Source organism: Rhopalosiphum maidis, chromosome 4, assembly GCF_003676215.2.
Source record: "Rhopalosiphum maidis isolate BTI-1 chromosome 4, ASM367621v3, whole genome shotgun sequence".
In the NCBI taxonomy this organism is placed as follows: Eukaryota; Metazoa; Arthropoda; class Insecta; order Hemiptera; family Aphididae; genus Rhopalosiphum; species Rhopalosiphum maidis.
Window position 1 is genome coordinate 49,748,034 of NC_040880.1, and position 144,179 is coordinate 49,892,212.

General features: G+C 30.3%; 1 protein-coding gene across 2 annotated transcripts; it reads right to left on the minus strand.

Moving 5' to 3' along the window:
- Positions 1-14,080: 14,080 nt before the first annotated feature.
- Positions 14,081-105,472, minus strand: LOC113555980 (zinc finger protein 235-like). Of its 2 annotated transcripts, none has more exons than XM_026960643.1 (8): positions 105,260-105,472; positions 73,203-73,344; positions 72,791-72,946; positions 64,295-64,606; positions 63,018-63,187; positions 49,221-49,386; positions 20,530-20,613; positions 14,081-15,665 (listed from the first exon to the last, which is right to left on the minus strand). In XM_026960643.1, the coding sequence occupies exons 1-8, from the start codon at positions 105,470-105,472 to the stop codon at positions 15,427-15,429; spliced, it is 1,482 nt and encodes a 493-aa protein (XP_026816444.1). In that variant the 3' UTR covers positions 14,081-15,426. The 2 variants fall into 2 exon arrangements, with proteins under 2 accessions (XP_026816444.1, XP_026816445.1); XM_026960644.1 differs by having other exon boundaries at positions 15,526-15,665; positions 49,217-49,386.
- Positions 105,473-144,179: the final 38,707 nt, after the last annotated feature.

A 144,179-nucleotide genomic window follows, 5' to 3' on the forward strand; every position in this document is an offset into this window, starting at 1 on the left:
CGATTCGGTAACTAGTGAGGGCATACTAATATATTATGTATATTTCTAGACGGGTTTGCGTGCAGATTACCTATAGACTGTAACCAATAACATTTTTAGGTGCCGATATCAGTGATATCGGTAGTACTCATATATTATTGTTAAGTATGCTATAGTTTAACGTTATAAAAATACATGTAGTTAAATATCGAAAAACACACTGGTCGCAATAGTTAAAGTAAAACAGGTACCTAATAAAATGCACTTTAAAACTTGGTAGAATTTTGCTTTTCAATTCGGTTTAAAAAAAATAATGGTAACAACAAATTGAGCAAAAAAACCTCTCGAATCGTTAGTTGTAAGATCTTCTAAGATGAGTACTGAAACTAAAACTTCTGTTTAGTATATCTTAAAGTTCATCGCTTGAAAGAATTTAAAGAAAAACATTAAATTATACCTAATTAATATATTTATAATATTATTGATATTTCTACAGAATTTTAATATTACCTTAAATAATTATTATAGATCATTAAATTAAGAATCTTAAGTGAACTTTTTAATTATTTTCTATATAGAATGCTTTTGACAAAGTAATAACATGGATGATGCTGTATATATATATATATATATATATATATATACTATGAGTATATTTACCATACTTATAAAAATTGAACACATCATCATCATCACGCGAGTTAATGATATTACAAAAATTATTTAGTTGGTTATTGGCTACTATATTTAAATAACTGAAAACTGTATAAACTATATATTCAGACTATCTTGTGAAAAAATTATATAGTTGGATATTTTTTTAAAATAATTATTAATATTATGATTATTGTATGAAATACGAATATCGATCAAAATGATAGATAATCAGTTAATAAAATATAATATTGTAATGTATAGACCGACGTGATTCATAAATGCTAAATTAAAATGACATATGTATAACATAAGTATAATATGAGAGAGTATTTTTAATGTTTTGTCTAATTCCTATAGTTTTTGTGCGACCATTCAATGGGTGCCACGTCTTTCCGTATTACTTTCATCACACTTTATTGTAACAGTTAATAACGTAATAGGTTTCTTGTTGTTATTGTTTAATGGGACTCTGGACAGTTAAACTAAAAAAAAAATTTAACATAAATGCTATCTAACTAAACGAATTTTTTTTTTTAATTTGGTCACGAGTGCCGGAAATTACCTATTATTGTAGTAGTTGTTACATTAAGTACTTTGAACTGATTTGAATAATATTGAAAGGCACGTATTATCATCTATTCGAAGACACATAATAATGTAAAATATTGTAAAATTATCATGATGCACACTGTATAATATTATATTTTAATACATATTATACACGTAGGTATATAGTATGCAGCGTATACGCCCGATGGACATAACAATATTATAATATGCATATTGTAATAAAGTTTTTACAAGTTGTACACGAAACATACAGTAAACCAGTTTTAACACGACGTTGCCGTACATAATATTGTATATATTACTATAGTTTAATAATATGGGTATAATATAATTATATTCGTTTCGTAGACCTTCGCGAGTAACTACTGCCTATAATCTATATAATAGAGAATCGCGGAAAAAAACACGTGCCTAATATTCTGCAGATGCAATACATGCATTATAATATAAAAATACCAGCCGTGTGGTACAATTATACTTTGATTTACAGAAAAACGTTAAAAAAACTTCATGGGGAAAACACATACCTAATAATTTACAGTTGAATTTACTTAAGCCACGCACGTACGTTTTATGCACCTACATAATATATACCATACATAATATACAATATTGTAATAATATACAGAATGATTCTTTTAACCAGGAGCACATTTCAATTTGATTTGTTGAGTTTGGGCGATGCCTTTTGATGCAATCCTGATATTTTATATTGCATTCATTTTTTCAGTTTTATTATTATACGTTTCTTGATGAAACCGGAAACCGTTATTATCAAGCTTTGAAGAAAACTTTAATTTTTTAATACTTCTGAAGTGAATTTTTTTAATGAAAATATCAACCAGCTATAGTAAATATTGGATACTAAACGAATAATTTATTTTATTAATAAAAGTTTAAAGTTTAGATGAACTGAAGTGTAGAAAAAGAATATTCCGTAAAATATGTGGTGTTGACAGTAAAGTGACACAGCCAGAACTTTATTCGTGGGTGGGCTACATTTTTTAATGTAATAGTGACCCGTAGTATAAAAAAAAAAACTAGATAGGCAACAGAAAAAACTTGGTGGGTATAGCCCACACAGTCCACCCTCTAATTGTGTCTTTGCAATGTACTACCCCGAACATTATATCTACAAAATTCTTATTAATAATAATGTAAAACAAATATGGTTCAAATTACTTGCTTCGATATTTGTCGTTTCGTCATCGGCCAACATAAGATATATAAGAAAATAACAGAAATATAAAATATAAGAATTACAAGAACTTAATAGAAAATTTCAAAATTAAATAATATATATTTTAAAGTAATCATCCTGTATACTAGAATTATTTTAATATTTATACAGGTAACTATAATGTATTACTTCGGCTTACATATATTACGTATATGTTGAAATTTCATGAGTAAAAACACATTGTGTGGTAAAATAAATATAAATAAAATTATTTTTGTTGTTGATATGATTATCAACGCTGTTAACGGAATCTAAAATAAGTTAAACAATTTAAGTGATTTTATAAAAAGGATTTGATAATAAAATTATTATAATATTACATGTAAATATTTTAAATAATACTTACCGTTATATCATGATAAATCTAAGAACTGTTATAGTTCAAAATACTAGTGGTAGTATAGAAGGTACGTAAGTAAAAATTATTCATCGAGATTGAGAATATTCTATACATTTCAATGTGTTTGTTTTGGAGCAATTTTTATTAAAAATTTTTGCATAATTTGTCTATATTGTCCCTTAAAAATCATTATTGTTCTATACTAATCCCAGAATTTTAATAACATAACACATTCTAATATTTAAATCCATTAAATAATTTAACACATCACTAAACAAGTTTTTTGACATTATAGGACATGAATATTACTATACGTGTACAAAAACATATTTTACGTATACAATATCATCTTAAAAAATATTTATTTTATTAAAAAGTAAATACTTTTTGACGGAATATATATTTATACGCTTACTATTAATTAAATCATAATTATAGTAGTTGTACTATAATATGAAATATTATAATATTAAATAAGGTATTTTCCTAATGTCAAGATAAACAGAATTTTAATTTAAATTTTGAACGAGACAACATATTAAGTATACAGAATTCATCTGATGGGACTTTTTTATACTAGGATAAAAAAATATAGGTGAGATATTTAAATATCTAATATGCCTGTTATTCGTAATTATGCAATATTCAATACTCACTTATTGTTACATATTAATATTATTATGTGGTTTTTCGAGTGATATTCGTAAGAATAAATTAATTTTACTGGTAAGTAGTATACGTTATTAATAATTTTGACATGATTTATAATTTATTGTGTCTACTGATGCAGCCAAACGTGATTGTGTGGAACTCGGTATCGTCACAGGTAGTTTGGCATAAGGGGCAAAACATTGTCTTATTATATAAGATTTTAGTACAAACAGAACAGACGAACAATCAATTGAATGATTTAAACCATTATAATGTATGAACTATTATGATTTATGACTATTGAAATTATTATCCTTGGAATGATCAATAAAAAACTTATCATGTCGTATAAACCTACTCTAAAATATTAAAAATATTGTGATTGGCTATTAAAAGTTCACTATGTTGATTTAGATTAGTCTATTATTTTAAAGTATAGCAATAATTATTATCATATCAAATAATAAAACTATACATTTTTATTTTTATTATGATTTATTAAATATCAATATTTGTACTTAAGTCTAAAAGCCTAAACGTATAAAATATTGATAACACTTTTATCTAAATAAAACTAAATATAATAATTGTAATATTAAGAGTGATACCGGATCATCATTGTTTTTTCATTCTGACCCATCTGTGTGATGATAGAAAATTTGCGTCTAACTGATCCAATTTGATTCAATTATCTGTAATTAGTTTTAATAATTAATATTAAAATAAAAATATTTTAAAGACTATTCCGTGTAAATAAAATGCTAATAAAAACATTTTGTGAAAATTGCATTAATCTACAGTTATTTGTTTTTTAATAACAATAAAAAATGAAAATTGGTTTTGCGTAAAAAGTCTTGTTTCTTTTTCCAGATTATTTTGGAAAGTAATGACAATTTTTAATTTCAACCTATCAAAATAATTAAATAGATTCAATTTCATAAAAAAAATTTTAGTTCAAAATTAAAGCATTTCTTGTACTATAAGACATGTATATAAAAACAAACAAATAAAAAAACCAGCATTGTAATACATTTATTACACATTCATTGCTCTAAAATCTAAATCGAAAATATCCAATAAAGTGAATATAATTCAGTACAACCGAGGGCATTGGTAAAGCGTGTGATCTATTGGGACCACCGTGATCTATTATTAATAGGTAACATATAATATGCCTTTTGAAATCATACTCCAGTCTAAATGATATTGGCTATAATCATTTAACTGTCAATCATTCTGAAAATTTCGTGAATCCCGTAAATGGGGATAACACGCAAACAATAGAATGTTTATAGTTAATATTAAAATTTAAAATATTAAGAAAAATGCATAGGACTAATAAAATTCTATTATCACGCTATTTAATTGAATGTTGGTACTGCTTAGCGTTCAATAAAGAATCGGAATAATTTATTTATACTTTTTTTAGAAGATATAAAAAAGTTTATGTTTCATAAAATGTAATATTGTAACAATTATCACATTTTGAACATAATTTATATACTTTGACTAATATTAATTGTTTTGTAGATACAAAAAACTTTAATGTATTAAATATAGTTATTTTTTAATTGAATTACATTATTATTACATAATATTACATATTTATTTATAATTTGTATTTAACTAGTTATCTACTGTTTTCTTGGTAGATCACACACTAAACCTCTAAATGCCCGATAGATCACACGCTTTACCAATGCCTAACCGAGTATAGATTAATATTATAATGCTATGTAGGTTTAAAGTTAAAAATATTATGAAACCTAATAACAGAATCTTATTGATATTTTAATTTAAAAGTTAGTTATCATTTAGTAAAATATTACAACTTTAAAATGCTCTTGTTTTACTTTAAGATTAAAATATCAATAAATAAAGCATTGGTACAAAAATGCATAGATAACATTCTTTTCTTAGGTTTGATAACATAGGTAAATTCAATAAAATGTTAAAGCTAGTTAGTAATAACATAAAATTATATTATCTAAATATTCATCAATAATCATCAGTCACTATAGATAATTATAGTATCTATTACAATTAGTAATAAATCTATTCGCCGTTACCCCCAATAATTTGGTCTGGTCATCTGAGTTCGACGCAACTGATTCTTTATTAATTAACACAATTATTACTATGTATTTGTGTCATAATTGAATCAGTTACACCAAAAATATATTATAAATTTGTTTGATTTGTTACAAAAATTAAGTGAAAAAAGGTACATGAAAAATCAACCGTAATTATTTCGCTAACCGTATTTTATATCATAATTAATAATTTATCGGTTATACCTACTTATTGTATAGTGTTCCGATTTTTATTTTCAACATCTATAAACCATTAAATAATATATATATAATATATATAGGACCCCAAGTATTACAATATTTATCACGTACCACAGTTTAGACAGGCGTGTACCGTTGTTTTAACAATGTAGATTTCATCACGTCGAATTGACAACTTCAGTTGTGTGCTGACAATGCTGACATTACAACATTAGGTGTAAATGATACAATAATATTATCACAATGAAGGTATGTGGTCGTATTTTGAATTTAGACTCGTAGGTAGGTATATAATATAGTATACCTGTGAATTTAGTATAACTAAGGACTGAATATTATAAACATTGGTATAATTAGGAAAAATGGTATATTCAGATAACACGGAAGTTTAGTTTTAAACCCCAAAATAAAAATAAAAAGTCATGCCTATATAACAAACATATGGAAAATGAGACGATTTAATAGGTACTTAAATTTTCTTTTTACACGATTTATTAACGTATCCGTAATATTAACGAGCAATATTTCCATCGGGCCGTATATTTAAAAAACGTTTACTATTGCTTTTTTAACGCAAAATCTGAATAATCATTTATACTTAACCAATAAAACCACTCGTATACGTAAAACCGGGATTTCATTTATCACTTTTATTACTATAATTTGTTGTGTTAAAATTAAAAAAAAAACATTCCAATAAAAAATCAACGAGACACACATTAAACAAACAAGTTTGAAAATTAAATGAATTACTAACAACGGTATAAATATCCATTATATTATTCAATTTTCGGTCAAAGATTTCAAAAGAAGATTTCCCATATATATACGTATTATATAGGTATGTATATATGCTTTTTAAATGTGTTTACGACTCTGCGTTCGATTTATAATCCTTAATGGTGCGCTACTTTATGAATATTATATTATTATATCGTTTGTATTTTACACATTCGCCGATAGGTTTTTAAACGTTTTATTTGTCCTAAACTGTATGTTCGTTTAAATTCCTACCGTTTAAGACATAATACAATATACATTTAAATTTTTTTATAAGAAAATTCTTTTAAAGCTAAAACTAATTTTATATGAAAGTCTTATTGTTTATTTTTTTTTCATATAATAATTTGAAGTAATTTTAAAATATATTTTTAAAAAAATTTTATTTTTACTATTTTTTTATCATAATATTATTATTTTTTACTTTTTTTTTAATGATTGCATAATTTTTTATAGTTTTCTTAATTAATCAGTGCGTTAGTATTAATTAGTATTTAAAATATGAACAAGCTAAGTGGAATGGTTTAGGAGTCAGGAGTTAGAGGTAATAATCTGCAAAATATTGGTCTACTATACTCAGTCCATCTAAACTCATAACTATAATTATTAACTGCTAAAAAATGAACATAAAGAAAAAATTTCGGATTGTTATGACTTTGAATCGTGTGAAAAAAAATTTTAAATTACGTTAATATGTTTTAAGAAAATGAGTGTTTACTTTTAAAAATTATCACCTTGTGTATATATGTACACTATATATGTAAAGGATAATTTCCATGTGGGACGCTCGCTGTCTATATTTCGAGCAGAATAGTGGCGATAAAAACTTGCCTGTTACCCCACCGGTAAAATAATAATAATATGACGTATAGTGAATCAATCACCTCATAAATAGTAACATTTTATAATATCATATTATAAGATACGAGTATATCAGCATGACACAATAGTAAGTATTAATATATATAGGCGACACTTGTTATTTCAGAATATTTATTGCGTACAAAAAGTTTTATTTCAAAACAATTTTTTTCAGCATACGTTATCTGTAGGTATATCAAGAATTCGAAAATGTACATTATTTTCAAGTGAAATATATTGCCAAATATTATTAATTAAGTCAAATATGTTAAGCTGAGATTAAAGAATCGATTTGATTTTTTCCGATTCATTTATTACAGTGTTATAGTTTACAGTATTTGAAAAGCGTTACAAAATACAAAAATAAAATTTCATATTACAACGATTAAATTTATTTTTATTCGGTAAAGTAATATGTCTATATAGGTCTTAAATAGGTCATATTATGTACATATAATTTATTATTATATATAATTTGACTTGACATGATATTGAGAGCGATTTATTTTATTTTCGATGGATATCATAAAAATATTTTAAGAACCAATACATTACATTTTTTCTTACTTAAATGAGTAAAAAATTATTAAAAAAACCAAAAGTGTATTCTTTTTTTTTCATTGGTCATTTCCCAGATGATGCATGGAGTGACAGTACGGGGTGTATAAATACGGTGACACACCCTAAATTTAATGTTTATAGCCGGAGACGTATTAGTATTTATCTACCGTACAACAGTAAATAATTATTATTTATAATCACGATGTTTGGCGAGACTTTATGGTACCCGTTAGGTATTATATAGGTAATGGTTCCGATAATGCCGCAATGCATAAGCCATAAGTTATATGCCTACTATATAATATAATGTATAGTAAATCATAATATAGCTCTGTAAAATATAATAATGTATAACACCAATTCGATGTCATCGACCGATTAAAAAAATATATATATTTTAAATTAGGGCCATTTAAAAGTTCATAAACCGGTTCGACGAGAATCGGTAAGCTTAAAAAAACAATATATATTATATTATATTATGTAAAATATCTTATATACTTTTATAAACTGCATTTAATAAAAATTAATGGGCTTCACTCGGATATATGTGTGGTGTATAGCATCTATTAAAATTGGAATTACAAGAATTCTACACGTTTTATTTTGTATTGAGCTCACTGCAATTAATACCGATATCTATAACGTAAACTAATTAGTAATATTGTTGTTAATTATTGATTCGAATATATTTTTCATCAACTAAACTTTTCATTTAACAAACAGCGTACTCGTTTGTAATGATATTTTATGATAGTGATGGAAAAAACAAAATAATAATCTGCAGATCTCACCAAAAACGAGTTGTTGATACTCGTTGATAACAGGGCCGTAACATTTTGAGCTCTCTATAAAAGTTTGTAGAAAATAACCTGTTTTTAGTGACAATGATAAATTATTATAAATTTTTTATTTTTTTAAATAAGAACTTTTATATTATGCAATTTAAAAAATTTAATTTGATTGTAATTATTGTTAATTTCGAGATGATGAGTAAATCATAGACCTATTAACTAGTAATAAATCTACGGAGTAAATAATATATATTAAAGGGGTGGTTATCCTATCATAATATTTGATTAGTTTATAACTTGGTTAATATCGAGAAACAATAAATGAAAAACAATATTGAGAATAATAATAATTGTACCAGTGTTTTTAAAGATGCTTTTTTAAACGTTTTGATTTAAAAAAAAGTTATTAAAAAACACTGAATTATTTTATACTATGATAAATTTAAGTTATAATAAAAGCTGTTTTAGTGGTACTTTTCATACTAGGTTAGGTACTTAGAACCATTAATCATGTGAAAATAGATAAGCAACTCTTTTTATTAAGATTTGCAATCGGACTACAGACCTACACTATGCTGGGAAAAATATCTTTGATTAATCGATCATCAAAATATATAATTATTATATTTAAAATATAAAATTGATGAATTTCAATAAATATTCATTGAAAAATCTTATTTAACTCATCATAAATACTATAAAAGAAATATAATTTAAATCATTATACATAATTAATTATTTAATATATATATATTATTATTAATTATATATATATATTATATTGGCTAGTATTTTATAAGTATTAACAAATTTAATAATTTGATAAATATACTTAAGTCATAATTTTTAATAAAATGGCAAAACATTGCAAATTATTATTGTTATTTGACTACAAGTATATAAATTATATAATTTATTATCAACCTTAAATATTTTATAAATATACTTCATATATAAATAAAAAGTAAACAAATTAGATTTTTGATCTTTAAATTGTACTCATAAATTCCAAATACCTGTTAAAAATTCATAATCCCTCCTCTCGACCAAAAATGAATCCTTCCAAACCTAACTAATAGTTTTATTGTTCGTTAACATATTATATTGAATGTACCTACTCGCATATTTTGTCACATTATGGAACATTGCATTTGGTCTTGTAAAATATCATCTTAACTGCATTTTTGGATGAAAAAGGGTTCGATTTAATTCAGCATAATAATATTGTCGGATAAATTATATATTCTGTGCACGAGATTAAAGTAGGATAAACGTCAATCGTAATAATGCAAAATCGCAAACACCATCGTCATTCCATTACCATTAAAATAGTTATTATAATCGCAGCGATTAATAATTGATCGCATTAATTATTATTATAACAGTAGGTACAGCATTCCGAACACCGCTGTACCAGACTACCGTGTAGTCTGATTGCTTTTATAAAATTATAAAATCAAACCATTCAAACCGTCTCACAAAATATAATATCCCGTACAATGTTACAACAATCGTATGAAATATGACGTGTTGCAATTCGCACATAAAGTATATGATATGATAATACTCGTACTTTATTAAATAGTATAAAATGAGCATTGAGTTAATAAATCGTGAAAAAAAAATGCTATTCATCCCATCCAAACTACTGCGCCTTATCGTTATTCTTATGTTCTCTTTTATTCAAATATTATATTGTGCTCCACGCAGCTAAAATATTGTTACGATCGGATTTGCGGATAATTAAGGCGTTATAGATCGCGTTTTATTTTATTATAATATATAATATTATTTATCAGCGTTCACCGTTACATCGTTTCTCGATGAAATATGATTCGCTGTCGGCGTCCGGACCGGTACCTCAACATGCCGCTCCTCTAATACATACATTATGTACATAATATACATAGAATGTTATATTTAGCTAGGTAACAATATAAAATATATGGCCGGTGTAATAAAAAATTAAAATATTTCAATTTAAACTCATGCCAAATCATTATCCATCTATAAAACCTATTGAATTCGAGATGACTTACCATAGCTGTAGCCTATAATCAATAGATATAGTAATAATAATATAAATACGTTTATATATGCTGAAAAACTGGTATACGTGGCATATACCGAATGAAATTCATATTATTATAAAAATAGATTACAACAAAATAATATTAGATAGCGTCAAAATGTGTTCTGAAAATTTTAGTTAACACCACCAATGATGTATAACTTAGTATCTATAATTCTTTAAGAATAACCAACAAAACTATTTTACAAATTATTTCACTAACTAAGAAATATTTATACATTTTATGTCAAATATAATAGTGTTTAAATACGAATACGAATCATTTAGAGCGTTATAATTCTTCACTTATGTCTATGGTCCACAGTATTATGAAAATAGAGTTGCTTAACCAAATTTTAAAAATTAATATAGTAAATTTTACATACAATATGTAAAAAATAAACTATGTTTAAGTTGTAAAACACATTATGAAATATCAAATGTTACGTTCAACAATAATATAACAAAGCCTTTAAAAGGCATAATTTTAATTTAAACAAAATAAAAATAATAATATAAGACTTACTAGTTAGCAAGTACACGTTATAACTATTGAAATTAAATATCTATTATTATTGTTATGCCTAATATGTTATAAACAAACGTATTACATTTATACTTAAGGACGTTGAATGTCTAAGATCGAGGTCAACAGAAGTTGCTGTTGTGATAACAGTCTATCATTATTAAATAAATAAGACTAATTATCTTGCAAATATATAAGATTATTGAGTATATTGATTTAATAACCAGTCACGTTTTTCACTTATTAATATTGTTTATTAACACTTTTTTAATTTAAAGAAAAAACTATTGAATTTTAGTATCTATAATTTTTTCGGGGTGAGGGAAAAAGTCTGATTCCAGATACAACGGGTTATTATATGGTATTCGGGCACTACTGCATGTTTAGGAAGTATTAGATACGTATAGTACCTACCTATTATTTATGTTATTAAATGTAATGTATTTAAAAATAGTCAATCCAAACTGAAACAGGTCATATAAATATTATCCATTGAAATGAAATGTGTTATTTGGACAAATTTTCATTTTATGGTATGATAAATTCAATAATATACACGCTAATCATTATAGATTTCACAATAGTATTTTGCAAACCTATAAAGTATTAATATGAATCACTAACTGTTCAATAATTGTGTTTGGGTAGTTTCGTTTTTAATATTTATTGGAAATATAATTCATAATATAACTCTCGTTAACGATATTTTGTGTTCAGCTATGTAATATTGTGATTATTTATGATAAAATGATTATACCTATAAGTAGTGAAGATGATTTTTTGAAATCGTATGTCAGAAAAATATTATATTAGTTGGGATAAAAGTCACAGATGGGATACGGAGTCGATCACGTCAAGACACGATATGTCCGTGAATTTGGTATTAAAAAGTCAACAGTTTACTTTAGAAACCTTTTACAATTGTATTGAATTATTGTTGGTTCTATTATAGTTCTTAACATTCTATTATTAATATTCAAAATTGAAGTTTTATAAGAATCACATTTGAAATTCTACAACAGTGTGATATTAAAAATATATTAATAAAAATTTTATTTTTAAATATATATAAAAATAATCCTATTCTTACTAAAAACGAAATACATTAAGGGATAAAATTCTAAAATAAATAAAATTATACTTACCACAATTAGTGTGCTCTTAAACATTGATATAAATTAGCTTTATTTTAGTAGCTTACTATCGTTTTTATTATGCATATAATACCATATTAAACTGTATATTATCGTCGTAATGTCATTTGTCGGACGATCATATGCACAGGTGCGTGCTTTTCTAATGTTTGCAGTTATCTTTCTCTCTCTTTATCAATACAGACACTAAAGGTTTCCCGACGAAAGGTCAACAGAAAACTAAGATCATGGAATAACCTGTAAATTTGTAGTAAAGTGTATTTTTTTAATCTATAGCAAAACGTAGATTTCTTATTAGAAAGGTTTGAATCATATAATAATTAATTCAATTTTGATACTTTGATTTTGTAGTTTGTATTGTTTTTTTTTACTAATTATTTTATTGAATTTTTTGATTTATTATTACGTTTTAAACTGAAATTTTGGCCATTATTTTTGATGTTGTAATGCATTCAACTCACATTCTTTGTATAATCATAATAATCACTCGTGTTCGCTTAAAATCATTTATTCAGGCCGATGTAGCGCTATGTAGCATTTCATGTACAGAGAATTCGAACTCGGGATATAGTGAAAATTATATTAATGTTTAATTATTTTTATTTTATTTTTTAAAGTTAGAATCGTACAATTGCATCTTGTGCTCCTCTGATCGGAATCCTTATTTTAAAATGGGTGTTTCTCTTCTCGGTGTCGTTCGTTTCAAAATATAATATTGAAATAATATGATAAATTGAATAATTAGTTAGTTTTAAAATTATTTATTTTGTAGTAAAAATGGTATAATATAGCAGAAGATGTGTACTGGAATTCAAAATTTAGAAATAAACCGTGAGAATAAAAGTTACATTTTTTCTCGATTAAAACCCCCAAAACACGTGTAGAAGAAAAACGTTGTTTGTGTCATCTCAAGAGGAAATTCATGTAAAATGTAATATATATGTGTTATGTTATTAATACTACTAATAGATAATAATAAGCTCTCAATAATATTATTAAAAAACTCCTTCATGTATGTCGACGTTATTGACGCGCACGCGTGCTATTCGACGACGCGTAAAAAATATAATTCGGCGACAGATCGGATTCGAATTTCGAAACCGATACGGCAACCAAACACAAAAAACTGGTAATATTATTCATTATACGTTATAATATAATACATATTATATTATAACGTGACGAGTATATTCATTGGTGTATATATATGTACTTACTGTCATATAGTCTGGTCTGTTGTGCATCTACTGGATGACTATAATATGTTGTATATTATATATATTTTTGATGATTTTGTGTACGGATCGTCGCTTGCATCTTGGGGTTTGAATACGAAAAAGAAATATTGAAATATGACCTTTGCTGTATACGAGTATATTTTAGTATACTTCATTCAGTATAATATCGGTTTGCTTGCGGAATTCTAGCAACGACTTGATTTCATGTATTAATTTATGTATATATATATACATATTATACCAAATACATGTATGTAGGTACGTTTTCTGTTATTTCATTGACGACTGAAAACATAAAAATACAGGACGTTCTTGGTGCAAGTGGATAATAGGTAAGTATTTAACGACTAAAAATCACGCAATGTTAAAAAATAAAAAATGTATATAATATATTATATTATAAATGTATTGTAAGACGTACATTTAGTAAGTATATAGATTTTACACGTGAATAATAAATATTATTTTCAATTTTTTTTTCATTAAAACACAGGTTCTTCATATGAGTAATACTAAAAACTTAACTCAAAAGTATATATATATATATTATTAATATAATATATAATATGATATGTACAACAAATAAAATATACACTGTATATAAATATAGTGAATAATAATCATAAAAAAAATTATAAATGATGATAATAATAAAGTGACTAGAATTAAAAATACTACAATATACATAATAATATCATATTTAATATTATGCACACGAGTGCGACTCCGCAGTAATACGTATGTTTAGAACGTATTCGCTGTGACACTTATAAAAATAATATACATTAATCGTTTAATATTATAACATTGTAATTGTAGATCGATCACGGTCAAAAGATCACCACACCTGTATTAGAGTGGCAGAGTATTGTACACCGTGGTTGTGATAAAAAAATAAATAAAATAAAACGAAGATATATTACGTCAATTCCTTAAATTATACAAACCGTTAATGAGATAATAATTATAATAATAATATAATGATGATAAGTAATAATAGTAAATAGTAATAATCTTATTTCTTAATTTAATAATACAAAACGCTCGCTCTTTTAGCTCGGCGTGTTATTTATAATTATATAATATATATATATATATATATTATACACAGAACACATACAAAAATATGCGATAGTTGCAGATAGCAGATTAATTAACGATGAGTAAACGATACGAAAAATAAAAATACGCGCCGACACATTAATTACATTTGTTTTACGACATTGTTACTCTGAAAACTCGTAAAATTTGTTTCGTTCTTTTAATAATAATAATAATAATAATAATAATATTATGTTCAACCTGGTCGTAAAATCACGAAAATCGATAAAAGCCTAAGTGCTCTGTTGCGTATTATATGTTTTGTTTGTTTCCCCGTCGTCGAGCGTACGCATAATTTATGACGATATTATTGATATTATTTTATCCATAGAATAGATAATAATATGATATTATCGTTGTCGTCGTTGATGCCGCTTTCGTCGTCGACAAGGTGTGTTACATGTGGAAATAAGTATACGACGGCAAATGCGATGCGATGCACACGAATTGTATTTTCGTGTATAGTTTTTCGTTTTTCGATATAGTATCGGTATTTTTTTAATTTTAATTAATAATATATTAACGTGTTTTAAGGGTGTGCGTGCGACATCCGTGAAGACGGTAGTCGGAGACGCCCTGCCACCTACGTCACAGCACCACCGCAGCCGTTCATATGCAGCCTCTACCGTTACAATCGTCTGCGGATCCCATCGACGAACAGTCTTCAGAATCGTCCCCGTAAGACCGCTCCTCGTCCGGCGGCGAACTCCCCGCAGTGGCCAATGCGGCGTCGGTCGGGGAGTGATGCGATGACGGAGCGCACTCTGGACACGCGCCGCCACGACCCTTGTCCGTTTCCGGTGCCATGTACACCTTACCGCATTTGTTACACTCCTCTTGGGTTTCACCTGCGGAAAACGAACAAATTAAAAATATATTAATATACGGTTCGACTACATGTGAGATCTCGTTGGGATAACGTCATTATTATATATTATGCTGTCGTTATTAACAGTTGCTGTGGTGTGAGCGTATTATATATTATCTTTATAAGCATAATGGTTTATAATAAGGACTTTGGGTTAGACGGGACTGAAATACTTAAAAAAACCTCGTAACGCGTGTGTATATTATTATAATATCACAAAATAGGTACATATAATAAAACTTTTAACATTTCTATATTCATAATATTAAAAGAATCGCCGTGAATTACGATTCTCAAAATACGTAGTATTTATAACTGGGGTATACACTGTATACATAATGTAATTTGTCAAATTGATGCTATAGGTGACACTGGTTTTTAATTTATTTAAATCATATAGTATTTGATCATTTTCACGTATTATTATAATAATATTCTAATTTTTTTCCTCAAAATAGAGTACCACTAGTTTTTTACGTACTAGTTGAGAACCTCTGATATACATATTAGAGTATACATATTTATATACAAAATATAGACTTCTTTTAAACACATTATTTACTACGTAACCGTGGATGCAGGCCACATCAAGAATTTATGAAGTTTTCAGAGTTTTTATGTACAAATGTACAATTTACAGTAAATACGCAATGCATAAATTTAACTAAAAAAATTTAAGTTGAAATTAAAATTAAAATTAATTTAGTTCACCATAAGACATCATTTACAAATACAATTAATTTTTGGCCCACGACTTACGATCCGTCATTTGGTCACCCCTGCACTATAAATTGTTGTTATACGGTATAATATGTTGTATGATGATAATTGTTTAATATAAGGAAATTGCAAAATTTCGTCAATTTCGAAGTGAAAAAAATCTCCAAAACAATAAGTATCGATTTTAATTTTCAGTTTTCTTAAAAAAGCATACATGGAATTTCGAGCTCCGATCACATTAATGTGGTATGATTCAATAATCAAGGTTATTCAATCTGAAAATATTTGTATCGCGGCAATCATGGTATATATCGTTTATATAATGTATATAAATGCAATATTTTCTGATCAATTTTACTTAGTCGATTTGTGTAAAGATCAGGGATTTTTGGAAAACATTTTTAGATATTGTATACTACAGTCCCACCAGACGACAGAGTCTAATGGATATATATGTAATATATATAAATACATATATATATATATTATATAGGGCCTTTGTTGTGATCCTCGGCTATTATATAAAATAAATATATCATTATATGTATAGTGTATTATATATATTATATTATTATAAGGGTTTAAGTGTTTTTTATAGGTCGCCAATTATCCGTCGCCGTTCGTTCGCTTATATACCTAAAGGGGGTAATTCGGTGGGCGTAAGTGCGTGTATAATAGGACGACCAAATGTACGCCGATGTCTATTAATTTAGGTAGTATTATTACTATTATTAGTAATAAAATACAGGCGCCACAGATAAATGCGACGACAATTTTCGCGGCGAGCACATGAGACCGGTTCATGGAAAAGGTAATACCTTAAATACGGATTTCGCCAATAACGGTGTATAAAAAAGGCTCGAACCACCCTGTTTGCGGGCAGTAACGTGCGTGGTACATATCGTTTCGGCGGTGTATTACGACAGGTCTTAGACTTAGCCGCACGTAAATGCGCGTAACGTGTGTTTACGTGAGGGCAAACGACGCCCACACGCTGTATATAATATAAAAATAATAATAATAACATATCGTTTGCGTGAAAGTGTGTATATGAATGGCGGCAGCGTGACGGTGGGAAAAAATGAAAAAAAATTCGTTTCAAGAAAAATATTAAACGACATAATGGATTTGAGTTTCATGATAGTGACGCAGACAGTGCAGGTGGCTGTCAAAAAAGAAAAAGAAATCCTAAAAATATCAAAAAACGTATATCAACAAAAACTAATAACTAACAATATCGATTATGACGCACATTTCCTTTTAGTAGGTTGGATTAAATATAATATATTATATACGAATTTCCTGTCTAGCCTTTTTGTAATAACATTTTTTTCTCAATTTTTTTATCTATTTATAGTTCAAAAAACAAAGTCATGCGTTTATGCCTGCGTATAAATTTTACATATTCTCATTCCAAACCATCCAATTTTTCAATTATTGATCTAATCAAAGAAATAACAATTCAGCAATAACGAAAATCGCACATATTGCCTAATGGCTAATACGCCTAATACAAATAATAACAATTTAAGATTTAAATCACGAATTTGTGGAAATCGGATGATAACTGTAATCACCTGTACATTAGAATACTGATGTATAATATTATATGACTGAAATTACAATTCACGGATTAAAAGTAAACTATAGATATCCGTTATAATATTGATAGATATAATATACATTTTAAATAAATCGTTTGATGTATCGGTGGTGTTTGATGACACGCACTACATAATAATAATTTCCTTACTATGGCTTTTAATACTGGATACATAATGCGTATAGAAAATTGTATGCATTTGGTCCGATAATCTACATAAATCATAATAAATTGATATGCTGTGCATATATATGTAAACGACCCGGATCTGTGTATGTATTTCCCGTCCGTCGTCATTCCGTCGGCTTTAATATTCCGTTTTAATAAATATATTTGCGTGCACTCGCCACTAGGATTTCTCGCCACATTCGATACGTGGATCGTTTCCCGCACCCGCCTGTTATAGTTGTGCGGGTATAATGATAATACTATCATCGTCGTCATCATACATCCTACTGCCTGCGCCCGTCTCTTCCGCTTTATCCACGCTGATCGCGATCGTTCGTCGATCGAAAATCAAAAAGCAATCTTCGGTCGAGGCCAAAACTCGATCTCCCCGGTATATTATACAGGTATATGATAATAATTATATAGTCTGCAGTCAATAAAAGTAGCTATATACAGACACGAGGAAAAAAATTATAAAACTATTACACATAAGTTTTTGAACTTTCCTAACGTGCTTGTTTATTACACTCGGCAACATCGTCGTTTCTATATAACATACACTATTATAGTTCCTATACTAACTGAAAGGATAAGCGTGTATATTACGTGCGACGTATATAATTATTATAGGCAGGTTGAATTGGCGTAAAAACTGCACGCGGGACGATAATACCGGGCTTGTGCTGCGTGAAAACGATAAAATATAATAACTTATAATACACATGGCGATTTTTTTTATATTTAAAGTGATAAGTCTCCTATTTTTTCAATGAGAAATAATAAAAACATGTGAAATATATACCATATATGATCACGCGGATTCCTCGAGATTATTATATAGTAACCGCTGCAGCTACATCATCGTATTCACAGGTGGCGAGTGTTGTGAATTAGTCTCAATTTCTGATGGTGAAGAGCAATATTTTAATTTCTAACCCACCAATAGTCCAACTTCCTTTGTAAATTACCACTTAACACGTTCACGGCCAATTAAAAAACAATTTATTTTACTCTATCAAATTTTCTTTTTATAAAATAAATAAATAAATATTGAAATATTTTAATAGTAAAAACTTTATTTATAACATTAAAAAATAAAAATAAAAATATTTTTGTTTTGAACTGATTTGACTACTGCGTCCTATTTCAAAACATATAACATTAAACTTATCAATTACTCGATTGATATTAATGTTATAACTTTTCTCAAGTTGTAAAGTAGATATTAGTTAGATAGTATTCTAAGATACAGAAAACGATCGTTTACCACTGGCTGTGTTCGTTGGTATGGTTAAGAATATTTTTAATGACTATTATTAATGGAAAACCTTTTTAAATATAATTTTGTCTTAAATTTTCTATGTTTGCTTTTAATTGCGAAATACTGAAGTTTTGCTATATTTTTGATTAAAAATTTTATTAAAAATTCACAACTCTATCTTCAAGTCAAGTGTGTCACCCAAAAATTGTTTACCTATAGTTGTACCTAATTAGTATAAAAAAGTTACTTGTACGAAAATTACAATTGTATACATTATATACTTGTCATAATTGTTTAATAAACAAATATAGAACTTTTGAAAATAGAAATTATACATATACCTATTTATGATTTTTTGGTGGTATAAACGCTACATTTGCATCATCCAATTTACGCCAGATACGAAAAAATAAAATAAATTATAATAACACATCGCACGACTATTCATTACATTATTGTGAGGCGACGTTATAACAATAATTATAATATAATAATACTGTAACTATATAATAGCTAAGATTCAGGATTCGGTTATAGGGCTATATTTCTATACTCAACTCTGTTGTATAGCTGATAGTTATAATATAATATAGGTACCACGTATTTATATTTCACGCGTGAGGTTATTGGGTTGCGGAAATTACATGTTATCCCGCGCGCGGCACAAGACGGCGTCGATCCCTATTTCTATATTATTATATTATATTATATATATATATTGTTACCTACTCTAATGAATCGGTTGGTAATTTTGGCTGGAGAGATGGGTATATACGTAGGTATATATGGGCAATTAGATTATGAGTACAGCATGGTAGATATGTGTATACTGTATATACAACGATTGTGTCGAGCACACAGTGAATAAAGTAGGTAATAAACAGAAAAATAAAGGGAGCTAGGACAATCCCCTATACGATGGATTACGGACCCCGTCGAAACTCGAATTGCTACCATTCCATTTACAACTCCAATCGGGCCCAATGTTATACCAAATTCAAAGATTACATAGGTAACAAATCGCGAACGCCTAGTCAGACGTAACTTAAAATCGATGATGTGGTCATTATTACAGATAATATATGTACTCACTCTCGTGGGTCTTCATGTGTGCTCTCAGGTTGCAGGCGAGAGCAAATTTCTTTTGGCATAGTTCGCACGCGTGCGGTTTGTCCCCTAAAACAAACAAAAATACAACTGTTATTATATCTATTATTTTTGATAAAATATTATATATTATTTACGTGTTTGAATTTGTCTAAAGTAGATAACTATCTACTTTACGAACAACCTATAAAGACTGTATTTATCATCATGTCAATAAAAATAATTGATAATACTACGTGATGAGTATTTTATATAAATTAGAGCTAGGTGAAACTTTAATCCAGATTAAAATATATTATAATATTATACTGTCGTCAAATCGTCTTATTCCGATCGGAATAATCACGATTCTATGCCGAGAGAAAACCTATAGTGGTGGACCATAGTCCATAATAATAATGGAATATGCACATGAAATAGGCTTCTCTATCTCTCTCTCTCTCTATGTATATATATATATATTTAAACGAATGTAAAATGTTTAAACGAATGTATTTTGGATAAAATCGATTTTTTTTTTATTTTACCTAATTTATTGCCATTGATTACTGTATTTGTATACTTGTGGCGTGTAAACTTAAAAACTACTCCATCGATTTTAACAAGAATCTCAGACATTTTTCCTAGAGATAGTTAATGTATAGCTTTAAGCTGTGTAAAATTAATTTATACAGCTAACCGATGACGAGTTACCCATATCTCCTAAACTATAAAGTATACATTAAGACTAGAGTCTACTGAGTCTAGGATACATATAGATATAACACCATATTTTATATTTATTAACTTTTTCTCAGACGAATTCTACTACTAGTGTATATATATGTGTCTATAATACAATATTTTGTCGATGGATGTTGCGCCACTAGTTTACTTGTATATTAAGTACAGAAAGATAGTGCGTGTATAAGAAAGAAAAAAATCTGTTTAACAGTTTGTAATCATGCTTCACTACGTGATCAACTCAGTGAAAGAGTATATTAAAATAATAAATAATAATAACAATTAATAATATTATTATTATTTGCGATCGGGTCGATTCGCTCGCTGCTACCACCACCGTTGTCTTGGTCGTTTCAAGAGGATTTTAATTAGACATCGCATTGTTCAATTCAAACGTCACGTTGCCGGTTGCCGTATAATAAGGCGAAGAAATTTCCACGCCCCGCCCCCAGCGGTATATCGTCGTCGTTTTGAATGGCACTAGTCGCAGTCTCCACCGCCGTCACTACGAAGTACCAACTACCAATATACATAGTACAATATATATGCATGTATACATATTGTCAGTGTATTTACGCATAGATATTGGGTAGACACAAACGCCATCATAATATCTTATACGCAAGACCGTCAAGCTGGTTGTTTCCTTTTTGCACACGTTAATTTTGATTTTTCAATAAATGTCCGTCTTCAACAAGTATTTACAATGTAGAATATCAACACAGACGATTACAGTAAACTTCCGAATAACATTGCAACTAGTAAATAAATATATGTATGTAATGATAATAACGATCATCATCCGTTTTTGCGGTCGGTCACACATTGTCCTTTTATCAATATTATAGAATATAATATTATATAGTATATACTATATCATAATACAAAATATGATACTTGCAGTGATATATTTATGAGCGGTGGGGCCGGTGGGGGTGATATGAAGGTTTACCTTCGTGCGAAATTTATTTAAAACAAAATTAAATTATTAATAAAGACATCGTTCGATCTATGACTCTATGTGAACATGCAAATAATCAGTCTTAAACTCATAACATATATGTGAGTGGAATCTGAGAGGTGTATAATTAATAATAATAATATATAATAATACGTATGTATGCCTAAGCATTCGATATATTCGTTTTGTCTTCGTATATATTCGTCCTCATTATATATTCGTATACATACATATCATATTATAGGCGTTATTCAGCACGTCAACGTTATAAGACTTATAATCGCATTACTATCATCTGGCTGTAGCAAACGATAGTGTTTTTCTTCACTTTGATTTTTCACCTTTACTAACGTTGTATGCTTTATTATAATTATTTATGTTCACCCGTCAACCTACCGCCACGCACATCATCATCGCTATCGTATACCTATCGTAACCTACGTGACCAGTATATATTTCTCGAATGTTCATCGCGGACGTGGAAACAGTTGGAGTGTTAGTATCAGGTTTTTTTTTTAATATCAATATTATTTCCACACGCGCAATACTATTTCAATAATAATAATATTATAAATATTATAATAATATATGCGTGTAATAAATGTACGCTGCTGTTGTGTACCAGCCGATAGTAATAATAACGATAATAATATAACGTTTCATTACGTGTACACGGCTACTATATTATATAGATACACGCTAAAAAAAGAAGATAGACTATATTATATTATTATAATAAATATTATGCATAGGTATGTGTGTGTGTGTGTGTAATAGCTAGTGCCTAAACGTATATAAAAAAATATATAAGGAATATAAACAAGAACAGGTCGGTTCACTCGGACCGGAGCGTATACGTATAGCTAAATTACGACGGTAATTATTATTTCGAGGGGAGAACGGGTTTGACCACCCTCCCCTCCACAACCCCTCCATCACATCCATGTGTCCGATGACTTTGTCCAGCCCCTCATATGCCGCGGACGCCTTCGAATCACACGCGTGCATAATTTGTAACAGCGGTAGCTGCAGCAGTCAACCCGCTACTATATCTACTGCAGATATCGAACAAGGTACCACGGTAGCCGCGCGTGGGACGTCTTCCGTTCAGGGATGTGTGTGTGTGTGTGTGTGTGTGTGATAAAGCGCCGCTGCGTAAACAGAACGATAAATCCAAACAAAGAGCGTTTCTCTGTGTTAAAGGTTTTTTTAAGCTTGAAATATTATTATGTAATCCTTTATATGTATATATATATTATATATAAAAGAATAGGCCTTTTTTATGTTCTCATTTTATGTTGACGCTATTTAAATTTTTTCCAATTTTTTTTCACAGAGTTGTTCCAAATACCTTACTGAGTGTCACACGTCACCCGATTTTCAAAATTTTGATTTTAAAGGGTTGAAATCGGTAAAAATAAATGTTTACGTGTAATTTGTATATCTATATTCATATAATAATAACAATAGCAGTCTGAAAATACGGAAAATACGGGAAATACGATGCGGTCCGAGGGTTTCCAGCTACCTGCAGCCTGAACTTTTTTTTATGTGTGTATTTTATCGGCGTGTAGATACTAGATATAAATTATTTTGAGGCGTAAAACACTGACTATATAGCTCAATAAATTGAGTTATTAAAAAATAATAATACTATACTATACACCACAAAATAAAGCTCTGAATGTGGTATACCAAGAGGTTTGACTTAAGCCATATTAGAATTGAGCAACTACGTATAGAATCATTAGTAAATATTTATAAATAAAGTTAAATTATACAAATTATAATTATAATTATAGAATCATTTTTTAATAACAATATGTGTATAGAATCATTAGAACCATTTGTAAATATTATTATTATTATTTCTGTTTTATTTATAATTAAGCTACTACTACTATTTAGCACTTAATAGAATTAATTAATTAATTGTTTTTCTTCTTTAAAACACAACATGTGTTGATTTAAGAATTTCATTTAGAGAAAGCAAAAACTACACACGAGCGAAGTCGGGTAATTCAGCTATAGTATTAAAATAAAGTTGGTGTAGTCGACGGGTGTAATCCCGAAGATGGACATTGGTTTCGATTGATAATGTCAATTTACGCAAAGATATCGAATCAGTTTCAATCAAGTTAAGCTCCTAAAAGTCGTACTTACTGTGCAGACACACTCACCACACTAAGTTAATATAATATAATTGCAAATTTAAATTCTGTTTGGCCGCCCCAAAGATGTCAGTACACATTTAATTAGAACCTATATAATTTATTAATAATAACGGAATAGGGTGGAAAAAACAAATAACGAGGTCAATATACTGGTAATTTCTATTAATTAAACAATAATAATAAATCAACGGACGCTAGATTCTTGTCGGGGCACGTGCGAGTAGCAGGTGTCATGAAAAGTGAGGAGACATCTGCTGTAATAGCAGTCACCCTAGAAATAAATGCATCTTTTTGGAAGCATTCGCCAAAGTGTCATATTGTGTATTATCAGTTGCAGTTGCATTTTATTGTACGTAAATATTTAATTTTAAAATATGTGATAATAGGGAAGCAAATGAAATTTTGAAACCGACTACTCCGAGAGACAATAAATGTTTTCAAAAATGTTTATACAAATAGGAGACGAACTCATGAAGTGCATAGGTTATAGGATATTGTAAGTAGAATTTAAACTTCCTCAAACGACGATGGAAACATTCCATCGGGTGGCAGCATTGACGGTGCAGGATGAACGATATTTAAATATATAATAATTACCCGGCGACGAGAACGGGTCGTGTGTCACGCGTAAATCAGCCCCGGCCAATAACAATCTACCGACTAGCGTGTACGACTGCGACGTTAAAATACACACGTACCTATATATACCTCTCTCATCGCTAGTTCTCTCTCTTTCTCTATGTGTATAATATATTATATGGGACGCAGGGCAGATGTAAGCGGCAGATAAGTGAACGGTGCACGACCGTGTTTATGTTAATGAACCTACTGCAATTACAAGTTAATTTACTCGCGGGGCTCCTGCTCGATTGATAAATATATACATATAATAATAGCTCTGTATACGACGCGTCGCATATACATACATATATTATATTCTTTACTATTCGTTTTTGTCCAAGCACCGCTGTTACGGTTATGCGACGAGAGACTACTGCGCAGTGTTCACCCCGAACCGAACCGCATAGACTATGAGGAGAGACACATACCGCGCGCACACACAATAAGATATTATTATAAACCACTTTATTATTATTATTTACCCAGTAAATAGTACTCGTGCTTTTTTGCCCAAATTTTTTGTTTAAATATATAACCATATATATTATTATATAACTGCTTAATAATATAACATAATAATCATTATTATTATTATTATCTTTCGTATCCGAAAGACACTCGCAAAGTCGCGACCGATATGTACACGTGATAAATTATATACACAAACACATAATATTATATAATGTTATAGGTACGCCATTGTTGTTGTTATTGTTATTGTTATTATCTCGTCTCAGTGTAGTTATGTATAGTTTGTGTTTTTTATAAGTACGTACGTATAATAGGGCTCAGCTGGTTCTCCTAGTTCCTCAGCTAATCAGCAATACTATCCTAACCTTTACTGTAAGTTACAATTATGTACAATATTTTATTCTTGGTAATTTTACTGTGCCCGAATTCAAGTTCAGAAAATATTTAAGAAAACAACATTTTCATCCTACTATAGTTACTCCTAATTACTCCGCCAGTGTAACAGAATAATATTATTTGTATGTGAATTTGTCTACAGTTTGTTATCCTATATAATAATAATATATAATTTTCATTATTACAAAATATATTTGAAAAGTTATATTATCATGACAAAAATATATTAAATAAAAAATAGGTGTCTACATAGATGGGGTAGTGTTGGTTAGATAATGAAATTTTAGTATATACTTATTGATCATTATAAATTGTGTGCTATTAACACAAAATCAACATTTGCACGATTTATATATCATTATAATGTTGTATAAATATTAATACCATCGTCGTTGTCATCTCATCATGCTCTGCAATATCCCCTAAAAACACCTATACAATACAATATTATAAGTTTTCGGAAAATTCGAGGATGATTGTATGATACATACGTCATACATATTGTTTACTGTTTAGAAACAAACTGGTATATTATGCTTGTATTAAAATATGGTTGATGCTCAAACGACGGCGATCGGTATTGACTATACGAAGAAATTGTACGTGTATATACGATTACGCGTCGGCGATGACGAATACCGAAATCGTTGTGACAAAGACGGAACACGTCGACCGCGTGCCCAGGACACATGACAAATGACTGCGGTCAATTCGGACGGAGGAGAGTATAAATTGAAAAAAAAATACCCGCCGCTGTTCCTATATGTATAATGTTATACGGAGTTATACGCATTCGAAACACAGAAACGAGAAGAATGAACCGGTCTAGACGTTGTAACGTTATATTATTATCGCGCGAGCGCGTGTGTGTGTTTTTTTATATACTATAGAGTCTCAAAATTAATTTGGACACACCGGGAAAGGTCACACGCGCGGCTTATGGAATTCAATAGTGCCCTTGAGACGTTCTTTTTGGGGCTGTACGACGCGCCTGTATCTACCGTCCACATACGCATGTACTTATTGGTATGACGGTGACGATGTTAGACGTACTTGTAAGTGCATCACGCACAGGATTGTTTTTCAACCATCGGTTTTTCGCGAAAATCTCATAAAATTCCAATACGTACGTTTATTATTATTAGTGAGCTGTGCTTGGTAGTTGACATACATATTCTGTTATCTGTTGTTATATAAAATAAAAATGTTTCTGATGGAATCTTTGTGATTCGTTTATTCGTTTCCACCGTGACACAATGTGATATTTATTCATAATGGTTATTATTATTTTATTGCAGATTCAGTCTTTATCACACATACATATACAGTATACGCACACTATTATTATGTATATATATGGAATTTTCACATAATTACTGTTTGGTTCATCAGTTATTGTATGAAATTATATAATAAAATAATATATTATTATGCGTATTATGCGAGGTGACAATTGGATCAGATAAAACTGCCCTTTGTACATATTATATACCTGCATACAGACCTCTAGATATTTATATATAATATGTAAATGTATTTAATTGCACGCTGCCACCAAGATGTCTAAATAATGTCTCAGACCTAAACGCGTCACCCTGAATTAATCACAATCTAGAAAAAATAGTATCATATATTATAATATTATCGTAATATTGTATAGTCCCAGTAATCATGGCTTTAATATAATAGTTTGTTGCTCAGTTGCAACCGTATGAACGCGTACAACATTATCAGATCAAATTTGTCACCCAGTGCAGCTACTCGAATGATGATAATAATATACTATAATAGGCATTAATACGCAGTATTATATACCTGTAATATACCAATACGTCGCTATTATACATAGCATTGACTGTATTGCATATAATATAATTTAATACATTATAAATTACAAAAGTCAGTTTACCACCAGCTTGTATTCTATAGATCTATATAATATATAAATAATATAGGTACATATTTATATATATTTGTGTATACGTGGATACATTATAATCATCGTAAAAAATCTCTTCCACACAAACGTCACTGTCATACATCACACTCGTCATAAATCATGCATTTTGTTCCCTTTTGTTTCGGGATGTAATTATAATTGTTATTATATTAAATTGTTATTATTGGTTATCATGTGTGCGGTTCTGAACATATTTCTATCCATTTTCGAAAACATTGTATACAATTTTTTAGAACTTTATCATTATTATTATTATTATTATATGAGTATTTGTAGGTATTCGTATAATTTATATGATTCTATCATTGTGTTAGGGATTGATCAGCAGTAGAACGACAATATAACAATATTACGTCCATCTGATAAGTCGACTATCTCAACGTCAATTATTGCGTGGGGTGCGCAAGCTACACATGACATAGGTAGAATACAGAAATGGGCTTTTCGTTTGTCTCTACTAATTGAGCGCGAAAATGGTATATTATTCGCGTAGTTCAGTAACATTTCTCTTTATTCTGCGCGCCATCGCCAGATTTCGATCGGAGTCTATGAAAATCTTCTAGGAAAATAATTGACAGTCATCGATACGTCGATCTTTGCCGCTGCTCTATCAATCAACCAGGATACGCATACGAAAGAAATGAAATCGCAATGGACCGCGAATGAAATCTATCGACTTCAATATCTAGTTTACGCAATCCGAGTTTCCTGTTAGTTTTTCTCCACCACACCGAACGTATGGCATGCATATGCGCAGGTGGACGTCAAAATACAGCATACCCAAAAAAGTGAAGAATGTATTTAGGTATTGTAATATTATAAACAAATATCATAGTATAATATTATTATACCGACTTTATGGTCGCAGTTGGATCCCCAGGCACGCGACAAGACCGTATCATGCGATATAATATTATATTTATAATAAGCTCCCGGAAAAACTGGTTTTGACAACATTCATACATACATAATAATAATATTACCTACAAACGTGCGTTTTAATCGAATATCTCACTCGATATAATATATATTATGGTGTCGCGTGTACCTACTGACATCGTCAGGCCATATCGGTTACTATCGTTCGTGTTCCACTCTATCACCCACCTCATCATCATACTATGCTAAAAAACTACTCGAAAATCAATTCCTCTAAGATCCATATAATATGTAAATTATATATACAAATTCAAATCATATTACCTATTTTATAAAAAATAAATAGCGCGGTATTAACTTTCTCGTATTATCATAGTAACCCTGAACTACATCATCAGGTTTGGTCTTGTGTACAATATAATAACACAGTGCAATTGTGTATGATATGTCAAAACAAACGATATATTTAGAAAATAATTGTTTATTAATTATTATCGCCTTTATTAACAAAAATGAATATTATGCAAACATCTGACCTGAATGATGACAAAAATTTAATCGTCTTTCGTATTAGCAGAGTAGAGTATGATACGTACTGATTAAGATGATTCATAAATTATCTACATGATGTGAAATAATACAATGTATTTGCGAGTTTATATACAGCTGAATTATGAATATTATTTATATACGGTTATGATGGCTGTTAATCATATGAAATATGATATGACTATAGGATTTCAAATAATTTTTTATCAAGTACGTATAATTAAGTCTTTTCAATAATATATGTTAGTACGGTAAACAATCAAATTATTTTATGAATACAACGCACATTTTTTGAACAATTTTTATCGAAATCAGACTCAACAAAGACAGTCGACGCGCTTTAAACGAAAAATAAAATGTATACATAAATCACGCTTGACGATCATTATTTATGAACCGGCTTTTTTACCATCTCCGTTTCGCGTGATATATATATTTGTAGATACCTATTATAATAACCATAGTAATATTGTAATTCTCACCATCGTCAATAATTATAATTATCAGCTACGTAGAAAGCGTTGTTGAAAACGAAAAATTAAAAATTACTTATTAGTTGTATTGTCTTAAGAGTCGACAGCGACGACGTGTCGGCCGCGATTGACCACCCGCCGCCGCCGACTTATTACAACCCGATAATCAGTATATACTTTTGTGGGATCCCGCGGGTAACCAATCTAGCCATTTATCATATGAACATTGCAGTAATTGGGCCACATGGACAAGAAATATCGTGTTAATAATAATAATAATAATAAAGATAATATTGTACACCATACGCGGACATTTTCGACACGAAGCCAATTATAATAATACGCGGCAACGACAACTCACACTCTCTGCGGACGTTTGCGCCCGTGTACGTGTACAGACTAATAAAAACACCGCTTCGGAGAATAAAATGATGATCTATACGAAAACGATCGCTAGGTACGTCTATATAATTAACATATGCAACGAAGTTGCCAACGATGCACTTGCAGCTAATTCGTTTTTAAAAGTGATAATATACACAACATGCGCCTTCGTACACTATATAATATAATTTTCCCATAGTTCTTCGTGTGTCATTTGGTCAAATATATGATAATCTTATAAACGAGTCGAAAAGAAAATAATGTGTTATTTTTGGTATGCGTCATGATATGGGTGTGCGAGTATATCTTTACCCCGGACACTAAACTGGAAGTTGGTGTTTATTATATAATAATAAACTATAATATTATGTAGGTCGATTGCGATTCAGATTTAAATTATTAGGTGTTTCATCATCTAATATATTTCTGCGCGTTGGATCAATAAAGTGCAGTGGTCGGGAACCTACTGTTTATTATGTAGTACGTTTAATGTTAACACTACAGCAGTTATTTCCACCCCCAAAAAATTAGTTCGATATTTCTACTGATTACTTATTTTTATGTAGCGCAATACTCTTAACGTTATTGTTTTAATTTTTAATGTAGTATTTTTAATTTTCTGTATTAATTCACTTATTATAAGCAAAGCATTTATTTATTATTTGTAAGAGGTCATCACTATTTTCTTGATTTTTTTTCAGATAGCAGCTTTTTTCTATGTATTTATCTTATATATTATGTGGTGTATTTTTTGTAGAAATACTAAAAATTGTCTTATTAAAAGTTCATAGTTGGTAATAATATCTAATCACTATGTTAGATGTGACTTTAGTTTTTAATATAATATATGTAATTTTTGATACAGTATAAAGGTATGCTAGTTGCTAGTCGTTAATTTCTAGCATTTTTATTATTTTATTACATTGTACATTCAGTATACAGTATTGAGTACCTGTAATCTATTGCGACGCTATGTTAATCACAACAATAATTAGCGTGTTACTTCCGATTGTACTGATATATAATAGTTATAAAACGTATTATTACATATAAATATACAATAACTCCCAATTCCAAAAAATAATAATGTTACTATTTTAACTACCTATCACATTATCAGGCATATACGTGCTAACGTCTAGAGACCGTAGAAAATAACGCACTCGGATGACCGACTTTTGTGCTGCCGTGCCATCGAAGTACATTTCCAATAAAATATAATAAAATATATGATGTATAGTACTAACTGTAGTTGTAACAATGACGTATATACGGGTAGGTCTATAACACAGGTAGATATCTGCTTGCCATGATAACAATCGATGCATGGCGAAATAATAATACCTGTCCTGTAATTGCGTTGTTTATATTTCTGAATTAATTTCGATAACGAAACAAACGAACCGAACCCGAACGATCTATATAAATCATTACATATGTATATAAAATATACATGTGTACGATTCGATCGTCAGATATTGTTCTTGGGCATTCCGCAGGTGACGGTTGATCTGTGGCGGGTTGAAGAGGGGTGTGTGAGGGCGGTAAAACACACGGCTATAATATAATATATTACGCTGCTCATGTCTACCTGACAAGACTATCGCGCGCCGGTTCGTGAACCAAAAAATCGAATAATATTTCATTTGTAGTCGTCGATTGCATCTACCTATACCTATTATAATAATATACACGTATTAACAATAACTATACAACATTATACGGAGTGATTCATTTAAAAGCAACACACATGATTGGCAAAAAAAATGTATTTACAAAGTTATTGTTGTAATTACTACCATATTGTTTTAGACGGCGAGAAAATATCTATTTTTAGTTAAAACTTTTTTATGATGATATAATATTATGTTGGATTTTATGCCCGTTATTAACAGAATACTTTTTTCGGACAGTTTTGGTTTAACGTTTAGTGAACAAATATGTGTAAGTATACCTTGATAAAGCCGCAATAGAAAAATTATACTCTGCTCATGACTGACTAAACTTTAACTAAAGTCAGTTGAATAAGATCACTCCGTATATACGAGGAGAGAGAAAATCGCCTACCTTCCAAATCACATATCATATAACAACTCCACTATGTAACTATACGTCAATATATAATTTTGTATATGTGCGTGGGGTATACATGCATCGGCGACATTGATAATAATTATAAAGTTATCGCAGACGATCCTTACGTAAATAATAATCTAAAAGAAATACGCTACACTGCTGAGCTAATAATCCACGCGCAGCAACCGCGTGTTTATCTCGGATCGAGATCGATACTACATTGCACCGCCAAACTAGCCAAATCCAAACAGCGAGCCGGTTGAATTTATTTTCTTATTTTTTATCGGACACCCCCACAATACTCTGCCGCCGACCGGCATTACGCGTGCATGGCGCCTCCCCGCGAGTACGCAGACTTCTTCTGTATAACCAAATACATAATCACGACCGTACATAATAATATTATACAATATCATTACGCATGCGTTTTAACTCAGGTATATCGTACGTTAACATGGTATATTACTACTGGTCACGAAGTCGTATTATTCTAATAGACTAGGTATAAGTTGGTATATTTCGTTTTTGATTCTGTTGGTTTTTTACTTCCGCGCGCGCAGCGTATGACGTTAGGTATTTATATACATAAGTCGTTGTTATTAATACGATGACCTTCGCGAATGACAGCCACGGTAGCCTCGGTTCAACATAGTAGGGCAAAGAAGAAGAATCTTTTGGGCTCATTTGGCTTGTATTAGTTTATACTATGTATATGGTTTCATACGGTCATGATTCACAGCCACTCTGAAGAATGCGGCTTTTCTATTTAATTAACAATATATTCAACCCAAAACCTGTGTTAAGACCAATACTCATAATACCTAAATAATGATATTATTATATACATACTGGCTCGTTAGTCGTTTTGCAAACCCATACTGCAATTATCACAAGGGCGCAATTTGTGTATAAGTACTACGGTACCTATATACTAGATTATAAATATATATATATATATATATATATATATATATTAGTATAATTCGATTTTGGCAATATTGTAATGACAAGAGGTGAGATTGTAAGAAAAATCAAGATAATCCTATGTTATAATTTATTTTACATATTTATATGGTTATACATTGTTTAACATTTAAAAACATAACTTTATTTTTTTCGGCAGTATAATATCTTATTCAAAACTTGCTACTCTGTTTATTTAATATAATTGAAAAATCGTTATCAATCTTAGGTAAATCTTAAAATGTTAAGTTGAGGGCAAAAATATTTGTTTATTTTTTATTTTTGATCATCACCTCTAAAAAAATATTTTTACTACGCCTCTGGCCCAATCAAACTCGTATCTATAAACTCGTTTTCTATTTCGTTAATATTATGATATTAAGTAAGGCTTAAACGTTTTGAAATTGATAAGTCTATTACAACTAAACTTGAAAGAACAATCTATTTCTTTTAACGTTGTAGCAGACACACGTTTTAGTTAATTAATGATATAATGTATATCGTATAACACTAAAGATAACTCTAATGAAACGCTGGACAAAGCAAAAAGAGGCTTCAAACTTTTTATTAATGAAAATATAAATGTGTACATTATTTTTTTTAGTGGAACCGGACGTGAATATCTTATAAATAATTGTAATGTATATTTGTTGGAATACGAGTACGCGCGTACACAATGGCGACCTATTCACCTGATGCGATATTATTACGATTTGCTACAAGCGTACAGTTTTGTTTTTACAACCCAAGCAGGTGATATTATTAAATATATGTATTATAAGATATGCGACCCGTCGTAGTATCTACGAGTATAGATCGTTAAAATGGGAAAAAAAGTTAATCCATTCAACCGAGTACGAATACCTACACTACCCATAAATAAATATATATATTAATATTACACATAATATCTGAAACTGCATCGGATAGAGAGACGACACCGGTGCTTCGGCGGCCGCCTATGTATAATAGCCAGCGGTGAACATGTAATATATATATATATGTATATATGTAATAAGTACCGAGAAAAACGAGATATAAATAATGGCGACGGTGGTGGAGTAAAAACTAATAATATCCAGGAGACGGAGCAAAAAAAAAAAAATAAGAAGGACCGTATATAATTGTGGACGAACGCATTTTTAACTAGCGGTTCGGGGCCGCATAAGTACCGTATATTCGTATATACTGCAGCAGGGTAAGAGAGAGATACTAATCTAGGTTGCACTTGCTATCGCCGACCAGAGGCACCTGCCCCGGCGCGTCGCAATCGTCTTTACCTATACAATATATTATTATTATTATTATTCACCTGTCCCCGTTGATTTAAAATAAAAATGCTATTAAGACGGCGGCGGCACGGTGGTTCAGGCACGCGACTGCTTCGCTGTTTGCAGCTGATACGGTAACGTAGTGAAGGAGCGCAACAGAGGTCATAACTTTCCGAATTTTAACGAGGCCAGTTCGTGCGTGTATATTATATTATTATATTATACAAGTAATTAGGTATACTAGCTGTGCGTTAAACCGAAGGAACGCAAATGTCTCCCGGTAAATTCATTAGATTAGTTATGGCAATCCGCCACTATTGAAATATTATCAAAATAACAACCTTTTTTCTAATCTCGTCCTGACCGATAGCGACGTTATTAAGATACATATCAAATACTGATGGAACACTGAAAAACCTCGATAACTCTTATGCACATTATAAATTATATTGTACAACGTTTTGTTGATGCCACCCTGGTGTAGGGTTAGGTACACACTGGCTACTATTGTGTATATTATTCGGGGTTACGTATTATTTATTTTGGATCCGAAAACCAATATCCATTGTTCATAAAATATATTATACCGTATCAGTGAAACCTTCAAAAACTGCCATAATGTCAAAAAATTTCAAATTCAATTTGTTAACTATTTATGTATAGCCTCAGCTAGTGATCTCCATATGGCTGACAATTTTAAATCGATTCCTACAATATTCGTATTCAACTTGCTACAAGAGTGTATAATACTTAAATGGTAAGTAATATGTTATTATTTATTATATATTTAGATATATTATTGTAATGTTCTAATAATGTAAACAAATGTATTTATATAAAAACTCTAAAAAGTGCATATGAAACAATCTTTCCTTTTTATTTTTGATAATATTATACAACTTATAATAGGTACTTTACACTTATTATATTTGGTAAATATTTTATAAGAAATAAAATATTTGGAAAGAAAATTGTTTTTACTCGTGAAAACTGGTGATTTAATCTGAAATAAAAATGTAAAAACAATTCATATTCCTAGAAATAAGAAAAAAAAAATTTAGAAATGCCTTAAAGTTTGTTATCAGAATGGTAATTGCATATAAACTATATGCGTAGCTTGGAAAGCATTGTGTCAAGTAGTCAAAGTATTTCAAAAGTAAAAAAAATGCAAATGCGTTTATGAAATCCGAGCCCTAAACTTGTAATATATTGTCGAGTAACGCCTATATATAATATAGGTACAGTAGCCGGTCTCTGAGTCCTCTCTCACTCCTACCCCTTGAATACCGGTCGTTTGAAACCGCAGACAGAGTATAATACCGAAACATGATATCCGACCTAGAATGCGATTCGTCAACATTGCCAAACAATAATCGTATACGACGATCGCACAACTATAGTCAGTAATGCACGCCAGCCTGATTCGATTACTCGTGTCGGCAGCCACGATCTCACGACGAAAGCGCACAGTGGAAGAAGAGACCGTATCGTTATAATACCGAGTATCGACATGTCAACTGGTTTACCTGGCTCGGAGGCCCCGCGGTCAATCGTTGGCGCGCGTGTTACAGTCGTTCTAAAATTCCTTACCGGGCGACACGAGCACCCGTGGTTGTAATACGTATTTTGCCATATAATGATCCGTATATTACATAATTACACACGTATAGTATAATATTTTATTATTATTATTATTATTCGTTTTAATCAAATGCATATTATACAGACATACAGTGGTCTTAACCGGCAGTCGTTGACGTTTACGACACAGTTCCCATGAGTCGCTTGCTAGTATAGATCACATACGTTCGCGCCACAATAATATTATAATATTATAACGTTCAAATACCGAAGACGGGTAGATAGAGAGAGACAGACAGACAGACAGACAGAGTACTCCGGTTGTCTAAAGGGTCGGTCAAAAAGATAGCGTGTATATAGAGAAAACCAACGTTCGACCGGTCCTGCACGGACGCATACCTATTTATTATTATGATGGTTATGACCGGCGTAACGGAGGCCGTAAAATATCGAATTTATACTACCGATGAAAACATCAAGTCGTTTTATGGTCCGCGACCAGATCCTTGTTTCAACGCGATGTGACCTCTTCATCGGCGAAACGTTTTCCGAAATCTATATATATATATATTATACCGTTACGTCGATATTTATATCAGTGTCCGAGAGGATAACGAATTATAATAGCCGGTATTATGACTGCTACGGAAAATCTAACATATAATATGCTTATATACAATATAGGTAGGTACACAATAAACATTAATTTATCTGTATTTAATATAATATAATAGATGTGTGTACCTATATATAAATGTATAGTGACCGGAACTATCGTCGCATTATTTTGACCGGAATAAAGACTCCACGTGAACCATTTTATGAAAAGAAAAAATTGATTTTCAGCTATAAATGGATGCTATTCACTAAGTCCATTTACGTGAAATCATCGATATAGGTTCTGTTGCAATGAGTCGGGTGCGATGTGCGTTGTAAGTACCTACGGTAAGTATAATGATGACGAAACGAATAATCAATGCATTCGATCCGAGATAAAAAAGTAGGTATGAATTATAATATTATAATATAATATATGTAGGCATAATATATTTTTTTTATTAATTCGTCAATAAATGAAGATAAATAATGATCGTTTTGTTTTTACATAGAGAACGGGTCTACCTGCGCTAACATGAGTCTGAGTATATGAAGTTTTTTGATGCTCGTAAAGAAGTAACGTTACCGTAGTTACCGATGACAACATGATAAACCACAATATTATCACGCATCGCAGTCAAGTGTTTGAATATAATATTAATAATATTTATAATATTATACTGCTATACTGTATTTCATAACGACCATAATGTGTCCTGTAGAACAACGAAGGAGTTCAGAGGCAAATGACGACGACCACGATGTTCCCACGTGAAATCGCATACATACGCACTTGGATAATATAATGCAGGTGTACGCGAGTACCGCTGGCGGTTAAGAAAAGATTAATCTATGATATTGGTTTTTAAAATTTTTTACACACTCGCGACAAACCGATAGTAGCGCGCGTAATGTCATTAATAATTACAACAAATAATAATACATATTATTATAATATATGGCTATATCAGAGAATACGTACAACGTGATGGGAGTGAGACGAAGTATAACGAGCGATACTCGTCCTAAGGGCGTCTGGAGACGATCGCACAAATAATATATTGTTGTTTTATAATTATTATTATTATTATATTATATTATATTGTCGTCTTCAAACGCATTTGTCTGCAGACGATATTATAGTGTACAGTATATAATAACGATATATAATGACGATAATATTCGGATGATCCGCCGAGGCGACGACGTGCTGCAAGTACAGTCAGTGTTTTTCATATACACTATTACTATTATTGTTATACAATCGTTCCGGTCTTGGCGCCGGCTAAAACGGTAAGCAACGTGCCGCCGGCGGCGGCGAAATAACGAAATGTATACACATACATATTATATTATTATATACGCGCGCACAACGCTCACACGGAGGCACACCGCCAACACCATCATATCAATGCATCCGACGTCGTAGTATAATAATGCTCGGGGGGCATTGGTTGGTATGTATGTATGTGTTTGTGCGTGTGTGTATATCATAAGGTACAATACACACTGCACCGTGGTTTATTATTTTATTATAAAAAGGTGGCGGCGCGTTCAATTATTATTATATTATTATTACAAGACGCGGTCCGTATAGTCTTATGGCCGTGGCTAATACACATCATCACGTCATAGTGTGCGCATATATAAACTCATGCACACGATATACAGGTATATTTAATATTATAGGTACACGATGATGATGACTATGACGATGATGATAATATAACGACAAAAAGAACTACTTACTACCCGAAGCGAAAAAATCCGGTTACTTATACCAATGCGCGTACATAATACATTTATAAATCTCCTATATCCCCTTAAGATACGACTGTCGATTATGTGATGAGTCTCCCACACACGCATTAGTTGTGCGATGTATGTATAACATAAGTATATAATATTATATATAATATATACGGCAGAGTCTGTGTAATAATAAAATAACATAAGCGCCCAGTGTAGAAACGCGTTTTTTGACTTGGATACAATGCGCATTGCAGCGATGCACCTCATAGTAATTCTTCCATCAATATATAAATTTACTGCATCGTATTATAACACCCACGCTACACCGGTGCAGCAGGTACGAAACACGCGCATTAGCTACTATTATACCTATATATATACCATATTATATAATATTATGATTATTATTACGTATACACGCGATTTCACCCTCTTCACTCTTCAAAGTCATTCAAGATATATTATAAGGTATAACGAAAAAAAAATTATTGCTACCTGTTGATAGGGTGTACCAGTACAAATTTCGTGAAAAATTTCTTAGTCCCGGCGGGTTATTATAGATATTATATATAATATAATTGTATTTCGTGTCGGCAACATCTGCCGCGGTGATCTGTTTGTTCCAGAAATTACGGTATTGTCGAAATGTCGGTATCTATACACAAAATAATATACGTGAGTGTGTGTGTGTGTGTTTATATGTTTGGTGAAAAATAACATCCGACGTTTTATTTTTTGTTTTTTGAATGAAACGTAGCGGACAGGCAACCACCGCCGCCACCGTGATCTACGAACACCCCGAAATAACAATGATTCCTTCTTTTCTTTATTATAGACGTTATAATTTGTTTTACCCGGACGAATAAAACAACAATGCGATGTGGCGGCCACCGTCGCCCCGTGACGATTGATTGGCGTGACGAACCAACCGCTTGCGTCGTTGTCGTCGATCAGTGTCAAAAGTGGTAAAATCATCTGATTTTCTAACAAATAATAATAAAAAAAAACATGCAAGTAGGTCGCGTGCATATAACAGTATCATATTATTATTATAGTACCCACCAATATAATAAAATTAAAGACAGAAATAGATATAGCAAGGAATGCGTTAGGTGTAAAGCAGTATTGTAGTTTTAACTATTACATTTCTTTTTACATGAGCGCTGTGTATGATATTGTATAATTTATGTTATTGTAAAACGTTTATGGCGAATTCGACGAAAATGGCGCAGCGATGACATTATTATAACATTAGATATATTATAATGTATTGTAGGACAGTCGATAACGATTACGAAAATAAACTTGGTGAATTTTATAACGCAAACGCATACATGCTCGTGTGTAAGAAAAAAAAAATGAAAAAAAGAAGTTATATAAAACGAGTTTTTTCCTCGTCTTCGTCTTAACCCCTCCGTAATTATTTATGCGCGTCTCACGGGAACGGTATATATGGTTTTATGTACCTGTATACGCGAGCAGTAGTAAAAAAAAAACTAAAATAAAAATACTAAAATGAATAATAAAAAAAAACTTGCACAGCGGTGACACGACTAATAAAAAAAAAAATGGATATTCGATTTGTATTTATTTAATTAATTTGGTGTGAAAATATCACAAATGCGATGGCGCCTATACATGTAGATTTTTCCCACAAAAACGTATATTATGTATAATAATATTATATCTACTATATATAGGACTATACGCATATAAACACGAATATATATCATACAGATAGTGATACGGAACTGCTTGCGCCCGCGTGTGTATAATAATATTATGGAAATGTGCCGGGTAGGATTTACGGTCGTGTTTGATGTATGTTACACTATATTTACTAATATGTGTATTATATACAGGTAAAATACCTATAGTTTAGTAGTAATATTTATAATTCATAGAATATATATATAAATGTTACATTTGCTTATATATCATTATTATACAGCCTATTCCTATTTATTTATTTATTCCTTTTCATACCTATTGTACGGACATATTTAATAATATTACAATTATTATAATATGTATTAAGTATATTTATATAAACAGCCATATCCATACATGCATATACGCTGATAAACGGACGAGTTTCAAGTTCGGCGATATTATGGGAGGAACGGGTAGACTTGCGCGCTTACGTTAGGTAGCGACACGGCTCAAACTAATGGGAAATAATATTATAACCTGCAAACCGGTTGTAAATCATAGTCGCCGCCGACCGGCTAATATCGCATAGTACATATTATATTAAAATAAATATCATAAAATATTGCTTAAGCTTTTATTTATAATATTATTATTATAACTAAAATAAAATTGCTGTGCATCGAAGTTATTATTATTTGTTATTGTGAGTTGTGACTATCATAGATTACAATATCTACATGGAATGCGCGTATGATATAAGATTATACAAAAAATGGTAAGAAATAATAAAGTTGAGTGAGGAGAAAGAGGCTCAGATCAAACTGGTAGAGCAGTCCCGGGAGACCGCTCAAATACATGATTAAAAAAATAAGGTATAGCTTATTATAAGCAACATATTTAGAATAATTTTTCATAGTATATAACATTGTTGTAAATATTTTTTAAAACGATTATAAAATATCTCATATAAATTAATAATTATGATTTTTAGTAACCTACAGGCTAATATACTATAATGATACTACGACTAACGTGAAACATTTTTATATTATATTATTATATTAAGACGTAGGTATATAATAGGTACATAATTGAATTGTATTTTTACGTCTTACACGATTTCAGTGTTTTTGACGTTTACCAACAATTTTTTTGAAAATCTATAGCTCGGTGTACTTTTTATATATCTAATAAGTTATTATAAGCACACAATTTTTATTGATGCATTTATAAGTTTTAAACTATTAATAAGGGATTGGATAAAGATTCTGATGAAACAAGTTCCTATTTTTAAAAATGGGTTAAAGACTTATCAAAAAAAAAATCCAGAAATGTCAAAGTTCAGTGAGGAAATTTAAACTTTCTCCATTATCGCTTGGTAGAATGTATAAAAATACGGGCATATATCAATTGTACCGAAAATTACAGGTAAAGAAAAAAAAATTATGGGATAGAAAAAAGGTAAACATCAACTGTGCCGATCGATATTCCAATGTTATAAATTGTGTACGTCAATTGCGCCGATCGATACTTAAAAATTATTCAACTGCAATCATATATAAAAATGAATAGCGTCGAGAAAGAAAATAAGAATAAAAAACAAAAAAACCTTAGTTGAAGATAATATATTCAAGTATTTAAATTGAAATTTAGAAATGTTTGAATTTGTACAACGGATAAGCTACCACTACAAAAAATGATTATAAGATTATTAAATATATATCTATTTTCATATCTACATTTTCTAATTTTAATTTAATTTTTTTAGATTGAGATTAAGATTCAAGACACTTCATTAGAAAGATGAATTTGTATGTAATATATGTATGTAAATTATTTTTATTTAAATTTACTTTTTAATACAATTTTTTTAATACCAGCGCTATAGATGTATTCCTTTTTATTATACGCTTTTTATGTCGGCGCAATAGATGTATACCTTTTTGATATACCTTTTTTATACCAATAGATGTATACTATACAGGTAGTGTCCTAAATTCGGCGCAATTGACGAAACTCCAAAAATACATATTATAATATGGAAAATATTTTTCAAACGTTCAGTTTGTTACCCACTGTTTTTTTCTTCTCATACTTCGTTCAACGAAACGATAATTTTTTAATAGTACACTAGTTTTTAATCATCTTATTCGTATACGTTGATATTCCGATTCAAGATTACGATAAATTCGTGGGATATTACACATACACTCTCTCACACGTCACACTCACGGTTTCGTTTTTAATTGAGACGCTTTTACAATATATTATAATATATCTATATGTGTGTATGTATAATATGTATGTATGCGTATAACAAGAATTGGTCATCCTAAAGGGAAAAAAGACCGATCGAAACCTAAATCTGTTCACCTCGAAAGCATACAAATCGGTTTAAATGAACACATATAGCGTACGCATTGATGCATAATTTAATCATATTATATATAATATGGTCGCTTCTGGGCTGTGGACTGATTATAATATTATAATTTATAATGTTATGTGATTCGTATAATGTACGTTGTAAAATTATAAAGTATTATAAATTTATAACAATGTCGAATTATTATTAAAATCAAATTATTAAATGTTTGTGTGTAATAATTTATTTGGGCATTATATCGCATATACATGCGAATTGTTAAATAGATAATTTATTTCTTACATTTATGGGTTACATTGAATTTTATTAATTTAAGCACCATTACAGTTATCGCTATCATAATCTATGAAAACGGCATTATCGTTGATTTTACATAAAAACAATAATATTGTTCTACGATAATTCAATTTATTTTTGCTTGGATCAATTTAAATATTTCTTATATTATATATAATTACTACAGATGCACTTGCTTGGTAAGTAAGTACCAATATTATTATTACGAACAACCATCGTGTTCGTTCACACTGAATATACAATATATACATATATTAATAAATTACTATTTATTAACAATAAAATACCCAGGTAATAAAAAAAACAATATTTTACAAAAAAACCATACGTTAAAAAAGAATTATCTAAAAAAATATTGTGTTATGTATTGGTTACTGGCTTACTGCATACATATTACATACATTTAATTATTATTTTAATTAATATATAATACACATAAACGAATAAACTCTCAACAGCATAATATAGTGAAAGATTTCGTTCATTTATTTTTAAACATAAAATTTGGAAGTGAACGTCATTGTAATGCTTTCTTGTTATTCAAAAGTAATTATAATTAAATAGCTCAAAAATATAATATTTAAAAATACGTGACACCTTAGTATACTACGTGCGATACTAATATTTAAACGCGCATGGTCAATTGAATACCTATATCGATAGTTTATATAGTAATGATAATAACGATTCATTTTGTGTTTAAAAAATCAGCTGAGTCAAAAAATTACATTACTATTTTCCACATATATTCGTACCCGTGAACCTATACAGCAATATGTAATAACTCGTACGACGATGAATTAACTATAATAATACATAATATTGTGATACCAGCACCGGGTTGCAGTACGGTGTGTTTCGAGTCGCGGAGGTGTTTGCGAGATTAATGATCTTGTAGACACCTTTTTGCTCGGTGTTTTTATTATTATTCTTTTTTTCTTACATCGAGGAACGTTTAGAAGGAATTACACGATTTACGGTAGGAATGGCACCTCAGCGGGGGAGATCAAGTACATTGTTGACGGCGGCGGGATACGGTTGTGTTCTCGTCAAATATAAGCGCGTTGCAACCTCCAACGGTTGTGTTTAGTGTTTTTCTTCTTCGTTTTTTTTTCTTTTTTTTAATCAAAGAACATCATTAAGTAAATTGAAACAGAAAACTCGGTATAATAATAAAATATTAAGTGCATATATATTGTTATATTTAGGGTGTAGCAATCGAATCGAAAGTCATGGACGAAATATAATATTTATAATATATTATATAATAATATAAAATGTATATGATACGGTTATTTTTGTCGACTCGCGAGAATTGTATATTATTGACGGTCTTATCCACGGGGGGCGAATAATTCTAAATATCGTTTGAAATTAAAACAAAATCAAGTCCAACTCTCATTTGCTCAAACACATCGTTTGTTATAATCGGTAGTAAGAAAATAAAAATATTATATACATAAGGTCATCTACTGATCACCGCAGTTATACCTATAGAATAAAATGAATATAATATAATATACGTTTGTAATAATTGTTAGACGCATATAATATTTTTAAACTATACTCTATAACAAATAAGCTACAGCGTGGTAATATACGTCATATCAAAGTTATATTTTAATAAAATAATATTATTAGTTATTAATATACATATATTTTAATATTTGAAAAGATTGAATCAATGTCTATGAAATCATGAAAACTGTAATTTGAATTACTGTAAAAACTTACTTTATTTTACTGTGAATTTTATTATTCGATAAACATATTATTGTCTAGTGAAAATAAATATTATATACTAAATATATCATATATAAATAAATGTATATACAATTTAATAAGTAAAATTTCGCATTAATGAATAGAGTATAATTATTAAAAGACTGCGCGTGTAGGTAAATTTCGTCATACTACATATTATTATATTATAGTCATAGACAAGATAAATATATTATAGTCATATACCTATGTATTTTTATGCTGTGGCAATTGTGTAGTATCGATAAAATTAATCAGTAATAAAAGCCAATTGACTCCATTAAAATGTCTAACATAAATATTATGTTTTCAGGTATTATAATATTATTGTTTTAGTAACAACGTTCTACTTTACAACTTTACAAGTAGGTCTCCAAGGAATTAAGAGGACAATAAATTGAATTGAATTGTCGTTTTTACTATCAAAACAATATATTATATTGTTTTTAGTGAGTATTATATATTTTTATTTTATTAATTACGAAACTGGTTGGGTTTTATAGCCTTGTTGCAATAATACCCGTAAGCGAATAAAATAATTTATTCAAAAATACGAGTAAAATACAACCGTTAACAGCTTAATTTATTTAGTACGGATATAAATGTGAGCGTCTCGCGAACGGCTGTGGAAGTCTTCATTTTATGAGACAAATTTAGTGAGAATAGTTATATAATGTTTGTATTACGACATGTAATTCCGCAGAAAAATGATCAGTATAAGCGAACAAGGCATAAAAATCGGTCGATTATTCGCGTAATAACTGTTTTAGAATTTCAATGGCAATCCCAAAACCTATTTATGTAAACCTCGGTAAAATGGTAAATTAAAGGTGAAAACACCAGAAATATATGCAAAATATAAACAGGGTTGTGAATAAATATAGTAATATTAGTAATCAGTAATCACCAATAAAGGGATAAAAAAATCAAAAAAATCAATCAAATACAATTCTTCAAAAAACTCTAATAAACTTAAGCTTCATAGTCCATCCCAGCAATATGGCAGTAGTAATAAATACTGGCTCCGATATAATATAACCATATTATGAGTATTATGGCGTAGGTACAGTATATATTAATACATGGATATAACGTATTGAAATTCGATTTCAAAATGTAAGTAAGACCGAGCGAGATAAAAATATATTCTTCGTCCAAGTTCAAGAACGAGTTTGAACGCAAAACGCCAAAGCTATTACGTGCCCTTTATATAGCGTGCAACAGTCGGGTAATATATGTTTATACACAGGTATAAACGTTACCGGCGTGCCCTCGAAAGCTGACACGCGCCTGTTTGCACTACACCAGTGTCAAGGTCTAAATGTCCGTACATAATATAGATAGGTATATGGTACGCAACACTTGTACCCACAGCAAAATAAAACTATATATATAGATTATATAAACAATGTGCATATAATGTTGGCGGTGGTGGCCGGAGGGCAATTATATTATGGCAAAAATAAAATTGCGTCGATTGAAAAAAAATATCAATATACATACGCTATAATAATAATTTAAACGCAAACACATCAAGCAAGTGTTACAATACCTTCCTATAATACGATTAATACATTTATATTCAGATATCAAGTGCAGCGATGTCGTGTGTATATGCACATACATGTATGTAATAATGCAACACGTGTATACCTACGTAACGTTTATAAGTTATAAGTTATACTTATGAATTATGTGGATCTAATAATAATATACAATATAATTGTTGGCGCGCCATGTTGCATTCCGACTTGTCAACCACATGGGTTGCGGGCACGCGCCTATAATATGATTATAATAATATAACGTAACTACGTAACCCAATAAATAATAATAAAAAATAAAAAACAATAACACCTGTTGTAAAAATGGTCTCAATGTTTCAAAACGATCTTACGTATTTTATTATTGTACATAATGTGTATATATATATTATTTAGGTAATATATATATAGGTACTACTTACAGGAAATGCACCTATTATTCTATAAGGTTACATACCTATATGAATTATTTTATTTATCGAATCTATTATTACGTGATGTGTTTATGCTATACACATATATAAATTCATACATTTTTTTATGTCAATATTGAATGCGATTAAGAAATAATAATATGAAAAAATAACCTAATAGCACTTAAGGCAGCAGTAGTACTGTAGTAGCAGCTATCGTAGATACAGTAGGTACATGTATATCCGCTTGTTACAATATGACTTATATAAAAAGTACAGTGAAAATTATGTGAGACGTGTGTACGACTCTATTAAAACATTGTAATGGTCATATAATTTAATTTAATTAATACCACAGGTTTATGCTAAATCGTAACTGCAGTTGTTCAAAAAAAAAAAAAAAAATTACTAACGACGGTACGTAACCGTCGTGTAAATATTATATTAATCACGATATTATATTTATACCAACATGGTATAATATTATAATTTAAAACTTTTAAAAATAAATTAGACTGAATATTTTTAATGATCATATATTGAAATGAAAATTTTTTTCTTTCTACCTATAACATTATTATAATTTATAATATAGTTTCCAATGTGACTCGTAGGTAATGTATTATGATTAAATAAAATTTAAGAACATCATTTTTATTTATGCGTGTATGAATAATAATATTTAAGAAAAAACTCAATATATTATAAAAGCCGTATAGTGATTAGCCTCAAGGGCGTCAGAATATTTTTTAATAACGTACGCTTAAATATAAATAGTTGAATATTTACGTACTATATACATAAATAGTTTAATCTGCCAATAGTGCACCGTTGCAAAATCATCAATTATTAACATTTAACTAGTTTTCACAAAAAAATATAAGTACCGTTCTACTTGAGATTACATAACAAGTAAATATATTATATATGTATATCAAATATGCAGAATTTTGCTTGTCGTTTTAATGATATGATAACATTTACAATTGCAGATAAAATACATCGTTGTGATCTATACTATACCTGTAACCTATTAAACCTAAACTAACACAATGTACTAACTCTGTTTTAAGTGACAACGAAAGTATATGGTACGCAGTTAGATTGTGTGAAATAATAATGCATTATTATTGCAACGGTACAAATATCGTACGTCGCACGTGGTAGATAGTAGAGCCTGAGAGAACTATCTGAGTCAATAATAAATAAAAAAAAAATAATAAATTTAATACGACCAACACATGCGTTATAATACCAGAAAAGTCCAACAGTCGATATTACGCACGTTTGAAAATGCATCTCTCGTACTCACACACACTCACTATCCCTTAACCTCTACTTCCGATATCCAGAGAGCCTCGTATTATGTATACCTATAGTATTTACAGTATACATATTATATCAATGGGCACTGCAGTTCGAGCTACTGTTGCAGCCACCGTAATAAAAATATAAAAACGACGACGGTGGCAGCGTGGACCTGGTCTCATATCATTTCGGGGCAGCCCCGAAGCACAGACACATTCATACACCTATATATATATATATATATATATATATTTATAAACATGTACCAAATACCTACCGTCTATACCTGTCTACCTAATACCTTCCCACCTATACATTAGGTATAACTACATATAGTATTATATACATATGGAGAAGTCTCTACTTCTGTCGAGGCCGCGCGTGTGTATATGTGCGATGGGAGGCGAAAACACGAATTCCATTAACGCGCAGGATTAAAGAGATATAAAAATAAAAAAAAACATCGGATCCCCGAAATCCCGTCCATCCGGCGACGAAGACGATCGCCTACCTGGACAAGGTGGCATGGTATATTTAGTTACGTTATAAGTATACACTATTCATGCGTGCAGCGACCGTCGAGTCGACAAGAAGTAAAAAAAAAAAAATGATAATAATGATCGTAATAAAAATACCAATTGCCCTCGGCATACGATCTTCTGGGCTCTGACATAATGAAAATATTTCTGTACAAGTAGTATGTACGGGGGCAATATTCGTCCTAATGTTAATACAGGTGCATATTATTAATATATTATATCTGATGACGATGACGACTATCTCACAACAATGTTATGTATTAGATAAAGGCATAATATTATAACTTATAATTTATAAATCTAGTTTATAAAATATTTTCAGAACCACAACAAATATATTATAACAGTAAAGGTTTTGGTATTTCAAAAATAGTGCTATAATAATTCTGTTGAAACTCAGCAATAAAAAAATATGACAACTACAATATTATATTCAACGAGCCAATATGCAATGTATATTCAAGGTTATTATTTTAACGCAGTTTAACGAATAGTCTATAAAAATTAAAATAATTTTTCTTTTAAAAATGATTAAAATGTCTACTAAGAAGTCATTGAATGACTCGCATGAAAAATATTATCACTGTAAAATCTGGGAACGCCAAAACGGATTTTTTATTCTTACAATATAGGTATTCTATTTATGAGTTTTATAGTTATTTTTAATACTATTTAGGTCGATTATTATTATTGATTTAAACTCGGTAAATAATATAATATATGTGGCAATTAAATATTTATAATTTTTTAATACTGTTCTGTGGTTGACACTGTATTCGTAAGTCGTATATATTATAATTTTTTAGTACCAGTAAATTTATATAATATATATAGTATATACACCTATTTACGTATAATAATAAGCATAATATAATTACGATTATTATATATAATAATATATAAATACCAAAACGTGTAATAAAAATAAACTACAACTCACTTACCGGTGTGCAGGAACAAGTGATTTTTCAGATTTGTATGTTTGCTGAAACCTCTGTTACAAATGTGACATTTGAAAGGCCATGATCCATTGTGAACGTACATGTGAGATTTTAGATCGCCAGGCGTAGGGAACGATTTGGCACATAGTGTGCATTTGTGTGGTTTCTCCTGCAAACAAATACATAACGTGATAATAATATTTAATATAATAACGTGTCGATTTAACCAGCCACACGTATAAACAATTATATTCTATTTTTTCCCTCCACGTATGATGTTATAATATAGGTAGGTATATAAATATAGTCCGCCGGACGGTGTTGCGGTCGTTTACGAACGATATTAATTGAGTTTTCAACGAGAACATTAAATACAAAATAACCGTTTTCTACCGTCTAGGTCATAAAAACTGATCGCCGCCACGGCAACGTCTACTACCTATATACATTATTATTATTATACTGGTATATATTGTGCGATTTATTATTTTAACATAGACATCGATTTTGAATCGTAAACATTCGATACCGGACTTTGGGTTGGTTATATTATAATAATAATGTCATGAATTTAATTTTAATTGATCCGTAAAAAAAAAAACGACGATAAAAAATTATAACTATCAAAGATATAGTATTTTAGTAAAAATATGTGATTCACGAAGAAAGACTACTACAACTTGAGTGCGTCCACGAGTGCCGGTCATTCTGGAGTTCGGATAATAATAATAAATAATATAATATTACTTTTACACACACCGACACACCTATCGTATAAAAACCATAACGGCGGTCGCGGTTTATCTGCGGCGTCATAACGTTCGTTATGCGTATTAAACAGTGTTATATTTTATTGTTTATATAGGTATACAAGTAGGTATGGTTTATTCCAAAATGATTTATTTTACGGTCTCGCGGGTAAAATAATCTATTAAAATATGTGATGGGTACTATAATACAGTTGGGCATACATCGTTCTGCACTTTTGAGTGTTTCATATAGTCATATTATTATACAGTTGATTACCCGTAAAACGTACACCACTAAATTAATATTGCATTATTGCCAAAACGTTATATTATGATATTATTACACGGTTCACTGTGTTCATGTCTATAACTATGCCGGAGTAAGCTCTCAAACAGTCGCGTAGAGGTTCTTTCCACTCACGAACTGTACAAATTTTCAAAAAACTGGCTGTTTTTATACATGTTAATTATTATTTTAATGCCTTTAATTTTCATCGAAATAATTTTTATATTATTGTATTACGAAATATAATGATCGAATTTTAGTGTTTAAGAAAATAACGGACTTATCTATAATAATACATAAGCACTTACAAATAATACAAAGGACTGTGATCGTTATTGGTATAATACGTAATAAATGCAATTTAAAATAAAAGTAAAAGGTATTAGATGTATAATTACAAACTATTTTAGCATAATATTCAGCCTACAATAAAGACACGATGAACGCACGACTTTGGCGCATTTGCATCCGTGTGTAATATCCTGAGATACTGCAACGATAATTTTTTAGTAGCTCACGAATCGTCAAACCATGCGCACGTGCACACGCCATTATGATGCGAAATTATCGCCGTATAATTATTTATATGTATTCTCTAAACTACTGGCCACTACATAACAAATAATTGGTGATCAAATTTTTTATTTTTTTCTTCCACTGGGCACCTGTTCATTGGTCGTGATGGTATTGATATTATATACGGTACCAGTTATAATATCATAAAAACATGGTTGGAAGAAAAAAACTAAATTTCAGCTACAGCCTGCAGCATAAAATACGATACATACCTGTAATAGATAAAAGGTGTACAAAGTACAGACACGCGCGATTCCTGCGATTATTATTAAATTATACCATGCGTAGACGGTTTTTGACGATACACGTAAAACGAACGAACACAAACAGACGAAAACTCAAATATAATTTAAACGATGTATTATTATTTACATATTATATACACATAGCTAGGAAGGCGGCAGCAGAGGTATAAATGGTATAATATTATACTATCGTCGTCGTAATAATATTATATATTACTACTATTATATTAGGTACCTATAATATAATTCCGTTGATTGCCGGGAAGCGCTCGCGTATATGAAGATGGGGAAAAATGTATTTCAGATGAAGTTGTGGAAGCCTGGGCGGGGTGGAGGATAGCTAAGTCGGCACCTGTTCGGCGCACGCCAAGGTCGCTCGAGAGGTCCGCACGACACAGACCCGATGACCGTAACAGCGACAGCAGCAACAGAAGCAGCCGCGGTTGCTGCACCGGTCATCTGGCCTAGGGGAGTCTGGTGCGCGAAATGTTATAGGCACTTGCGTGTTTCCATCATCGCGTACCGGTTTCCGTGCACGTCACGCAGAGCGTATATTATATTATATTTATATCACACTGACGCGCGTATTATTATATATATTATATATATATATATACACAAGTATATATGCACGCGTTATACACACTTTTTATAATAATCATAACGAGAAAACGAAAAATAAAATAATATGCTCGTAATTATATTATTGATTTTTTTTTATCTTTTACGTGTTATATTATAATTTTGATATTACCGCGATTGCGGTACATCTGTTATTTAGGAAAATCGTTCTGAATGTGATTTTCACAATGGATTTATTATATGACGTATTATAATATTATAGGAGTATATTAATATATTATTCGTCGAACGGAAGTTTTTCATATTCAATCTGTCGTTGTATCGTTCTAGCACGTGCGTTCACGTCGTCCAAGTCCAATCTCAAATAATCGGACGTATCGATCGACTATACCAATACCAGTATAGGTATATTTATTAAATTACTGTATACACGTTTCCCCACTATTTCGTGCAGCACGCGATCCACGTTTGTATATTACGAATATATCCGACGAATAGAACACGACTGTATATGTGTATATCCTATACAGTTCGCGTGAACCACCCGACCAAACCGGCTGCCGTCCATTGAAGACGATGGGTATCGCTGGGCTACCGGAGGTTTAAGTATATTATACATCATATATGTATGTATAGGAGATATAATACCTATATACATGGCTTGATGTTATATTATACGTTTTATACGGACGAGGGAAAAAAACCGACCTCTCGATTGATTCGGGGTCTGAATGGTACACGACGAAGTATACCGTGTAATAAATTATATAAATTACCCATATATATATATATATACATGAACATTATACGCTGAGAGACAGAACCGTGCATGCGAAGATACTGTAACTATAACCATCGTTAAAGTCTCCAGGTCTGGTTTTTTGATATTTTTTTCGCCCAACAATACAATGACGCGTTTTTTCTTCCTCTTTTTTTTTACTAATGAGGAATACCCAATACCAATACCAAGTATAGGTACCACTAAATATCGATTGTTTTGCAACGATACGAGTTGTCGAGTCGATGGTCCAATAATAGTCGGGATTTTGTCATTGCTAAGAAAAATAACGTAATTAAGTCTTCTATATTATAGGTATATAAATATAATAAATGTATAACTACAGGTATAATATACATATATTTCGGGTACCCGTTGTATGTAGATATGTGTATATGATAACGATGTAGCTGCCTGCTGCTTGTTTAATTAATATATAAAATAACGACGCGTGTGTGTTATATTCTCCATGTTATATTATCGGCGATCGTTCACATTGTATTTGCGACGAATGATTTCAATGATTAACATCCTGCTTCAGTATAGGTAAATAATATTAACAATTACTTCTTTCTGTTTTCAAGTTATTACCTATATATATATTAAATTATACATTCAAAAACTACATCAATTATTTTTGACACGAAACTATATATACAACGGCAACAAAATATATTTTATTGTTGTATAGTACCATTATTACATACGCGTATATAACTGATATATTGTTTAATTATATTATATATTTATATGGTAAACATATTAATAACAGTGCTTCATCGTACCACGGCGACGGCATAGGGAAATAATCTATTATTCTTTAATAATAGGTATATGTTTATATTATACACAGCTTCCGTGTGTTTGCATTGGTGCGTGTTATGATCGCACGTATAGTTATTTTAAAGAGTTTTTACTAAAAACTTTTTAGTACATTCCGATAGCTATGCATCATCTTCGTCATTATTATTATTACCATTATATAACCATCATCATCATCATCCATATGGGACGCATGTAATTTGATTGAAACAGACGTAACTTGAGGGAATTAGGTGTGGAGTGATGCCGGGGTGCATTTGGTCCTAATGGATGTCTGACCCAAATACTGTTTACGGGACTCCGTGTGTATAATATATTGTACATATAGGTATATATTATGTTGTAGCAATCCCGGTCGCCTTCAAGCATAACGGACCGCCGCCGGTTAATGAAGAAAACGCGCGGGGACGAAACGTTATAGCTGAACATAATACGTTCGTACAACAATACGAGTATATACACATAATTATTATTATATAAGAAGTAAACACGATGTTCATATGAATAAAGTACTATACCGGCGACGACTGTCGGAACGAATGGTAAGGGTACGCCACCTGTCCGCCGCCACCGACTCGTCCCGTCCACAGAACACAAGGCGAATACCTGAATTACTATTTTATATAATATATATATGCATATATAGGCACTGTAATAATAATTTAATAATTGTGACTTGCCCAGTAATTATTCGATCAATATAATATATATAGGTATAGTTCTGTAGGTACCTATAACCATATGTATGTATTTGTGAGTGTGATGGTATATGTATATATATAAATAAATAAGGGTGTGAGTTGCGCACAAAAGGCGAACAATGCATGCATATTATATAGTAATAATAGTAATGTTTTCTTTTTATATATGGGGCGGTCGGGGAGCTAGGAGAGAACCACAAAGAAACCGTACAGACCGCGCGTCTTTCTCAAATAATAATAATAATAATAATAATAATAATGATAATCATATTGAAAACGACTTCTGCGAGAACCCTTCGCAAGACCATTGTTCCCATTGTAAAACGATCAATACGACGACGGGCACTGCTACACCAAATGGGAGCTGATCCGACATGTTTTCACTATTAGGCCGCTGTACAATAATGATCATAATAATAATCAATTCTGATCGGCCGCGCGAGCCTTCGTGGCATACCTATATATGGTGAACGTATAATGTATAATATTATATTTTAATGTAATATAATAATATATATATATATATATATATGCACACAGCAGATTGCTGCCAATACCATAATATAATACTTTAAAATATAACAATTATAACGCATATTATGACATAATATACATAATACGTTATCTGAGGACAAATCCTGATTGTCGAAATAATAATTGTACGTGTTACCAATATTGACTATTAAAAACTCATGTAGTATCTTGAGTCTTCATGAACACATATTATTGGTTACTACTATATATAATATTATTTATTTTTAATTATATATTTTTGAATGCTTGTATACATGTATTTATTATATTTATTACTATGCGCCGGGTTGTCGCGTCGATTTGTTTTATCAAACGCTTTTTACGATAGCGTAATTATAATTTTATCGGATAGTGGATATTTTTAATTCACATTTATGGTAAATCTCGTATTACATGATCGTCGGGGTGGGTAGGAAAAGAGAGGATAAAAACTGGTCGCTTGCTGTTTTTACAGTAAAATAATATATTATACTCAAGCGTTTATTATGTACAGTCTCTAATCGTTGTCGTCGACGCCGTCAGCCACGCGTTTGATTAAAAATATCAAACGCCGCGTAAACGATTTGAAGTGGCTGGGAAAAAAATGTAAATTATTTTATACCATGATCGGTCATTTCTGTCGTGCGAACAAGATTACATGAGAATATATTATTATTTAATTTGATAAATATGGTAGGTGAGTGTTTACTGTATACTGTATAATATATCGGCAGGTATACTTAATATATATAGTATAATAATATAGGATAGAACGATAATGTTCTCATATGATATTGGCAAAATAATATATACTATTGCGCACAACAGACGAATACCGAAAGATTTGGAGGAATAAAAATGTGCTGCACATTGAATTTTATTCATCGGCTGCAAAACGGGTTTTTTTGCTTTTTAACGAGATCGAAACATCGCAGCCGGTGTTTTTTTTCTCGCATATATTATTATTTAGAAGAATATAATATATATTCAATACACACATATAAAAATAAAACGATATATTAGGTACGGTGAAATGTTCATAGGTTTCTAATATTATATTATATGCTATACACTGGGCTATGTGTTCTGTAGGTACCTATCTATTATTATTATATTCCTATAAATCGGCAATCTATTTCCGCGCGTCTAGTTGTTTCCATCGCTGATCGCCTTGCTTGCAGAGGGTGGGGGTGTTGTGAGAATTGTTTCTCGGACCGTGTCCAAGAAGTAAGTGTTTTTTTCACGGGGTTCCGGTCTGTCAGAAACCCTTTTTTATTGTCGGAGGGAAGTAGAAGAATAAGATAATAGCGATTGTTACGATCCGCCGCCAGCGCCCCGACCAAGACGTATACACACACACACACAGACACGTATACACAAGGGAACGCCATATGGTTTTGTGAAATAGGAAATTGCTCTTCAAACGCCCAGCACATATACATAGGAGTGCACACGATACACAGTCATTTCCTTAAAAAAATAACACGCACGTGATGTAATTGCTTTTTTTCTCTGGTATTGTTGCGCGACAGTTGGCCGACAAAAAAATAAAGAAATAATAATACGAACTTATAACAATATTGCTCCGAGGTGCACCTGACAAAAATATGCGTGTCAGCTACGTATGATATTATGTATAATATATATATATATATATGATGCCGGCAACTACGTATAGTATTGTCGGCTAAAATTGTTCGATTCCAGATAAACCACTCTTGGAGAAGTATGGAAGGATAATAATACATAATTTATAATCAAATTTTATTGCCATGAGTATGAGACATGTGCAGCAATGCATTTGAACATTTTCAAATTCGCAAAATCGGTATTTAATATTTTAACTGTTTATTTACAAAGTAACAAAAAAATACAATAGAACTAATAAAACTATTTGAAAGAAATAAAAAATGCACATAGTATTAATATATTTTCTGTAATAATATATTGATGTGGTTTCCAGTATATTATATGTATATTAATCGTCAATACGGCGTCTATACATATATAATCTACCTACCTACATTGCAAAGAATCGGGAGCCCACACATTTTAGTCTGAATTTTATTGTGATAAAATTTCAAGTTTGATCGTTGTAACGAAGAGTTTAATAAATTGAGGTAATAATAGTTATAACAATAATTATATAAATATTATTTATTGTATAGCTATACACTTTTAAATTATAATTACGTACAATAATAATATGTATATGAAAACAGCTCGACTATTCGTAATTGCGTTTGTAACATATACGATCATATTATTTATTCAACTAAATATAAGATAAACATATCTTATATTTGCTTAATAATTGAAGTATGTGTTATATAATATGTATATTCAGGTGAATTACTGCGGAGAGGCGCTAAGATGTGACTTATGAGACTTAAATAGCAGTCAAATACTTGCTCTGATGTGTTTACAGTTTTATATAATACAATTTATTATAAAAGTAATGCGTGTTATCAGTAGATACATAAATTCAAGTATTTAGTACGTTGGGTATAGAAACGAATGGCGAGAATTTAACAACTTCAATTTCGTACTTTTCGACGACGCTGCGTCGCATTGTGTTTACTACAGCGTAATGTCGACGGACGTAGTATATTATAAAGACTGTATTATATTATTATATTAATATAATACAGGTATAGCCGTATTATTATTTTTATTATTATCAGTGTATATATTATTAGAAATTATAGAGTCCTGTAGAGACGCTACTGCATCAACGCCGGAAACGTTTTGTTACTACGTCTCATCCCTACTTCGGCTGCCACCGTTGTATGCATACGCGTAATAGGTACATATAGTTTTATACACACACGACCGCAGTCCGACGCAGCAGCCAACGATTGTTGTTCGAATAGAATAAATAATATAATAATAATATAATCGTTTTCAATTCAATCGGTTTCGTCTGTCGAGCGCGCGCGCCCGCGTTTAAGTGGCACGCGCTCCGCCCGCCGCCGCGCCGTCAAATTACGATTTCCTCCCGACCGCAAGCCGGTCATTAGTGTTTTTTTTCTGACGGCCTCCGCACGTATATATTGTATATATATATATTATACATGAATACTTTAGTTGTACACTTCTTCCTCTTTCTTAATGGACCCGTCTGCTACACTCGACACGACGACGACACTGCACACACGATAGACGACGATGATTTTGCAACTTTTCGTCTCTTGAAATACGCCTCTTGTTTAGGCCTTCTTGCTGCCTTCGTTCAGGCGTCGTCCGGGCACCGAGCCGGACGAGGGTAGGTTCACTACAATGTACTCTTACGCCGCGCACTGGTGGCTACTGTGTGCCGAGTATTTTTGTACCTATATACAGGAAGTCATATGGTCTAGTTTTCTTTTCTTGTGCGTCTTATGTACAAGTTTTATATATTACTATGCGCGTTATTCACGTATATTTTGTACTTCGGTTCGCTGGTTTTTGTTAACGACCTCGACATTGTACCTATACAATTGTACATATATACAACATATTAATTATATATACGAGCATGTACACTATGGATAGGCGACCGTGGCGGTCAGGAAAACGTAAAGTTATTATTTATTATTATCTGATCGTCGGTGGTGCATGGAATGTTGTCGTTCTTCAGTAACTATAATTCAGAGGACGTACTACATAATAAAATATACGACCCTTCGGCTGTTACGGACTTTGACTCGGAACCCCTGAATTGTACATCCTTCATCTACGTCCGCGATAATAGCGTCAGCAAGACGTCCGGTTATAGTTTCCGGAAATTAAATTGGTTATCAGCGCTATAAACCTTTATGATAATTGTATGATAAGACAATACACACAAATAATACGAGTGTATTTGCGGTCACAGTAAGCGCTTTGTGACCGGTCAAATTTAATAAACTCGACAGCTCTGACGACGACCACGGTTACGGTATAGTCATATTTTTTTTTGTTATTCGCTCCGTTTCAAGCGAATGATGTTTTAAAATGATCGTTTACCATAAATACCGCTATATCAAGAATTTTCTCGGCTGGAAGGCCCACACTGAATTTCCGCGCCGTTGATCTTGACGTACAATTATATAATATATGATCGCTAGACGTATTATAGAGGTACATACGTTTTCCATAATGCACCTCTATACGACATTCACCATGATAGTATTACACGTGGTTCAATTTTTTTCTCCTTTGCGCTGATCGCCGCACATCCGTTTCTGACTATAATATAGGTACGTGGTTATACGTACAACGTGCAACAGCAGTAATAACGGTTATAGTAGATGTGAAACTTCGTACAAAATATTACCTATTTATTATTATTGTTATTGATATTTATTGTTATTGATATCGGCGGTCGGCGACCACAGTATTGCGTATAAGACCTAAGGAAATCGTTGCACACACATAATACGCGTACGGTGTATAGCAGTATAGCCGATATATACCTCATAAATACCGAAGAAATGGTCGTGTGCTGGACATCAGCTGCCCTCCCCGCCACGAGCGAAATACAACCGTAGTTTGCACCCGAATATAATATACGATGGAGATATGTGACGACGATAAGACTTGATACGGTCCGGATAACATCGTACGAGTATATATATGTGTATATTGTATATATGTATGTGTATAAATATAAATACCCGCGCAGTTCCCACGGCGGATAACAGTCGTCACTGGCGGGTGAGTGCGGTGTGGTATAGATACCTGTTGTGGCGGGAGAAAAAACGCCACAGCTGCACTGGTGTACCACACGGGATGATCATATTTTTATAGCCGCGATTTAAGTGCGCACGCTGCACGACCGTCCGGCGCTTTGACCACAAGCGGCACAACTGCACAAGTGTACAACATGTCGGGTCAATCGATTTTCATAAAGCACATTATAACATTGTAATAACATTAATAACAATACATCGATCACGATCCCGTCTATCCACGGTGTACATATATTGGTATGTTGGTTTTTTAAGCATGTTTTCCACAATTTTGTGCTTTTGATGAACCTATACCTAACTTAATGATATGCTGAGGTTGAAAGTTGAACAATCAAATGTACTTTCTACAGAATTACTATTCTTCATGGCAGTTGGTAGATACTAATTTAATCTGCTACATGTTCTTGTTAACCACCTATTGGTGGTTTAATAATTTACCATGTAAAATCAATAGGTACGCTGATTTCATTAATATCATTATAATTATTACCATTTTTTCTCAGCACCAATTGCAATAATAATACATCGTTGTGTCGTTGTTATTATTGTTGACGCCGAGTCGTGTGGCGTGCTGTTCGTATTATATTTTATCACTGCGCGTTGCGTGTCCAAGGTGCATTTATATATTATATAATATATTGCGTACAATAATATAATGTACTGACTCCGTCGACACATCTGCCGCCGTCGTCTTCGAGTCCAATGTTTTTTTTCCCAACTCGTACATATAGTAAGCCGTAAGGTGATTATAACAATAATAATTTATGGTCCACGAGACCGGAATTCGCGGAGTCGTTTAGCTAGTAACCATTACCACAGTATAATAATATACATATTTATTGAACTTTACGTTTTTGATTGTTACATTATAGAATGTAGATACTATATGTTTGATGCAAGCAATATAATACAAATTCACCGTTCGATGTCCAATGATTCTCGATCAACAATTTTTTGTGTCGCTGTCCATGCATACTAATATACTGTTATATAGTTTAAGTGTGAAACGCGACGACAGCCTGGGACATATGGTGCACTATATTTTAAGAAAAATAAATATTATCCATATTTCGCCAAAGAATATTTTTTTTAATATTTCGATTTTTTTTTTTTTTTTGTAATGTTTGTATTAATGCTAAATATGTTTTTAAATTAATTATATAATAGTTATTAATTTTCTTATTGTAATTGCTTATAGTACGGTTTATATAGCTTATGCTCTTTTGCCAGGCGCAAGTTGATTAGAGGTGGATGGTGGTGGATATTTATTTGACGAATTTTATATGTTTTAAATGTCTTAATTAATCCATTCGATTGGTTTTTTTTTATTTTTTTTTTTATTTAGGTTAGTATATACTGTGTGACTAACTATACTGAGTGGGATTTGTTCTGCTTGAAAATGTGTGCTTTTAAAGAATACGTTCATTCCCTATTTCTTTAAACAACTTCAAATTTAATGGATAATGTTGCGGAATATTTTTGTTTAAGACGATTTAAGATATGATATGGAGTATTATATTATTGTTTCGATCAGTTTCATGTTTGATAGAAATAATAGTAAAAACTATAAAATTATCTTTTTAACGTTCCTACTTTTACTGTTTTTGCGCAGTATAATATTACGATAATTAGATAAGTATGTATTAGTATTTGTTTCGAAGCGTACACATAATAGTATAGCATAACACAAGACACAACACTATTATAACTGTAACGACTGTTCTCCAGTTGCAAGTCAACCTTGTGGTATATTTAGTCCTTGATTGGGTAGCTACTCGGGATGAATGTAAGCTTATACTACATATACTACTCGAATATGTTTAGAGTTTATGGAGTTCTTAAATTAGATAATTATTTGAATCGGTAAGGGTGTAGTTTAGGATTGTAGAACTACCATACTCTCTTTTACTTTTTCCTTTTCTTAGTTTAGATGTCTCAGTGATTTCCAAATTAATAATTAAAATAACTATATCTCGTCTCACAATAATGATTTACTGTGTGGAAGTATGCACATGACGCTGTCATCGTCATTTTATATCTATACTATAATATTCCATTGATATCATACTTATATTATACCAACAGTTTCAGGAAAATAATCACATATTAGGTGATCTCACGCGTGGTTATGTCTAATGATATTATATATATAGTATATTATCCAGTATATACCATACACGAATGAAGAGAATCGCAACCGATCCTACGATGAGTGGTTGTGTGTAGAGTGCGGCAACTATATAATATACGTCCTATCGCCGTCAACCGGTTATACGAGATGAATTTTGGTTACAAATTTAAACTATAATATAACCAAATGCACACTATAATAATACGAGTATATATGTAATAATATAAAGGTTTGAGTCACGTTGAAACCACTTTTTCCTTCGTGTTTACGACAAAATTGATCGAAATATTAAAAACCATTCTGGTTTATTATACTAATATATACTATTTTTTTTTTAAATTGCGAGCACATAATAATAATAAAAAAGAAAAACACGAAATTAAACTACCAGTATCCGGACACCATCTCAGCGCGCAGAGACCTGGCCACAAATAAGTAGCTCGGTGTTACGTGTTCCACACGATTTTAATTTTAATTCCGTGTATAATAATTATTTGAGTTTGAAAAAAAATCTATATACACTAACCAATCCGCCGCGCGCAGAGATAATAATAATCTGTATGCCCCACAGACTGGTTCAGACGTATTATTAAAGACCCATAATCTTGCGTGAGTCTTAGAACATTAAAAACGTCGTATATATATAATATACAGTACACACACACAAACACACATATATACGGCCGACCGAAGCGGTGTGGATCCGTCTTCAGCCCTCTCTTGTATTACAGTCACGATGGTTTAGTTGTTAACCGGCCGGCGGTTTATGGGTATGTTAATAATATTAATAATACGATTATTATTATACATGTACACAAGACTCTTAAAAACATAATACTGTAACTCGATTCTATCATGAGCCACTGTTCGAATATAATGATTGATTATCGCATTTTTATCAATATTTTTATTCGTGTTAGTAAAAAGTACATAATAACATATAATATTCGATATTCTATAAAAAAAAAAATAATGATGATATATATTATACTGTTATGAATGTTTAAAATGTATATACGTACGTCGTTTTGTACATTTATTTATTCGGAAGCATATTTTATATTATAGTGTTGAAAATTGAAATGTATAATAAACGCTATAAATACAACATTTTTATTGAAAGATATTAAAATCACATGTGTTTTAAAATTAAAGTTTTTTTTATTGGAATTTGTATAGTTTATCCAAGAATTCAATTTATAATATTCAATTTGTAAATCAAAAATTCATATCTAAGGGTAAGAGAGAAGAAATTGTTATCGATAACAGTTAAAAGCCAAATTTAAATAATACATTCATCGGAAATAATGACTATATACTATAATAAACGGTTTTAATAGGTGTATAATATTTGGTGAAAAAAAAATCTGTCGTGAACAATTTCATGTGTTGGATCGTGTATGAGACGTCATTATAATAAGAGGTCAACGGTCTGGTTTTATTGGCCTTCTATAGTGGCCGAACTGGGTAATTTATGCTCTACTGCAGACTATATATACGTATAATATGCATATAATATTACTATTGAATATCATACGTACCTACCTAATAAACATCGTTTAGCGAGCATCGAAAACAAAATGTCGTATTTCGACAGATAATTTGTTTTGCATTATTTCCCGTGGATTTTAATGATTTTATGTGGATAAAATATAAAAATAATAAATGTTTTTTAATTAAAAATAAAAACATTAAGTCGGTTTACCTTGATGTGAGTCATTCGATGATAATAGAGATTAGAACTGGCTGTGAATCGTTTTCCACAGACTCCGCACTGGTGCGGTTTTTCGCCACTGTGGATTCGCCGGTGAGTGTTCAACGAGCTCGATGTCGAAAAACCCTTATTACACACTGCGCATACATGTGGCTTTTCACCTGCATGAGAAAACACGTTGGTTATAAAACAATAGTTATAAGGAAAAAAATTGTACATCATATTTAGGTATGATATTTTATATTTTTATACGATGTATTATATTGGCGCGTAAATGTCCGCCAACAGGATCCACGCGACGATAGACTTTGATCCGATCGGTGGGCCGTGAGAACCGAATGTAAGAGTGAGATGAATAAAAAAATAAAATAATAAAAATAATAAGAAGAAAACACCGTCATCTGGTCTCAAAAAACAGCCACACGGAGAGCCTTGTAGTGCGAGCGTATATTATCGTAATCGATGTTTATGAATCAGTCGTACTATTATTATATACGCGTGTAGCCAGAGTTGCTGCTGCAATATAAGCTTTCTGTAACAGCTTTTTGCTTTTTTTTTTCAACCGAAAGCGAAATTATCTTCACATCACATTTTATTGATATATGTTAGATTATTACGTTAAATGTACATCAATAATGATTTATACACATAATAATGTGGCATTTTATGGAAATATATTATTATTATTTTATATATACATATAATAATAATATAATATATAATATATATGTTAATATTATTTTTTATGTTAATATTGTGGTTGGAATATCACGAATACCATATCTCTCTGTTGTACTGGTAAAATATACATAACAGTAAAATATATACGTCTAATATAATACATTTATGTACATATTGTACTGTGAATGTATGTTTGTAAATCATCTTAGAAACATCACTAGGGAGACATTTTGTGGCCAGTTTAAAACGGTTTTCATATTACAGAATATGGAAATAATGGATTGGAAAAATGAATAAATGTCATTTTATCTTGTGCGATTTATAAGTATGACATTTATACATGCGTTTAATGAATATGAAAATTATATACATTTATTACACAAAGTATAAAGAAATCCAATGCTAAAAGAATCAAATTTGGCAGCTGCATATTGCGATACAGATATTTCGGAACGCAACAAAGGGAAAATGAAAACCGTGTAAGTAAATTATTGCAAAATCAAAAAAAATTGACGCGTTAAATTATTGTAGCCGTATTTATGTTAAATAAACTACTCAGTAGTACATAATGGTTTCTATAAACGTACCGGTGTGAGTACGCATGTGTCTCTTGAGCAATGACGGTCGATCGAAAGCTTTACGGCAAACCTCGCACGGCAGAAGAGTGCGCTCGCCGCGAAATGGTCTCGGTTTTACTGGAGTTGTGTTACACACGATCATATTCACGTTGTGGTCTAGCGATGCTGTGTCGCCGGACAAAGAGTTGGCCGAAGACGATTCACCGGACAGTGACTTGCGTTCGTCCGTATCCAGTCCGCTGGGTGGAGAAGATGCTGACGACGCGGAAGACGTACCAAATGCCCGAGAAAGTAACGACATGGATAGATCTAATGGTGAATCTGGAAAGAAAAATTGAATGATATATTAAATTTTACATTAATAATCCAAAAATATCTGATGATATATTAAATATTCTATGTAGTATTAGGTACTATAAGTTTAGTAACTATTATGTATGTGTGCTGTAATAGACACCAATAAGTGAATAAGTGAATAGTTTTGCTTTTCAAATTTCAGTTTTTGATTGTTTATAAACGCGTAATATAGTTTTAATGACGACACACACTATTTACTCAATATGTGGATCAACCAAATTGAAAGACAATGTATTACACGTCTATACTTATAAAATAAAAAAAAATGAGTAAATTTAAATGTTGTTTTTGTTATTTCCGGCAATAAGATTTTGTAAAATAGACTTTGTGCTTGAATATGTTTAGATTAGATTCGACGCGCGTCATTATTAAAATGTATTGTTATTATAGGTAGGTATACCTACGCAATATATATTATAGGTTTAGATACATTTTCCGTGATTACGACGACGTGAATATTATTATACCATGGTCAATGATATTATTATTATTATTATACCGTGCGAACCAAAGCAAAAGCCACCGTGATCTCGTCTGTCGTTATAGTTCCAATTAAAACGATAATCTCGCCAAGTCGATCGTCTATATTCTACTGCTTATTATTATTACTTTTTACATACATTATATAGGTACGTACGGCGTATGAGTCAATTTATATTCGTATTTGGATGGAAACGGTTCGTGTCGCGTCTCGTACGCGTAGATTCGCGATTCGATTTACGCACTTTCACGTCGTCGATACGTCCGCGTCTGCCGGAGGAGTATATTTTTTCGATATCTAGGTGGATGAGTTAGTTCTCCCTGACAAAATCAGGCCACTGATTCGGAAGACAATTTGTCGATCATTTCCGTTTTGAATAGGCGTATACGTTATTCCGCCTTATAACCATATAATACTATTATGTAAGGCAACTGTTACGTCTGGCGATCACAGTGCAAATATATTATATAGAAAAGGTTAAGTTAGATATCCGCAATCTATCAAATCATCTGTTGTTCCCGAAAACTGTATTTATACTGCTACGATAACGGAACTGTCCAGTGTCCATCACGAGTTGCGATACGCGTTCATCGAATTAATGACATTTCCAGTCCACTTCCCACAAAACATACCTTCGAATGCACTGCAGTGGCTGACAGTCATCAGATTTGCAGTGGTCTTAGAGACGAACAATGTATTTGTGATGGCGATATATAAGAGTCGATAGATACAACTACAAATATTTCGGTTTAACATATTATACAACATACTGACCGTCGATTATTATAGTACCCTATAAATATTCAATAGTACATAATATGATAGTGACGATAACATTTATATATTATAATATTATAATAATGACACATCGTCTTACTCGAACAACCCTACCATATAATTATTTATAAGCGTACGTGACGCGCGTATTCGTGTGCGACTATATTGTATTATTATTTTTTTATAATATTTCATTTTTCACGTTATTATATATTTTTCCGAATCATACGTGGAAAACGCAAGTAATATAGCAGCGGAGCACCTGTAAAAAATAGAACGAAAATACCTATTCATGCTCCTGGATCAGGAGGTAGGTATTATATAATATAAATGAATATTATTATAACTACATGGTATACATAACTATATAATATTAATATTTAATAATATCATTTTGTGACGGGTGTGCGTATACTGAATGGTTCATTGGTGGTGCATTGTTTCCACGAAATCTTTTATCAAACATTACAGACAACAAATAAAAAATTTTTTCTCAAAATATCACCTACACAAAAATATATTTTTGTTTTTACAAGATTTTGTTCTCTCCAAGCATGATAAGAAAAAACAATTTTCGTAAATCTTCATTCTTCAGGATTTTGGTCGGTGATGGTAATTATTTAGGTGATTCGTCGATTTTCCGAGATGAAATATTGCATGCTTATGCATCCCGTATAATATGTTATACTTTATATAATGTAGATACACCGCGCAATTTTTCTCCGTCTCAGTCTCGCGTGACGACCACCACGCATATTATTATACACCTATATAGTTATGTGTGCATATACCTATTTGCCCGCACACACACACACATATATATATATACAAGTACATTGAAGAGACGGACGCAAATCAAGTCCGTGTCACCATCTCGGAGAAACGCACGGGATGAGAAGAGCCGAGGACAATACCCGCGCTCGACGACGATCGGGCGGTGGCGGCCAAACAATAGAAGGACGTGCCGCTACCGTTTGGAAGTGAGTACCGCCTCAGCCACGGGGTATAGGTACATAGGTACGCAAGTACGCGTATATATGTATAATAGTGTCTACCGTACATATATATAATAATAACACACGTGTGTTTATATATATATATATATATATATATATTGTCGCCGCTGTACAATCACCAATAGCCACCAGAACAATGGACAAACCGTACGCATTATTATACAACGATATTGGTCTTTGGACATGTACGTATATGTGTTCGAGTGTAAGCGTGTGTGCGCGTATCAACCGTATTCATTCTCCGTTTTTTCCTTACTATATTATATTGTTATATATTATGCTCTCACGATATACATGCGTATATCATTCGGAATTCTGCGTAGTTATATATATTTTTGATTTTGATTTTTCATTTCGTCTCTGTCATTTCACTCACACGTTTTATAAGCATCGGAATTATGATAATAATATAATAATTATTATATTGGACAAATATATGGACTGCACACGCCAATGACTAGGTAGGGCCCGCAAATTATGAATTAAATGTCGTATATTGTTGTATATGCGTATATGTACCATTTTTATATCGTGTATAGTAGAAGTGTACACGCATACAACATTATTAAGAAAACCCGACGCAACAGATATATGTGTTTATGTTTTGCGCAGTCCGGCATAGCATATTTAATACATATATAAATAATATAATTATTAGTATATAATATAATGGTAATATAATATAATATTATGCATCAAGCCGATAAACGCATTATTATACTGCAATAACGTTGCAGTGTCGCATTTTTTTTTATTCACACGCCGCTCGAGGCCGTTTTACGTGGTATTAATTTATTCAAGTAGCCGTAAACAGGACGACGTACATATCGACATATCGTTGTAGTAATATTATAATACAACATATTGTATGGTACCGGCGTATAAGGCTAGGGACAAGGTCACTCCGTGTCAATCTCCCACGCCACATCGACTCAAAAACGTCCGCGAGCAACCTCGCTCGTTCGAAACAATAGTTTTATGATTGTCGCATCGCATTACACGGAATCACCGGGATTATTCAATACTTAAAAATTTTTGATGAACCAAAATATAAAATGGAAATTGAACGTAAAACCTTAGGTGGTTGCGCTCGTTTTTAATATGGTATGCACAGGTATTCACGACGACAGAACAAGATCCCTTTAAAGGATTAAAGCAAACAAATATGTAAATTAATTTTAAAAAAAGTAGTTATGTTTGTTATTATAATGTTGATGTACCTACTCACCAAAAAATGTACGTGAATCATCGACCGCATTAAGTTTTATACAAAATTAAACAATTTAACAAACTTTTTTCAAACATAGGTAAACAATCAAAATAATGTGTTATGTCAATATCATTAAGAAATCGAAAATATAAATAGAAAAATAGGAAAAAATAAAGTAAGGGAAGTTAATATAATAAGTATAATATACACATAAAATTAATAAAGACATTAGAATTTATAGTACTTATAAATAATATATGTATTATTACCATAATCTAATTAAAAAAAGACGTATATGTAAGAAAATAAATAAAGTAGCAACAAAGGAATATATTGTGATTTTGATGATCGAAATTATAATTATTGAAGTTCATTTTCACTTTTAAATCGTATAATTTTTGTTAAATTTAATAGGAAAAAAATCGCTCAAAACCGTTGGTATAATGAAACAAGTATAATACGTTGCACGTTTGCTAATTATATCATAAGCTGGTAGTATATAAATTATATGGATACACGTAATTAACGAAATCGTTTCGTAACGTCGTGAGTGCGTATCATCGACATAGGTACTATAATAGAAATGTAGGCGTTTGCATAGAGCATGTGTTTATTAACAAGTATTATAATATGGTATATCGCATCAAATAATGTGATATATATTATCCATTATAACAATGTTACAGAGGATAGTCGATCTAAAAATGGTTTCGTATAATATGGGCGATCGTCGAACGTGATTCGCCGCGGCTGTATATAATATAATGCTATTATTTCGTGTGTTTGTCTACGTATATATATATAGTATTTCACAACATCTCGCATCTCGAGTCAGCTATTATAATATTATAGTTTGTCGGCCGTTTTTCCGCCAGTCTCGCGGACACGAGCATGAACCCCTCCTCCGCCAGTCAACAAACGTAATTAGCCGGTCGAACCGTTCGGGAGCCAAGACGACCGTCGATGTGGTGCGTGAATGAGGGGAGTGGGTGTTGGGAGGGAAATAGTAATGCATTGTTGATGCGGACGCGGCTCGTGCGTGCCTAATGTATACGCTTGTTAGATTCGGCCCCGCGAGAGGAGAGATAAATGAAAAAAAATAGGTACACACGTATAACGCACACGGTTGAAGGCGCACACCACTCTTGTTTACAATAGTCGATAGTATAGTCGCGCTGTATGTGTGTGTGTAATATGAGTATAATATTATACAGAGTGGATGTGTAATTCTTCCCGTCGTCGAGCACAGTGATCGAGTGACGATGGCGGTGAAGGAAGAGGAGAAGGAATGAGGAGATTAACCCGCGAGTCTTATGGCGGCGAACGATCGCGCGCGGATCTAGCGGGGTGGTGCGGTGGCACGAGGAACGCGGTGCCACTGATTTCGTGTCGAGATTTAGAGATTGACGAAACGAGGTGTTATCCCGAGACAATGGGCCGGCCGACGAAGTGTGCCCCGCGCATTTGTGGGTCATTATTGCAGACGTCACGTTTTGAAATTGAAAGGAGAACTCGACTCCTTATTGCAGTGACTTTTTGGACGGGACCGTTCTTCTTTTGTGAGTCGGCCAACCCGATTCCTTTCAGCGGGAAAAAAACACTGTCGGACCGACACGCTGCGGACGTTCGCGTATAGATCTCCGGAACGCGCGTGCGTTTCTTCGATTTTTTTCACTCTACGTATATTATATATGTTGAACGTATAATAATATTATTGTTGCGTACAGTATTCACGTGGACTTGATTCACGACGAACGTCACAATAGCTGCCTGCCGTGTCAGCCGGTCTTTCGGGACACAGGAAGCTGCGCAGAATGAATAAAGTTATAATTTTTCTCTCTTAATGTTCGCGTGTATCTAAATTGTCAATTTCAAATACAGTAGCTACGTAATATCATATCGATTTGACTTGACTCACGACTTGCCTATAAGTTGTCGTTACAACTCAATCCATGGTATCAAATAATATAGTTTATTATTATTATTATAAAATTTTGATTTATTTTGGTTGTTTATGCTTAACTTCGTTCCCACTGCTATTTTGCATTAAAATTTTCAAATTTGTATTATTATTATTATCAATAATAAGATCACTGTACAGCGGCGACGATAAATTATTTCTACTAAACTAGAATGTAATAAAAGATCGCTGGCATCCGAAATACTTGCAACAAATCGTACAAGGTAAAACATTTTTATAAAGTAATTACTATTGGGAACGGATGAAATAATATCTTTAAGGTAATGGTGATTATTTGAAGATCTGTCATTTCTTCTTAAAGAGCTCTGTAATTTTAATTGGACTGACACATTCGACGTGTGCAACAGCGTACACATATAAATACTTTATATCAATATATGTATGAATAATATATACATATATTATAGGTATAATAATATAGGTGTAAATATATATTACATTTTATATAAATTCTTGAGCCACAAACTAAGCGTGTTGTATATGTGTACAATAGTGGTAGCGACATGACTTTCTACCGCGGACGGATAATCGCGCAGCAGGTGGTGTTGTGTATTATTGACTGTTCGAAATAATATCATATAGGAATCGTACAAATTACACCGCCGATGATTTGTATGTCATTACTATTATTATTAATATTATACTAGTATGATAAAACGTGCCGTGGCCAACATGTATAATGATTACGACGTGCGGTGGAGATGAGTCTAATTCTAATATATTGCAAGAACGCCAAGAAAGAATAGACGCTGCACTCGTGACAAGCGATCTTTTCGATCGAAAAATTAAATCGTAACCCGGTTGCGCGTAACACGGTAAGCGCAAAGTCCCCGATCAACTATTATACATACATACTTTGGCTTAGGTATCGATAAATCACGCTATATATCGACGATCGTCCCGCCGGAGCGTATAGACACTTGACGACGTCCAGTTGTTGTTTGCGGGTGGTGGTAGCGGTGAAGGTTGTGGTGGGGTGTAATGGCGCGGACGACGACCATTGTGGTGGACTACGACGAGCAACGAGACAATTGCATTTAATGTACGAATAAAATGCAAAAATGCATCGCGTGCATCAATCGGACCGCTCCGCTGGGGCTGCTGCCGGCTGGTTATAATGGCGGAGTCGTGTCACCGGACGGAATGCACCGAATTGTCGGCCCCGTCGCCGCCGCGTCACCTTGGCGATATTATATATTGTGGCGGCCGCCAGAGATAAATATGGCATTCCGGCGGGGTCCCCCTCGGGTCTCAAAGGCGCCGACGATCCCATTGTTTTCCGCCGCCGACGGTGTTCGTTTATTCGTCTATATGTGCGCGTACACATAATATAAAACTATGCGTATCTCCGTAAGTATAGGTACCTAACTATACGCATTTATAAATATAAATATATATATATATATGTGTATCGCGATCCCGATGTAATTATTGTCGTCGTAGTCGCCGCCGCCGTTCACGTATAATATATTATCATAATAATACTTCCGATCGGCTTCTGTTTGTCCGCGCGCGCGTAAAACCACCGACGGGCGCGATCCCGTGCAAAGGACCGCCGCGGTTCAATTAGTCGGCCATTTGCATATATTACATTACTATTATTATACATGGTATATACCGACTTCAATTACCGGCAATCGCAATTCGCTTGTTCCCGCCACCGCGCCGCCATACGACCACTCGTACGGGGCCGACGTAATTTTTTTTATCTAGATCGGTCTGACGCCGAACTCAGATCGTTTCGAGTGCGCGTGCGTGTGTGTGAACGACGTCAATTCCGAAAATCGAAAATTCTCCCTGCGATATTGAGATCGTATCTCCACGCGCGTGCGCGCTCGGGATCGCCTGTCGACGGTGGACCACCGTTTTTATGTATAATATCGATCCGCACGTTATGATAGGTAGGAATATATACACGTATAATAATAATATATCGCATTATAATATCGAACAGCCCGTCGCGCTCTCGATCGCATGACGCCCGGGCACAACAGTTGCTCGTTCCTGGTCGTAAAAATTCTAGAAACGTGATAGCATCGTGCACTCGTAGCATTATTGCATGTAATAGATGTCATTGAAACATCGATCATTTTAAAACAACGATTTAATATAAAGTATAGGAGACACCTATATGTAAGAACAACGTGAAACAATAATAAGCCTCGAATAGTCGAACAGATATTTCGAATTTTATCGATAAAATGATGTATTCTAATCAAAATGCTCACTGATTAGACGAATAAACTATTAGCTGTTTATTAGATAATTGGCGTTATAAATATATATATGTATATATATATATATATATATATATATATATATATATACACGACTATACGAAAAATGTCCATACAAAAGTTCACGAGAAAAACTTACGAGAAAAACACGATCGATTAAACATTGCAAATACCGTCGACCATATCGGAAGGTCAAGAATTCACGTCGCGATTTTCGCCGCTTTCGGAACGTCTATCTCGTTGGTATCGACTTGAAGTCGGCGATAGCGGTTCGCGTTAAAATAACAATTATATAAACACAGCTGGCGTTATCGACTATCATCGGCATGCGCATGACCCAGGAGACACACGCGCGACGACGTCTGTACTATCTAGGCCTCGCAAGAATTCAATCTACGACAGGGATATTATTGGCAACAACGATAGTAATGATTATAGAAACTTACCTTCCAGAATTGTGTCCATCGTGCGTCTGTATAGAGTGTTTCTTAAGTAGTGGACGGCAGGCATGAAGAATATCTCTTCAGGTCGCTCCGGCAGGTAATGCACGATCAACTCCGTGTTTGCGGGTATATTTTTTATCACTTCGTACATAGGTTCACCTATTTAGGAAAAACAAAATATTAATCATAAAAAAACAACTGCGATAAAACGCACGAAAATTCTCGGTCTCAGTTCACATACACGCGCGAGCTCTCGATTCGACCATAAATCCACACACGGTGTTAAGTCCCGAACAGGTTCGGCAAGATACCCGAATATAATCGCATAATCGTCGTGAATAAAAATAAATAATAATAAAAACGTATTTCGGTGAAATAAAAACATATATATCGAACCGGTTGTTGATGTGTGTACCTTTTATTTTGGTTCCCAATACGTTGACATGTTGTTCGGAATGGTGCTGCGTGATTTTCAAAAACCGGACCCAATTACAATAACGCACTCGGAGTCTGTTCACCTCGGTCACCTGGTCGTAGCAACCGAATCTGTGCCTTATCTGAAACAATCGAAACACACACGTATATGGTTAGGTTCGTGAACGAAATATATATTATAAGAAGCTGGTCCGATAAAATTTATTTGTTAGGATAGCGATTATATGTATTATACAAAGTTTATGTGCGCTGTATTTGCCACTCGGTTTAGAGTCAAGAGCTTGCTATAACTATTATAACACGTTTATATATATATTAAATCGAGTTGGCTGAAAATTAAAACCTTTTAAAAGATTCATTAATTTATAAATAAATTAATAAAAATAGCAAAAAATGTAGTAGCTGTAGTAACAAAAATAAAAAGTAATAATCATAATACACTATTGATTTTGTAGGTTAAATCGTTCTTATATTTATATATAATGGAAATGCACATAATATAAGAGATTTGTTAATGAGTTTCAAATGCATTTTCAATCGTTTATTAAACGCAGTTCGACGCTTATCGAAAACTTTATTGATTGTGTTATGGTATAAACCAATATAATACGTACGAGTATGGAGTATACATTATTAATGTATACATTTATGAGTGTATTAATATTGCATTTGTCTCGTAATTGTTTTTCTCGATAAATCTTCCATTATACGAGGTAAAAACGTATAACGACGATATGACGGTGAATAATTTCTTCTAGAAATACGTTCAACAAATCTAGTGTTTTTTTTTTTTTTTATAATTGGCTGACTAATAATTTACAGCGATCGACCATTTGATGAAACGATACATTTGCCGACAGTGTTTACCCCATGTACGCGCGAGCTCTGGTGTGTGTATTGGGTGTGAATGTGCAATTATAACGGACTAGCGACAAAATATGCGGTGCGGTGTACTTGAAGCGACAGGGCGTTGTATGTGTACGAAAAGAAAAAAAACATATTATAGGATTTCTTGAGTATATTTTTCTTGTTTGTCAGTTTACGTTTGGTTTTTTTCCCTACAACAACGTCTAAATAGTAATTACAAAGCGATTTTAAGCTTGCACTATAACTCAACGGACAAAGGGTGCAGCGCACGCTGACAATTAATAGCCAATTAATTAACACGTATGCTTCACACGATGATCATTATCTACAGCGAGATAATAAATCGATAATTTATAACCCAGAACAACTGATACGCCATTAAACTTGCGGTTATCCTAGCTTGGCAAGTTAGTAGATAGGACAGATAGTTAAGTGCACGTGAATAACACTTAACATGTATATATATTATATATACCTATATATATATACAATTATAATAATGTATGTTGTATATTGTATGCGCTAAAATCATTTATTTAAAATATTAGTGAGTGTTAAGTATATCATTGTGTAACTTGATAATTTAATAATTTAGTGGCTGACGAAGTCTTATAATAGTAATATTATTAGAATGTACATGAAGAAACCATAAAAAGGTAACATGAGGTTAAATTATAATTAAAAAAAAAGAAATGAAATAAAACCTAATAAACCACACGAACATACGACAATGGCGATAATATCATTCTATAACGTACTATAGATACATAGCTTTGGATAACGCATATAAATATTAAATTATTTCACCAGATATTATTCGATCCGATTACTTCGTATTAATATGTACACTAGTGCACCCCATAATAATATTACGATATATATGCTTAACACCCAATAGTAGTCGACAAATTATATTGCAAGTTCGAGATGACATCGACGATGACTATTATTTGAAACGGTATACAACATAATAAGTTTTTTATTATTGTTAAAAATCTAAGTAAATTATTTGAAATGAGTTATTTTATGTTGCTGTAGATATAATTAGACAGGGACACTGTTAGATTAAGTTAGGTTATCTAATAACACATTGATGCATCATTCATGGTGTACTAAAGCGGAATTTTATGAAAAAATACTATACAGATCTTCTCAATCATTTTATTTTTAACAACTGTGTTTTGCATTTGTATCTATCTATACAAAATACAATGTAAATATAATTATTTTTTGATTAGCGTATACCTGAAAAATTATTCAGTTATCCGATGATTACAGATTATAATATTATAAAGTATCTCAGTTGTTTAAATCAGAAATAAAGAAAGATTGGGTAACATCTGCAGTTAAATTTTTGTGATTTAATTTTAAATGTTTGTAACCAACTACCATGAAAAGTTGGTAACCACAGGAGATAGATTGATAATTCACCTCAGTACCATAACTGGATAAAATGAGTGGATTCAAAAGATTAGTCAAGTTTTTAAACACATATAATTTTACATTATATGATGTTTATCGTACAAAAATTATGATTTATACTTTAAAGACGGGAAAAATACATGTTCATGGTGTAACATATTTATATCCTGACTTGATTCTGATCATAGAGTCTCACTTGGATTTAGTATAAACATGCTTTATGTGTGTTCTTTCAATATGTATAATATAGATTTCATATCTATATGTATGTAATATTTAAACTAATACTGAACATTAGGTTAATGCATTTCAAGATATCGTGATTAATGTAAATAATTTTCTTGCCAACAAAACTCAGTCACACGTTGCGAGATTTTTCTTTGTCACGATTTGCAACTGGGGGTTCACCTGTCATATAGATACGTGCAAAATATAATATATAACACGTGTCGGAAAACCGAGTGGTGGTGACTTTACGTGCATACTCAAATCTCTTTCTCCGGTACTTATATAATAATAGTTTGACGGGTCAATAGAGAGATAAATATTCACGAAACTGCTCCAGGCATTTATATTGATGTTTACTCGCCTTATGACCTATCACCAGCCGGCAGCCACCCTACATGGCTGACCGTTTCATCGTTAACAATATTATTATTGTGTACGGTTATTATAGAGCCATTCTGATATTGTATTATTATTCTGTCGTCTGATGGTGTTGCTCTGACTACTACGCGACGCGATCGTATTAACTAGTGGGTAGGTGCTAAATAACTTCTTATGAAAAACATTCATATCGATTAATGCGCAGAATCAACCGACCTGTCACCAGCTAGTGTGTGCGTCATAAGTAGCAAATCGAAAAAGGTGAAAAAATTCTTGGATTACTGTCGTAGGTAAATATTATTATATACGTAGTAGACTCTGTACGGATTGTTATTCATTAAACCTGTTGTGTGTCAGAACTGTTTGCGTGTTCCGTGTTAATTGGACTAGTGTAACATATTTATATTCATGCACACTACATTTATGTATATGTGTTCGCAGAAGTTTGTCATAATTGATATTTACGTATTTATTTTAATTTTTTTCCCACCTCGATACGCCGAAATGTATGAAAATACAACTATGTATGTATAATTTAAATTACGTTCATATTTGTTTGCATGACGTTAAATCTATATTTTGTATACGGTTACGATTATCTCGATACGGATAAATAAATTATAAACTTCCCGTACACGATTTAATCGGGCACTTACCTAAGCAAATTGCACAAGTCATCACCCCGCGGGATAAGACACATCCACAGCGGGCACAGATTTTCATTGGTATAATTCATTATAGCACCTTTTTCACGTTTGTTGCGAAAACGCGTTAGGTGCGTATATCACTATTCCATGCATCGTTCGTTTGAGTTGGTTGGTATAAAATATTGTTTTTCGATTGGACGCGACGAGAACGCATTTGCGAAATAATGATAATAAAAAAATTATAATAACAGCTGCAGTCTACCATAGTAGGTTGCTGCAGCGGTGTATTATACTGCGGCGAAGGAGACACGATGTCCCAATTATTGAGAACAATGCAGCAACAAAAGAAAGAAAATATAGTAGAAAAAAAATTTAAAACACATACGCAAACGCTCACACGACATAGGTACCTATACCTATACACATTAATCGTCGTGAGAAACCCACATTGTTCCAAACTTCGGAGTCGATACTGTAACGTCGTTACCGACTGCGGTCAGCTTGTTAAAAATATACCATTATATATATTTAGTATGTACCTACCTGTATGATCGTTATATAATGTGGTGTACTCGGACACAAAACATTTATGGTACAAAATCTACTACCAGTTTTGGGAAAGATAGGATAATATTATTGTATATTATACGAATCGTGATAGGACCTACTGGGAACTTTATAACGAATGAAGAAAAAATTCTGTATACTGGCTACTGTAGCTATGACATGGCGTAAATATCTTACTAATATTACGGATTAATGATAATATTATCGGAAACCCTTCGGTGAAAGATTGATTTCATAATAAAAAGTATAATTTATAATACTATACAATATTATTATAGTATTTAAGTGTAGTTCATCAGTGCGTTGAAATATAAAAACTGGTATTCAAATGAATTTTGGATAAATAATGCCGTGAGAATATTATAGTATTTTTAAGTAAATATTACTTATACTCGAATATGACTGTCTCTACAATTTTAAACACCATGGCGATATGACAAATTACTGTAAATTCGACTTTTTTTTACGTCGGTACCAACAACCGATACGGTCAATAATAATTTATATCTTATAAACCGGTATCTCAGCTTATGCATTTGTTGAAATTATAAAAATATTTCAAATATTATACATATATAGGCACCATCAGAAGTAGATACCGTTTATTTTTAAAAAGATGCAAGATAATTTTATAACATATAATATACAATCTGAAAAATATATCTCATACATTTACAGGTTCTAGTCAATATATAAATCAAATTTGAATTTGCTGAAAACATATTATTGTTTATCTTCATATATATGTATATACTGTTGAAACCTTATTTTATGTTATTATAATGATTTGGTTTAATTTTGTTATAATTTGACACTTATTTAATGCTAACAGAGTAACAGACGTTTAGATATAATATGTTATTACAATATTATACACGTTTAAAAACCAAAACGTCATAACAAATTTTACAATAAAATGATTTGCTTAAATAGAAACAGATAGTAAGTATAAATAGGTAATATAATATAAACATATCTGACTTTTTTTTTTTTTAGATTCCAGAGTAGCCTATATTATAATGCTAATTACGTTTATTGTACGGACATAATATTATAACATGTCGTTTATCTATAGCTACCTTTATAGATTCCATACTTATAAAAGGTATACAATATACATGGTTATGATTCTATATTCAATAAATTAATAATACATACCTAGATGGCTAGATGTATAAACAAACACGTTGCAGTAGATTGCATAACTATTCGGGCGTATTGGTTTTTTATGAACATTATTTGTGAGAAAAAAAGAAATTAATTAACTCTTGAACTATTTGTTACGAACGGAGATACCAGGCGTATACAAATATAATGATGTCAATTAGTATTTAAATGACATAAATTAAGTGAACGATAATTTTTTTTCCGATTTACTAACTAAAAAAAAAAACAAATCAAGCTTGAAATAATATTTAACCGTGGAAATAATCGCATTCCACCCGTAAGACGTGCATCTATACGTATACATATAATAGCTATATATATTATAACACCGTTTAAATGTTTACGTCCAATTTGAAAACTGAGAAAAACCTAATATGCTTGGATCTCCACGCAGTTCCGGTCGTTGAAGTCTCCGCCATCGTGAGATAAAGCATTTTTATTTACCCACAGCCCGTCACACACAATCATTGCTTAAATAAATATATACAAATACCGCCTAAAAATAATCTAACTATATACGCGAGCACGATTCATCGTTGTTTTTTTCACCCAAGATTTCTAGCAATTTTACGCACGTACCTACCACCCAATGTTTGTTCTACGATAATGGTTAAACGCTTATGCGAGGTATATAGATATGCATTATAATATGCATCCCGCAATTTCCGATTTGACGACGGTTTTTTTTATTCTTCTATTATTATGAACGCCTTCGCGGCATTCATTTCACTCCCCGATCGTAGTACCGAATGTATATATACATATAGTTTATACCTGTACCAAATTATACATGGCTATACGTTATTATAAAATTAAACTGTATATATATATATTTATATATACGCACTCACTTGCGATTCCAAGCAAGCAGAACGTTTTTATTATTTATTCGTTTATTATTATTATTTTATTTTTTTGTGTAGTTTATCTCAATTTCCGTTGTTTGCTTTTTAACACACGAGTAAAATTTGCATATATCTTTTTTTAACACACATATCGACTGTGTTGTTGTGGACCGTGCGCGGCTCTCGTTAGAAGAACGCGCGCGTTATAGGACGTGGTTACGCGCTATTTGACGAGCGCGCGTGACCCACCGGATGACTGAGTACAACAAAACCATCTCATTTGATCGCGATCGCCTTCAGACCCTGCATTCATTTGGGACGGTCAACCGTAAATACATTACAACTGTATTATATACAAGAAAGTCATCACGGGCAGCATCAATCGGATACATTAGTGATTTCTGCACCGTGAAAATAACATCACGCGCGAACATAAACTACGTAACTGTACAATATTATACTCGTATCTAATAAAAGCATTGGGAGAACTCAATTCAAACAACAATCCTTAACGAATAACGATTATTTACATTTATCCCGTCGTTTGTACTGTACAAGCATTTTACTATAAGATATTAAGATATCGTATCATCATATAGGTCATAGAAGTAGTATAGATACTATGTAAGACTATGTAAGTACCTACGATAAAATATTATTACCGCTTTATATGTGTTTTTAACCAACTTAAGTTCACAATAGTTATTATGATTCCAAGAAAATGTTATATTTGCATTTCTGTCAATATTGAGTTTGAATAAATATTTATAGATCTGAAAATGTTATTGACTATCTGAGGAATGATAAATACATAATTTGTATTATTTGAATATTATATGCATCACGCATACCTAGGTACTTGTATAATAATTTATGTTCGTATTTATTCTATCAATATCGCTAAATACATTTTAATTACGTCTATTGGCTATTTAGAAATTGTATAGAATTTCGAAATAAACGAATATTGTCTGTGCGTAATGTAAAAAATTATTTTAATACTTGAACCATGATTGTTGATGAATATAAATGGTTTTGACTATGTTGACAATGTTATAAGGATGTTATAATTTTGTTTGGCAATCGCGCGTGTTGAGAAAAATGTAGGTACTACTACACAATACATTGCCACACTACAGTGTAAATCTGATTCAACAAAAACGTTATATTTGTAATTTTCACGGGTATTAAAACATACCTATTTAAAAATGCAAATTTTTGGATTCACTGTACAAATAATTCAATTTATGCGAGATTTGATTAAATCAAGTTCGTAAATATTAATCAAATCTAAATTATAAAACAAAACTGCATGATTTAAATAGAAAACACGCTAGCCAATGAAGTGTATACGATTTAAAATTTATTTTACATTTTATTTTTTATTGTGTAAAATCATGTTTTACAAGAAAAAAATGTATATGATGTGATTATTATTCATAAAAAAAAAAAAATCATGACTTTGGTTTGAATGATAACATATAGAACAAATTAAAATGAACAAATCAATTCAAATCGATAAATATTGTACACATGACTTTGTCTAATAATTTATTTATATTCGAAAATTATTCAAAACAGTCTAATATAATTTATTTAACCAGAAATTTTTTGCATTGTCCATTTCTACACTGCATTATTATTTAAACAGGATTAATTTTAGTTCTTAATTTTGGTTTTGAAAACTTCCTACTCTTATATTATTATTACATAGTACATACACGTCTAGTGTCTACCGATGCTTTAGGCCCACGGGCCATGATAGTTAGTTATCAAATTTAGTTCGGTTTGTATTTTATACTTCAATAACACGCTCATATACTAAAATACGTTTAAAAATTTCACTTGCCTACTCCACAGCTACAGGCACAATATTATAATCCTCAGAGAGAGTTAATTTATATATGTTCATCGACAATAAACACATGCAACTGTTGACGATTTAATCAGTGAGTAAATTTCCATGAGTAATATTATTATTGAGTTGCGATCTTAATAGGCTATATAATGAATACTATATAAATCATAAACATATGTATTTTTTATTTTAAATATACTCCTAACTAGCATATCGAAACCGTTTTAAACGCTTTCGGGTAAGACATATAAGTTCATCGTAAATTTGTTTTTTCAATACATCAATTTATTCGGATATCCATATGTAACCGTATAATATATTTTTAACATTAATAACAAACTTGATGAATAACTATAATATAAATATTATACATCACATTGTTTTTAAATTTTTTACAATTTATTTTAATACCGATAAGCAATACTTATCGATGTAAAAATATTCACCATTTAAATATGCACATGCATTTGTCTTTTTTCACGCATATTTATCATAACTTGATTTTATATTTTATTTTATTTTTGTTTTACGTGCTTGGCATTATAAATGTATTTAGAACAGAGAGATGGACTGTCTGAATACATGATTGACTGAATGCATGATCTATGCGTCTGTGCGTTACGCGTATATTTGTCATGTTCGATAACTGTTCATTACATCAATATAGTGTGAAAATAATACCTAGTATGTCATATTATTATACTCAGGCCATTGACTATGTCTGACGGAATAACGAATAGCAGTAAAGAGTAAATGCAATGTACGAAATAGATACTATAGCGTTGAAGTTTATATGCATAATAAATAATAAAGTAAACACATTACTGTGATCAAATATACCGAAGTCGAAAAAATAATGATCGTAAAAATATTAGAAGCAGAGGCTCAATCAAAACCCCGCGCGTCGATTATATTAGGTAGTTATAGCTGTGTCCGTGAACACTCGCCTGCGGTCGGAGATGAGATGTGTGTGTGTGTGTGTGTGTGTGCAGCATTTTGTACGTGATGCTTGTTTCTCGGCTCTTGCGTTGCACACGTACATAAAATTAAGTGCGTTTTATTTTCTCCTTCCCCATCCTACCAGTTGCGACTACGGTTTAAAATAGAAATATAAAAAATAAAAACTAATTTCATAAAACCACCTTTTCGTTATCAGAACATGACACAACGAGAGCAATGCGGTGAACGAGAATGGAATTATATACGTATTTATGTATACATGATGATATTATGATATGCTATTTTATATATATATATGTATCATGCGTCGAACTATATTATAAAGAGTGGCCAGGATATGGGCGGAGAAGAAGAAGAAGAAAAATATGCGTGAAATATACATTATACAGTATACATATATATAGATAGGTATATATTAAGTATAATATTCATTGCACAGTGAGCACGCGGCAAAGAGACGAGGTGCTCGAAATTGCACACAGCTCTCTGTCCGGAGGGCAATTTGTGAGCAATTTAAACGAGTTCAGCGGATGAACGGCTCTCTCACGCGCATTTGTTTGTGTGTGAACAAGTGTGTGTGTGTATGCGCGCGCACGTATAAATGTATAATATACATAAATACAGGCGCGCAATAGTAGCTGCTGGGTATTATAATGGTAATAATAGCGGCGACCAGACGATAGAGGCAATTTCAATTTATCGGCGGCGGCAGTTGATAATTAACAGACGACGTCAGTCGTTCGCCGCCTAGTAGTGGCTGCCTAGTGCCTATACCGACCGCCCGACCAACCGACAGACGAACCTTCGCAGCATAATAATCATACTAAACATCATTACTCATTTTACACATCATGCGAAGATAATACGACGACAATTTTATTATTATTATTATAAGCGTATGTATATTTTTTCATATACTTAATATACATATACACCCGTCGAGGGTCGTCGTATATTATGTACGTGTATTAGTATATAAGTATTATAGAATACTATAAGTAAATAAAATATGTATCAGATTATTGCACGTTTATTTATAGGCGGATGGGGACGGAAGGTCCTCAGGAATACAGATTTGAAAAATTCTATATGGCTTGTTTTACAATTTCACGCAACAAATCCGATATTTTTAATAAGACAGAACAAAAATCAAAACTATTGTTATAAATAAGATATATGTTTATATTTTGTTATGAGTTCATGCCGCTGCCACGATCTAAAGGATCGATAACTGGCTACAGTGGCTTTGCGCTACAGCATTCAGTTTCGATCCGACGACTTCTGGCGGTCGTATCTGCCTTCCCATATAAATACACGACTATATAGTACTACTATATATAGTATATTATTGTATGATTGATGGACCATAATAGTAAAATACACGCGCGCTGCATTTACGAAAACGTCTGCCGAAAGCTATTAAGCAAAACCCATCGCTAGCGCTCGCGTCAATCATTTAAAAATGTTCTCCACGCATTCATTATCCGTAGTTTTTATCAGACTGATCCACAAGATGTGACCCGCACGTAACATGTTATAAAAGCATAGTATGCATAATATGATGTTTTGTGCATTTCGTGTTTGGCATTTCATAATCGCTTAATTTCGGTCAGAAGCACAAGTCGTTATTGCATTCTTATCTTATAAATTATAATATTATTATTTATTAGTATTATCCTATAGGTATTCCACTCACTACACGGCACTAAGATACGCATATTTATAGGTTCCATTGACTTGTTGGAGTAGACATTTTTCTCATTTAATTCATACATAGAATATTACAATTCGGATAAGCGAATACCGAGTTGGTTACTGAATAAAAAACAATATTTCAGAATATATCAGTAGACCATTGACAGATCTGCGGCAATACTCGTATCTAGGTACCTCCATAAAAATTATATAATATGTTAAAATGTTTCGACACGCTCATCACACAGAGTGGGTAAAATTATAATATTGATAAATCGAATAAAAATAATATCACGAATCTATCTAAAATTATACTGATATGTGTATAAGTTTAGATAAAATAAATAATGGTAATAATTATACGTTTTGTATTTTATAAGAGAGTACCTAAATGACTGTACCTGGATGTATATTTTAACCAAAACTTTAAGCACCCGTTTAAAAATATTAATATTCAGTTACAATCTCGCTAAATTTCGCAAAAATATAAAAAAAATCAAATTTTTAATAATTATTCTGTAATGGTATTTTAACCATGCGGCAAACGACCGGATATAATATATTATATTATTCTACTACAAAGACTGAATTTAGTAGGTACCTACCAAATGTTCGAATACCACGTGCACATACGTAGGTACACTTAATATTATATATTATATTATTCATAGCAGTTTTATTTTATAATATTATTGTATAGATACCTATTCGTCGTACGCGCGGATTACACGCGATAGTAATTTATAATATATTATAGTTAAGGTCACGCCCAATGATCTCGCGGGCTATTTAATTAAGCGTCGTGTGCATAGGCCACGCAACGGAATTTTAACAGGCAGTTAAAAACTGTTCGGCATGCATATATAGGTATACATTTTTTCGTTCATATTTATTATTATTTTTTTTCTACATTCAATTTATCATAACGTACTCGTCGTGTATAATATTCTATACGCGATCAGCAGCGTGCGGCGTGGGTTTGAAAATGTAACCCGGGAGCGATACATCCGACGGTCCGGTTCTACCCGCTGCTAGTTGCTGCCGTTGCTGATTCGACAAACACGTTTATCGGGACTTATCAGTATATATAAGGAGCATATGTACATACATACATACACGCATTTTATATTATTATTATTATTATTATACACAGCCGCTGGCACAATCGGCACCTGACAAGAGCTTAGCGTTAAAAAAAAACATATATTATAATATAAACTCACGTGCATATATCGCATTCAAAACATAAATATATACCTAAATGCAACCGTTTGTATTTAACTTTAGAACGCGAATTTAGGTATACACACACAATATTATATAAAACACTTTTTCATATATGTCGTATTCTGATGCTGCAATTATTAGATACGGGCGCGGGGAGACAATAAATATGTCATTGTACACGAACAAAATTATATTGTTGTAAAAATAAAATTATAATAATGAAAAAAATTACGTCTGTATTTGTTTTTTTTTTATAATAATTATAATAATTATATGATTTGATAGACGTATGGTGGGATAAGTGCTATGCGGAAAACTGGTGGGTTTCATACGTGATATTTCTTATACTTCGCGCTTATAATTCATTATTAATATAAAAATATTATTTGAGTTAGTAATAATTTACAAATAGAATTGCTTACATGACACCTCCAATAATTTCAAATGATAAGTAAAACACAATATATTATTTTTAATTCTCTATAATTTATTATTTTTTTTCACTACTAAACTAAGAAATTTTAATTATATAATATAATATAATAAAATCGTATTATATAAAATTAATTTCAAGGTTGGTATTATACAGTTGTGTTAGCATACAGTTGAACTTATGCTATAGTTTCCATAAAACACTTTTACCAAACGCCAAACCTAATATATCTTGTTCAATTTAATAGTTTATTTTCAATTTTTAAATGGATATAATAACCATGTCTTTCCGAAAAAGTATTTGAGTATAACGATAGAATTATATAGTAAATAATATTCTGTGTATCATTTAAAATATAAAATTGTAATAGTATCATATTATGTAATATTCATATAATATATTTATACAGCGAAGATAAATCCCAAAATCGCGTCTTAATCAGAAAATACTAAATCAAAAATAAAGTGATAAAAATTTCTTTCTAAGCTAGTTACTCGTACATTGTATGCGATAAGCAATATATATACACCAGCACAGCTATATCTAGTATAAACTTAAATATTTTTGTAGGCGAAAATCGATTTGAAAACAAATGTTTATATAAAAGCGATAAAAAAAAACAGCAGTTACAGTATAAAACTACAAAGAGTATAGGTATATCTAAAAGTCGGATTCGAAATGTTTGGTATCACGGACATATTTAATATATATACGATATTATATGTACAAAAACAGAGATTCACGATAATAATTTTTTTATCCATTGTAAATATCTATATAACGCATATGTATAGGCTTGTAAGTGTATTTGTTTCTAATTTCATATTTTTGGCATAGCGCGTTAGTGCTTACTGTCTATAATATATTACATAAATATAATAATAATGCTCGATTGAACAAACATTTTTTAGACTAAGGTAAAAATAAAAAAAAAAGAGTAAAAAGGTTGTAAAAAAATAACGCAAAAACATAATACACATTATGAACTCAAACCTTCCGTACAGCTGATACACACTATTATAATATTATGTGTTTGTGTGTGCGAGTGCAAGTGCAATAACTGTTTGCACGGGGCCTATGGTCGTTATTTGTCAGCCACCGCCACATTGCTGTCGTCGCCGGTCGGTCATGAGTATAAAATAAGCAAACACTATCTGCGGTAGCCAATCGGTATTTTATTAAAACAATTTATAAACGCAATAATATACAATATTTACACGTTTTATTTGTGCGCCCTGTATGTACTGGTCGCCGCCACAGCCGAGTCGACTCCCACGGCGGCAGCTATACGGCCATCGGTGTTTATTACACACACATACATACACTTATACAAACGCACAAACGCTAATACCTATATATTATAATATATAAAGTGAGGGTTCTCTGCTGATAATCCGTTGGCTGAAGCAATAACTTTGGTCACGTCTTGTAAACGGTCGGATAACGCATCTAAGCATCTCGGTGTGTGTTTGTGCAGATGGACCCGGTAGATATTATTATATAGACAGCGTTCAACGATCGTGCGTGATAAGAACGGAATATAATAATACATTTTATTATTTTATAGGCTTGTTTTATTTTTATTTTTATTATTATTATTATTATTTCACGATGATCCTTATCTCGATTGCAGTATTGCATATTTTTGGACTCCGAAAACGACAGCTGCCGTTCGCAGCTCAATACGTGTCAAATGCCTACCGCAAAACTACAGAAGTCTATCGTGGAATAAAAGATCGACAAAATATGGAACTGTTTTATCGAATCTATATAATACTCCATTATACACATCATTTTTTTATTTCTATTATTATTATTATTTTTTTTTACTTCAGGAGTGTATCAAAATAAAAAATGCACTAACGAATTTATAATATTAATCTTAAAGTGTATATTCGTTAAGTATGTATTATTCCTCCTATATTACTGCAGTTGATATATATTATTTCCAAACCTATACATAATTTATATGATGATTATTGCCATGCCGTGGATATTCCACTCCCCGAAATCATTTCTCGCATTACGTTATGCGCATCAACTATTGGAAATGATTTTATTTGTATCCCTATCGCTACTATAATAATTAGTAGGACGTACCACACAACGGTTCAAATGATTTTGATTAGAAAAAGAACAACAGTGAGGCTACAATTTGATTTATGTTTATTAGAATATTTCGGTGTGGTGCGTTTATATAAACCACTTGTACGAGCGCACTATACACGTATAAAGATAAACTGAACACGGTAAGTGGAAAATAATAGCTGGAAGTCATATAATATGATGGAATATATCGGGCTACTATAAAAACCGATCGCATCTATATACAATATTATTAATGAACAGGTGAAACGTGTTTTACCAACTACGCGCTGCACGTTTCTCTGTGTAATATTAAAGTCTGTGTTCACATTGAAACACAATTTATATTTTTATTAATGACAATAATATAGTGTATTATTCTGCTGATTCGTTTATTATTAAATTCGGTATTATGACTAGTAGTCTGCATCCAACAATTTCTGACCGTATAATATCACGTATGTATAATGTTTTAAATATACCTCAATAGAAAGATTATTATTGTTATCTGATTATACGTTAGAGGAGGAGCACCTATTCGTTGGTACCTATATATGTATATAATCAAAACTCACAGAAACGTCAATGATGCGATATAGTTATATACATTGAATGGAATGAGAAAAAAAATCGATGATCAAAGTTCACACACACACGCACAGAAGCCGTCGGAAATTTGTACATAAGACAAAAAAAAAGTAATGAATATAAAATGAACGGAATATTTTTTACTCGGACGGGCGCGTCTGTCGTGCTATTAAAAGCAACAGCCTCCGGGCGAAATGTTAATACGAGCCTGAGAGTACTACCGGTTTGAGACGTATATAAATCCTGATGTTTTTTCTTTTTCTCTCTATCTTTATACACACACACATACACACATATACACATACACATATATATATTACATATATTATTCCTTCTCTAACCCGATAATTAGTAGACCACTTTCCAGATTTCGTCTTCTCAGCACAGGTACATAATATGTTTAGACCGTGTTGCTGCTGTTATTTCTATTCCGCTTTTGTATAGTTGCTGATGACTGAGACAAGACCGCGATCAGACACTACAGCAGCAACATACTATAGTATGGTACAATAATTATGGTTATTACCGGTGGCGGTCGTACAGCGTCGACTGATAAGTTTCGCTACCGATTCACCGCGGGTGTCTTATCAGATATATAATATACTTGACGTGTTGGATTTATTATATATATATTATATACTAGACCGTATCAAGTATGCATAATATATAGGTACAGACATATAATAAAAAAAACTAGATTTGCCGAGAGTTTCATCCAACTCGCGACAGGTGAGGATCTCGTAGGTAATTTTACATTTTTATTATTATTATTATTATTTTTTTTTTTTTTACCATAACGTTCAGTGGCCACGCAGTCCCGCCGAAGGGGTCTCCCAGCAGAATAATAATAATAATAATAATAACACTTAATAACACGACAGCGGTGGTTGACTTATGGTTGAGAGGACGAAGAAGAAGTAGGAGTGCTACTATACCAGCACTACGCCAAGCGTTGCAGTATAACGCGCCTGGGGCGTGTTATACATATATATCTACACCGATGGACCTATCTTCATGTCATGAATGACCTGGCCGAACCACTTTACTTGAATAATAATAACGTATACCTTTTTTTTCTCTTCTCTTCTTCCATACGTGTTTTCTATATTATACTCCTATTCCTATTTTTAATGTATTCCTGATGTGCATAAGGCACCTGGCAGCAAAGTGGATTACACAGATATACAAGAGTATATGACAGCGGCCAGTGGGTAATTTCGCTTTTCCACGTTTTTTTTCTGTACTCTCTGCGGTGGCAGCAGCAGTGTAATTACCGGGTAAGCGATTGAAACTTATTCCTCAGTCCTCAGTATAATTAGTCGTACGTACGTCTCGGAGGTCATTTTTCACGTGACCAACTATGCACACCGATTATACATATTATGTGTAATGCAACCAGGCACGCTTTTCTGGTGGCTAAAAACGGCCGAGACCATTATACCATACATTATTATACATATTAACCCACAAACAGTAAATGAACAAAAAATAGTAATAATTATAATATGTATTTTAGACTAAAGCGTACGTCCATTAATAGCTTTCAATTTAATCGATCCGTAATACCTCAGTTTACAAGTAAAACAAAATAAAATATTGCCAAGGTTAAATTACTTTGTGCTGAGATAATATTTTATGATTTCTTGTATATAAGTTAGTGCGTTTATCGCTGTAACGTCGCAAATTCCACGAAATATTGAGAAATGATGAAAAGACATCACTATACAAACATATAATTTATGGATTTCATCGACAGGTGGAGATGACATAAAATATGCTTTAATACATCATTTTTATTTCCTATAGAGTATAAAATAAAAATAGTGTCTACTATTAAATTATTCAATATAGAATTAAAATAACAATAGTATGTTTTAATAACAGGGTTTTCTAAATAATAAATGTGTGTAAGACTCGGTGAATGAGTTATGATTTAATAGTATAATTATCAGATGGATTTTTTTTTTAAGTACAAAAATGTAAGTAATCAAATGTTTTCAACGTTATTTAAGATTATCATATACCTTATAAAACAAGTCGTTCAATTTACCCGTATTTCTTAATTTTAACCAATTAAGTCGTAAATCAATAAGTGAGATGTAAAAAAATGCAATCTGTATTACTTCATTCTCGATGACCTTTCTTCAAACAGAACAATGGAAGATACTATATATATTATATACATTAACATATTGACCACATACTCTTATAAACATATTGCGTAATGAACGACTGTAATGCTGAATGGACTTTCGCAAAATAATAATAACGACAGCCGACAATAAAACTGAAAAACAAACTTAAACAATATAGGTATATCTATATCCGTATAACTACTAAGGTTCGTATATATTTTATGATTAAAATCTTATTATGTACATTATTTGACATTTAGTGAGTATAGATGTCTCCTATAATCAAAGATTAAATACGTAATACGTATATAATGGATTATGCTATTAAAAAAATGGATATTGTATTATCTTAGGTAATTAGTTGAAAAGTGAACATTGGAATCCATTTCATCGATGGTGACAGGTAATGCAGAATATACGAAAATATAATATGTGCACTTATAACCCGAAATAACATGTTGGCCGTATTAGGAAATGTTTATATTATAAAAAAAAACTAGTAGGACGTGGCTAAACCTCATATGCGTATTATATACCTATTATATTATTATACACGTGCAGACACGATATTATATTAAATTAATATTATAGAAATGGTTTGGTTTGGTTAAGGCACGCGCCATTCGCGTGGATTGGCTACTTGTGCAGTGATTTCGCTTCCGACATTCTTCGTGTCTTCTTCTCGGCTTATGTCTCGGACTGCGAGAATAGGTATGACAGTCGACAGTGTATAGATATATATTGAACTACTAATAATGTGTGTTATATATAATTTCATCATATTATATACACAGACTCAAATAGCAATCGACTACTTCCTTCGGTAGTTGATATCCGGCCGCGTATAGACGACAATAATCACTCGATCTAGTTTCCATAACCTACGTACATTTATACATGGATAAATGTTCTAATCATCTATATACGCATACGTACACTGATGGCGATGGCAGACAAGAGAAAGCCGATACAGTAGCGACAACGATAATGTACCGATGATGCTGCAACGTCTGCGATCAAACACGGTGTTTTACGGCTCGGACACATATAGTCCACTCACGTCGCTGCAGAACTAGTTAGGTATATATTATATATAGTAAATTATATACTCTTGGTTTTTATACAATGTTTTTTTTTATAATCGTCTTTCCGTAAGCATCTTCCACCCGTCATACCCACGGTGCAATAATAGGTCATCGGGACAATGTGCCATACTCCAGTTTTTAAACTATATTTATGTATATATATATTTGTACTCGTGTATATTATATACGATGTGATTACGATTTCTACTGGAATGGGCAATTAGGATTTTACTTTTCTTTATTAATCTCGGCTAATAGTCGTTGCATTTAAAAAACTTTATACATTGACATAGTTATATTGACTATTGTACATTTTTATATTACTGCATAATATTTTACGGCTAATATCAATCAAACTTCATTGGCAGACGAAACGAAATACTTATGTATTATTATAATAATTACATTTATACATAACATATACCTCGATGTACGAGTACTTAAATAATTTAAAAAATAACTTTACCATTGATGACGAATTTTGAAATTCGTCTGGAATATTTTGCAACTCGATAAAACAGATAATACATATATATATATATAATTACAGTCGTTGACTGAATTTCCCATAGCGTCTATCCTCGTAGATATGGCATGTAGTGATATATATGAGCGTGGTAAACCGGATACGATAATCAGACTATTAAATATTATATCGATTGGATATTGTAATCGGGCGGTAGCTTTGGTAATTGATGAGGTTACGAGAAAAGAAAATCGACCGCCGTCGTTTTCATTATTATTATTAGGTTGGTATATGCGGCGACCGCCGTTGCAACTTACAGAGGTCGCCGTCCGCTGTTACAAGCTGTAGGTACACAGTATTAAATACAAACGGCACCGAACATACGAACAAGTATATACATATATTATGTACCTATAGGTAGTAATAATAATATGTATAACTCCTATATTATATATATATATATATGTATTTATACATTATACATAATATAATATATGATGCTAATGGGGTCTGCAGTTAAATAATTAAGAACGCGATCGGCAATGCCAGCCGTATGTATATGATTATTATTATTATAGGCATATACGACGCCGTATATCTACCAATTAACGTGGCTGTTACACGCCATTTTATATACGTACACTATAGGAATATTTGCATATCCGACTACGACGACGACGTAGCCACAATAATAAAGTGTATCTATATAATACGCGTGCGGAAAGAAAGCCCGACGATGATCGATGGTCGACGGCGAGCGGCATTGGCATTGGCATTGGCAGCGGTGGCGGCGGTCGACGACGGAGCCCCTTTGACCAGAAGCGAGCGCGCGCGAGTTCTCCGTCGTGGCCGTGACATGGCATTGATCGATCCCGATAATGAACAAATCGACTCGTCGTCGTACGGGCTTACAATAATATTTTTACTAAATTATTAAAAATGTATATTATGTATACCGTAGCTATATGTATATACTATATAGTATAGGTACGTGTTACGTACACGGCACCACGGCTGTGGTGGTTACGAAAATATTCGAAATGTTTTGAAGTGTTTTATTTCATATACACAGGTTACAGGTATATTATAAAAACATAATTTTTTATTCCATATAAAACATGAGGTCAAGACTAGATATGAAGCAATGAAGATAACAACTTCTCCTTAAAATAGACTAAAAACAGGGTGTCATAAAAAATACATTATCTATTGACTATTTTATGAATACGAAGCAACAAATAGATCATGCTTAAATGCCTAAATTGTTTAATTATCATTCTTATATAATTGTTGGTTTAAATTTTGCTGTTTTAATTTATATTTTTGAATTTTTTGTTTTATTGTATATAATAAAATATGTTGTAAGCAAGATAATTCCTAGGCCTTGGCATGAGTTTTAAACTCAGTGTGGTCCAGTTATCTTTTCTGATATTAAAATAAATAAATATTACGCACTGTTAACTTGACTAAATTCTTAATTCACTATACGTATAATTCCATCAGGTGGAGTCAGAGTTTACGTGTACATAATATTATAGGTTTATAGTCGAGAGGTGAAGTTTTCAACGATCATTTGACAAACAAAAATACGCATTTATTTGTCTTAAACAAAAGCCGACGGTTGTTTTACGTTAAGTCGTTAAAATAATGCATAAATTTAACATTTACTAAAGCTGGTAGTTATTATAGACAATATATATTGTTATGTACGTCCGTTTACTTATAAGTTATAGTATACGCGAATTGTTAATAAAAGTACCTTTAGATGTATTATATAATAGAGTATTTGTAATAATATAATTATTATTATAATTTACCATATAAAATATATACTAGAATACTTGAATTAATAAGTTATATATTATATTATTATATATATAGGGTTTACCTGCACCATCACCGACCACCATTAAACATCACTACAGTTGCTACTTGAAAAATATTCATTTTCAAAGATTCTTTTGAAAGCTTGACAGCATGTAGTACCTATTTATTAGTTTATTACGGTTCGATGAAACGGTTATAAATACATTTTATTGATCAATTCGAGATATTTTTACAGAAAGGTCGTTCGTGAACAAAACTATTTTTGTGAAAAATTAATTGCCAACTTATCAGAATTGGTTGGTAAATCATAATATTATTGCCAACTGAAAATTCGAATAAACGAAAGGAATATGACTACATACTCGTAATATATCAAAGATAATAAATATTTTTTTTTATGCGTGGCAACAGTGATTTAATTTGTAATCTGTATAACTACTAGTACCTAGGTACTAGGTACTACTAGGTATATAGTTGTTTTGAATTATTATTTGTTACCGTATACCTAATATTAGTAATCATTTAAGTAACCTAATCCATTATTTTAATTTTTAAATAGAGTTTCTAATAAGATTATCAATCAGATATCCTATGATATCGGGGCGAAATAAAAATCAGATCATCAATTTTAAAGGCATGGCAAGTATATTGTATAGTATAAATAAATTAAAACTCTAAAAACGGTTTTTTCATTAAAGTGTACCTCTACATGTATTAACATTATTATTAAAAACAGTGAACTAAACATTTCAACTTACATCGTGTTTGATTTTTGCATATTGATCTTCACTTACAAATACAAAAAGCATGCCACAAAACGCATGCATCAAAATATTATTTATATTATGTTATGTACACGGTACGTATAAGCTGTTAAGCGGTTAAGCCCTTGTCGATAATATTCGAGTCCGTATTTGTTTTGTAAGTGGTCTTAGAAACGACATAATTTATTACCGAAAATGTATGGGTTAGGTTATGAACGATGATAATATACCTCGATCGATTAGGCCTGTATATATTGTTATTGGACAACTTGTCAGTGTCCGATTAGATATAATATTGTACGGCATTACGCAATGGATATTTGACACCTTGGTGAGAACTTTTTTTTCGGCTATACATGTCGGTGTCGATTGAATTCCTTTTTCGTCGGAAACGTGTCCGTATAAAATATTATAGCTACGTATACACCATACCTATACTGGCTTTACTTTATTTTGTTATGTTATTTTCCACGAAACTGAGTACTGCATAACATTATAAGATAGTGCTACGAAGAAACACGTCATCAGTTGATCGGGCTGTATGGGTACATCGCACACTGTATTAGATAATCCTCGCAGACCGCGATTCATTGTACCGGAATTCAGTGGCAGTTCTCAGTAATCATTATAATAATAGTAATATTATGACATTATCAAAGTATTGGTATATAAGAATGATATTATTGATTACAGGTTATATAGATGAGTGGCAAGTGTGATAACGAAACAAAACAACTCCTAGGGATTTATAACATTATTATTGTTATGTCGAAGCCTGTTTTCCGCTATAAGCATGCAGATCGACCACACTGGTGTCTTCCGTAGGTATATATTATAATATTATAATGGTATGTATACCATAGTATATATTATATATATATATATATACCTCAGCATACCTATCACAGGCTGCTAGGTATGGGTTACCGACTATAACTATATTATGGTAACCACGCATATCCACCGAACCGAATACGAATAAATCCGATTTAATTAAAACGAAAAGGAGTAGAAGAAAAAACCGTTCTTGTCGAGTGGCAGTGCCGTCGGTGTGTGCGGGGGCGAGGGCGGGCGCCCGTCTCGCGGGAACGACACGGCGTTTTAATTATACCAGAACAAAATAAATCGACTACAGGTAGCGGCGGTAGTGGCGTTTAATGAGGTCCAATCGACCAAAAACAACGGTCTGTTTGTGTTTATATAGGTATCATGTTATTTTATTATGGCGCAGTTTATATATAAATACAATAAAAAAATAAAAACAAAAAAAGATCACGGATACGAATCGATTATAATGGGGGGTAGGTATATATAATGTGCTGTGTAACGCTGTTGACAGTCTGCGGCTTTCCATTTATTTTTTACTATGCAGTATATACATTAAACGGTATTTATATATAAATAAATATACATCATATATGTATACAAAATAATACGTTCTTTTATTTATTTATATATTTTATATAATATGCATGTAAACGCGCGAGTGAGTGCGTGGTACTACGCGCGGCAGCTTTTGTTCGGTAGCCGTTATTTTATTTTTTTTCCATTTTCTTTGCCGATAATTTACATAATGCGCGGCAGCTCATCTCGAACTACTACCTATTATGTACATATATATATATGCCTATGTAATACGCGAGCGCATGGTCATTTCAACGAAATGAAAAAAAATCCCGCCACTCCCTTGGCCATTGAATCGAATCCTCTCATGAATCGAACGCCATAGGTGAACATATACCGGTATTATATTATTATAATATATTATACACTACGCTCTATTTGTTCTTGTTCGTCGGGCGTATCTGCCGCTACTACTGACATCGAGTATAGATCATTTTATTGTTTTTCAATTTTATTTTATATTCTATAAATTCCGTTTTTGTCTTACCGGGATAAATCTAATTTTGGCTTTGTCGGGTTTTTCCGAAGATAGTGAAATTTTTAAAGCTGTAGAGTTCAAATTTACCCCATTTGGATGACACTAGTAGGTACGCGATTTCAAATCACGATTATAGAAACCGTGCGACGATATGCAGTACTATTTACCACGCTTTACCGATGCTATTTGCGCATCACCGTCATTTCAATACCTATAATTAATTATTAAAAATACATATAATATTATATATATATATATATATAGCTACACATATTTGATTTTTATTAAAGCTTGTATCGTTGTGTCATCGCTAAAACACTGCACTTGCTGCACACTTATTGGATATCGGGTATATACAATTATATAATAGATATATTATAATGTGAATGGTTTGCGATACCTATAGTGGTATATCGTATATATTATAAATAAAATGTTTTTATACCGCGATTGAATATCATCGTATATATTTAATACATCTGCATTTATTATGAGTTTAATTCACCTGCAGTGGCAGCAGCACGACAAGTGCATAATATAATATATTATTGTAATAACGGCGCAACGGCTGCAGAGATCAAAAGCGGTTAGGCGGTATTTCCACATCACATCATTATAATATTATACACGTATGCGTACGAATTAATATTATAACCACTCTGGAACGAGAAAAAAAATGTACGGATCGGTATTTTCGGTTTTGCAGTACACGAGCGGCATTTTGAACGAGGCGCATAATATGTTGTGATTTTTACGCTGTCGACGGTCTTTTACACACCGTGAATATGACGTAAATACTATATAGTTTTTGACAAGCCTACATTATATATTACATACACGCGTTATATCTCTTCTTAGTGGTTTAGTTTCACAAAAGCTTACATTGTGACAAAGTCGTCGCATCGTAGGTACATAATATTATGACATATAGCTGTATATTAGCTCTGTCAGACGCATATAAAATAATAATTAATATTATCATTCCCTCATCCCAATAGTTTTATCTCTCTCTCTTTTTCTCTCTTTTATCTGGTTTTTTTTAGCTTGGTCTATTTCACCGTCCATAAACACGTATGTACTCATAATCATCGTGATTTATAAATATATTATAACGGTTTTCTAGCGATTCGAAATGGAGCCAACACCCGTGTGTCTATTGCAGCCTACCTATAAGTAAAAGTAGGTATGTATAGGTATATATTGATTTATATTGAGAGAATATATGAAGGTGAGCAGACAAATGCAGTGAGGCTGCGACGTGTACGATGACACACACGCACGCGCTAAGATCGTATAGGAATGTTTCTCTTCTTGGTGTGGTCCGACGGAAGGCGGCTATTTATGATTTGTTTTGTGCACAGAATGTTTTCCACAGCATCGCACGCGTCATATATATAGCATACACGTGGACCACACTTTATATCACGTCTCCTCTTCTCAGTTTCTCGATCTATATAATACATATATGTGTGTTTGCGTGTGCGTATGCGTTTGCATGAGCGTGTGTACGTGTACTTCATAACACGCCGAAGCTTCGCTTTGTATACAATATTATCACATGCTATTGTGTGTATGAATACACCGTGTCTCCATGCATCACTTGGCCCGGTTCTCCCTTGCACACGAGTTGTCATCGTCTCTTCGTATGCGTATACTATATATAATGTATATGATTTATTTGCTGCGGCACAGTGTATGCCTAGGGTTTTCGCAGCGATCATACAATAATACGTATAATATGCGTACACGAGTCGGTGGTTAAGTGCAAGCGGTGACCGCCATCGTGACGACCAGAGCTCTGTAGCTACATGTAATATTATATGATCATAATATACTTATATCATACATGCATAGTATATACACTGTGTAGTGTGTACACATAGACTACAACACGGCTATGATAGAGAAGATAAACGATCCAGCGGGTAGACGCAGATTCCGAGTAGTGGTCACATCATCGTTGTCTTCGCATGGGCCGGGCGGTCGCGAAAAGGCGCAAACATAGTGGAATTTCGGGTGGTGGCGGCGGCAGCGGCGGCGGTTGAAGAACCCATTAACACCAAGGTGAGCCGAAAAGAAATGAAGACGACAAAAAAACATTATCGGTCTACGAAATGCTCCGCCGCCCTCTGTATACATAATAATAGTATGTATGTGTATAAATATAATAATATCATACCGCGTGAGATACGTATTACGCGCGGCCTGGTCCGGTAAAACGTTTTTTGAATTCCACACATGAACGCATCCGCGAAAGAATGTCCGTGTGACAAAAACATGTTCACCGCGCTTGGTGGAAGGGTGTAAGACCTAGGTGTATGTATATAATATGTACATATAAGTAGATAGTTATAAGCAGTTATATTGGTTTATAGAGATACCTATATCTCATATTATATACAATATAAATACACGTATTATATTGGTGTGTGCGTTTTTGGAAGCGGCGAAAAAACGCATTCCGTGGCGGCGGCGACGGCGATTTTTTTTTGTTTTCACTTGTGTCCACTCAGCGTTTAAAACTCACACCGGTGCGCAGTCACAAAGCAAACAATTTGGACCGTTTTAATTAGATGAAAAAAAAATAATAAATAAAATACCATACGAAACCAGAGTAAAAAATTGAATCTGTTTATACATACATATATGTGTGTGTGTGTGTATACTGTGTATATGAAGAGGTATGTGTCTTATAATATCAAAACTGTACGGTATAAAAGTAACGTGGTATATTTATTAATTTTCGTTTCATACATGCTTATTTATAATTATTGTATTTGTGAATAAGCATCAGTTGTTAGTTTCTTGTTAAATAATATATTTATATCAAATCTATGTAGACATGAAAAATCTCTATGAGTTGTAGGCGCATTGATTTATTAAAACAAATGTATTTTTTTTTGTTTTCAATCTTCAATCGTCAAATCGACATATCACTCATCAATCACCTATAGAATAACTTGCGCACCCAACATAGAAATTATTATAGTTTTATAGTTTTAACCAAAGTTGTAATAGACGAACTGTATGATTTTGTTTTAATTGTTTTGGCACATATTCTTATTAAACATGCTAACTTATAAAGTTATACTAATTCAAAAAAATCACAACTAATTTGGTTTGACTTTTATCAAAAGATTCCTCCATAATGGTTCATTTTCGAGTAAATCGTCAAAATGCTTAGATTTTTTTTATTTTTACTTATTCAAAGAGAAATCTAATGATTAATGACAATCAGTCATTTAATCCAATAAACAAATCGTCGGACTGGTTTTTTTAATGAGAACGAATCACATGTGTTCCTATAGAGATCATCTGGTTTTCTCCTTGTTATACGCGTCCACAGAATAAGTAACACTGACAAATGATATACTGGGTGTCCCTCTATTATATACTAAATGTAATACATATAGTTAAATATCTATTAAAAGTACTTTTTTTAAATTTTGTACTCAGCGTATCCAGAAGCTAAATTTAAGATATGTTATTAAATCCGTATTCCATATTTTAAATTAAAATAAAGGAAAAAGATAATATTAAAAGTTTTCACAACATATCTTTAATATGTATAGTAACTTATTTAGCACACACAGTACCTAAATTATATGAAATAATATAGGTAGTTGTTATAAAAAAAATAGTCATACATACATTAAATATGTTTATAAAAATGATTTGTGTCCAAATAATACGTAAAAGTATAGGTTTAAAGATGAATTCAAAAAATATTTGTCTTATACGTATGTCATAAATAATAGCTATTAAACTATAAATTGTATGTTTAGATGTATTAAACGATTATACTACAAGATTAACAGTATGAAAAATGTTCAGTCACAACGTGTTTATCAGCATCTTAATTTACATATTTTATATGTATACACATTATGTTGATTAATTTTGCTCTCCATTTTTGCATGTATCAAACTATACGTTACTATGAAATAGCATAGTAAGAAAAATATATTATATTATTACCTATCATTGAAGAAATATCACTCGTATAGTTTCTGGTCAAATGTGGTGTGCATGGTAATATATATTTGGTACCAAATATATTTTAAATGTACATCAATATTGGGCAAAAAAGTTAAACGTTTCGGAAAATACCGACATTTTTACTCAATTTTTTTCATCTTTATTTTCAACGAAGAAAATCAAAACTATTATGGAAACGGTAAAGTCTTTTTTCTTGTTCTGTATTATTTAATTTTTTTTGTTAGTGATGTCTTCTATTCTCTGGTCAGTCGCGTCCTTATCAACAACGTAGGTATATTGGGAGATCGTCGCGCGAGTAAACGTGGCGTGTCGGTACGTGCCAACAGTGTACACGAACCGACCGTGAAAAATCGAACCTCTCTCATACACACACACATTCGAGTCAATGCGGCTTTTTTGTTGTGTTTTGTATTTTATCATTGTCCGCGCGCGCAAGGAAGACTCTAAATTTAGAACACGAGGATCATCGACAAAAAAGAATAATAATAATAACGATAAAAAAAAAAATCCGATATGTTATATAGCCATGAACATATAATAACGTGCCATACCGAGGTAATTGGACCATTTTCGATCTATGAGATGTATTTTAATGGCTGCCGGAACCGATGACAATCACCACGAACTGAACCTCCACTACACTTCGCTGCCGAACCACAATGTATATAATATTTATACAATTTGTACGATGGTTAATAAGAAACAAACTTTTTGAGTCTTACACTAAATGATCTTAATATTATAATATTTTAGGTGCTGTTTAAATGTAACACGGCAGAATCAAATTTATGAAAATTAAAAACTGTGATTTGTATAGGTATCACGAAATATTTTTTTGGAAAAATTCAAAGAATTAATAAAATTATAAGATAATATTATAAAATGTTATTATTTATAAGTGACTCATACATTTGTCTCATATCAGACAGAGAATCACAAAATAATATGTTAAACATTTAAAAAATTGAAGCTAAATAAACGTAGAATAACCGCAAAATACGTCTATCAATACGTGTGTATAAATTCCAGCCAAATCTCCCTTGGTTCGATGATGAAATTGAAATATATAAAGCAAACACAAGACAGAAATTATGTATTTATTAATTATAAAAAGTTTAACGTTCTGCCGAAAGACTAAAAGGATAATATTTATCTATAAACTACAGGAGCGTAGTTTTTTGAGCCCATAACATTATTAGGTACTTATAATATATTATGCTGGTCGCAAAACAATGTCCGACAACCCGCGCAAATTAACAACATACGTGGCTGTATAATTGTAATTATTTTATGATTCATAATATTATATGTATACATAGACATACACATATGTACGCGTGTAATGCGTATAATATATACTCGATTACAATGAAGAAGACAAAAATATAACATTCCGCCGTGGGAACATAATATACGGGAAGTATAATAACGACGCGGCCACACATGAGTCGAAAGCCGTACATACATAATAATAATAATAATTCACAGTGCAGTCTCATAATAAACCTCGCGGGGAGCAATTAATATCTATGCAACTTGTGTGTGAAAACTAGATAAAAGAATTAAACACTTTCAGTAATGATCTTCCCCTAATGTGTGCATGTACCTGCTACAGTAAGCACTATAGCTGATATATACCTACCTGTTATATATTATTATGTATAGCGTGAACTCAAGCGAAACACAGCACACACACACACACACACTCACACATGTACACACACACACGCGCGCGCGCGCGGACACATAAGACATAAACGTGTAAGTCGAGTATAATTACGTGTATTTCTGGTGGAAAAAATACACTGGTACTGCTCGTTCGCGTTTACAATGACCGCCGGCCCGCCGCGGTTTCACCAGAATGTGTACACACGTGAAAACAGTAATCACGTGTGAGAATTATGAGAAACTAGTAAGATTTCGCTGGTTAACTATACATATAACTATGTACACACACATAACACGCGCATCTAGACCCTTGATTACTATATTGTTTTTGGGAAAATTAGTTTTGGCTTTCTTTCCCGTTTTTATTTTGATGTACACGTCAATTATAATATGCTGAAGGCATAATATATGGGCGTGCGTGCTTTATTCAAATTACTCATCACGCAATTTTTTAACGGATTAAATTTTTTGATGCACAAAAAGTGCGACTTATTATAATATAATATATTTTATGAAACGAAAGAATATTTTTGTGAGAAAACTTTTTTATTTTAAATACATACATACATCTAGTTTGTTAATTCAACACCTTTAAGATGACATAAAAATACCCATGCAATAAGTCATACATAGAATTATAAATTTCTCTTTTTACTACGAAATAACAATGCCTAGATGCTAGATTAAAAGGCTAATTAAAATCAGAATACTAACGCAAAACTAAACATTATATAACCAAATAAATACAACGAATACGTATTCAGTAACTAATTTCTATGTAAATTTTTTGAAATTTGACTATAGAATAAAAAATAATTTTACCTTTTATTTGACTAATGCATTACTTACATATTATATAAATAATTTAACAGCTCGTTAAATCTACAGACTTAAAATAATAATTAGCTTATTTTTTTTTTTTTTTTTTTGGTAATCAAAATAATTGTAAATGATATTAACAATAATAATAATAATTAATATGAACTGTATTAAATTTTACTCAAATACAAATGTAGTTGAGTATAAATATTGAAAAAAAAATTAAATGACTCAAAGATATTTATTTATTTTTATTAGAGTAATTCAAATATAAATAAACGATTTTTATTCATACATTACTAACATTTAGGTATATAATATTTCTTAAAAAAAATATACGTACTATAAATAATTAGTCATAACTAATAACTTGAAATGTATAATTTGTGATGAATAAACGATTATAATAATCTTAATACTTCGTTTACTGATACCTATATATGCGTATATTTTATTAAAAAAAGTATTATTAATAAGAGTATATCAATTCAAAAAAAAAAACTGGATTATTTTAATTAAATTTTGTATATTAATTATAGATACACAAGAAATTTATTATCGAAATAATATAGCAATAAATTGTATTTTACATTATTATATTATTATGATATTATTTGAAGACTCGTTAGTAATGATAGTGCGCCACCGTTTAAGTCTCCGGCGAACGGGTAATAACGTGTTTTCCGCTTTAAATGGGAGCGCCTCTAACCACAACAATGCCATTGCGCGGTTGTTTCCTCATGAATCAATCAATGGATATATATATTATCTAGTTAAACAACACATGTTTATTTTTTCATATTTCTTTTAATATGAGAAAAAACTGTAGGTAAGCGATAGCACAATAAGATAACATTGCGTCACGCCATAGTCGATGACAATAAATTCCGACAAAGATTCATCAAGGAAATTTCCTCGGTCGTCTCTCATCAATAATTGCACCCATATGCGATAAAATGTAATACGAGTACATAGAAATATGTAGGTAATTAAATAGTGAAAATATATTACAATACTTATTTATATATCAAGACTATTATAGAGAACTATGTAACAATAATATATATTTTTGACAACAGCCTATTAGACACCTCACGAGAAAATCACTTAAGAAAAATCATTCTATAAACGTATGAATGTGTATTTATATAGTATATGCGTGCATCTATTGCGTGTTATATTTAAAATTAATTTCAGTGCTCTATCCATCAACTATCGTCAGAATCAACATCGCATATCCCACGGCCAATTAATCACGGGAAATCTTACACACGCGTGTGTACATCGCCATGACTGCGTACTCAAATAGGGGAACGATACACTATTAATACGTATTACTTAATAGCTGTTGTAATGTATTAAGTGTAAGGTGATAATTTTTACATTAGGATAAACTATATTGTAGCGAAACGCACTGAACCGCTTCAGCGATGACACCGCAAATAACGCCCGCGCGACCGATTATATCGGTGGGCGGCCAATAGCTAACATCCATATTTATGGACTATATAGTAACACGTAACTATTAGTAATTTTGAATTCATGATAAATTATGTACAATAGTTATTATGACATATAATAAACTTTTGTTTGTGTTTTTTTTTTAGTAATGTTATCATAAATTCCATACCGTACGCGGATTTAGTTACGGGTATTGCCGACTAACATAAACGATATAAATATTTGTAATGAATACCAATATTAATTTATTATACCTAATGGCACGATTCGATAATTAAATGAACTTACGCGAAAATTGTTTAATCATATTATCATATTATGTGCCACCTAGGAGGTCATGGGAGAACAAGATATCAAAATATAGGTAGCTGGTACCTATTAATTTGCAACTCATGAATACAGACATACAATATTTCATTAATAAAATACAATTATATAACACTTAATTAATTTTTTTTTTTAATATGTTCTTAAATATTGATTGGTATTTAATGAAAAAATACAATTTTAGATTGGTCGTGAAATTGTCTACGTATATTAAATTTAATAATAGATTATTATTTTTCTATTTTATATAATTGATTTATAAATGTATATAATAGGTCGTAAAACCATATAGACAAAAGCTGCTGGTTTACGACTTGATTATTTTTTATATATTTGAAAAAATGGTAATAGTTTAAAATAAATTAGTATAATATGCGTATATACAATATGACGTTTGGGAATCATAAATAATATTTATAATTTATTTTTGATTAATAACCAACTATGTTGAAACCCAAACAGATAATAATAATAAAAAAAAAAAAATGAAACTGGTAAATAACGCCTATATAGAAATATATGCCCTCTAAAATGCTGTGCCGTATATATAGCATTTGCGCTAATTGTAGCAAGAGCACAATGACATAATATTAGGTAATAATATCTAAGTATAAAGATCGTAACAGCAAGCACTCACGTCTGTGTCATCCAGAAACGAGAAAACGTCCAGCTTGTCCATGCGCACTGTGCCCTGGAACGGGTAGATGAGCGTGCCCCTGGGCACGTTGACGTTTGTCATGACTGTGATCTCCGGTTCCACGTGGTGTCTGTTGTTGTTGGACCGCTGCACGTTGGCCACGGGCACCGCCTGCAAGGACAGCTCTTTCGGTATGAGCACGCACGTCTCCATGTCGTGATCCGAAAACCAAAACGTACAGTTTGTGTGTCGTAAAATCGCACGTGGCGCGGTTTATCCGGTTAACGCGTTGTGCACGAACGGGCGGAGGGACCGGGAACGTTATTTTCGATCAATCGAACATTTGTCCCATGTCCACGCGCGGTTTCGTCTAGCTGGCGAATGCGATTCAATATTTGTCAATAATAAAATAATATACTTTTCAGATGTACAGTGCTATTATCGTGGGTATATACGAGCGGATAATAATATAAACAAACCAAAATCGAAACCGCAAAACCAAAACAAACGACGGTGACAGACCGAACCCGTCTGCATAAATTGTACTATACTGAAGCGGCGGCGGCAACGGCTACTGGCGAACGCACGCACACACACATACACACACACACACAAACACCGCCACTAGTATTACTACAACAACAACAACAACAACAACAACAATAATATTGACAACAGCTAATTCTTCACAAGAACAGCGGCGACTGGAGGAAGTTACGCGCGCGCGAGACGTCGGTCGACCGGCTATCGGACTACTGAAGAAGTGCAAGGCCTTGACGGAGGTCCGTCGAGCGAGCACGTGGGCATTACCCTCTCCCCACCCCCGGAGGGCAAGACGACGAAGATGTGGGCGCGGACACCGGTGGGCCAATCGACGGCCCCAGACCGGTTGCCGGCGTCTTGGCCAACCGCAAGCCGCGATCGAGTTCTCCCGCCGCCTGAGGTGGCGCGCGTATTGTGCGTATACGTATAGTATTGGTATAATACGCTTTCAAATACAATATTATTATTATATTATATTATAGGTTTAATCAATGTACGAATTACTCAATTACCTATAACTACCTGCAGTGCGATAAAAAGTTATACGCTTCGTGTGCATACGCGTAGTTATCTTAAAACGATTTTGGCTGATGCGATCGCTTCTGGTCTTATTACGTCGTTTTGTTACAATAATAGGCAGTATAACTCTATTACTATGTATAGTAATTTTACATCAAAAATATTCAATAGCAAGCGATATTTAAATACGGGTATAATACCTACATATGCGAAACTTCGGTACGGGTCACACTTGCAGAGCTTTTGACTCAACCTTATATTAGCCCCGTATAATATGTAGTATATGCACTATAATTATACCTGAACATTTTTTTATTTTTATGTTGAATAACGATTTAGTTAATAAATTAGGTATACTCGTATAAAAAAATATTGATAGATCGAGTACCTAGTATAATGGTACGACTTCATTTAAATTATATATTGTATTAATTTTTTTTTTTTAAATATTTATACCTTAATAAAATGTATTGTAAGTTTTAATAAGAGAATAACATAAAAATTAAATTAAACTATGTAATTAATAGCATCCTGATAACCATATAAGTATTATACCATCATATATACCATATATCTTTAATCTTTAATTTCGATAAAGAGTTATCCGGATGAAATAATATAGATACTATAACACTGGGACACTCCATAGAGATATATTAAGTATAGGTATATATAAAGTATTACAATATTTATATTTAAGACTTGTGAATACGCGTCTAATTGTCTAATATAGACTGTAACTGACTATAATATAATTATATGTATACTTTATAAAGTATTACAGTTTTTTGTCTACAATAATAATCTATATATTTAACATTTATTGAATACTATTAGCTTTAAACAAATAAACTTTATAAATTAAAGATCAATATTTTCTAATTTATTTCGTGAATTATTTTTACAATAATTTTGATGTACGTTTTTCCAGCTTCAAACGGCCAAACGCTTTCGGATTGTGGTTTTTGTTTATACGTCGATTCGTTTGTTTTATATTTTCAAACACAATATTAGTTTCAATGAGACGAGTTTTCCATACGTAATAGGCCATAAGTAACCTAGTCGTTATGGTAGAAACTATAATAGTACTCTAAGTAAAAATTACAAATAAACTATAAAATCAGAATTCTTATTTTTTAAATTATTAGGTATTTTTATGGATTATATAAATATATTCTTATTTTTTTTTATACTATTAAAACAGTATCTTGTGGGGGTATTAACTAATTTTTTTTAACGAAAATTTACTCCTCTTATTAAAAATTATTACGCATACGCTGATGATTTTATTGACAATTTTAATATATTTAAATCGAAATTCGAGTCAAACGTTTTTAAGTTATTTAACATTTTATGTGGTATTGATCATTAATGTTCATGATAACAAGTTTGGATTTATTGAAGATATTTAAGTTATGACTGCTTATGACAACTTGAAAATTATAGTAATTTATAGTATTTATTTTATATATGACTTATACCAATTAACATTTTGTAATTTGAAAAAAAAGTACCAAACTTGGTATAATATTTTATATTTTATGTAATATTATAAGGACTATTATTTTTCTATAGTTTTGTATAAACATTTTAATAACCTATAGAAACCATTCGTTTAAAATGTTCAAATTGTGTTTTGGATCAGAATTAAAAAAAAAACAATAATTAAAAATTATCTATATGTACTTAAAACTTACTGTTAACAGTAATTTAAATCACCAAAACACTACTTTAATGGTATATAAAGCATTATTAGTATGAATATGAAAATTTGGTTATTATAAGTGCCTATGCTTATAAGAGTTATATTTATAATTAATAATCAAAATTTGAATAAATTCATTATTTAAGGATATTAAGGGGAATGAGTATGTTGGCAGTGCAAGCTAACTATATAATACCTGAATATTGAACATAATGTTACAAAATATAATCAAATCGGAGACGTATTAAGAAAGCGGACTATCGCCCCGGGTGGTACTTTTGATAATATATTATATGAACATATTTACGACAAAAACATTAAATAATTATAAATATTAATATATAATATACTCGTAACTGTTTTTAACAATTTTTTATAATCTTAGCTTATCTTCTATTCATTAAAAATTAATTTTTACTATTACGCCTATATATATATTGATCATTACATTTTTAAATATATTTTAACTATGTTCATACCTTTTAAGTAAATATGTATTGAATATTGATTTATATTTCTTATTGAATTAAGTAAATAATAGTTTATTTTCCTTAAAAGGACGCTATACCCGCATGTGTTGTCTCTAATTTATACACGTGTAACATAGTTAAAAACTGTTTTGCGTGGGACAACTTTACTCCCTCAATATTTATATCAAAATTACCAAAATTATAAATTCCATCGGGAAGAACTTTACCTGTGACGTAGCGTTTTAATTTTTTTGATAGTTGTAACCAATAATTTTTAATAATTAAATGAAATAAACCTAAAGTTCTCTAACCAATAACTTTAATTGCATTCATGTTATCAAAAAAATTAAAACGCTACGTCACAAGTAAAGTTCTTCCCAATGGGATTTATAATTTTGATTGTTTTGATTAAAATATCGAGGGAGTAAAGTAAAGAATCACCCTGTATATATTAGTTAGTAGATGAGTACTACTGCAAATCTTTTTTAAACGTATTCGACTATCTTAATCAAGATTCCAATAATAATACTATATTCCTACAGTATACAATATACATGTATGTATAAATCTCGCTCAACCCTCTTTCTTTATTAATATATATATATATATTATTAAATTCTATATTTACTTAGCTATATGTATATTCTCGCAATTATTTCACTAAGGTCTAGCATTAATTATATAAATCTTTTAGTTTATATACATTATATAAATAATATACTACAATATTTGATAGTAAAACTTTATTATTTGGTCGACTATTAAAGGTTCGATACAAACAATAGAGTCGGTTTTTGAGATTTGTATCCTTTAACTGCGACATTCAACGACTACCTTATACTTCTTAACAACCACTGTTATCCCTTCTAAACATAAAACCATTAAAGATACAAGAGAAAACATGCAATATCTCTGTTTCATCTTTAAATTATATGTACTTAATGGACAAATATATTTCCAGAATTACTTTCAAACCTTAACTTTCTGGTTCCTAATTGTGATACTCGACAATTAAAAACTTTCTACATACCATTCCAGTCAACCAATTATGGTAAGAATACTCGTATTATATAGAGTAATGGAATTAAAGTTAATATATTAAACATTGATTTATTTTCATGTGGAAGTGTTGATATGTTTAACGATATTTAAATAATTTAATTTAATATAATGTAAGAAACAACCTAGAACTTATGATTAGATGTGTTATAATTATATTGTATAATAGTTTAATTTTATTTATGTCAATGTTATTTTTACAAACGAATATATGTTTATATTGTAAATAGTTTAATTTAACTTATGTTAGTTTATATTCAATAATGTACAATCTATTTCTTATTAGGTACATTGTAACCACTAACAAACTTTGAAAATTATACACTATCGAACATCTTATAATTTATTTTTATTGGACATCTTGGCCGTCCATAAAAATAGATAACTATACACATATAATAAATATACAATTAATTATACTAAATGTAAATATACCTAGAAACGTACGAGACCTATGAATAACGTACAAACATACTACAATACTAAATAAAAAACGTTCGGATAATATATATAATAAGGTGATACTATATGCATATTATTATACCTCTATGTGCCGCTCTCAATAATTGTTATTGGAAAACAGGCGGTGGTTTTATTGGTACCAGAGGGTTAGGTAAATAAAGTGACTAAATATACCATTATTATGTTAATAATAAATAGTATATAATATTATGAACTACAAAATGATAATGATATGCACGAGTATAAATAGTATAATAATAGTTCGCTGTACACCACTATTATTAGGTACTATTACTACGTACTCACTGACAAAAATGGTAGATTGAGAATCAAACAGTAAAATAAAATCAGAATAAATAGTTGGTGACGATCGCATTTATCAAAGACTTTTGCATAATACGACATATTTTTATACAATCACGGATAAACACGATTCATTATATCGATAGCTAAGAGGCCAAAAGTTTTATGTCCAATTTTTCTCAAAATCGTTTTATAATTCTATTGAGTTAATCTGAGTCGTCTTTTTGATTTGGTAAAACACTAAGTCAATATTGTAATTAAAATATATTTAATTTATACTTTAATTTTTGTGATTTTAGCGCAAGTCAGGTTTTTTTAGCGCACACGTATAACAAGTCCTAAATTAATGAGACATACAATAAATATTTTACCCTGGTCTAAATATTAAGTGGACAAATATAACAAGTCCGGACTTGTTACTTTTGTCAAAAACAATTCATTCAATTTTGGACGTGTAATGTTTTAGATAATATTAAATTTGTTAATCTATTTATAAAAAATGAATATGTCCGGATGTATTATTTTTTAGAAGAACTTTTTATGCCGTTTTAATCACTGATGTTATGTCGATACGTTGTAATAATATTATTATTATTGATACAATTTTAATATTATTATCATTTAACATGTGACGCTCGTGAATATTTTGTCGTTGTGTCTCCAGTTTTGTGAGTTTCTTCTTTTTTATTTTAATTGGTTAATACTTTATAGTCGATACACTTAATTAAAATATAACATAATAAATAATAATAGGTATTATTATTAATTGTTTTATTTATATATTATTATATATTATACATTTTAAACATTAATTCAACTTTGGTTTGATATCTTAGACTAAGTACCTTGTTTTGTTTGTTTTTTTTTTAGCATACATTTTTGATAATTAAAGATGAAGTATAATTTTTATTTTTTATTTTTATTTGTCAACAAAATTTTGTTTTGTATTTAATGAAAAAATTATACTTCTTAAATTTTTTATTTGTATAAGTTATTATTACACTTTCACAGAATCGATAAATAAAAATATTTTTTTTTTTTTTAGAATTTATCAATAAATTATACTCAATGGAAACTATTAACTATATTACTATGTATATTATGTATGAAACTATATTTATATTTCTTACATTTAAAATGCAATTTATTTAGTTAGCATAAAATAACATTAAAGAACTGGTTTTATTTGTCTAAAAATTTAATGAAAACTAAGTACTTTTTATTTTTCACAACGAATACATTTTTTTATATTTTTTCATTTTTTAACCTTTTTACGACAATTATATATATATATATATATATATATTTAATTTAGTATATCAAAAAAATTATTTTTAAGTACATTTTAACTATTTATATTATTAATTAATAATAGTTTTTTTAAATTAACAATTTTTAATATATCCGTCAAAACATTGTATATCTATGGTAAAAATATATTATAATTGCCATTTATAAAAAGTCCCATTTAAGTTTAAAAAAAACATTATTTTTACGTTAAAAAAAATTATTTAAGACTAAAAAGTAATAATTTGTGTAATCTACAGAATTTTTCACAATTAAATCAGTTGCAACATCGAAAAACAAAAATCCACAACAGAAATAATTTTATGTGGAATAATTTAAAATCTAAAAACTGCTCTCCTGTAAAATTTAGAGTTTGTGACATACAACTTTTGGCTTCTTAGCTATTGATATTATGATAGTCAGTTTTAAACGGTGTAGTGGAAATCCGAATTAAGTGAAAAACAGAGTGAGCAGATGCTATTTAATAAAACAGTCGGGGGCTGAATAGAGTGGCGTAGCCAGGATTTTAAAATGGAGGGGGGAAACCAAAAATGCTAAAAAAACATAATCAAAAATTAACAATATTGGTTCATTTTTTTATTAAGTTGATACAGCCAATTGGGAGGGGCATGACCCACTGCCACCCATGGCTACGCCACTGCCACACTGCCAGAGTCTCGATTGAAACTTCTTTAAAACTCAAACAATTTAAATAAATTCTTAATAAAATAGTTGTATGTTTGCGAAATTCTAAAATTAGGTAAAAAGACATATTTAAGTATACCTATAATAGACTTTAAATATAGATATACTTAACAATTCCAACTCAAAATTTAATAAATTCTATATTTGGCAGGAGGTACAAAAGAAAATGGCACTGGAGCGTGAATATTCTGGATCCATCTTTGAATAATATAATAATACAATATTGTTATGAAAAATGAAATTATGACGGGGCTTTCCACTCATTAAACATAATAATGTAATTGAATATTTTGAAAATATTTTAATAATATATCTCTATTATCTATATATATATATAACGCCGTTCAACAACGTAAACTATATTTATTATATTTATATGAAAAAATATTTTTACATTTATACAAAAAGCTATTAATTATAAATTTAAAACTTGTACTGCTATCCACTAAAATACCTATATAATACCTTGATAACACAACTTAAATTAATATATGACTGCCTTAACGAAGTATATCAGTTGAAAGTTTATACTAATTTTTGTTCAAATGTAAATATCATTTTATGACTATGGCACTATGTTTATGATAATATAGTGCATGTTTTTGGTTTGTTTTTATCCGTATTTCAAAACACCACAAATCGCGTGCGCATTATATGTGGCCTATATTTAGCCCCGTATATCACACAATATCAACTTAAAAAAACTTTTTTTATTATACATTATTTGTTGAGTAAACAATAACCAAGTTCTCAAACATGAAGTTAACGTAAATATTCCATCCTAGTTTTCTATTATATAGATTGATGTTTAAAATTGTTTAATTATTTCCGTAACTACTATATTTACTACTAACTATAATACTTTACTAAATACTACTAAATCGTGCAGCTTTACATTATTACGTACAGTTTCAATGAATCATAGACAATGATATTTTCATATTTTTACTATTTAGATTTGATAATTTTTAATATTATTCGAGTATTTATACACGATACATTGTAAAAACTACAATAATATTGATTATTAAAAATAAAATATTTTTAAAGATATCTATTGACTATTGTTTAAAGAAAAAGTATCGGTGTGACGAAAACATATGTTTTTGCCAATAACGTATTAGTAATGGTTTCATATATATTCTGAGTTACTAAATATGATCCTTAAATATTATATTATTTATAGCTTTTAGTTTTTTTTAACGATTCTAAACGGTTCTAAAAAAAAAACTGCAGACATAATAATATATGCAAAAGATTCAAAGTAACTTTTAAATGGGTCCACTCCACTCTATTTTTCAATTGTCATTTATTAAAGTGTATATTATATTTTGCAAAAATGTAGAATGTGAGTAAACCGTTACTGTTGCATTCTCGTGACACAATAATTAGCTAATAATATGGCAAATACTATTATGATGTGTGTAACATGGTCAGGTATTAGTGGTATTATTATTGACACTATTTAGAGTCGTGTATCTACTAATTCCATCGCCTCGCACTTAAAATCTACTTATAAATTTTATAGTATAACTTAGTAATTATATTTCCATAAGTGGTTTATAAGAGGTTTTCAACAAGAACAAACAACAAGAGATTTAAGAACAACTATATTATAGATTGTATATACTGTATTATAGTCAGTATGGTATAATAATATGTGTCTTGTACTCAGAGCCATTCCTAAGTTTTTCGGGGTCAAGAGAAAATTAATATGGGGGCTCTTTGATCATCATAATACGATATGATAAAAAAAAAAAATACTCATTGATATCAACACAATTCTTGCAAATGTATTTTTTCAAATCTTAACCACAACCAATCTTATTAAAATATACGTATTGGTAAATTGTTTGTGCGTTAGGTACATTTGAAATAACTTCTTAATTATATATTACCAAATTTACTAAAAATACATTTTAATCTAAAAAAAAGAACTCTTAGAATTATAAAAATAATTATAAGTTTTATTATCTTTTAGATCATTAAATAATAACATGCAAATTCGCATGAATTCCCGAGCCATAATTATAATTCATTAATTAACTACTCACTCTTCAGTATTATGCACATATTCTAGAAAAAGTATGATAGTTTCTAATGTTAACTTTATTAACGATTAGCTAGCGACACTACGGGCACGAGGTACATCATGGGTAAATATCATATATTATTATGAAATATGAATTAATTCATTAATTTACTTATTATTTTACATAAATAACCCATCTGGTGTGTCACGCTATAATAAATTCCTACGAAAAAAATATTGGTTATTTTATTTATATATTATTCACACTTGACACTCCGGCAAAACGACAAGAATAGTCAATAAAATTTCATTGTAATTACTATCGTTTAAAATAACTGAAAAGGATCGCGTGTTTATCTATATACTTACATATTATAATTATAACAGACAAGTCTACAGAGACGTAATAAAATTGTATTATTGTCGTCTATTGATATTTCGTAAAGAAAAAGGTTTTAAAAATAATAGGTTCGAATGAATTATATGAGTAGCACCGAGTAATCCTAAATCCTGACATGTATTTTTATATTAAGACTCTAAAGTGGCCCTCTTAAAATATTCCGAATTCAGGGCCTGGGGGAAAATGGTCCCGTAGCCCAACTTCTGAACGGCCATGCTTGTACTGTTGTACTGTAATTATATATTATATTAATAAAGTAGTCATACAATAATACATTTGAGATTTTTAAATAAACAAAATAGTGCTGTAGGTATATGCATATTTAATATTAGGTGAACTAGTATGTTGTAATTTAATTATCTGCAATCAATTAAGCTCCAACTTAGATAATAATCCAATAAATTTCCGTGGAAATAATTAAGAATATAAGAATGCCCATTATTTAAAAAGTTATAAAAAAATGTGAGTTATTCATTTTAGTATTTAATTATTACTTTTATTGCGATATTTATGTCCCAATAAGTCTCACATCCATGTACAGTGAGAAGTTTTTACAATAAATTAAAACTGTTTTTGTTAATATTTTCAGCACAGTTTATAAAGTATTATACGATTTTGAAGTGTACCGCCGTAATTTAGAGATAAAGATATATCCCAACTTTTTCATTGAAATTAATGAAAAAGAAAGTTTTAATTAGAAATTCGTAAGATTTAAATCAAAACTCCTATAAGTACCTACACTTACCTGATTTTTCTTTTATGATGAAATCGGCAAACTCAAATACCTCAGCAATTTTAATAGTTCAAAAATAAAGTTGACTTTTATATATTTTGCTTTATTAGAATGAAATCAATTAGATATTTTAATAAGAATTAATGTAATTCATTTTAATGACATATTTAAATGAGAACAAATACTAGATGTGTTGTCAGATAAATAAAATAAAATATTATTATGATATGCATTATTTTGTTATTGCTATTGTTAATATCTAAAATCATCTACTCGTTAGCGTTTTAATATTATTGCTAGATGGAGCCACATATTCTAACGTTGAAGTACAACTCGGATTACAAAAACCGATAATAATAGACGATATTTAAAATGGTGTAGCATTTTTTGTAGCATTAATTATTGCATAAACAAATGTGTAAACACAATGTTTAATTCAACCAATTTGGTATTAACACGGAGATATTTAATAGTTTAATACACGTTTTTAAGTGAACAAATGCACGCTTAACCTATAAATAAAGTCCAAACAGTTTTCAAATGTATTATAAAACATTAGGTTATAGCTATAAGTACTTATTTATTTCCAGAAACTATATAAACCGGTACCAAAATACACATGTAATGTTAATGTGTATACATCTTGATTCTAGACATTTAGTATAAATAATTTAGATTATGAGCGAGTTATTGGAATTATACTGGGTTTAAATATTTTAATATTATAAATTAATCTAATCTAACCTTACCTACAGTAGGTAACTTACTGTGTGGCTTATCGGAGGTTAGACCAAATTCCGAATTCCAAAAATTAACCCAGTTACGATGTTATTCATCGATTTTAAATAATTTTATAGTTGAAAGATACACCACATTAACTTAATCTACACAATCTTATCTTTTTTTTGCGGCTTTATTATCGCATTATTTTAAGCATTTTTGGCTATAGCTTATTGTGGTAAAGCTTGAGAAGCGAATGAAGCGATAAAAAACCTTAGTTGTAGATTTTCTTCTTGCATCATCTGTTAGCTATAAAAATGTATGAATGTATGATACATATTATTATTTATGTATATTATGTTACAGTTAACAAATCTAAAAAATTGTAGACATTTTAAATACCTTAAATATAGCTTAAATTTAGTTGTCTTAATATTTTGAAAATTGTTCTCAGTACTTTTAGAAAATAATAATTTAAGTAACAGAGAAAATTATTTCAAGTTTCTACGGACAATATTTTTAAATAATAATAAAATGACAAAAAACAAAAGATTATTGTCACTTTTTATATTGACTTTTATTTTTTTAGTTTCCAATACATAAACTTATGCGGAATATTGTATCAAATTTTATGAGTTAAGACAACATTTTTAAAACTTTATCATGTCTAATATATTATATCAATATCAGTAATATCAAATGGAAAAAACTTCAAGTCTCCAAAATCATTTTTATTTTTTTGTATATCCTATTAATTTGAAAATTACTGAGTATTTTTACTTTTGATTTTTCCAAAATATGAACAAGATTACTTAATTATCTTAACCAGTTCGAATACATGCATTTCAGTAAAAACTTGATTTGACTGACTTATTAAAATCTACGGTTAATTCAGTTTTAACGAGTCAAAACCAGAATTGACTAAAAAGGGATTTGTGGAAACTAGTTTTGGTGGATTTCGGGTTTTAACTGTAACATATACATTATACATACACAATTGAGCATAATACAAGTAGATTTGAAAACAATTTTAGGTTGTATCAGACACGTTACGTCATACTATTTTTATACAGGAATATAATGAAAATGTATTTATAATCAATAACTCGCATCGCACACTGCAACAATAATAATAATAATATACAATAACACAAATGTTGATATATGCGATGTGCGGTCACAATTCCCGGAGGCTGGTGGAAAATAACAAAAAGGGTTTTTTATTTATTGTATTTTCCCTATTTATACATATTTAGTGGGTAGGTACCTTTCTACCAGATACACGTCAAAGAATAATAAAGTATTTTCGTTTTCAAAATAATAAGATCAATTTTATATTGACATCTAGTAAATCAGTATAACCGCCTACGGGCTTACCGCTTAGAAGTGCGAATTCGAAGCATGGTTGATAATAATGATAATAATAACAGTAATAATAATGTATGCTACTTTTCCCTCTGTACTATAACTGAAATTTATTATTAACGGAAAGATACTTCGTGAAAATAAAAATTTTAAATATCTTAAAATTTGTCGTTGCTTAAATTGTTTTTAATACAGGTGTAATAATTTAGGTATAAACCAACAATTTTAGTTATAATTACCGGACGATTTGCAAAATAATTGCAATATAAATGCAAAATAATTAAATTACTGGTTGACATGTAACTATTAGATTCGGTTATCATTTTATTCTTAGTATTATTTTTTTTTTTTTTTTTTATGAAATAATAATAATATCATACTATACCATCTAAAAGTATTTAATATGTATTTTAATAATATGAGTATATTACTATAATACGATGCAGCTAGTCTTGTTTGAGGGAACCATACAGCGATCGAATTTTTTTTAATAATATTTAAATCAATATAAAAATACCATATCTGTAGGTACTATAGGTAAGGTCGTAGGTAACCACCTATAGTACCTATATAGGTACATAATATATATTGATATAATATTTTATTGTGTACAGAGCGATTTTTCAATCATGCTCAGTGCTCGCCTCTATTTATTAAGTAAGTAAAAGTATATTATGATACCTATACATTTGCGATATTTTACAAAAACATTTTTTTCTCGTGTTAGGTCCAATAAACATTATGCGCGTAATCACAAGTATTCGAAATCCAAATGTGCTTATCAAACTACTCCTATTTAAGTGCCATCGGCTATCGCTATAAAAAATTGTATTTGGCTTTGTTAAATCTTAAAATTAATTTTTATAAATTAGTCTAGGTATATAGTAATAATATTTATGACAACGCGAAACTGCTAACGTCGTGGGCCTACGTAAGTAGTGGGATGGTTAAGCGGTGGATCTGGGGGACATATTATATTTTACGATATTTTCGTCGAATATGAAAAATCGGTTTTAAAAGTAATTGAACATTTTTGGTTATAACGTATAAGCCATCAAACCAATCAACACGCGACTTTATATGTTCAGCTGTTTGTCCTGTAGAGAGAGAGCTACCCGATTGATTAACACAAATTAGCACGGTTTTTCAATGGTACAACCCGGTTTTTTGTTACTATACGTTAGTGGAAATTACCGTTGCCGCGATCGGAGATCGTTGTGGCTTCTATCATCAGGATTCGCTGTAATCTGGCCACTGACTAATATTATTATAGGTACATTTGTAAATAATATACAATATTCGGATGTCAAGAGACGTGACTGAGATTTCTAAGTATTTCACGTCACCGTATGTCGATATTCCACGAAAACCAATCAACGATCTAAAAATATCACAATATTCAATTCTTAGTATTTATTCGGTTTGATCGTTAACCGTCTACACTAAAATTACACAACGCACTTTTTCGCAGTAGATTCCTGCAATAAGTTACCACTGTAATCCATCGACCTATCGTCGCGGTCATATACATTTCTTTTTTAAAATTTTATTTAAAAACGTATACAATCTATTAAACCCGTGTAATACAAACATCATTAGGTGATATTCGACTTGTTATCGAGGGGAGAGGAGAACCGTCTAGTGACGGCATTTAGATTATTATATTCGAACAATCTTTTAGTATAAAGGGGTGTATCATGTATGTGTTGCATTAATTACTGATATAATGAATAGTCTTGTGGTCATTGCCCTTTGGTCTATTTCTCGTGAGGATTTTTAGGATTAGAGATAATTGATAAGTTTTAAAATAAAGAGGAGTATAAGGTTTTTAAAACGTCTTCTGAGTTTGAAATATTACAGTTTGGCTTATTTTAATCGCTTTTTGAAAGTGAAGATGAGCGTGGAAATCATGATTTTAAAAAGAGTTAGGTATGAGTTTAAAAATGTTTGATTATTTAACTTTTCTATTTTAAATGTTTAAATATTTTGAGATTCATTATTTTTTTTTTTTTTTTGTCAAAATTATGAGATTGAGTAAACGTGACATGTTAATTTTGGCTTTTGAATGATATTTTTAGTTATTTTCCTAATAATGAGTGTATGACTAAAACAATTATGTACTTTATCATATGATTATATTATTAAGTCTTTTTTTAGTTTATTGTCATTGACTTTATTATTTATTGATATTTTATGGCTTATCGATGACCCAAATAGGCCAAATACAGTACTGTATTACTTCAATAGGATTGACGACTATTGGTTAATAGTCAAACACATTTCATCAAAAAAGATAATTCTTCAAACATCATTTATCAAAAACTAATTTATCAATAACATTTTTTGTCTAACTACCTCCTATTCACCAATAATAAAAATATTTTATGTGTGTACTTAATTTCGAAAAAAGTTTTTTATTTATAGCACTAAAATTAAATTATAATAAATGTCATCAAAAAAATTATTATAAAAATTTTTATTGATTAATAATAATTTTTTTTTTAAAATTATAGTCGTCAATAATTTGTGGGTAAATTTTAAATTAATACAGTACAATATCAATATACCTATAGGAACCTAATTAATATTGATAAATAAATGGTATATAAAACAACAGTTATAGGACAGTTAGATACATAGGTCAAAGTATATAACAGAACTACTTCAAGGAGCCACTATAATATATTAATATATCTGTTTATTAATGGGAAGATAAGGAAATAGTTTTATTTTATTTTTAACACTGAATACCGAATTTTAAAACAAACCAAATAAAATTATTATTTGGCTAACTGTATTTTTAATAAATTATGGATTTAACTAATAAACCTTATAACGAATTGCATATTTTGACGATCTGTTCGCGGATACCATATAAACCGTATGTTATTTTAATCTTTTTTTTTAAATGTATTATATTTTTAAATGGATGTATAAAATCATAAATTGAACCCTCAATTCCCAAATACTTATTATAATTATTATTCTTTATTTTTCTTAACTCTTGGCAGTATATTTTAAATCATCAAATTTTAGAATTATAATATATATTTTTTTTGGCAAAATCCAATATTGGCCATCGTAATATATATTACTGCTTATATAATATTGGACTTAGTATTTTACAAAATTATTTTTATCACGGGATAAATCCGTATAATCCTTTTCTGAATTCTACTAAGTACAATCATTTATAAAAATATAATGTGTATACTTGAAAATGTATATTAATATTGAACACTGCTTTTATGCGTAGTTTACTGTGTAGATTATCAATGATGGTTATTGGTTGGAATTATTATACCTACTTATAAAAGATTAAATATTTAAAAAAAACTATTAATAATCAAAAAAGTTAAATATAAGATTTTTTAAAAATGACTTAAAATTTGTTTACAAAAATTGCAACTAATATTTTTATAGCTGTTTTGAGTAGAGACATTTTTAACTCAATACTATTTTTTATTAATATTTTAAGGAATGCGAAAAATTTAAATAATTATAGTATTATACCTATATTATGTTTAAATTATATCAAAGAAAACGTTTGTATATTGATGAAAATATAATAAATTAATATAGTTTAATATAAATACAAAACTTGAATAACAAGTCATATAATATACTATACCTTAGATACGTCGAATCTTTAAATTGATGTTTATTGAAACTGTGGTAGACTTCATCATTGCTTTGAACTAGTGAAAGTGAAACTATAGGAGTATCTTATACCAATTTGTATATATATCGTTTTCTACGAATGTTTAAAACTAAATTTATTTTGCCGAATGTCCAAAAAGTTAAAATATATGAAAACTGTTTAAAACTTAATTTATTCTTAGTAATAAATAATATAGGAGCTATACAACACAAATACATATAATTAAATAATTAAATTATTGATGTGCATTTTACATATTATTTTTTATTTTTGTTTATACGATATGTCTGAAATATTATATGATTTATAAATTATAACATACCTAACACCATTGAGGTATTGATTATAAGATAGTATATTTTATAAACAATACTATCACGTATATTTTATATACAAAATGTATCGTATGTCATTGTTGTACGTATGGTATTTTGTTATGGTAAGAGATCGATAAAATGGAATTAAAAAAAAACTGGAAAACAGATTTATTTATTTTTATATAATAGACAATTTAAGATACTGAGCATGAATGTTTTTAATTTTAGCATTTTAAATTTAAACACGCGGTTGTATTGATAGTTAAATAAACTTTTTTAATGATAGTAACTATATTTGCTATGGATTCTGATAGGTAGTGCTTTTTTCTATGATAATTTTTACTAAAATTTAGTAAATTGATCAATAGTTTTAATTGAAATAAAATTAATTTAATAGAGCTACATATTTTTTTTTAAATTATCCATTTTTTAATACAAATTCATATCCTTTTATAAACTTAAATATAATAAAACAAATAAAAAACATTTCGTTCATTTTTCGGATAGATTTCTACAAAATATTTGGCAATTGTAGTAAATTAATTATTTTTAAATTTAAAATACAATGATAAAAAATAATTATTTTAATTTACTTTTAATTCCATAACTAACATATTGTACTGGCTCTAGTGGTTCTTATATACAGACGAAACGTCTGATAATGGAGAAACTTGCAATATAATAATACTATCAATAGTGCAATAGTGAACATTTCTATACTCCTCATAATTGAAACAATAATCTGGCTAAAAGCGGGTACACCTACAACAATTTTAACTCTTCTATACCTATATAATATTCGCTATATAGAGGTTTCACCAGTACCTATTTATATTGAATGTTTATGTACATATTCTAGAAATTACTTATTATAATCATGATTATTCAACGTTAAAAATTAAATTTAATATATATATTTTTTTACACAAATATGTATATGTTTAAATATTTTTGTTTTGTTTATTTAAATAAAAAACCACTAATAATTTACGCATATTGTTATAATATATATCGTATTATTAAATATAATTAATAATAATAATAATGTATTTTATATTAAGTTTATTATGTAATTTATAGAATTATAACAATATAGAATTTTTGTTGTACATAGATTTTCTGTAGTATATTATAAACCATCACTGCGTCACCTCGGGTTGACTATAGCAGACGCTTGGACTGTGCGCAGTTAAACATGCGCCTTACGAATTTCTTTGTCCGCTATCCGGGGTACTAAAATGACCGACGTCTTAGTTTATCCGTGTTCACGGTTACTGCATACATTCCGAAATCCATTTTCCGGTTGAACATATGGCCACGATATGCCCGTGCAGGCTTTTGCCCCCGTAGATATTATCGAGGCAGCCGGACATCCGAGGCCGAGAGCCAAGGTCCATACCACTTCACAATTCACTATATGATTCGACGACATCGTTATTAGTTTGATATACGGTTATGTCAATACATAGTATAGTCGAGGGAATTAATAAGTTGCACGTCTTGCAGCCGCGGACATCTAAAAATGGTTCAGCGTTATTGACGCATGGAAATATTAATCAATAATTCGTTAAAAACTAATAAACTTAAGAAAAAATTCTAAATTAAGTATGAATAATTGCAACAAACTTGAGGTTGGGTGGCCACTGGCCATTATTATTATTCTCCGTCGAGCTTCATAATAATTATTAATTACAAGCAACCAGTATAATTTGTTACGTGTTCTGTATTGTAATCCACACCACGTTATTGTTAGAATGAATGATATTATTATTTGTATGATTTCCAACCGCAATTAGGTAAAGATACAGTAGGTTAAAACAACACAGCCATATTAATATTAAAATCGTGATTAAATTTTCCACATTTACTCGGCACACCCCTACTTTATCTCTGCCGTTTGAAGTTTATGATAGGAATATAATATGTAACTATTGCCATGAATACTATATTTACTTATGCTTAACTAAGACTTATATACCGATTTATTTGAAACTTATTTATACAATTAAATCGTATATTAGTGTAAAATAGCTTTGTTGTAAATGGCAGTTATCATATTAGATATAGTATTATACACTTACCAAAATTACAAAACTGTATGTTTAGGTTATATTTACTTCAACTAATACGAACTATAGTTTCAGACATTTGCTTTGCCATCTCACTCCCCAGACCAACCATCTTAAAAGTCCGGGTCATCAATATCTCCAGTATTTAATTTGTATTTCATATATGTTTTATTAAATATACACAAACAAATATAAACAAATTTAAAATAAAACTACAATACAAAAAATAAATACATTAGAAGATAATTATAAAATTAATAAATAAATTGTTTAGCTGGTTTAGCTGCGCTGTTTACTATTACAACCAAACTTCAACCTCATATCAAGACTTTTTAACTTATCTGGTTATTAAAAAAGTATCAATATAGTATATCTATGCTATACCTATATCCATAAATAAATTATGAATTTTAACAAAATAACCAAAAAAGTTAATTTTTTTTCTACCTAATAGGTATATAATATTTTAATCAACATTTGAATTTAATATATTCATAAAAAAATTGTGTATATGTGTTTGTATATTTTTAAATTCCAAAGAATAATTTGCGAGCAACCTTATGTAAAATGCTTAAGATTTTTAACTTAATTCGGTAAAAAAATAAACATTTTAAACGACTCAATAAATAATAGATTTACTGAATATTTTTTATTCATTTTTGAATTATAATAAAAAAAATCAAGATTTGTTTAGAACCGGTGTTGCGTAAAATTCTTGTTTTTCCAGAATTTTATTTTTTTCACAATTCATGAAAATTACTGAGAATTAAATAAAATATTTCTCAAAATACCAATAATTTAATTCAATTAAAAAAAAAAAAAATCTTCAAATTTGAATCTTTTAGCTTATTTACTCCTTTTTAAGGTGACATTCGTCGTTGTAAAAGCTATTGCCTATTTACTACAACCAATGCGCTTAGATCTAAAATAAATAAGACCTACTAAAAATATTTTTCATTTTTATCGTACTAATGTATTATTTTTATGTTAACATTGACCTCGCGTGACATAAATAGGTAATATTATATATATATATATAGAATGTTAAATCACAATGTTATTATAGCCATAACAATTAAATTAAAAAATACATTAATTTAAAACTTTCTTTCGTATATTATCTATAATACGACTTTACTGTTATGATATTATATAATATATAGGTATACTATATTTATTGGTACTTGCAGTCTTATCTTCTATATTTATTGTATTTTATTTATATTTAATAAAATTATTACATCTCATCTGGATCGATATACGTATATACGTATATACCTATGTCATTACCGATTACAAAATTTTTGATCTGCTTTGCTCATCCAATAATGTAATATACTAAGAAAATGCCATATACTCGATTTTTAAGGAGTATGATAGCATAAATGCAATTTTAATCTAATTTTGAAAATACTTTTTTTTATTTAATTATAATTTCTTATAAAGAAATATTTTCTGAAAAAAAACTCGTATGGACGGCTCATATTATGCTACATATAAATGAATGGAATACAATTTCATAAAAATAAATAAAATTATGAATATACTACTAGATAAATAAATAATAAGTTTGGTATGTATTTAAATAATAATTCAAAGTAACTCTCAAGTGGTCCCATGTCAACAACGAACAATGGTTTGTTTATCGTTGCGGAATATTATGAGATTATACTATATTACACAATAATGGTTTCGTGCAAAAAAGAATTATTTTTTTGTGGCTACAGTTAAAAAAAAACAAAAATATTTACACGGTACACAATAAGACAATATTTGTTATGTGATAGCGGTTTTTTATTTTTTTAATATAATTAATACAAAATAAATTACATTTACTACATACATAACTTTAAAAAACACAAAAATAGCGTGATTTAATAATTTAAAACAATACCTAATAAGTTTATTTGTATTGTGATAGCATAAAAAAAAAAAATAAAAAATAAAAACTCGATCACATAGATTAATAGTTTTGAGCTCGAGTATATTATTTTCACGCTAAATGGTTTTTATTAAAAAAGTAAAAACTTAATTTAAATATCGGTAGTTATAGGTACAAAGAGAATTATGTGAAACTATAGTACTGTATTTGTTTTAAGACGCCATTTAATTAACAGTATAATAGTTTAATTTGTATGTATTGTTTATGTGACAAGTTTAATTTTAAATTATCAAAATTTATATTTTATTAAACTTTTAAAGCTAAGAAAATAAAATATAAAAATTTAACCTAATTTATGAAAAACTATATCACTATACTACTATTAGTATATATATATATATATATATAATATGAATATTAACGTTTATTATTCATTAATACGTATTAAAATGTATACATACAAATATACACGGAGAATCACTCTGCATCTAAAAAAAGTATTCCAAGTGATTAAAAAACAAAACGTTTTACTTTTTTGAATGCATGCATTTATTTTCAAAAATATTTTGAATACATTTTTTTTTTTTTTAGAATTTTAGAATCGTCATATAACGTCATGTAATTATTATTGCCGTTTAAACGTAAACACATAGTGTACGAGTATATACAGTTTAATTTTTATACTCGAAAACCATATTGTACACAAAACATTTTTTAAGCGTAAAACGAATTACAAAAGACAAGTGGTCGCGTTGGAGGCGGTAAATGTGGTTGCATATACTTTATGTAATATATAATATACACATGATTCGCTGCAGATGGGCGGCGGGATAAAAGCTATGTAGAAATACGACTCTCGAAAGCGTATATAATGTATTATGTAACGTGTATATTTACTTGTCGGCGGCGCGCGAGTGTCATAAATTTGGCGAATATCGCCCGGGCCCGCGGCCGTGTTATATCTTAATAATAAATAACAAAATATGATATCGCTCGGCGAAAAACGCGCAGCGGTTTGCCGGCTGCTGCGAGCGGCGGATGCACCGAAAATTGTCCGCGATGATGACGACATTACAATGTTATTACTTTTTGTATTGCGTGTAATATATTTATTATACACATATATAACATGTGTATATAAAGGCGGACAGGTAACTATGTACATAGTAATATCGTATCGTGTAATACGGAGCGCGCGCGCGCGCGCGCACACGTCACACTACGCCGGTCGGGGAAAACGTCGCCGGGTCGCACTGTGTATAATAATAACATTATGGTGTACATAACGATAATATTATACATTATGTGCCTAACCTGCGAATAATATCGTCGTTACGGTATTAAATATTATATCGCCGCGACGGGGCGTAGGCGGGTGCTCTGATCGGGTGGCCGAGACACGGCCGGGGCGGCTCGATATCGGTGTATACCTCCTAGGGGTCGCGCGCGCACGTAGCAACAAGTCCGTGACGCCACGCAGCCACCGCGCGCGCGTTGTACGTTATATTGATTTCGCCGAGTGCACTAGAACGCGCGCCGCGTAATGTCACTGTCGCCGCCGCAAAAGTCAGATTCAGCCCTGGCTGCGCGCGCCGCCGCGTGCCGGCCCGAATAATGTACGCGATCGGCGGACGGACGGGCCGCGTACGCGTGGAGGGTAGGGGGTTATTATTTTTTCATTTCTGGATATTTCTCCGGACGTCAGCACACATCGCGTGTGCACACTGTCGGCACGCACAATACGCGATACAAAATATAAAATGTATATGACTATATCATCGTGTACACGACGATTAGTATACGTGCTCCGCTGCATCTTCGTCACCGCGAAGACTATGGTCAGCTACACAAATATACCGCGACACGATATTGTTATATACCACGTATTATGTGCGGCGTGTTTCACCCCGACCGTCAGGGCTGTTGCACATTATATGGGTTAGGGTCACCGCGCGTTATTTATGTTACGCGCCTATGAAACGTAAACTTGCGGAAGGCAATGCCGCCGCCGCCGATCCGCGCGCGTGTGTGTTCTGCCTATTATGGCATTAATTATTATACGCGCGTAATAGGTACCTATAATATTATATCTTATTCGCTTACTCGACATAATGTTTTCACGTGAATAGTTCGTCGTGATACGTTTTTCAATTGTACGTCGGTTGTATCGCTCGAACGTGTGCAGGTGTTTATAGGCAGGGCGGTAAACCTATGCGTAATTTATTTATTTTTGAACGTAAGTCTCTTTGCCACCCGCGGAAATGATTGAAAAACTTATCTCATCTATTTTGTTATGACGCACAACGGTTTTTTCTATCGAAAAATACGATTCTTAAATAGTCGTCGCTGATTTCATAGTTGAATTCGATTTATTGTACGACATAAAATCGAATGTTTAAGTTTTGTGTTATAATAATATAGATCTGCCTATTTTCGCGACCCTATGTTCTACCTGTAGTATACGATCATCTACAAGAATCGGAAACAACAGGTGGCCGACGTATCCTTTTTATTTGGCCCGCAGTCGCGCTGTGGTACTTTCAAGTTTTGGAAACTGAACTTTGTTAAATTTAAGTTCCTTACCCCTGATCTACATCATAATATTATGAGTACGTATCGTACCTACTTATGTTTATTACGATTTCTGACTTTTTGTCGTTGTGTGGACAATATATTGTATTACTATCACAGCCTACAGGTGGCCAGTCTGTCAACAAAATGCACGTCACTCGGATAAATCTTATAAATATGTTGTTATATTAGAACACGAACTATATAATATTGTGATACGTTACTACTGACTACCAGATAAGCCCATTACTATAATTGGGGATATCTTGTACTCGGTTGTTTACCAGTTTACACATCACGAAATTGTTTAAATTTGCCTCCATCAACAGCCGGCACCTACGACCTTGAACCGATCGTGTATACATGATGTCGGCCTCAATAAGAGTACATAGTATTATATATTAAAACAATAAAAATATCGAACGATGCGCCTGCAGCTCCTTCATGCGAAACATATCTGCTCAACAACCTGTAAATATACATATATGTAATATACGAGCGTTGGCAGTCTGCAGCAGCAGCACCGGCGTGTGATGGCAGTAGTAGTAGTAGTAGTAGTAGTAGTAGTAGTAGTAGTAGTAGTAGTGGTGGTGGTGGTAGTAGTAGTAGTAGTAGTAGTTGTTGTTGTTGTTGTTGTAGTAGTAACGGTGATGGAGGGTGGTGGTGGTGGTGGTGGTGGTGGTGGTGGTAGCAATAGTAGTATTTTATAGTATAATAATGCGTGTAGTGGTCGGACACGCGCGCCAAAATCGATATACGCCCAAGCCTACATAACGGCGTCGTAATAATATATAAAAAAAATACATATAGAATAATATAACAGCGTTGCGCCGTGATGATCGTCGGCTCGCGCGCGCGCGCTCCCCGGTCGGCCTTTTGCCACGATTTCACTTTCACGACGACGATCGCGCATAGGCCCAGATAACGCGATTATTCGCCGCCATAAACCCACCTCCGTGCTCACCACCCATCACACACACCCGCATAAACACTCTGCACACACACACACACACACACGCACGTGACTCCTTGACATAGCTTCCGGTGGTCGGTGGGTGGGGGGAGGGAAGCGAGTTTGGACCAATCGATAATTATCGACTGATTTCAAAACAACCCGTTTGGACCAAATTATATAAACACTTATAGAGATGATCGCGTAGTAGACTCAGTGTTTTTATACACATTTGCCAATAATCTTTCATTCTTTTATAGGCACTTCTATGTCGATGTGAGTGGATGGAGCTATGCGGCTTTCAAAATTTATCAAAATCACGATTGTGCAATAAAACTTGTACAGAAAAAAGCAAAAGAAAACTAATTTTTACTAAAACGATATAATAATACAGGGTCTGGCAAAAAAACCTCCCATATTTCAAGAGGCAGTTGCAAATACATAAACAAACAAAAGAAAAAGTTCTTTTATTTTTTACTAATAAATATTATGCCATTTTTAATTATTTATCTTAAACATTATATCGGTTAAGTGGTGTTCTCCATTGTTAATACATTCACGAAGCTTTTTCCGATAGTTCTTCATAACTCTTTGTGTCATTGCTGGTGTAATGGAGGCCAATACCTGGTGATTGGCTCCTTAAGTGTTTGTAGGGATACGGAGCGATAATCGTACACAGTGTTTTTAAATATCCCGAAAGAACGTACCTAATCACAGCGTAATCACGTTAAAAAAAATTTAAATTTAGAAATTTAGGAAATGGAAAATTGTAAAATAAAAAATTAGCATTTTCAACTATTCCGACATTGTTTTTCAGTCCTATACATCTGTAAAAAATAAGAAGGAAAATGCTAGTTAGGCGTTAATTATAAATTAGCCTAAATGGGTTCAAACACTTGTTGCAATTTACAATCAACATGTACCTAAAAAATACAAATAAATATTGTCACAAAATTTTTTCCGAAATACATGTCATATTTTTATATAATACAATATTGATTCAAACAGAATCTTCCCCATTGCTGCTATTTGGTAATAATGTGTACATTAAATCCCTTCTGCCCCGGCTGATAATCTCTGCGGGATCCTGTCGACATCCGTCTGAGGCTCGCTATCAATAATATTATTATTATGATATTATTAGTTATTACTTATTACCATCGGTGATGGAACATTCGAATGATGTTTTTTATGCAATTTCAATGATTCTTTACACGAGACGATTGACGATTATTATACGATCAATATCTGACGGGTCTTGTGGCATGTACTATACATAGAAATTTTCAAAAGCACAATACGTAGACTCAACGTTGTAATATATGTGTAATAAGATGTTATATTATATAGAATACTATCTTCTGTCGCTTCGAATTCTAAATAACTCGAAGAGTCATTGGTACGATTATACACACGTTATGCTCCAGTGGCGTCGTGCGGTGGCGGATAAGTGATCAAAAAAGGGATATTTTTACGGTACTGGTTTGTTCTAGCCCCGCCATTCATACAACAATGAAAACATCATATATATATATGAAATAATGAGTTTATTTATTAATATTAATCTAATAATTCAACGATAGATAATATTATATTGATCTAATATAAAAAAATTAAAATTAAAAAATGGAATAATAATACTTTTAAAACAATGATAAATTAAAAATGTATACAAATGTTTATAATGTTAAAAATTATGGTTTCTGTGATTCCTAAAATTCTGCTATATCTTTTAATTATATCATGTTTAAAAAATATTAATAACAATTTCGAGTTTATATAATTATTATTTTTTAAATAATAATAATAAAACATAATTGATTTGATTGAATACTTGTTTTGTATACAAATCCACTTTTCCAAATACCAAATAGATTCAAATTTTTTACCAAAAACCATCCCCAGATGTTGAAAAAGTCCTGTTCTTACTATAACAAGTAAACATACACAGAAAAATAAATAAATAACACTGTAAAACCAATACATTTATTGCTCCATTTAGAATCTAAAACAATTTTTAAAAATGTAAACTACTTAATTACACATTTGAATGTAATCATCAAGTATCGAGGTACGTTTCTACAGATTGTATTATAATTAATATTTATAAAATATGGCATAGAGATTTTTTATCTAAAAGTAATAAAATTGACGTATTAATAATAACTGTTTAACCAACAAGAGACCAGTTACAATTTTACTCCTTTTTCATAACTTTGAAATGATGCCACTATCCTAGATATTCTAGTTTTTGACTGAACTACTTTATTACAATATATCAGCCGTTGTTTTTACAAACCTTAAATTATTTCTGACCGGCTAATCATGATATATATATTATTATTATATATTTTAGTATATAAGATACAAATAAAATATGCATGTGTAAGTATGTAAAATGTAAATACATAGTGAAATAAGCCAGTTGAAACGGACGTTTATATGTTTAAAAAGAAAACTAAACGCCTACTATTGTAGCATACCAATATAGGTACATAAAACTATTATATAACATTAAAAGCATATAGGTACTTTTTATATTCTGTCTACTTTAAACGCCATGAACATCGCGTCTGTTACGGATTTTTTTTTTATCTTTAATAATAATATTTTTATAGAAACGTTATTTTTGAATCGTTTCTCTGACTGTGGTGTTTCCCGTAATATATACTCCCGCTGTGAGTTATATTATATAATAGTAATAAGTAGGTAAACTGTAAACGTAATATTATATAAGAGTCGACATTTTTGTGGTTAAAAAATATTATGTTAGATCTAAATTTTGTTTCTAATGTTTCTATCGTTGTACGGCTAATTGATCGAAATTTTTTTTTTGATTTACTTATTTTATACAATTTTGAAATTAATATAATATAAAAATAATAACACATTATATTGCTCAAACGGAAACCAGCATGCTGTTTATTACCTTTATTTTTGTACATAAGTAGACAATAATATAATATTACAAGAGTAAAGATTATATTTTATGAAATTGTGTCTTGCAAACCGATATCAAAAATATAAAGTATGGTACCTACTGAGAACTAAACAGCGTTCGTTTATTAATCGTAGTTACTCGTTGGTCGTTGGTAAATCGGTTATTTAAACTATTAGTGTTAACATTATTCGTAATACTATTTACAAATGTATACCTGATTTTTTACACTTTTTATGTATACTTAATGCGTCAACATCAAGTCTGTTTTTATTATGTTCAATATAAGTTTTTTTCAAGCCTTTTCTTATATACTGACTATAGAAATTATTTGTTATCGAACATCATTTTAAAGTCAATACATTTCTCGTTCCACCCAGAATCTAAAATAATAAAATTATTTTATGCTTTAACGTATTTATAATATACTAATTTGCATATGACATTTTCCTACAGTTTACGGTGTAAATAAATTATCAAAAAAAAACATGGCAATAACTACCGCGGATGGTTTTATTATGTATTTATGTGCATATTTTTCACTTTATTACAGTACGGCATATAGTAATTCGTTAAAAAATTAACTTCATTAAAAGTAATATTCATAATGTAGTTCTTTTAACAAAAAAAAAAAGCAAATACTTTTTAATAAATCTCGATTGCAAAAGCTTATAATAGTCTTAAACTTTCATCGAAGAAATAATAATTTAACAAAGTGAAATAATCATTGATCAATGTGATAAAAACTCGAATTAATTTTAATAACATTTCTGTAAGTATTATTTATAATTTATTATAATATTTTTGTACCTACTTTAAAGTTTGCAAAATAAAAATTATATTTACGAATCCGTCGAGCTATTTACTTATTCTATTGAGAATATATAAGAAGTTTTAAGCATTTAGAAAAATAATTTTATATATCGAAATACTCAATTTAAATATACTAAAATAAAACTACAAGAGTATAATAATTATTAATATTTTTTCCGATAAAATGATTTAAGGCATATTATATAATTTTTTTTTTTACAGTTATCTTACTATATTATTATAATAACAAAGGAATTATTCACAGTACTATTAATCGATACATATTATGTAATGAGTTTCATTGAATTGTTTTCTCCGTGAAGTGAGATTATTAATCTTGATTTGAGAATATGAAAATGAATATTGAACAACTACTTTTACTTCAGTAATTAATTCGACTGAAAATTAAGAACTTATTATGTGTCCCCGACATAATGTTCTATTCATTACGTTTGTGTATACAAATACATACACAAGGGTAATCATGCTGTCACTGATGAGTTATGTTATGACTGGTGACACTATATGGACGGTTTTCCAAAAATAAGCTTCGGCAGCTTTGGCTTAATAATACCTACCCCTATCAACCTATTTCGTATTCACTATGGGTAAATAATATATATGATTATAAAATATAATATAGTATAATCATATATTAATATATTATTATCAGAGTATCAGCATTTTCCTGTTTACATTTACTGTTTATTGGATAATAATTATATTTACCTATTGACAATCATTGTAATTATTATAACATAAAATTATAATTTTCATCTCTCTCAGATTTCAAACGGTATCATATCTAAACTCTGCAAGGCAGGGAAATAGTAAAAACGTATTGTAGTAACTAAAATTATCAGAAACAAGGTGAACAACAATGTATGTATAAATAACCTCACACTAGTTTGTTTTAAAATGTAACAGACAAGGTGTATATTTCTGCGAGGATTGTGAGGTCATGAGTTAATAATTTACCCACACAAACATTAATATATGGGGTTATTATAATTTAACAATGAACATTCATTGTTTCAATAATTAATATGTAACTTTTCGAAATTTTCTGTTGTTGAAGTATCATCCCATAGGTACAATAAGTAGACCCATTTAATTAAACATTTTGTTAGGTACTTATTCAAAATATGTATACTTTGTAAAATATGAAATTTCATACTATGTTTTACATTTTTAATTGATGTTTCCAATTTTAAGATAGCGATGTTTGTTTCACAGTTAATCTGTGTATACTTTATTATATAAACATTAAATATATTATAAAATTTAAAGCATTTATGTTCTTCGATATAAAATAGTTTTAAGTGAAGTAGAATAATAATGTATAGATTATTAAATTGCAAAAGTTTTAATGATAAAAATCCAACCCAATCGTTTTTTAATTAAAACTCCAAGCCCACATCACGTTCACAAACAAAATTAATTTCTTTGAAGTTGCAATGCAATGACGAGCTAACTAAACATTTTTACTAAAATAATGATTATTTCAAAACGAAAGTGCGCATTATAGGGAATTGGCTTACTATCAAACTTATATAGGTAAGAACATGTTGTATGTTACTGTTTTTGTTAGTATTTTACATAAGTTTTTTTTTTGATATTTTTATTAACTTTAGTTATTAGTAGGTTACTAAAATATTACAGTAGAAAAATTCTTAGAACTTTTGGGCTTAAAAATGAAAATATTGTAAAAACTAACATTAGTCCTTACCCATAACTTATAGTTTTATCATAGCATGTAAGTCAATATTGTTTGATACATATATATTTAACAATATTAGGGTTTAGAATAAAAATGTATGTTTAAAAAATAAAAATATTGTGCTTCAATACAGTAATTATTATTTATTATTTTATATTACACTTGTTGTCAGAAATCTGAAAAAATCATAATGTTGATGATTTATGGTTCGATCATAGATAGGTAACAATTAATGAACGTTATACTAATTTTAAAAGATGACCTTTAGACAACTAAAAAGTGGTCTGGTATTCGTTGATGTTTTGGCTGCTATAATGTTTAGCCAGGCAGCTTTAGCCTTTATATCGATTTCAACAGGTAGTTATGTACTTTAGTACTTATGCGTCAGCGGTCTTTTACCAGGTGCTATCAAAAGAGAATATAATATCACACGATTTAATTTCAAAACCACTCAGGTTATATACTTATACATAAAAATATTCCACTATTAAATTTATTTTATTATATTTTTATTATTGGTACTCATATGTTTAATTTAAGTTCTTATGATAATAACTGAATAAAAAAAAAACAAGTTGAAATAAAGATGAAAATTTAAAATTCTTTGATTCCAAAATCTAATAAATAAATTTTTTTCGTTACAAAAATATAAGTTAATTATTCTATATTATTATTCTAATTATTATATAAGTTAATTATATATATATACCATTACTGATGTGTAGGAACAATGTCTGTTTAATCGTGAAAAATGTATTAGGTACATTTAATTTGATATGTATATCGTATTATTGACTGTAGCACAGGTCTGTGGGTGTAGATTAATTTTTATTAATATAGATTAGTATTATTTTGTTTTAATATAAAATAGAGTAACTAAATTATTGATTCATTCTTTATGAAAAATACGATAAGGATGACGGGGTAATACAATTATTTATACATTGTGTAAAAAAAAGAGATTTATCTGTATAACTTAGAGCAGACAAAGATTGCTTTTATAAATATATATAATAAAATTATATTAATACATAATGAGTAATGACCTAGGACATACATACAGATACGGTTGAGTGTTAAGTAGTAATTTCATAGTAAGATAATTGTTGATGGTCAGAGGTTACTTTTAACAGTTTTACAATTGTTTTCCGGTGATAACTGTAGAAATTATATTTATATTTATAACTTGACGTGATATGGTGAAAAAGTTACATTTTCGTGCCAGTTGGTCTAATGATTGAGAGTGGCAATCGGGATAGCGTCTCATGGGAAATTTTCGAGCAGTTATCAAATTAACTTTATATGATATTACGATTATACGACTTTAAGCATCTGTACACCGCAAAGAAACTTATTTTATAATATGGTCACCTTTAATATTATTAAGACAAGAACAGTAAAACCTAACTAGTTTATAAAATATATTTTCGCATATTTTTATATAGGTACCTATTTATAACTTATAAATAATACTAAATACATAGATATCATATATTATAAATAGACTATTTAGCTGTAGCTTAAAAATTACAATAATTTGTATTAAATAATTTTGGTGAATATAAAAAGGTACAATATATATTTACTAATTATTAATTTCAGTTGTCTCATTGGTACTAACGGTGTTCATGAACCTAATAATTTGAATACTTTTAATATTAATCTAATACGAAAAAATCATCGTCACTGGTCTGTAGACTTATTATATAGTTCAAAAGGCTCAAGTAGTCATGAATATATTTTTTTTTATTTAACTAAAACTAATAATAACTTAAATTAAAGATTCTTGATGAAGCCAAAAAAAATGTGTTATGCTTTTATCTTGCTACGAAGAAAATCTATAGTCAGCAAAATGATCGAATTAGGTTGTCTGCGTGGTAGTTACACATTTCAGTAATCACTAAAGTCTATAGCATTATGTCGTTCTCGTAATTTCAAGTTTGACATCACAGTACTGCAGGATATGCTGTTAATGAAATGTAGTTAGTATATTTATTAGTTATTATAGCCTTAAGGATTTTTAGTTGTTACTTAATAAACGAGGTTGTTTTATGTTATACGTAGAAATTACAATTTACTATAACCAAAAAAATGGTACACATTTTGCATTTTATCTGTATAAAATTTATTCATCGACAAACTCACGAGAAGAAAATCTTCACAAACATAAACAAATTTCGCAAACGAGTATCGTCTTCATGATCGTGTTGTGGTAAAATATAAGCGTAGAGAGAAATAAAAAGTTTTTAATATTATACGAACCTTTTAAATTCACTTTGGGTTTTATATACCATTAAAATACATACATAAAATATGAGTAGGTCGGTTTTTGTGAATGTTTAAACACCTAGTTTTAAATAATTTATAATATCTCTATAATATTTAATAGGTAACAATAATATATAACGGTGGTACTTATTTGCCGTATCAAATATATTATAATAATTTAATGAAAATTTTTCAATAAAAACTGCAGATAGCCACTTCAAGGGCGATAATTGAGTGTCGGACACAAAACAAATGTAAATATAATATATAGAATTGACTTGGTCGGGGTTTTTTTGTATGGGTGATAATAATATAATATACCACATAATGTATTGTACCTACCACACAATGTAACTATAATGTATATTATAATACTAATGCACATATATATTTACCGTCATTTGATTATAATATTATATTGTTCAGAGGACTTATGAATATAATTTGTATAATAGTGGGCCAACGATCTACTTATATTAAAGAACTACGTCCTACAGGTACACATGAATATTTCGGGAATAATAACACCCTATCACTACCTACATAGTATTGGCATGTAATATTATACACTTGCGACTTACTGTAAGCATATAATATAATATTACTATTTATTATTTACTACATACCGTTTTATATTTTTGTCTTTATGTTATGTATTATACATCATTAGTTCCATTCGAGAGTTATTAATAATTTAAAATAAAACGGTGTGTTTCGTAGGTTAGCTGTAGGTTATATATGTATTTTATGTGGGGTATGTCTTCTTATTATATACTTAAGCCCGTACTATATATATTACGTATAAATATATATATAGATAGATATGTATAAAAGTATACAATGAATCGATTTTTGCGGTAGCTGGCCTGTAGAGTGGGTTGTTAAATATTATTATACACTGTAAAATATGATATGATATTAAATATTTCAGTCTTTCGAAATCGTATTAAAAAAAAAGTGACTTACAGGATTCTCGCTTTTATATCGTTTATTATTAATGATAAACTTCTAGTCCAATATTGTCAATCGTATTAAGTACAGGACGGTCGGAATGGGTGAATAAGTTTCCGGTTGAATGTGGGAGAGGGTATATTGTGGTAACTACAATAACCCTATTGCAGTAACCCACTATAAAATGTATTAGTTTGTTATTTAATAAAAAATTATTTTCTATAATTAAAAAAAAGTCGATGGAATATGATAATACTTTGTTTGACGTTGGTACTCGTAATATTATTACCGTATAATTATATTTAGTATATTATATCATATTATAATAATCAAATTTAGAAGATATTAAATTTTCAACATTCACCATACTATTTTAACTTATTTTAAATTTACCTATTTTATGCTTACAAATGATATAAGTTATATTAGCCCTTCAGTAATCATAATAATAATTTGAGAGTAAGAGAAATAATTTATTTTATTAGTATAATAAATAATACGTTATAAAACTTATAGTAATAATATAATACATTATAATATATTGAGCAGTAAAAAACAGTACAGTGCACACTTAAATAAATAAACAATTTGAACCAATTCAATCTGTAGTCACATAATATCTTATAATACCAGTACTGACCACATATTTTTTATAGCGTATTATCTATCGTTATTTTAGCAATATCATACAAAATAATGTTATTAGTTATTACTTTACATACAATATTATCATTATTGTAAAAATAAAAAAACTTCTAAATTAAAATTATAATTGTATACATATCCTAAAGTATCTATACAAATACAATAATAGGAGTTACGGGACTATTTTTGTTTGATTGTAAAAAATATGTTGTTTTTTTATGTCACTTACGATTTACCTGTAGAGTGTAGGTGTAGACTGTAACGATATATTATTAGCTAAATAGGTACTAATATATACATTACAAAATTATTGTGATGATGGCCATTATATATGTCTATAACAATTTATCTCCAACTACCACCGTTGTGTCGGGTCGATTTTCCGCTGCAGCCTGAATAACCTCGGAATTTAGTACAATACACGGATAACTGTAGTAAGTTGCCCAACCTGTCTCTTATTTTTAAAAACCAGTTCAGTTGTCACATTGTCAGCTAATATTCGTTATTTCGTTCTATCCTATAGTATAATTTGTCTAGTCGGATGTGATCATAAATCGTAAATTGTTTAAGTTAATATTATATAGTTTTAGTTCTAAAATAAACACATCGAATTGTAAAATGCTTAACTTAACTTAATATTATAGAGTTGGTTATTAAATAAAACAAACTGAATTGTACAGTGTATTTATTAAATTCAAAATTGTCCTGAAATTACTGGTAGTGATGTGATCAAACGGGACCACTATACACAACAATTATTCGAGAGTCATATAGGTACAGAGTGATTCACCAAGTATGTTCATCACCATTTTTTTTCTTTAATAATTAATTCATTCAAATTCTGATTTTTGGAATTTTTAAGTGCTTATACCATATGAGCTATATTTTAAATTAAATAGATTTTATATACCATTTAAAAATATCTTGTGACAGTACAAACTTCTTTTTTTTTAAATGAGTACCAACATTTTGTAGTTCCAACAAACGAATTGCGTCGGATGTTAATACATTATTTTCTTATCTATGTAATATAGACTTATTAGGATTGTCAATAGTAACATTGAATATTATATATTGCTAGAATCAGGTTAAAAATATTGTTTAAAAATATATAATTAAAATATTATTGGATCTATGAATAGATATGTCTATATAGGAGGTACTTATACTTAAGGCAATTTTTACAAATCATAAAATTGAGTTAGATTAATAAAATTATTATGATGTTTAAGTAATTATTAACTCCATGTATCTTTCATCTCAATGTTTCAAGTCCATTATCTTGGCCTATTATTTTTAGTATACAAATATAATAATAAATAGTTTTTTAACTACTAGTTTAAATGTTAATTTAGATACATCAAATTTATACAACTTAGCTTTGTACTGTATGCATTAGTGCATATTACGGAGTGGGGATTTCACTAATTTTTACTTTTAGCATTCAGTTGATTATAATTATTCAGCTTTAATGACGCCAAGATGGTGATTCATCCAGAAAAATTATTGAAGGTTTAACTAAAATAGTATATATGGTGTAGACTGTAGACCAACTCGTACCGTATCCACCATAATAATATATGAAAATGTTAGACATATGATTTACAAATGATTTATCTAAATTAATGAAGTCTGAATAGTTGTTAATTATTTGTAATGCAATTACGGCATGAACTTGTAAATACTAAATATCCTCGTATACACACGCCCATAAATTGTTTGTGAAAACCGTTTCGGATGAAATAGAACCACAACAACCACAGTGTACAGCAATAGAAAACGGCATAGACCATAGTTGAGAAACCAAGTTTATACACGATATGGAAGACACTATATGCTATGTCGTAGCGTTTTTATTGTTTACACCATAAATACATTCAATGAGAAATCGCTCTTCTATATCGTAACCATTTTATTACATAAGAACCACAAACCATAGTCTGTGCAACAACGAACAATAATACTAATATGGTATAATTTGAAAGTTAATATTGAATTAGAATATAAATATATTTTTAATTTAAATTGTTTTCAAATGTTTATAAAATTTGTCTATTCCCAACTCCTTAATAACGGTTGTAGTTCTCTTATATGAATGGTCTATTAATGTGATAATACAAAAATAATTAATGGTATGTATGTATTGATTGTATTGGCAGAGAAACAGCTGTTTACTGTATATTATACTTTTTTGTTAAAAAAAAGTACCATTACTAAACAGAGATATTTTGAGCTTTTGTCCATGAGGTTTTCACTTACATAACTCTTGGTCTCACTGCCTAGTCAGTTGTCAAGTGGCAAACGACGTCAAAATGTGAAATTCGTCATCTTTATCGATAAAAAAAAAAAAAAAATAATATATTGAATAGAAAATATTTCAATTTTCTAATAGCATATAAAAGCATGAGTATCTGTCCTAAGCCTGCTGCCTTTATATCTTCAATAACAGTTTAAAGTATAATATTCATCTATTGAATGTTATTGTATGGATTTTTCATATTATTTCCATATGTATGTGTTAGTTTTATTTACAAGAAATAAATTTATAACATTGGGCAGTCCTAAAGACGTGAATTCCAACAAAAACTCTAAGTTAAGTTTACTTTATTCAGAAGAATTCGAAATAAGATTATTCTACTGACTTTCATTTTTAAATTAGATCTCGTGTTGTAGAATTTCGAACTTAAAAGTTGAATTTTTTCTACGTTGTCAATGGGATAACAGATTCTTAAAAATAGCATTCATTTATTTTTATTTTTTTTACGTCAAGTACACATCATATTATCAGGCTTATCATTGTGCGTCTGAAAATATTTACAGGAAATAAAGTTGAATTTATTATAAAAGTAAAGACCATTTAATTATTTCAAATACAATTTGACACTGGGTATGTTTTTAAAATTATAATTAATTAACTAATAAAAACTTAAACGTATAGTTAGAAAGAAAAAGTATGGTAGTTTTTAAATTGCTTATATAATTATTTAATTCATTTTTATAGCAGAATGTTTTTGTTGATTTATTTTTATTATTATTTAAATAAATTTAAGATCAATGATAATGGTTATAATTAACACTTATATGATCGAGTGATGTACATATATAATATTATAGTTAATAGTTGTTTGAGTGGTGTGATGCTTTTTAAGCTGATATTTTTGTCAAAAATGTATAGATTACACATTTATATATTATTTTTTAACATATATGTATATATTATATGTTGTGACTATGCAGTGTGTACTCCAGTGCTTAACACATATTATTATACCCCCTTAAACGTTGACATATAAATCTGGGATAAGTGTCTTCGTAAAACGTAGAGTAGTTACGTATAGTCCATTTTTATTCTCTCATATTATAGGTATATATATATATCTAAACTGTATACCATAATAACATATAATAATTTTAATAAAGTATATAATATAAATTATTAATATTTATATTTTTAATATTATTTCAGATAAACATAATTTATTAATCATTTCCTATTCAAAAATAATTATTTACATAAAATGTAAAATACCACAATTCATAACAATCATTAAAAGGTAATACAACTATTAGTTTAGTAAAATATTTCAATTTAAAAGAAAACTTACTAATTAAACATAGGTACCAAAATAAATTTATTTTAAATTTTTAATAAACTTATATACTAATAAGTAATAACTAGGACTCGGATTTAATTTAAATGTCCTTAAAACCATACAAATATTGAATAATATGTTCTAAACAATAGCAAAAATGACTTTAACAAAAGCTCCATCATTTTTTTTATACAATTTAGTAATTTATAAAAAAGGTATGATTATTATTTTGTTAAAATAAAAAACAGGAATTTTAAAATATGACGATGATATTGATACGCATATCTATTGGGAATTATAATTCATTCTAAATATACATTTACCCGATAAACCTATTAAACATAAACAACTTAAAAATCATGAAAACAATTAATCTTTAGATAATATTTTAAATAGGCTAAGTTTGTATAGTATATTGAACAAATATGCATTAAAATCAACAGAATGACCCAATAATGATAAAAAATGGTAAATAAAAATTTAAGCTTTGAAGCAATCGTTATATCAGTGTTTCCCAACCTTTTTTTACTCAAGGCCCCTTTTAAATTTTAAAAATCTTATACCCCCTCCAAAAAAAAAATCAATTTATTTTAAATATTATTATTTTATTTTTTAATAAGCTATTTAATTAAAGAAAAAATATAATTTAACATTTAAACGTTATAATTTAGTTACCTAATTTCAAATCTAAATACTAATATTTAATACTAAAATTAGTAGAAATACTAGGAATAAAAAAAAAAAAAATAAAAAAAATTAAAATAATAATATAATATTAATACGAATTGTATAATTTGATTTCGAATTCACTAATACGAAATAATAACAAAAAAAATACTTATGTGATTAATGACTACCCTGAAGTTGATGATGGTTTCCTGCTAACGAAATGATATCTGGCTCAATAGATGTTAGTATTAGTACGATAAGTACGATAAGACAATTAATAACGTCAAGTACCTACCTAGTGCTAGTAACTAGATTTTATAGTCTGATAAGATAATTATTTCGATGTTATTTAAGTGTCCATAAATATTATATCTATATAATTCTGTACATTACATTTGGTATTATAAATAAGTTTTTATCCTATGCAGTTATACATTTCATTGCAATCAGTTATAAACAATAAAAACGCAAATGAAAGATGAGCGCCCCCTTTAGCACCCCCACTCAGAAAACGCCCCCTTCAATCTGAAAAATGCCCATAAGTAGGCGGCAACGCCCACGTTGGGAATCTCTGCATTACATAATGAAACAAATTATGTTGCTATTTATAGATCACTAATAACATTATATTCACAGAATTTGCTTTTATATTGAGGCTTCTGGTAGTCTATAAGTTGTTTTGGGGATAAATTATAAAATTTATCTTGATACTTTTATTAAACATATAGCATTTTATTATTTTATTAATATAGTAACATTTTTAAAATAATTTAAATTTTTTTAAGCTTTTTATAGTAAATTAAAATTTTTAGTTTATTTCAATTTATGTTGTTACAATTTTAGTTTCTTGGTTATAAGCTTGAAATTGTAATACAAAGTTATTCATAAATTTTCCTAATGTAATGTACACATATTAAAATGAATTATGTATGGATATGAAATTTTGGCATTATGTATTTTAATGTGTGAAATACGTATTGAATTATGATTTTTACTCTAACAATTTTAATTATTTTTTTGTGATTCTAAAAACTTAATTTTAGTATCTTGAAACATTCTACTATTTTTTATAATATTAAATTTTACACACAATTGAATTTTTAACTAATTTAGACTAATTTTATGTTATTTATCATGGTTATATAAAATTTATTTTAATTTTAATTTTTTTTATTATTATTATTTATATTTTATATTATACACACATCAAGATCAAAATTATTGACGTTACTGGTAACTATATAACTAAATATATAATTAAATAATTGAAATAAATTATATTCTAAACGAAATAAAAAAATTGCTACAATGTAGAATATTTAAATATTTTTATTTTAAATATTATCATATAATTTCTATAAATTGATTTATAATTACTAAAACAATAATTATTCTTCACCTTTCTGTAATGCGAATAGTCAATTTAAAGTAGCCCACGATTCCATGCGTTTATTACAATACAGTATAATGTATATTCATCAAATAATCAATAAACCTGTGTTTATTTTATAATAATAATTTTATTTATATATATAATTGACTGAAGAATCAATTATATGAAAAATAAT

What these genes read in the sequence shown, in the direction of transcription:
- LOC113555980 (XM_026960643.1), bottom strand. Translation starts at nt 105,472, where the DNA reads ATGGAGACGTGCGTGCTCATACCGAAAGAGCTGTCCTTGCAGGCGGTG. An exon ending in ATTGGGAACCAAAATAAAAG is followed by an intron (nt 72,947 to 73,202) that starts GTACACACATCA and finishes TTTCCTAAATAG; the next exon opens with GTGAACCTATGTACGAAGTG. An exon ending in ATCGAATGACTCACATCAAG is followed by an intron (nt 49,387 to 63,017) that starts GTAAACCGACTT and finishes ATTTGTTTGCAG; the next exon opens with GAGAAACCACACAAATGCAC.